Genomic DNA, 144,179 nt, shown 5'->3' with positions numbered 1-144,179 from the left:
ATAGTGTGCCTTCTACGATCAAGGTCTCTGTTAGTGGCCAAAACAAACAGTGAGGGCAGTATGTTGGAGGAGGAATATCAATTTTTCAGAGGTTTTAGGAAAACGATGAGATCTCAGTGAATAGCAGGCTGAGACACATTAGATGTCGTTCTCAACTCTGCAATGGATGTCGTTAGGCGTTGCTGTAGAAACGCCTTAATCGCGACAAGAGGGTTTCAACGAGGAGGAGTGTGTCTGCTACAGAAACAAGAGGTGACGTGGTGGATGATGGCAGGTGAGAAGAGGTTGTCGCATGCCTCAACTGCTGAAGAAGCACCCTGTCACGGCAAGAGGATTCCGACGAGGAGGAGTTCGTCAGACACTCCTAGGGTTTTTGGAAGAGACAGAGGAGAGAGAGGGTTTTACTTAAGAAGAGGGGAAAACACATGGGCGTAAAAATGAAACGGTGTGATTTTTAAATAAAAAAATGAAGGGGTATCAGGTCCCTTTTAAAAAAAAACTTAAAATACACGGGCGTAAAAAGAATGATTGCCCCTTTTTAAAATAAATCCAAGGGGTATCGGGTCCCTTCAGTTAAAATTTAAAAAAAAAAACATCAGTCGACTAGAATTTTATCGATCGACTAAAAATATGCAATTTTGAGATTTTTAAGAAATAGTATTTTAAAACAAATTTATAAATCTAAAAATGTGAAAATGCCTAGTTCTCTCCTAATTCTCATAAAATCTTCATTTTTAAGTGGTTTAATGAATATATTGGCATGTTGTTCATTAGTGGGTATAAAATTTAACGAAATATTTTCTTTTAACACATGATCTCGTAAAAAATGATGTCTAACTTCAATATCCTTAGTTCTTGAGTGTTAAACAAGATTTTTTGAAAGATTTATAGCACTAGTGTTATCACAATAAATAGTTGTTGTGGAGTAATTCAAACAAAATTCTTTTAAGGTTTGTTTCATCCATAGTACTTGTAAACACGCTAAACTAATCGCTATATATTCTGCTTCAGTTGTTGAGAGTGACACTAAATTTTACTTTTTACTAAACCAAAAGACTAAGGAATGTCCTAAGAAATGACAAGTTCCACTAGTACTCTTGCGATCAAATTTGCTTCCTGCAAAATCTTTATCACTATATGAAACTAAATTGAAGGAAGGTGATTTTGGGTAAAACAAACCAAAATCTGAAGTATCTTTCAAGTACCAAAGAATTTACTTTACTGCAGTTAATTGAGATTCCTTCGGATTAGCTTGAAATCTAGCACACATACAAACACTAAACATTATATCAGGTCGACTAGCAGTTAAGTATAATAGAGATCTGATCATACCTTTGTAGAGCTTAGTATCTATATTTTTACCATTTTCATCTTTGTCAAGAGAAGTAGTTGTGCTCATAGGATTTCTTCTTGATTTAGATAAGTCCATCACAAATCTCTTAAGAAGTTTAATGGAGATTCCTTCTTCAGTTTGCTTTATTTGAAGTCCAAAAAAGTAGTTCAATTCGCCCATCAAGCTCATTTCAAACTCTTCCTGCATAGCTTTAGCAAATTCTTTACAAAAAGAATCATTAGTAGAACCAAATATTATGTCATCAACATAAATTTGCATAATAAGAATATCTGAATTAAGATTTTTAATAAATAAAGTGGAGTCTTCCCGACCAATGGAGAAACCAGATTGTTCTAGAAAATTTCGTAGTCTTTCATACCACGCTCTTGGTGCTTGTTTGAGTGTGTACAAAGCTCTTTTTAATTTGAAGACTTTTTCTGGATATTTCTCATTTTCAAAGCCTGGAGGTTGCTCTACATAAATTTCTTCATTGATGTGTCCATTTAAGAATGCACTCTTAACATCAATTTGATATAACTTAAAATTCGTGTAACTAGCAAAAGAAAACATCATTCGAATTGTCTCCAATCGAGCCACTAGTGCATAGGTTTCATCAAAATCTATTCCTTCTTCTTGATTATAGCCTTGTGCTACTAGCCTTGCTTTGTTTCGAATGACTTCACCATTTTCATTCAGCTTATTTTGGAAGACCCATTTTGTTCAAATTACAGGATGATCCTTTGGTCTATCAACTAGATCTCATACATCATTCTTAGTAAATTGGTTAAGTTCTTCAAACATGGCCAAAAGCCAAATTTCATCATCACAAGCCTAATTGATATTCTTTGGTTCTATTTTAGATATGAAAGCAATATTTACAATATATTGCAATTGCCTTCAAGTTTGGACACCACTCTTTATTTTTCCAATAATTTGCTCATGTGGATGATTAGGAACTTCTTTCCAAACCAGTGGAAGAGAAATATTTTCTTAAAAAGTACTCATTATCAAAGGTTCTCCTTGAAGTATGACTTCTTCTCCTTCGCTTAGAGTTATAACATGCTCACAATTCTCATCAAATGCAACATGTAAAGATTCTTCAATGCAAGATGTTCTTTTATTAAAAACACAATAAGCTTTACTTCTAGAAGAATATCCAAGAAATATTCCTTCATCTGATTTTGAATCAAACTTATCAAGATTATCTTTGGTATTTAACAAGAAGCATTTACTACCAAAAAAATTGAAATATGAGATCTTTGGTATACGATCATAATACAATTCAAAATATGTTTTATGTAAGATTAGTCGAATAAGAACATGGTTTAAAACATAACATGGTGTATTTATTGCTTCAGCCCAAAAGTATTTTGGTAATTTTTTATCTTGAAGCATGGTTCTAGCACATTCTTGTAAAGTTCTATTCTTTCTTTCAACAACTCCATTTTGTGACGCCACTCTAGGAAAAGCAAAGTTGTGAAATATACCATGTAAATCACAAAACTTTAGAAAAGATTCATTTTCAAATTCACCACCATGATCACTATGAATTTTAATAATAGATGCAGACTTTTCATATGTAATTCTTCTACGAAGTTTAGAAAATTCAAAAATTAAGCATAAATCATGTTCAAAAGAAACATGAAAAGCTTTATCACATAATTGACTAATGGAAAACAAATTAAGCATTAAACTATCTACTAAAAGAATATTTTCTATCAAGGGAAATCTTGAATTACCAATATTACCAATACCAATTACTTTTCCCTTGTTATTGTTACCAAAGGTAACGGTTCCTCCATCCTTACTTTGGAAGGTGGAAAATAACTCTGGCCTTCCAGTCATATGTTTGGAACAAATGTTGTCCAAGATCCATTTCCTCCTTATTTTGTGTACCTACAACAAAATTGGAAGACAAAGCATTTGGCCCTTTTCTATCTTCGGGTCCATGAGAGTTAGTCTTAGAAACCCATATCCATTTGGATTTTGGTTTCCTTTGAGAATACATATTCTTTCTATAAAAAGATTTAGCATTTTTAGAGTAATCATGTTTAGGCTTATAAGTTTTATAAATACCATGATTAGATGCATTTCTATTATAACTAGAAAATCGAGTTCTTTGAACAAATGGTTGAGAATTTTGTCTTTAATTTTTCACCACATAGTTTGGTCTATTTTGAGTATCAAAGAAGCTATATCCCAAACCGATTTTGTTAACCGAGCATCTTTAAGAACCAAGAAGTCTTTCTAGATTCTCTTGGCCATTAGTGAACTTGGTCTATATAGAAAGAAGATCATTTGCTTTTTCTTTTAGACTTGTTATTTCTTCATGTAAGAGATCGGTTCTAATTCCAATTTCTTTTATCTCAGATGCTTGACAAGAGTTTTTCTTCTTAACTTCTATCTCTTGAAGTAACACTTTGTTTTGAGAGTCAAGAGCTGAATTTTCAGTTTTTAATTCTTTGTTTTTAGAATTTAGACACTTAAATTTAGCATATAAATCATTAAATGTTTCTAATAAATCATCATACTCAAATTAACTTACCGAGTCTTCTTGTGCTACAAAACACATGTTGGCGACTTCTTCATTAGATTCTTCATCGGAAGAAGAGTCACTATCATCCCAATATGCTTGAAATATCTTTTTCTTCTTGAATTGGTCCTTAGACTTGATTTTGAGAAGAGGACAATCTTTATTGATGTGTCCAGCTTTTTTACAGTTAAAGCACTTGACTTCATTAGGATTAAAAGAATCAATTTTCTTTACCTTCATTTGAAATCTTCTCTTTTTGATGAATCTTTTGAATTGCCTTGTGATGAGGGCAATATCTTCATCTTCATCGTCAGAGGTGGCCTTCAAAGCAAGATATTTCTTTTTGGGTTCTTCTTCTTGTCTATCTTGAAGTTGAACTTCATGAGTTACGAGAAGAGTATGTCAAATTTCATTTGTTGTAGAGCATTGAGAGATGCAATTGAACTCTACATTGTCAACGGCACAATATAACACATTCATAGCTTTGGCATTGAGTGAAACAGTTTTCTTTTCCTCATCGGTCCATAGGTTGAAATCAGTTGATGGCGCTTGGTATTTTTCTGAAACAACTCTCCAAATTTCAAGATTCATGGATTATAGAAATATTTTCATTCTTACTTTCCAATATCCATAGTTTATTCTGTCGAAGAGAGGAGGACGAACAGAGGAGCATCCTTCTTTGTGTTGAGATGATGTTGTTGTCATGCTAGATGATGATAAGATCAAAATATAGCTAACCTGACTCTAATACCAAATGAAAGTGTTGTAGGATCGAGGCAACGAACACTAGAGAGGGGGTGAATAGTGCTTTTAAATAACATCTTTGGAATTTTAAAGGATTTTAAAATTCACAAAGCAATCACACAAAAAACATAAGAATTTATCCTGGTTCGGTCTTTCAGACCTACATCCAGTCCCCAAGCAAAACCCGTTTGAGATTTTCACTATCAACCTTGTGTAACCACAAGAACATACAGATCAAATCCAGTCCCACTTTTAGTAACAAACCTATTGAAAGCAAACAACTCCTTTAAATCAATGAGTTCTTTCCTTTTACAGAAAAATGAAATAATCAACTTACAATCAACCTACGAGCCCTTCTTATGAATGCAAATGGAATGCAATTGACTTTTGAGGTTGTTAAAATACTCAACTCACGAATTCACTATCTCTTAAAAGAATTTGAGTGAAAAACTGGAGTGAAAATATCAAGTGAGTGAGAAAACGAATACTTGAATGAATAAGAATGAAAAGCAAAGAATTTGATCTTTGTAATTCGATTGGATTGATTCAATTCGATGTTTTTGAGTGTGAAATGCACTCATATTTATAGTTGAAAGATTTCATACGTTGAAGGTATGAAAGGGTGTCAAAACAGTCCATTTTGAATGATCAAAATGTTTGAAAAATGAAAAGACACGCCTTTTAAAAGTTATAGAAAAATAGCAAAATTAGTCGACTGGAATAGTAGTTAGTCGACTGTAAGCAGACTGACAGTTATCATCGGTCGACTAATATGTTTAAAATAGTCGTTTGAAAATCTGAAGTTTTGAAACTTAGTCGACTAAAGAAAAAAGTTAGTCGACTGATAATATCATCAGTAGACTGAAAAATCTTTCAGTTGACTCCTGTTAAATTTTTCTGAAAACACATGTTCTGTCTGATCGACTAATAAAACCTCCAGTCGACTGTTGCTAAATTTTCCAGAAAACAGACATTCTGTCCGGTCGACTGATAAAACCTTTGGTTGACTAAATTTACAAAAAAAAACATTTTTGCTTAGAAAATTTGGCGCGAAAAGGTTGGTCGACTGGTGAGACTATTGGTCGACTAATAAATATAAAAAATTAAACAAAGAGTTTTCTAAAATGATTTTCATGAAGGGTTCTTTTAAAAAAGTTTTTCTAAAGACTTTTTAGGTTAAATGCAATGGAAATATGCACTCTAAGTAAGACTCTTACAAGAATCTAAGACATAAAATGATTTTTACATCTGCACACTAGTCTTCATAGATTCTTCATCGAATTCTTTAATTCTTGTCATCTTTCTTTATTGCCTTAGCTGAAATGCAGTTGATTCACGTGTTCATCATCAAAACCTTGTACTTGAAGTATTGTGTACGGCTTTATTATCGTAACAATATATTCAACAAATAAGGTAGGATGAGGATTGATAAATAAAAAGGGTTACCATTCATCTTTATTTACTTGTCAGAAGTTTCTCAATTCGACCAAAATTCTTTAGGGAGAAGGATTTAAGAATGTCTGCTCTTTATAAAGAAAACCAAAATCAGAAAAGAAACTAGAAGTGGCAGACATTGGCTGTCTCCCTACTTTTATAAACCCACCAGTTCTTCCTTCCCAAACAGGTTAGATGGTAGTCTGCATCAACTATTTTTCTTCAGTCAATATCATTTCACTTCAATTATTGCTTTCTAAACACAACCAGAAAAGTTTGTTTTTAATTATTTGTATTAATGAGTCATTTTGGGTAAAGGAGAAATAATGGAGCAAGTAAGAAATTTGAAAAAAAAATACCATTTCAACCTTTTATGCTTCATTCACTAAGACATTTTTTAAATGCTCAGTTCTCACTTCATGCTTAGTGCCTGGCTTCTCGCACTTTTTATTCTGTTAATTATGTTATTGACAAATATGATTTTTTGGCTTATATCAACCAAAACAACAAGTGAAAGATTTGAAGACAGCATGACCTCAATTTTGATTTTGGTTGGGCTTCATAAATGTAGGGCCCAACACAAAAAATATGTACCAACTTAAAAGAGAAATATATTATCTAAAGCATGAAAGCTTAACTTAGATTTTAGATGGAAGGCTTTCTTATCCCTACATGAATATGGTAACTTATTATTGAAAAAGATATACATCATAATGATTCATATTTTAAGGGCAAAAAAATGATTTTATCCAAGCATACAGGAAAATCCTGCATGCTTTTGTTAGAAGGGTAAAATATTAATTTAAATAGTTAGTGCACTCTCCATTAAGCAGACTTTTTTTTTCCAAGGGAAAGCCCCCCATTGGTCATCACCACACCCAGGACTTCCGTTGGTAAAACCCTTGAGGTCCTCCTGCTCTCCGGTCAGAAAAACAGACTTTTGAATATAGTAAATTGGATTTTCACATTAAGCGCAAATCTATCATTTTTACTAGGCATGAGGAAAAGCCTATGTGGACTACTTTGTTATAAGGGTAAAGTGATTAATTTAAGTATGAGTTAGTGTTAACTCATAGTCATATTAAGGCTATGTTTGGGAACTGGCAGCTACAGATGCAATGAGGAATCCACGATTTTTATGGCTTTGTCAAACTCTCATAGGGTTGTTTGGTGGGTCTATTATTCCCCACTTCTATTTTCAAGTTGTGGGGAATGGCCCCAAGGGGGGTTGGCTTTGTGGGGTGGGGGAAGGTTCGATTCTCATGGGTGTCGCCCTTCTGGGCAAGCCAATGCATAGCATAGGCTCTGGGAGCAGGGGTCCTAGCTTCGGAGTTTTACGCTGCCGGCACAAAGACCGCAGGTATGGCAAGCTGAGCCACCGAGACCACATCTTTGTGCTGTTTCTTCGGGTTATAAATAAAAAAAAAAAAAGTTGTGGGGAATGCAACTTGCATGTAAGAAATAACACTTGAAATGCTGTTGGAAAGGTAGCCGAAGAGCAACTGGGACAGCAGAACCTATTGGTGCACTTTTTTTTGCTGTGAGACCAATTTGGGTATACTCCATGGAGGTCATTTTTTATGCAGCGTGCATTTCCGTTGCTGATGACCATCCATCTCAACATTTCTCGAGATGGACACCACACTCACCTCTAGAAATGCTAAAATGTTCAGCTGAGAAACATTTTGAAAATGAAACACTTTTTAGTAGGAAAGACTCCTCGAGGGGTGGAGGAGTCTTTCCTATCAGGAGAGACGCCCCCTCCTCTTTCGTTTGTGAACTGAAGCAGATAGAGAGAGAGAGGAGTTGCAGCTACTCTCTTCCATGGCACCCCCATTTGCCAGCCATGCCATCATCGCGGACGACACCCTAATCACTGGAATCGTGGATCTTCGTCGTTCTGCGGGCAGAGACGAGCAGGAAGGTGAGCAAAAACTGGAAGGCGACGACGCTGGTGATACTGCTCTTCTTCTCTTTCTGTTCTTCTCCTATTCATGTTTTGTTTGTATTTTTAGAGGCCTTTCTGTCTTTTTTTTATATACAACTGTTTTATATTTTTCTTAATTCATGGGTGGCCGTAGTAGGTGATCTCGTACGTGTTGGGAACCTCGTCCGTCCGTTGCACGTATTTCTTTGCATCACAGCCGTAGAATGCCTTGTGGGTGCACCTGTAGTAGCTCCTATGAAGGAAGCAACCGGCCATGCAGAAGGCAACAGTGGGGTTCAAAGTTTGAAATTATAACGATCAAATTATGAAAAATCCTCAACGGTTCAAAGAACCAAAACAAATATGATTTTTTGTTGGTGATATCATTATGCTTTTTTTTTGGTGATATCATGTGGAATCGCCATGGCCGAAAGGACGGTGATTGTTTGTTTTATCTTTTATCCTATAGTGGTGTATGGGTGACCGGTGTTATGTTTTTTCTCATTGAAAGCGTCAATGCATATTTTTTTTCATGTTACATTTTTTGCTTTTTTTTTGTTTTCTTTTATGAACGTATGTGACATGAGTTTCTAAGTTGTTTAATTCAATATTTTGTCTAATTTTTCTCTAATATGTCACTTTTTAACCTCGAGCAGAGGAATTTAGATACGTTCTTCCATGTTAGATTAATCTAACCAATTAAGAATGTTTTTTTTTATAAGCAACCAATGTAGAATGTTAATGCATACCTGTAAATAGGACGCCACGCTGAAAACTGAATGCCATATGATTTAGTTATCATCTTCATATAAGAATCTTGGGAGATCACTCATGTGGTTGATGATTTGTTGGAGAGAGTTTTTCCAGCACACAAACAACCAAAAAAATCTCATAATTTTTCAACTCATTTTTCTCATGCTACACAAACAAGAATTTTACTATTATTTTTGAAAAACTCATCATATCAAAACTTCTTATAGGCTTTTTCTATGAGAGTTTTTCTCGCTTCCAAACGTTCATTTAGAGGTTCATTTTTTTTTTTTTTTGAAAGGCAAGCTGGGGTTATGCAGACTGGTGAAGTGCGCTAGCTGCTCCTACCAGACAAGCAGAGCCCGTTTGTGCTTAGGGGTTCATTTGATTCATGGAACAAACCCCGTCTAAGGACACCACGGTTTTGCAGCAAGGATGTGATGAGTCCCCTCTTTATTCGGACCACCACAGACTCCATCGAGCGTCGTCACACCCTCCTTCAGATCAAATCAGCCCCTCCTTGTTGCATAGGATTTGGATTCACCACACCGAGGTCATTGTCAATCCTAGTGCGTGCCATCATCGCCAGTGGTGTAGCTAGGATCCATGTGAGGGGGGCGGGGGCAAACAGGGGTGTAGCAAAAAAAAAAAAATTGGTGTGATAGTTGGGGGTTCGGGGGCAGTGCCCCCGAAAAATTTTTTTTTTTTGAGATAAAATAAAAAATGGCTACAATTATTAATAAAAATCTATTTCATATGGACAAATCAAACTATTTGCTGCAGTCAGGGCTGGGCTAGGACTGGACTGGGCTAAAATAATGGATAAAAATCTATTTCATATGGAATCAGGGCTGGGCTAGGACTGTGCTTTAAAAAAAAAAATTAACTGTTTTCGGGAGGCAGGACTGCCCCCCCCCAGCTCCGCCTCTGATCATCACAGTACTTAAAACCACGGTTGACAGCCACAGCTCACCCTCCGAAACCTAACCATAGACCATTGGATCCTTGAAATAGGGTCGCACCAAATGTCTGTTTGTGACGCCCCCACTCTAAGTTTGTCCCAGAAAACCGAGGATGCAAGAGCAGGACCCCCTAGGGTCTCCCTCTTGCATTTTGGTCAAAAGCCGCCCGAATGTTGAGTGTGGTGGATTTTGTCCCATGAATCAAACGCCTCTTATGTTTTGGAATTTTTAATAAGCAGGATCATTGGGTTGACGGACAGTACAATTGTTAAAAGAAAGGGACATCTTGATCCAAGCTTGTGTTTAGAACAGGGATGCAAATCCGTCGGAGTTTCTGCCTAGATCTGACTTGAATTTGACATTTGGCATCTTGCTTCTAAAGCTAGGTTGGATCCATAAGTACACTTGGTTTAGTTAAATCTAGAACTAAAACCAACCGGCTCCACTTGTCTGGCAGGAGCAGTTAGTGTACATCACCTTCTATTGGGATGTTGTAAGTTTGAATCCCAAATCTGTGATTTTTTTTTTTAAACTCAAACCGAAAAACATAACAATTATCATAAATATTTGAGTTACTTCTATAAAAAAATTAGAAATAAACATAAAAAAAACTACAAATTTTCTTTTAAACTCAAACCAACAAATCTCACATATAGTTGAGTTACCTCGCATAAAAAATTTACTAAATTCGTCTAAAATATATGCAGCTAAGGTATTTCCAGTAGAAATGAAGGAAATTTGCACCAAAAAAGATACGTGTGAAGGTTAAAATGATCCTAAAAATAACAGTATTTACAATTTTAGACAACAGACCTATTAGAAAAGTTTTAAGGCATTTCAGAAAATGTGTCGTACATTATGATCATTTTTTGATATTTTTATTTGTTTTAGTTTTTTTTTCACATAGATGTGATCTTTTTCTTACTTATATGTCATATTTTAATAAGGTTGAAACCCACAATGTTTTAAATTTTCAAACCTCAAAAAAGCATATTTTTACATGAAAAAACTATGATCCAAGGGTGGATTAATTCTGCTATTTTGACCACACAACCATGATGTCATATTTTGGTTAAAACCAATGTTGTCAGTATCGATGTGTATCGGATGATACGGCAGAAAATTGATAAGCTTCACCCCTGAATTGATTTTTTTTAATAAATAAATTATTTTAATACAATTTTAATGGCATTAACATGTGTCACCGTTTCACATGAATCGTTGGCCAATTTGACGAATTGATGGTAAAGAATCATCAGAGGTATTATTTTCAAATTTCAACTTTGATTCAAAAAAGCGTTTTACCCTTATGTCAAGAAGACTTGGTTTCCTATTTAGCTACTTGGCTTAAAAATGTCACTTTTGAAATCCAAAAAATTATTGAATATTTTACAAAACATGCCTAACTTTTGGTCTATTTACAAACACCGGTTTATCTTTTAAAATATTACAAAGCAATTCTCAAAAGTTAGGCGTGTATGTGTAATATTTCAAAATATAGACATGTGTTCGTAAATAGTCCAAAAGTAAGGTGTTTTTTTGTAAAATTTAATTTATTTTATGAGATATAAAGTAAAAAAACAAGTCTATTTAAAAAAAAAAAAAACTAATGAACATGTTATCAGTAAAACGTTTAATAACAGCTAAAGACTTATCCGTCATTTAATTGAAAGATAGGTACATAACGGAAGTCTTAGGTGGGGCCAAACCTTAAGGTGCCAGTCCACCCCAAAAAACAGACCGTTACTGCAACGGTCCGAAAGAACCCCAGAAATTCAAATTCCCCCATTCACCACATCCACGGTTACCGTTGCAAAGAAGAACCCTGAGAAAGAGAAAGAAAACCCTCGCTCGTCATTTCTCACTCCACTCCTCTTCTTCCTTCTTACTTCTTCTTAGGCGATGGCGACGTTAGCACCAGGAATCGTCCTGAAGCTCCTCAACGCCATGAACACCGGCACCAAGGCCACAGGGGAGCACAGATCGGCTCTCTTGCAGGTCACCGACATCCTCCCCGTCGATCTCGACGGGAAGAACCTGTGGCCCAAGCACGGGTTCTACATAAAAGTCTCCGACTCCTCGCATTCCATATACGTCACTCTGCCTCTCGATCAGGACGAACTCGTTCTCAGCAACAAAATTCAGCTGGGACAGTTCATCCACATCGATCGGTTGGAGCCCGGATCGCCTGTCCCTCTTCTCAAAGGCGCGAAACCGATCCCCGGAAGGCACCCTCTGCTCGGAACGCCGGAACCCATAATGGGTCTGAGAGAAAAGGGGGAGAGGTCGGTGGATGCCAAGAGCAAGAAGATCGGTGGGTCGATCCACCACCGACGAGGTTCGTGGAGTCAGGATGGGGAACCGGCGGGTTGCGTCGGCATCAGGAAGATTGCCTTGGATCTTGAACAGGTGACACCGATTAAGGAAAAGGGTAGCCATCCAGCTTCACCTTTTAGAAGAACGAAGATGGAGAATTCGGGGACGGTGACTAACAGGGCATCTGTTTGCGGTAATCTGTTTGACAAGATTGGGGAGAGCCCTGTTCCGGTTCGCAAAAGCTGTGTGGTGTTGGATTCTGCTTCCAAGATCCAGAGGAGTAGGAGCATCGGAGAGCGGCAACCGAGGATACCGAAATCTCCCCTCAATTCTGTAGGTACATTACTCTTGGCAGCTCAATGGAGCCTGCAAGCTCTTTTTGGTGTCCCCTTTTCCTTTTTCACTTTCTTTTTTAACATGTGACGTTTTTGTCCTAGATGGATTGCATATGGAGCTTGATTTCTTCGACAATGAATGAGCTTGTGCCAAATAGAAAATTCTTGTTGCTAGAGGGAGGGGAACGTATTTACATGCATATTGACAATATAGCTTTCGAGTGAAAAAAATTTATTTCTGCAATCTGATAATGGAAACCGATAGTGGTTTTTCTACTATTTCACATATTTACATGGTCACAGTTATAAACATGAAGTTTCATGTAATTAAAAGTTTTCCCTTTGTTTTTTCTTTTTACCCTTATTTTATTGTCATGTCCTAGTTGGAGAGATTTGGTTAGTTCGGAATATGTTGCTGGGATATTTGACTAATGACCAGTGCTTTCCCAGTTGGAGTAATTTAACTCATGCTAGAATGTTATTGCACCATGTGGGGGCATGAATATTTAATTTCAGTTGTCCAAGTGCACGTGAATCCCACAATGCCGTGAGAATAAATGGTACTATATGTAAGTTGACAGTATGATTCTGAAATGGTCTTGAATGACGATTAAGTGAGCTTCATTAAGAGTCACATGAGCGTGGTGCTTATGTTTACCCTCTATCTTAAGTGAGCTTCATTAAGATTTACTATGCTTAATCTATTGATACAGCTCCAGAATCGATAAGTGTTTTTCCATTCTGCTCACTGCTTACATTTCAGTTTAATGTTCGGTTGCAATTGAACATTTGACAGGAGACCATCAAGACTTCAACGGCGCTACCAAGAGCATCATCCTCTTTGAGTTCTCCTTGTGATTCACAGAAGTCCAGTTCCGGCACAATTCTTCCACCACAATCCAAAATTGGCAGCTCGGCTTCGAAGAACACAAACAACCAGCTGATGTCATTACCAGGAAAACTTTCTTTACTTGGAAAGGCAAATTTCGTCCCTGCCCTCACTATTTATCGTCAAACGATTGGTTTCAAAAGAATTCAATCAACAAGACTCTTACACGAAATCTGCAAAATTGACAGGAGGCAATACAGCAGAGAGAGGCAGCCCAAAGAGTTGCACTTCAAGCACTAAGAGATGCATCTGCAACTGAAACCATTGTTCGAGTTCTCAAGTACGCTACTCCCAAACACTTTTTTTTTATCTTTCCTTCTTTTTTCTTGTGTTGAGTGATTGATTTACTTGTTCTTTCCTATCACAGGATGCTTTCTGATTTATGCTCATCAGCTAAACCAGATAACCCCACCGATGCTTTTGATCATTTTCTGAATTTACATCAACAAATTACACAAGCAATGGTTGATATGGAATCAATCCTGGCAGCTACTTCGACAACCAATCAACCGAAGGATCAGGAATCAACTGTTCTGAATGAAATAGAGCACAATTCTGCTGATCATTGCGGACTGCTGAAAAGAAGCTCGCGTTCGGCAAAGAAATCGATTGTATCCCAATCAGTTTCACCGGCTTCAGAAAAACCCGGCAATGAAACGAGTCAAGGAAAATTTCTGAAGTCCATTTTGAATCAGATTACAGAAAGTAAAAATCAAGCTCCATCTGAAAATGATTGTAAAACCAGGCCTTCTTTCTTGTATAACCTTATTAAACTGGGAAAGCAGATAGATACAGAGGCTGGAAATTGGTTCATGGAGTTCTTGGAGAAGGCTCTCGAAATGGGTTTGAAAAGATCAAGGGGGCGAGATTGGGGTCAGACTGCAAATGGTGAAGGAAGAAAATGTAGCTTCTGCCCACAATCTCTCATACTCAAAGTTATAAACTGGGTGGAAGTGGAGCAGTCTGACTCCAGCAAGCGGCCTGTTCATCCTAGAGCTTCAGTGATAGCAAGAAAGTTAAGGATCAAAGCCAAAAATCCATGATCGTTATTTTATTTGTTTTCCCAATTTATATTCCATTTGTTTAGCCATTGCAACACACAGTCGAGCGTTTGTACCATGTGACTGTTACCTTGTGAATCGCCGTGAAATAGAGAATTATGATTCTTTATCTTAAGGAAAATACATATACAGAATCATTATTCTTTATCTTAAGGAAAATACATTTCTTTTTACACTCTTTTATGTTTGAAATGCACATTTAAATGGACCTAAACGTCTTTGGTTCATCTTGATACAACTCTGAAAGCCTTATAAAGCCAAAACAAAGAGCTTCTCCGAAAATGTCAGATAGAGAGAGAGCAGAAAACAGCTCAAGGACCCGAATTTGAAAAAGCTTCACCTGCACTGGATCAGGTCATTTCGAAAACGAGCATTTTGCTCATCTTAATATCTCGGCCATCCGTCATGTTTTGAAAAAACAAAAAAATAATAATAATAATATATAGTGTACGGACTTCTCATCTGGTCTCTATCTCTCTTGGCCGCCATTATTAACTCAGCGCGGATGTTGCTGGTGAGCGACTGACACCCCTCCACACGGGCGCCTTGAAATCGTTTATCACCCTGCCCTCCCACCACACCACCACTGTCCCGTCCTGCGGCGCGCTCGCGATCGTCGACCTGGGCAGCTCCAAATTGGGCGCCCATGCAACGTCCCTCACCCAATCTGAGCGCATCCTAGAGATTGGTGGTGACCGACGGGGTGGGCCTCGTCGATGCGAGCGGAGTCCCAGCCGCCGTCGGGGCGGGCGGTGTGGACCGAGATGGAGCCGTCTGAGGAACTGCCGGCGAGGCAGCGTCTCAGTTCGTTATGAGACGGAGTTGACGGAGGAGGAGGAGATCCTCCTCCAAACGTCTGGAGCAGAAAGTGAGGGAGCCGAACTTGGAGTGTGTGCCCATGAGACCTGGTGGCGAGAGGCTGACGCCGCTGATCTTGATGGTGGTGTCGGAGGATGCCGTGGCCAGCCGCTTGCCGTAGTAATCAATCGCAGGTCGTGGACGACGTCCTGGTGGTCAGATTCCGGTGGATTGGTGTCGAGAGAGAACCAAACCGGAGAAGGTTATATGTGCGCCCCCCCCCCCCCAAACAGGGGAGTTAGCTACATCTCATGTTTTTTTTTTTTTAAAGCCCAACCCTGATTCCATATGAAATAGATTTTTATCCATTTTTGTAGCAGAGCCCTAGCCCAGCCCTCCTCACTGCAGCAAATAGTTTGATTTGTCCATATAAAATATATTTTTATTAATAATTGTAGCCATTTTTTTTATCTCAAAAAAAAAATCGGGGCCTGTCCCCGAACCCCCGACTATCACACAAATAATTTTTTTTTCTACACCCCTATTTACCCCCCCCCCCCTCACATGAATCCTAGCTACGCCCCTGTAAAGCATGTGCATCTTGTATCCCCATGTTTGTCAGCATTAATTAGCGTTGGAGTTTAATGCTTGTAAAGACTTAAGTACCATCTTCTTCATTTGTGCCAAAAAAATGACGATTCTTGAAAATGAGTGGTTGTAAAGACTTAAGTGCCCTGAAGATGATTATTTAATACTCAGTCTCTGCACTACAGGATTATCCGAGAAAGAAATCTCTCCTGGAGGAGGCCATGAACATCAACCCTCTCACTCTCTATCTCCCTTCTCTTTTTGCTTTTGTGCACATCCAGCAAAAGATCCTACATTACTTCATCAAGCACCGACTGACCTGCACATTGACTGTTGTGGAGCCTGATTCAGAGTTTTTACCCTTATAAGATGAGGGTTTGGAGGCTCCTCCCAGCGTGGGTAGCATCATTCAACTAAATGAGTTGTAGGTCCTAATTCAGAGTTTTTACCCTTACAGGAGAGGGGTCTGGGGACTCCTCCCAGCATGGGTAGCATCATTCAACTTGAAGAGTTGTGGAGTCTGATTCTAAGTTTTTACCCTTACAGAAGGAGGGTCTGAGAGCTCCTCCAAGCGTGGGTAGCATCATTCAACTTGATAAATTGTGGAGATTGATTTAGAGTTTTTGCCCTTATAGGAGGAGAGTTTGGGGGCTCCTCCCAGCGTGGATAGCATTGTTCAACTTGATTCATTGTGGAGCTTGATTCAGAGTTTTTGCCCTTACAGGAGGGGGGTTTGAGGGCTCCTCCCAGCGTGGGTAGCATCGTTCAACTTGATTCGTTGTGGAGTCTGATTCAGAGTTTTTACCCTTACAAAAGAGGGGTCCAGGGGCTCCCCCCGGCACGGGTCCCAGGTGTCGTGGTCAAAAAATGCACAAGGTGTCGTGGTGAGAAAGACATATGTTTGTTCCAAGCAAGGTTGGAAGAAATCAATGGAAAATCCAACAAGGAGCATGCCAGAATCAAGATGTGGATGTCAAGCGAGATTGGTGTTGTGCAACTCAAATAACACAGAATAATAGGGGTCTGGTTTTTAGTTAAAATGAAGAATGAAATGACAATATAAATCGTTGATAATTTACAGGAATAAACTAGACTCAATAACGAAGACACTACTTTTTACGGATTTGGAATATGACCTCCGGTTAGGGAGATATGGCCCTCACAAGTTGGTCCTAATTCAGGTAGCGATTTGCTTACTGAATAACACTACAAATCGCTATAGCGATTTGCGGAAGATACTACAAATCGCTATGGCGATTTGCGGAAGACACTATAAATCGCTATAGTGAGATCCAACAACACTATAAATCATTGTGGGGCTCATTGGAGACCCAAAAACACTATAAATCGCTATAGTGATTTGCGGAATACACTACAAATCGTTGTTGAAAAGCCGAATAACACTATAAATCATTGTGGAGCTCGTTGGAGATCCAAAAATACTATAAATCGTTGTAGAAAATCCCGGGATCCGCGTCGAGGGGAGCCCCCGGACCCCCTCCTGTAAGGGCAAAAACTCTAAATCAGGTTTCACAACTCATCAAGTTGAATGATGTTACCCACGCTGGGAGGAGCCCCCCAACCCCCTCCTGTAACGGCAAAAACTATGAATCAGACTCCACAACTCATCAAGTTGAACGATGCTACAGTCATTGTGCAAGTCAGTCGGTGTTTGATGGAGCAATGTAGGATCGTTTGTTGGATGTGCACAGAAGTAGAGAGAGAAGAGAGAGAGTGTGAGAGGGTTGATGTTCATGGCCTTCTCCAGGGGGAACTCTTTGCCTCCCTTGATTTCTTCTCGAGAGAGAGAGAGGGTTTTACAGTGTTTTACAGAGAAGAAAGAAGATGACGATGAAAAGTTCAAACGTACATTTTTGATGGCTCAGGTTTGTTTCGTCGGATGACCATCGGATCGTCGGCTCACCATCGTTTCGCCGGATCACCATCGGCGAAACGATTAAGGTTCGTTTCGTTGGGTAAACTTTGAAGATTCAACATCATCCTTGACTTTCTGGATGGAGGACATGTTTGTCCTTTTTTTAAACTGTTTGTTTTTTCTTTTTTGAATGAAGGGCATTTTTATCATTTTCTCAAACCATCGCTTTATGAGAAGAATAGCAAGAAAGGGTACTTAAGTCTTTGCAACCACACCAAACTCCAATGCTAAGTGATGTCAACATACACGGGAATACGAGCCTCATGCGCTTGTATATGTGGTGCTCATTCAGACACCCGAACACAGACGTAAGATTCAGTGAATCATCGGGGGCGAACATACACCACCCTCTCGAACCAAATCGAAAGGCAGGCACGCTTTTCGGGTCTGTATAAATATTTTATTGTTTTTTTTACATGTGAATACTTGACGCCTTTAACAGAAAAGCTGGTCCAATGGCCAATGGACGAGCAAAACAATAATTTTCAAAATGACCTGCTGCTGTTCAATGGTCTCTCAAATCAAATTATTAACTCAATTTTTTTAGAGGTCATTTTATATGCAGCGAAACTGCATGATGCAGCCCCGCTGCTGCCACTGACAGCCATCCATCTCAACATTTCTTGAGATAGAGACCACACTCATCTCAAGAAATGTCAAGATGAGTGGTTGTCAGTGGCGCTGCATAATGTGAACACTTTTTTACAGGCAAACTGGGGTTGGTCTGTGACTGATCCTTACCATCAGTAACAACACAGAATGCTATTCACAAATCTGTATATCTGATAACCCACTCCCCAGGAAACAAAACGTTTTTTACAAATCATGTATTCACATTATCTGCAACGACCTGCTTGACATCCACCCATCTTGGCATTTCTGGAGATGGGTGTGGTATCCATCTCAAGAAATGTTGAGATGGATGGCCATCAGCAGCGGTGCTGTGCTCATAAAAAATGACCACAATCATGTATATCTAGTACCTAATCAGGGGGTTTATCTTTCCAAGTATGCATCTGACTGAGTACTGCTGGCCATCTTATCTGAAGAGATAAGGCGTTGTAAATTTTTGGAACACGATTTACTCTGCATCTGCTGAAGCAATAGACAGTGCACCACCGATTTATGGATCAAGCGAGGACGGCCACTTCCTTCTATGAGTATGTTTATGACAGAAACCAAGTCCGTATGAGAGGCAATAACAATATCAACTCTAAAAATATGGATAACACAACTTTGTTTCGAAGTACAAATACAACCCAATGCGGCCCTTGCTTCAGAGAGGAGATGGATTACTCACGTTTTTCATTTGATGGTTGGAGGCAAATGGAAAGCTTTCTTGGCATCTGGGAAAGCATGAACAAGTTTAATAACTGCGACATTTACTCATAGATGGCACCTAGACTAATTAAGTAAAAAATACTTTTACCTGTGGATGTATCGAATTTATGAACTTTGTCATTTAGAGCAGTGGCAAACCACATTCATGATCACATCAAGGGTCCAACTTAGAACAGTAGCCCCATTCAAGACTGCCACGTATCAATAAAATTGGCTAATAAAAAGAATACATGAAATCTTAGAATTTCACATAAAATATAGTGCATTAAAAGATCAGGTTTTGTCCTGTAAATGATGGGGATTGAGGGTGAGAATCAGATTTAATTAGCATAGCATCTTTTGCGAGGAGCCCGATTTTAAAATATGTATTGTGGGTGTGTGGGGGTGTGGGTGTGCAAGCAAATGTGTGCGCTTGTGCTTATAGACAATAAAATTCTCTAATCAATAATTATATTTCTACATGGAATATCAACACCAATGATTTCTAACAGAAATTTGAGAAGGATCCATGTTTACTTATAACAATTTGAAACATATTCAATTGACGCTTTCACTACTACGCTTTAGTAACTCGAATTCCTTCAGCTGTAGTTTCCCAGCTTCCTTGGCAGAATTTGGTTGCTTTAGAGTTCCTGGATTTTTACTACCTTCAACTGTTTGTTTTGCCTTTGCACTGACAATTTCATTTACTTTTGATTGTCCAACAGATGGAAACACTGCATTAAGCATGACACAAAGTAGTCTTTCATCTTCTTCTTCTATAGGATCCTTGTCAAAACAACAGACATAAATAGCTTCCAAAGCCTTTTCTGCTCGGATCTCCATAGGTATTTCAGGGTTTTCAGCCTTGAGCTTTGCTCTTCTCTGCATCAGGAAAATAAAAATAAGCATATGTAAAAGATCTTAAGACATAATCATAACTTAAGAAGCAGGGACAGCAATAACCCCCATAACCACAAAAATGAAAGGAAAAGCAGAGCAAGGTGTGTATGACATACAATGGTCAGCCCAAATTTGGCAGCATTTCGGAAACAATCATGAACTTTTTTTGGTCTTAGCAAATTGTTCTAAACAAAAGGTACTATGCAAAATAACTGGGATAGGTAATGGCATCTTCCTGTTGGGAATGACGAAACAACAGCTCTAGTTCATCAAAACAAAGCTTCAGAAAGTGGCATGTCTTGACGGCTAGAACAAATAAAATTCTAGTTCATTAATGCTGTGAGAATATGTAATGTGTAAATAAAAAATAGGAGGGTCAGTATAGGGTATTTCAGACATTCTGCCACATGCATATCTTTTTCCGTTGTTTTGATAGTTAAGGAAACTGAGTCCTCTTAATATTTGTAAGATTGTTGGGAATGAATAGTAAATCAACATTCACTCTGCACGATAAGATCACATTCACGATAAGATGAAAAACTCCCACTCTGCACCACACCCTCCATCCATACCACCCACCATACACTCTGCATCCCAAACCCCCAACAGGATCCAAATCAACATCGCACAAGGTACCACACCCCACAACCCCCATCAAACAAAAAAAAACAATATAAAAAGGAAAATAATGAAAAAGATTATTAAAAACAATTCTGATGACATGGAATGCGTCCAGATTATTTTTCTAATGGAAAAGATGAAAAAAACAGGTACTACAAAAGCATAGGTACTAAAAAAATATGTACATGGTCTTATAATTGACTGTTGACTAGTAAATGTAACTTATTGTAATTATTTGGTAAGCATATCTCTGGGCTACAAGTTACTGACCTATTCTTAAGTAGAACGAAAGCAGGATTTTTATTCAATTTAGGAAACAGGACAAAAGAGGTTAACGGAAGCTTTTTGTGCAATTATTTACAATCAAACATCTCATCTGTAAATACATGAAACTAGCAATAGAAGTGATCTATTAAATAGATACTTTCACCTAGAAATGACTAGACCAGACACTAGTCTGTGTTATAGGTAGAGCAAGCCTTCCAAATTTCAAAGACTGATAAAAAGAAAAAGAAGAAACTTGAGAGCTATCATAAAATACACAAGCACACTGCTGCAAAGGACCAAGCATAAGGGAAGCGATAAAAGAAGCGGTAGGAAGCAAGAGACATTTTAAGAATCCATAGAAGCAAGAAGCAAGAAGCAAGAAGCAAGGACCAGACTAAGAAGCAAACTGATAAGTGCATGGGCACACAACAAACTATTTATGAGACCTGGGAAGCAGAAAGCAAGCATGGGAAGTGCATCTCTTGGTTTTAGCAAAGCATGCTTCCTAAATGTTGGCAAAGGAGAGAGAGAGAGAGAGAGAGAGAGAGAGAGAGAGAGAGAGAGAGAGAGAGAGAGAGTACATGTGTGTGTGAGGGAAACTTCAAACGGTCAATCCAGACAAACAAGGGCAGATGCGCAAGCGTCATGCATCAATGCACCGAAAGGGGCTTTAGTGGCAGTTGAGACTGCTGCTAAAGCCCCTTTCCACGGCTTTTCCATTTTTTTGCCTTTCCATGTATTTATAATGTTGGCAAATGAGAGGAGAGTATAACCAACTCCACTAGTTCCACTCTACCTGTCTCTAACACACTGCCACGTGGCACCTTTTGCTCATCTGTTGTCTTTTGAATAAAATAGCAAGAAATGCCGGCCTCTTTCACACTTGATGTTCATGTGTCATCCCTTTATTGACCATTGTGTCGGTATTCAACTATTGTTTTGGATGTATGTCATTTACAATAACATGGTGTGTCTTACTTTGATTGGTTAGAGATGGAAATTCCTCGAACATGATTGACCATTTAAAAAGTCCACTCAGTAGATGTCCCCCAATAGTATGCTCTGTTTACATGTCAGCTGGCAACTAACTGTTGCTATTGTTACACGTCATGGCTATTGAAGTTCAAATTTTTGAAATGTTTCAGCTTTTCCTATCCTCTCACATTGAATTGACATCTCTCTTTACTTTAAAGTCACCACAGAACCTGTTGGCATTCTTGCTCTGATGCTGAAACCAGCAGTCATTGAATTTCTTCCCCTCCAAAATGGCAAAATTTTACCTCTCAGGGATGACAACAGATTGTTCATGCAATAGCAGTCTTAATGGGATAAGGCAAAGGAGCTAGGCAGAAGCATCAGGGTCCCATTGTTTGGGGTGAAGATGAAAAGAGATGGATCTCATGGCCTGCTCAGCATGTTAAAGAGGGACTAAATAGAGTAGAGAACATCTCAGTTTGTAACTACAGGGTTATTTTTGTCATCAAATAGTTTAGGAAATGTAAGTATCTTATATTTATTAGTAAGGACATCTTTCTCTCAGCCCTGATATTTGTAAGCTGTATATACTTCTTGAAATGAAATGAGTAGACCTCTCTTTCTCTCTCTCTCCTAACTTCTCTTTCTTTCTCTATTGCTCTATTTTCTTCTTCTTTCCTGTTTCTGTCCACAGGTAGAAGGGAAATGGTGACATTATACCATGAAAAAACACAGAATAGCTTCAGAATATGGAAAAAGCCAGCGAGTGGCTCAAAGAGGTATCCGTATTGGACACAACACACATTAGGAAACTTAAAAGAGTGAGTTTGTATTTTTACACAAAGCAATGGTCTCAGCAACTCATTTTTAAGAGAAGGAATCTGGCAACATTTACCATTGAAAATAAAGGCAATTTTCTAGGCATGATTTCATGTTCTTGATAATTGATGATTGTATCTATGTTTGAGAAACAAATTATGCTTCGTCATTGATATGCAAAGGCAATCTGTGAATTCCAAACTGGAGGAAATGAAGAAGAGATGAAAAAGGTTATATTTGCTGATAAGTGCAGATATTTCTAGCTAATATCAAAAGGCAAATTTTTGGAAAAATAACTTAAAAAAAACAGAGATATATGGTAATCAAAAGTATATTTTATAAAAAAAAGCTATTTTTCACATGTTTCCTGAAAGACTTCATAATAGAAAATCAGCAGGCCAGTAACTCAAGATCTGCTCGCTCCTTCACCAGAAACTACTTATGCTACCCCCACCTCAGGGTTGGGGCACCTATCAGCATAATGGCAGGGAAGCCTCGCAGGACAGCTATCCCATTTGGCTAGGTCCATGCCATTGAGGCTTGGCAAGTTACCAGAAAGGTCAAAAGTCATCCAAGAATTTCTATCAGAAAAGAGCTGCCAGGAAATGGTGAGGACTCAAGTCAATGGTGCCTGACAGAACAACAAGGTACACCAATGAACAGATTCATGAGATGGATACCACCAAGTAAAGCATGAATAGAGCTTTGCCCCAGGATGTTGGAGAGCATGAATGAGGTTCATTCATATAAAAATGCTAAAATCTTGCAAATTATGGTTGGCAAGTAGCAAAAATGCTAATGATATGATAGATAGGACTGGTAAATGAGCCGAATGAGTGTTCAAGAAGCCCGAGTTAAATGAGCTGAGCCTGAGCTGGCTCACTTAAAAAAACTAAGTAAATTTGAAAATAATAGAATTCAGAGTTCAGACTCTGAACCTGCCGAGCAAGCTCATACCAGTTCATTTACAAAATAAATACATTATTTTAGGAATTGACCTTTGAACTTAGTGTTGGTGTGCCAAACAAAAACACTTTAACCATCTACTCTCTATGATATAAAATTATATTTATTACTAGTTAATGAGCAACTCCGCCTGTGTATAACTGTTTAGTTATACACTGCCGGTCCCAAGCCCGGATAAAGGAGGAGGGTTGCGGTAGGCCAGTGACAGCCAGTATAAAAACTTATCATACCCTATGAATATGAACCAATATGAGAATTTCGTTGAGGTTGGGTGGATGAAATGGAAAAGTGCAACTGGAGTGTTGTGCGATCGTAGAATGTCATTGCGGTTGAAGGGAAAGTTTTATAGGACGACTATTAGACCTGCTTTACTATATGGTACGGAATGTTGGGCTGCCAAGAGACATCATATTCAAAAAATGAGTGTAGCTGAGATGTGTATGCTGAGATGGATGTGTGGAAATACAATAAAAGATAAGATTCGGAACGAGGAGATACGTAAGAAGGTAGGCGTTGCACCCATTGAAAATAAGATGAGAGAGAATCGTTTACGGTGGTTTGGACATATTCGGCGAAGGCCTAATGATGCTCCAGTTAGAAGGATGGAGAAATGGGAAAATATATTAGTTAAAAGAGGTCGGGGTATGCCTAGGAAGACATGGATGGAGGTGATAGGAAAGGATATGAATGCTTTGAACCTCACCAAGGACATGGCATTGGATAGAAATGATTGGAGGAGAAGGATTCATGTGGAAGACCCATAATGATTTTCTTTTTGGGTTCATATAGCCGACCCCAATTATTTTGGGATGAAGGCGTAGTTGTTGTTGTTGTTCCCTACTGAGCAGCGCGTTGTACTCTATAGGCCCGGAGGCAGTAATAAATGGGCAAGGGTTGCTAGGTCGTCTCCCGAAAGCGACGCGTCACACCGGCGCTCGGGTGTGGTGTCAAATAGGCAAGGGTTCCCTCACTTTGTTGGACGGGTGGGGGTAAAGAAGTTAGTCCAAGACCATAAAATTAGGTTAGCCACTTGGAACATAGAGTCTTTAACTGGTGAGTTGGTAGAGTTAGTAGATGTTATGTGTAGGAGAAAGATTGATATTTTATGTCTACAAAAGACCAAATGGGTAGGTGAGAAGGCAAAAGTGATAGAACCTCAAGGATATAAGATTTGGTATACAGGAATAAATAGAAATAGGAATGGAGTAGGGATTGTTATGAGTCGTGAGTTTATAGATAATGTAGTTGAGGTCCGTAGGAAGGGTGATAGGATTTTACTTATTAAATTAGTATTAGGTACGGATATTATTAATATTATTAGTGTTTATGCACCTCAAGTAGGTTTAGATGATTCCATTTAGCGTCAATTTTGGGAAGTTTTAGATGGAGTAGTACAAGGGATATCTTATGGTGAAAAGTTTTTCATCGGCGGTAACCTTAATGGACATGTAGGCATTAGTAGGGATGGATTTGAGAGTATCCATGGAGGCTATGGTATAGGAAAAAGAAACGAAAGTGGAAAAAGGATTTTAGATTTTGGTTTGTCCTATGATATGATCTTAGCAAACACTTGGTTTAGGAAGAGGGAGTCTCACCTAGTAACATTTAAAAGTGGGGTTAATACGAGTCAGAAAGATTTTTTCCTAATTAGAAAGAGAGATAGGGGTTGTTGCATCGATTGTAAGGTTATACCGAGAAAAAGTGTAGCTACACAGCATAGAGTCTTAATTTTAGATCTTAGAATTAGACAATGTCGCAAAAGGGATAGACATAAGATAGATCCTAGAATTAAGTGGTGGACACTGAAAGGAGCTAAACAAAGAATGTTTGTAGAGCAGGTAGTTAAGGAAGTTGATTGGTGTCTCGAGGAAGATTCAGACTCAATGTGGAATAAGATAGTGGGTGCCATGAGAAAGGTGGCTAAGGAGATATTGGGTGAGTCTAAAGGCGGTGCACCGCTAGGTAAGGATACATCATGGTGGAACGAGGATGTCAAATTAGCTATTAAGGTTAAAAGAAAGTGTTATAGAAATCTAAGTAAGAGTCGTGATAATGAGAATTTGGAGAAGTATATAATAGCAAAGAAGGAAGCTAAAAAAGTAGTTCGAAACCCGAGGGATAAGGTATATAAGGAAGTTTATGACAAATTGGATACCAAAGAGTGCGAGAAGGATATTTATAGGCTTACAAAGATGAGAGATAGAAAATCAAGAGATCTGGGTATGGTTTGATGTATCAAAGATGAAACGCAAAGGGTTTTAGTCAAAGATGAGGAGATTAAAGACAGATGAAAATATTATTTTGATAAGCTATTTAATGAAAGTCATGCTCAGGATCTTAGAGACTTCTCCATTCATTTCCATGAGATGAATCGTGACTTCATGTGCAAGATTCAAAAGAAAGAAATTATAGAGGCTTTGAAGAAAATGAAATCAAGAAGGGCAGTTGGCCTAGATGGTATACCTATCGAGGCTTGAAAATGCTTGGGAGAGAAAGATTTAAAATGATTGACAAATCTTTTTAACAAGATTTGGGCGGACAAATAAGATGCCCAATGAGTGGAGGAAGAGTACTTTGATGCCTCTATATAAGAATAAGGGTGATATACAAGATTGCACAAACTATCGTGGTATAAAAATCATGAGTCATACTATGAAACTTTGGGAGAGGGTGATTGAGTCTAGGTTGAGGAAGGTTGTCATGATATCGGAAAATCAATTTGGTTTTATGCTTGAAAGATCAGCTATGGAAGCTATACATCTTCTTAGACAACTTATTAAGAGAAATAGAGAGAGGAACAAAGATTTGCATATGGTTTTTATTGATTTGGAGAAGGCATATGATAGAGTACCTAGGGACGTTCTCTGGTGGACAATGATGAAGAAAGGTGTTTCTCTCAAGTACATTAGTATAATTAAGGATATGTATGAAGGAGTAGTAACCAATGTCCGCACTTGTGGAGGGGTGACAACCAATTTTCCTATAACGGTTGGGTTACATCAAGGATTTGCTTTAAGCCCTTTCCTATTTGCTATAGTGATTGATGAGCTTACGAGATCAATTCAAGAAAATGTGTCGTGGTGTATGTTGTTTGCTGATGATATTGTTTTGATTGATGAGTCTAGAGCTGGGGTTAATGCTAAGTTAGAATTATGGAGACAGACATTGGAAGCAAGAGGTTTCAAGTTGAGTAAGAGTAAGACAAAATATATAGAATGTCGGTTTAGTAAGCAACGAAATAGCGATGGGAGTGTAGTGAAGCTTGGTGAGCAAGAAATACCAGTGGATGATTGTTTCAAATATTTGGGATCTATCATTCAAAAGTATGGAGAAATTGATGGAGATGTAAATCATAGGATAAAGGTGGGGTGGATGAAATGGAAAAGTACAACTGGAGTATTGTGCGATCGTAAAATGCCATTGCGGTTGAAGGAAAAGTTTTATAGGACGACTATTAGGCCCGCTTTACTATATGGTACGGAATGTTGGGCTGCCAAGAGACATCATATTCAGAAAATGAGTGTAGCTGAGATGCGTATGCTTAGATGGATGTGTGAAAATACAATAAAAGATAAGATTCAGAACGAGGAGATACGTAAGAAGGTAAACGTTGCACCCATTGAAAATAAGATGAGAGAGAATCGTTTACGGTGGTTTTGACATATTCGGCGAAGGCCTAATGATGCTCCAGTTAGAAGGATGGAGAAATGGGAAAATATATTAGTTAAAAGAGGTCAGGGTAGGCCTAGGAAGACTTCGATGGAGATGATAGGAAAGGATATGAATGCTTTGAACCTCAATGAGGACATGGCATTGGATAGAAATGATTGGAGGAGAAGGATTCATGTGGAAGACTGATCATGCATATAAATCAGGGTTAATTAACATTTAGATATGCATGATTTTATAAAATAATGTTTCAAAAACCGAATTTTATGTTAGTTTTTGAGTAAATGTGCTAAAATGATTTAAAATTAGAAAATGCATGAAAAATAGTTTTATTTTACATTTTTATGCCTATTGTAGTTTTTGTAGTTTGGTTTTAGTTTTTATTAAAAAGAAATAAAAAAAATGGAGAAAATTAGTTTTATATTCATTTTAAGTGTTTGTTTTTTTAGAAAAGAAAAAATATAGTTAGATTAGTTTTTGAAGTTCCTTTATAAATAAATAGTTTTGTTTTTGAAAATTTTCATAATAAACCGATTCATACGGTTTTCTTTACTTTTGAAAAAAATAAAAAAATAATAATAATAACAAACCATTATATGGTTTGTAATTTTTGAAAATTAATGGAAAACTGAAAAAAAAATAATAATAATAATACAAACCAGCATAAACCGGTTTGTATTTCTAATATGAAAATTGAAAAAAAAAAATAATAAAAACCAAACCGGCTGGAACCGGTTTGGAAGTTTTGAAACTAAATAATTTTTGTTACAAACCGGTTCCAACCGGTTTGAACCCTTTAAAAACCCAAAAACAGAACAGATCGGGGCCTTTAATTTGTGCGCCAAACTTCCCCTTCCCTCTCTGGTGTTTTGCACTTTTCCTTTTCCTTTTCCAGTCACCGGATTTTTCTTCATCTACTACCTTTCTTCTTCTTCCATTGACAGTTACTTCTATCTTCTTCTTCATCCGGTGGTGGAGCTTCTTCAATCGGCGGCAGCGCACGAGGTGGAGGCCACCTCTTCTCTGATTTCTCCAGTTCACGGTAAGTGACTGATTCTTCTTCTTCAGATCATCTTCTTCTTCTTCTTCTTCTTCTTCTTCTTCTTTTTTTATCTTTCTGAATGTTAATCTTCATAATGTTTGAATTTCAATTTGGAAAATAAAAAAAAAAAGATTAAAACATAAAAAGAAAAAAAATGGCTGAAGAGGAATCCGGCGATTGACAAGGACCTACCGGAATAGTGTTTTGATGAAGGATTCCGATCACTTCTTGCATTAATCTTTGATAAAAAAATTCTTGATCGGAATCTGTTGAAGGAGTTTCTGTATAATGAATCTAAATCAATATTAGGAGCAGATGACTTGTGACTAAAATTATGTCGATCATATGAATTAAAAGCTGAGTTACGGCAGATGAAGTCCAGCTGAATTAGTTTTCCGGTGATGGATTATTTGAGTGTGAATGATTAGATGTTTGGATCAAATAGCTCCAAGTGATTCTTGATTTACTTTGTTTGATCTTCAAATCGAAAATATCGGATTAATGATCAGCCGGAATCCCCTAATTTTTGAATCAGTTTTTTTTCTGTTTTTACATTGTTTTTGATTTACATTGCTTTGCTGTTTTTACATTGTTTTTTTTATTTACATTGTTTTTCTGTTTTTGAACCAGTAATTGAAAATGTCGGATTAGAATTTTAGTCCTGATGTAAAAAGGAATTTAGTCATGCTATAAAGAGGAATCGGGATTCATTTAGGCTAATCGTGAGTACATCGGCATGTGAACAAGTGAATTTTTACTGCTATCAGTAAAATTCAAATCTGATTACCAGAAATTTTTCTTACTGATATTCACTATATCAGATTTGAGTTTTGTTGATTATTAAGTGGATTTTGATTAAAGTTGAAAATCTGAAGTTTATTACAGTTTGATACTAGTATCATCTATGGAATGTTAAAGTTCATTGATTGAACTTCATTGATTGAATTACTGAATTTCACTGAATTTTACATGTATTTTTCTAAGTGTCTCACTGATTCTTATGAAGTGTTTTGATAATAGTGGTTAAGTTAGCTGTTAGTGTAATTAGATTCCTTAGTTAATTAGCAGTTAGTATTACTTAGTTAAGAAAATATTGTTAGTTTTTGATATTACAATTAGTCTTAAAAAAAAAATCCTTAATGAATTGTCATTTCAGTATTAACATTTAGTTAGTTAGTTTTTGTTTTTCTTTCGTGTACTGCTCGTGTTTCATTGGACTTGTGCAGGATCGCAAAGGAGTGAAGTTGAAGTGCACATATGACACGAAGCACATAAAGATTTCTTTTCTTTTCTTCTATTTTAGAATTTAGGCATTTAATTGGGTTTGTAAATATTGCACTTTACGCCCTCTGCGAAGGGTATTCATTTGTTGTAATAGCTAGTTGTTTTTACTTTTCTTAAACATTTTACATTTCAATAATTCAGCAATAAAGAATATTTTAGAATTGTGTGCTTGAATACAAAAGATTCTCGTTCCCTGAGTTCGACCCGGTCTCATCCACTAGTGAGAACCGGTTTTTATTATTTGATGTCTGGTTTTCACATGTTTTTCATATAAAAACCTTTTCAAAATTACAACGATTTAAAAGAAGACATCAAAGACCCAGAATGATTTTCTTTGTTGGTTCATATCGCCGACCCCAATTGTTTTGGGATGAAGGCGTAGTTGTTGTTGTTGTTTGTTGTTGTACTAGTTAATGAGCCTATACAAACCAACCTAAGTTGAACCACCCATTGTTCATGTTCAGCTTGATGAGCTTATTTTACAAGTTCGAACAAGCTCTTTACAAGCCAAGCCATGAGCAGCTGGTCTCATTTCCCAGCCCTAATGATAGGCTATGCTTGCAACATGTGAATGACAACAGTAAAATGAAACTCAAAGCATGTCATACCTTTTCAGGTAGGACACTATGTAGGTTTGAAGAGGCCATGACTCATCATGTTCCAGTTTTATTGCTCAAGATAGGCTTTACCACCAGGACCCTGCTTAGAGTTGCAATTAGCCTTTTTATCATGATCATGGTAGACTGTTTTGCAAGCAAATGAACTGTATCACCATATCAGGCTCCTTCTAGTCCTTTCATCCATACTCCAATCTGCGCCCACTAGTCTATAACAGCCATGGAGTAAATTTTCCACCACTAGAAGAGAGAAATCCATGTGATTCAATTCTCAGGTGAAAATCCATATCAAACATTTTTCTCATGGAAAACCAAAGGATTTCCTGAATCACCTGAACAAAGTATGACAAAAATAGAAATTCGTGATGGTCTGGGCAATCAAGAGCTTTAAGATTGAGCTCTTTACTGCTAGAGCCACCTCTAGCCTTCCTTGATCTTCTACAAGCAGAAACTTCAGATAACTTCAAATGTCATCGGTATTTGTTATTTGGAATGATATTCCTTTTGATCAGAGTGCTTATTTTAGCATTTACAGGAGTAATGGATACCTCATTGAATATTTATTTTGACAAGAATCCTGAATGAACCAGGCCCAGATCAGAGATATTACACCATAATATTACACCAGGAAGATAAATTAGAAGACATGTAAAACATAGGGCATCAAAGTGTGATTGAGATAGGAGGCTTTTTGGTTTTCGTCAAGTGAGGCACGTCATTATTTGCAATTTTGCACATCTATTCTGGCTTTAACTCATCACCACCGATTCAATTGCGTGTTTTGCTTACTGGTAAAATTAGATTTCTTTTTTCACTCCTTCTTGAGGTATGCCATTTTACAGATATTGTTATAAAGAATGATTCGGAATTTATAGGATACAAAGCATCAAAGCAAAACATTTATATCCAAAAACAGGAAATTCAAAAGCTACATTTTGAAATTAAAGGTTTTAAAATAATTAATTTCCCCATCTTTCCTAGTGAAAGCTGTTAAAATATATATATATATATATATATATATATATATATATAATACTCGATAGGGGTATTTTGGTTATTTCACATAGTTGTTTCTAGAAACAACTACTATAATAGATAGTTTAGGTTTTAGCTTTTTTTTTATTTCTTCTTTTTTTATTTTGCATAAAACATGCATTGGGGTCCTATTCAAAAAATGAGTGTAGCTGAGATGCGGATGCTTAGATGGATGTGTGGAAATACAATAAAAGATAAGATTCGGAACGAGGAGATACGTAAGAAGGTAGGTGTTGCACCCATTGAAAATAAGATGAGAGAGAATCGTTTACGGTGGTTTGGACATATTCGGCGAAGGCCTAATGATGCTCCAGTTAGAAGGTTGGAGAAATGGGAAAATATATTAGTTAAAAGAGGTCGGGGTAGGCCTAGGAAGACTTGGATGGAGATGATAGGAAAGGATATGAATGCTTTGAACCTCACCGAGGACATGGCATTGGATAGAAATGATTGGAGGAAAAGGATTCATGTGGAAGACCCAAAATGAATTTCTTTTTTGGTTCATATCGCTGACCCCAATTGTTTTGGGATGAAGGCGTAGTTGTTGTTGTTGTTGTTGTTGTATGCATTGGGGTCCTACACTATAGTCATTGGGACCCCCCAACGGTCATAAATATGACCGTTGGGGGCTCCCAATGACTACATGTGGGAGCCCCCAATGGCTCCCTTTCTTACTCCCTTTTTCACTCATTTCTGTATAAATAGGGGTGTTCTCTCCTTGTATTCTTTAAGCTTTTGAGCTCTCATTCAATAAAGCTCTTTTATTTTATTTTTTTTAGCCTTTTAAAGGCCTTTTGTATTGTCCCTCAGCGGACTTCTTTTTTATTTCTCTCTTGTGACTGTGCTTGGTCATTGTTGGACCTTGTGAATGCATTAAGCATTCTTGTATTACATTTCCGCATACTTCATTACATAGTATCAAAGTCATACGGTTCTTGGAGTTAAAATCGTGACAACACTCTCCCTCTTCTTCTCCATACAATAGAATCTAAGATTGATCTCTCCTTTAAACTCAATGGCAAGAATTACAGGATGTGGGCATGCGCAATGGAGAATAATCTTAAAGAAAATAAACTTTGGGGTTATATAATGGATTTTATTCTGGAACCTCAACTAAAGCTCACCAAGATAGAAGGAGATCAAAAAGAGGTTCTTGAGGGAGATGTTTGCCTCAAGGTCATTGAAGAACATCAGAGAAATGTGAAAGATTGAGAGAACAATCATGCAAAAATTCTTGCATAGTTCATGAATAATATTGAACTCAAGGCATGTGCTAATATAGCTAAATTTTGTAGAGTCAATGAGGCTTGGTTCTTTATGAAAAGTATGTATACCCAAAAAGATCTTGCAAGAACTTATTTTTTGCGAGAAAAAGTAAAAGCCACCAAACAAGGTGATTTGAGTATTTAAGATTATTATAGTGTTTTAAATCCTCTATGAGATGAATTAGTACTTTGATAACCTAAGTGAGTGGCCATAGAGGATGTGGGACTTAGGCAAAAGCAAATGAAACAAGAAAGATTGTTTCAATTTCTATTTAGGCTTCGTCCCAAATTTAAACAAGTAAGATCCTCCCTTCCATATAGATTCACTATTCCTCCTATGAAAGATGTTATTGCCAAAATTACTTAAGAAGAAACTCAGTTTGGCATGAGTATGAGTGTTGATGAGGTCTTAGTCGTGTCTAAACCCGACAACAATGTTAAAACATACAAACCCCCACACTTTGAGAGGCAAGGTAACTATACCAACAATAATAACTATAATAGAGGTAGAAAGATGATGGCTTGTCATCATTGTTATGAGTCAGGTCATATTAAACCCGCTTGCCCCAAATTAAATAGAACTTTCAAGCTTAAGGTTGCTTCCGTTGAAGAATCAACCACCAAAAAGAAAGATGAAGACAAGAGTAGAGATAAAGAAACACTTGGACAAATTTTCGTGGCTCTTGAACAAATTATCAAAACTACCTCCTTTACATTGGGTGTCGCCATCGCCTCCACATCACCGCCCGGTACGTATTCTTGAATTTTAGATTCCGGAGAATCTTTTCATATGACCCCCCATGAAAATGCATTAACCGATGTATGCACCAATTCAAAAATATCTTGTCTCTACGGTCGATGGAATTTTTTTAAAAATAAAGAGTATAGGAACTCTGGATCCCAAAAATTCTTAAAAAAAAATTGTTCCAAAAGAGTTGTTCCAAAATTAAACCTAAATCTTTTTTCGGTTTCCCAAATTGCCAACCATGGATATGAAATATCATTCTCATCTAATAGTTGCTTTGTGCAGGATCTTCAGGCCAACAAGCGGATTGGGCAAAGACATAGGAAGGGAGACCTCTACTTTATAGATCATTTGACTCTTCCTTCAAACTCATTTTGTACTTATGTCCAAGACAAAATTATTTGAAACTTGGCATAAAAGACTTGGACATCCAAGCTACTCAAAAATGTATCTTTTTTATTTTGGGAACAAGTTTTGTAAAGAAAAAGATATGAATTGTAAAGATTATATTTTTGAAAAAATGAAGTCTATTCCATTTCCAACTAGAACATTTATTTTAACAAAACCTTTTGAATTGGTGCACTCGGATGTATGGGTCCATCTCCGGTTATGTCTAAAGGTGGTTTTTCATATTACGTAACATTCATCGATAACTTTACTAGGTATGTATGGATTTATTTTCTTAATCTTAAATCAGAAGTTTTCTCATTTTTTAAAGAATTTTGCATAAAATTAAAAATCAATTTCAAAGTAATATCTCTATTCTTAGATTTAATTCGAGTGGAGAATATCTATCCAATAATTTTTAAAATTATCTTAAGCAAAATAAAATTTGTCAGCAAAGATCGTATCCTAGAACACCTCAATAAAACGGACTAGCGAAAAGAAAACATAGGCATATTATAGAAACCGCTAGAACATTACTTATTTCTAAAAATATCCCTAAAAAATTTTGGGCCGAAGCCGTTTTAACCTCTACTTATTTAATAAATCGTATGTCATCATCCAATTTGAAAAACATCTCTCCTTATGAAAAACTTTTCAACATGACACCCGACTTTAATTGCTTACATATTTTTTGTTGCAAATGCTTTGTCTTTTTACATAAAAGAGATAAGTTGTCTCCAAAAGTGATTGAATGTATTTTTCTTAGATACGGTGAAAATAAAAAATGATATAGATGCTTTGATTTTAAAAATAACAAACTTTATGTTTCCAAAGATGTAACATTCTTAGAAGATGAAAATGGTTTTGAAAATCTTGATAAGAAAGATGAAATCAACTATATGTTTTTGTATGATCTTTCTCCAACGGAAGATAATGGATGTTAATGATGATTTATTGAATCATTTTGAAGTAATAGATGATAAACATCATGAAAATTCTAATATTGAAACATCACCAAGTAGTGATGATGTCGTTGAATTGCTTGTTTTGCTTACTGGTAAAATTAGATTTCTTTTTTCACTCCTTGAGATATGTCATTTTAAAGATATTGTTATAAAGAATGATTCGGAATTTATAGGATACAAAGAATCAAAGCAAAACATTTATATCCAAAAATATGAAATTCAAAAGCTGCGTTTTGAAATTAAAGGTTTTAAAATAATTAATTTCCCCATCTTTCCTAGTGAAAGCATGCTCCAATCATATTTGCTGAATCAAGCATTCACATTTTTCACAAGACAAGAAAATGCATAATCAGCAAAAGTTGTAAACATGGCATCAGAAACAAAGACCAACCCTCCCTCCCCCCCCCCTCGGGAGCTGCCAGTAATATGGTAATCCATTTTATGCATCCTACACGAGATTCAACTGCCACACTTTTTTTCTTGGAACAACATTACAGTAGGTGATACCCAAGGAAGTTGTGTCCTTCACATTGGAGTCTTTAAGAGACATTCAGAATTGAAATGGAGGAACAGAAGAGAAAAACTGCAAAGTAACGACACTACTGAGATTTACAAGAAACAACTTGAGGTTTCACATTTTAAGCAGCAAACAATTTTGTGAATCAGAATTTAAAGAAGTTTGCCAACATTGATTGCCAAGAAGGCAAAAAAGGAAGAGAATAAAAGAACAAAACAAGCAAAACTAACCGCTTTTGCATCATTCATCATGGCGAAAAAAGTCTGTTCTTCAAATTCTAAATCGTTGGATATGCAAAGCCTGGCAACCCCAGTTAAAATATCCTCCGACTTCAAAAAACCAGCACCAGTGGCAGCCAACCAACAGCAAAGCAGGACGTGTAAAGGTTCTCCTGACTAACCAATAATAATCACATTTTCTTAATTGTGAATATTTTGCAATAAATAAACGGAAAAGCAGAAGTTTCAAGACAAAAAAAAAAAAAAAACTAATAAGCAATATGACCCAAATTTCCCACTATCAAGAATCACCAGCTCACATAAAAAAGATACAAATTTGTAACAAAAAAAAACTGAACAAAAATAAATTACCCTTAAAATCCATTTAAGGAATAATAATGTTCATTAATATTCCACAAACGACCACAAACATGAATGATTAATAAAAAAACTTGCATCAAAACGGCAACCTTAAATTTCGACTTTGTGCTTCAAATTAATACAAAGTACCCACTATGCTCGAAAAGTTCTAATCTCCATTACATGAATAAATATTTAATAAACTCCATAGAAACCAAAAACTGGGTTTTCAATAAATTAAACGAAACAAAAATCTCAGAGGAGCCTCGATCCTCATCCCACGACAAGAAAAGGGTCTCCTCAAAAGGCAGTAAATTATCAAGAATGACACAATTCAATCAAAAACAATAAATTGGCTGCAATAATTCGGAATAAAAAAGAAACCACCATAAATACTACCTTGCCTCGGCGATCCTTGAACTCGTAGAAGGCTCTCGAGTCCTCTACACCGCATTTCTTCCCTACCCTCCTCCGGAACTCGGCAAAATCGATGAGGTCGTCTCCAACTCCTCCCTCATCACTGATAATCCTAGCTAAGAGCCCAACAACAGGGAGGGCACCCACCACCTTGCCAAAAAAGGTCCCAAACGAATTGGGTGCCTCCATATAAGCCACAACCTTTCCATTTCTGCCAAAAACTGAGGTTGGTTTTCCTCTAGGAATGATGGGGAGGAGGGAAATGAGGAAGTTGGGAGGTGAGAATGAAGAAACCTTAAGAATTTTCTGCACAGTGGAGGTTGGGAGGATGGCAGAAGATCTTGGTGTGTAAGATTGTGTAGACATGAACATGTGGGCCGCCATTAACATGCTTTCCACTGCTGCTGCTTCTTCTTCTTCTTCTTTTTCTTCTTCTTGCTATCGGGACTCAGTTTCTTAAGGATTTCCTCTTTACGTTAGATGAGGTGGTGTTTGTGGTCGGCTCCCTTAGCACAGAGAGAGGTTCTTCCAACTCCATGGTAACTTTCATAGATAAGGATGAGATGTGGATTTGTAAAAATTCTAGTTTGGGAATTAGAATTCCGGGCCTTGCTAAGAATTCTTCTGTTTGGATTAATTCTCTTGTTTTCCACCGTATGTCTCGGAATTTGACATCATAGAGTAGAGTTTTTATTAGGGAAAATTCATTTAAGGGCCAACCGTTTGCACCAATATCAGCCACACATATCTGAAATTTCAAGTATGCGCTTTTGTTTTCCACTACCAAACAACGGTCTACATTTATTATTGTCCTTTAAATCATATGTCAAATTTCAATAAATCATTATTAAGAGCTTGTTTGGTGTTAGATGGAATGAACAAACAAGACAGATTCTATCTTGTATTCTAGCAATTTGGATACATATGGATAATGGGTTGGATAACTTTGTTTTGGATGGTCTCACAATTATTCATGTTTTAACATGTTTATTATAGATTTTAGTCCTGAATATGGATTTTGAATTGAATTTAAATAAAAAAAGTATAAAACTTATATAAAATAAATATGAAAACTATATTTTTGATATACAAATGTTATAATTGATATCATATTGGATTCAATTATAAAAGTATATAAAAAATCATGAATTTTTGCCCTAAATATGGATCTTGAATTGAATTCAAATATTGAACATTCAAACTGAGAAACAAATACATATAGGCATCCATCGTAACCGATGCTTATTTGCTAGGACATGATTTCTGGTTGCGCTATCCCAAATCTGGCGGCAGATAAGCCACCAAACAAGCCCTAAGGGTACAAACTGTTTATTTTAATGAAGATGAATGATTACTTTTCAATTTTAAAGGGATAACATAATAAACCAAAATATAACTGAGGTTTGTTCAACAAGGAAATTTTCAAATACATACCAAACTTTTGGATCTAATTCATATTGATATCAAACTTTTAGGGGTTTTCAATTATGCACCAAAGGTTGCCTCATTCATAACCTCCTCTAATCCTATTAGTTAGTTCTTGAGTTAACTTTAACCATTTTTTGGAAGTTACCATTTTACTCTTTTAGCAATTTGACCGCAGGTTAGAAAAGCAGATGAGGTAATCTGCCAAATCACTTTAAGAAAAGTGATTAGGCATCCTAAGGGTCCACAAATTGCATAAAGACCATGTGGTTTTGGTGCGGTTAAAAAAATGAAATCCCAAACCAAATCCTTATAATTTAAGGGTACTTTCACTAAAATACGAAGTCAAGTTAGACATTGGACAAAAATCATAACCCAAACCCAACTCCCATATTACTTGGATTGGATTTGGTCAACTCAAATAATATTCCAGTAGGCATTTTTTATGCTCATGTCCGAGAATTTGGGTCTAGTCGAGTGAGGTCACCAATACAAACACAACTTGTTGATAGCCCTACCCTTGACATAAGAAATAAGAAGGGTTTGATATGGGTTCGGTCAGACCTTGAACCAAAACTATATTCTTATTCTTGAAAATACGTTTAGATTTGGATCCAAATCTAACTCAAACATATAAAAAGAGAGATGGTTTTGTATAGGATCTAAACTTCACCTTTTCAGGGTCTACCCAGAATTGGTGAAACCTGATCTTTTCATGCCCAAGTACAGTATGCTTCAAGAAAGAAAAATATGAGTTACATATACAATAGACACAAATAGATCTCCACCCTTATGCATTCCTAATTTATTTTAAGATAACGTTATAGTTATATTCTATATAATTTGCTAAATTTGTTTGTTCAATTCATTAATTTTTCCATTAGTTGAAAATTATTTTTTCTTAAAAACGTTAAGATATCAATTTCAGTTTTATAAAAAATGTTAATATGCCAAGAGATGCTATGAATGTAGCCAGACTAATAGATGATGCCAAGATGTCAACAGAATGGATATTATCCAACATCCAACCAAAATCCAAATTGGATTAGTTAGATCCAGTAACTAAAGTAGGATCTGCTTAGTAATAAGATCTGTCTTGATATTGGATTTTGCATCTGAATCCAAGTCTGACTTGGACTAAAATCTGAATCCGACGACAATCTAAATCCCAATACATATAAATATCAGATTTTTAGTTAGCTCGATCCAAATTCAGTTCTAGTCATTTAAATGATTGCGTTCAACTTTGATTTCGAGTCCAATTTGGTCAGACTCGGTATTGCCTGAGAGAGAGAGATCCCAATGAATAAGGAAGAACGAAGAGGAGGTGGTTAAATGAGGGTAAGTTTCTTAATAAGACGCTTTTTTTGTTTGGCATTTGCTTAACTATGGTTAGGGGTAGGCATCGGGCTGGGCTGTTTACTAATGGGCTGGGTTTTGGCCCAGTTTTTAACGGGCTCGGGTTTGAAGAGAAGCTCATGGCCCATTGGCCCAACCAGCCAATGTGAAGCTACCTGGGCTCAACCCAGTCTTAAAATGCATAAATGCTTGACTGAAATTATGGGTTAATAATGAGAGTAGCAAGTTTTCATGCAACTAATTAGGTAAATAGTAATAATTAACAAATAACAAGTTCTCATGAATAATAATAGTTATCAAGTTACTATGTAATAGTTAATTTTTAAATTTTTTATATCAATTAAGAATTAATAAACAGCTCAACCTCATCGGGCCAGCCCGGCTGCCCGAGCTCGGCCCATATATATAATGCTCTGGGTTTCAGCCCGGTACCCAATGGGCCCAGGCATAGAAACATGACCCAAACCCGGCCCATGGTGGGCCGGGTTGGCTTGGCCCATCCGGCAGAAGAGCCGATGCCCACCCCTAACTAAGGCAAAACTTTTGCTGGGTAATTGAAAGCTTTCAAATGTTTGGTGTACACGTGAATTAGAAGGGAATATTTGGTGGTTATTTGAAAATTTCCCTTTCCGATATGATGAATGTCGAGGTGAAGTTCCTGATTAACTGTTTTCAGGAAAAGTTTGGGTCATATTCGAAATTTTACAAACACGAGGCTGATATTTGAAATTAGAGGCCCTTAAATAAAATTTTCCATTTTTATTGAGGCTGGCAGTTAGGAATTCAAGTGGAATGGATATGGGTCAGGTCATGATTGACCCAATAGTGTATCCACTTTTCGTTAACTGAGTCTGGTTCTGGATCTAAATCCTATCCCGATCTCATGATGAAACCCTAGATCCCTATCTGATCTGACCCTCTTGCTACTGACTCCAGCCAAAACATAGGTAAATTTTGTTGGAATTTTATTTGAAAAAACCTCTTTACAAGTCGCCTCTTTCATGTTTTTTGACAGGATAGGCAAGTTGAGGGATAAACCACCGTATCTCTTTAAAAAATCCAATATAACTGCAGACCGTAGCCTGTCATATTTGGATTGAAAATGCCCAGCCCGCCATGCATGTTTCAGATCTGACCCAAATAAGTTCTACCAATGACTCAATCGGGTTCGGGTTAGAACTCTGACCCAATTTACATCTCTATTTATTGTGATGCTTTTTCTCGGACATCTTAAAATACTTTCTCGCATAAGTCATGTTTCCTATGCCCTATGATTATTGGATTTTCTCAAGATCTTGTGACTGTAAATCACAACCATAACACTTTCTCAAGATTAGTGAAACATGAGAAGAGCACAAGTTGTGATTGTGATCAACAATCACAGCTTCTACTTTCCCATCAGTCATCAGTGATTGTTCATCCCCACTATTGACCAAAGCAAACATGCCCTTCTCATTGTGCCATGAAGTTGGGATAAGGATAAAATACTTTCTCATTAGAATAGAAAGATTACAATCCCATCATTGTGCTGTTGAGCGAACCTACCGGGTTTTTCATTTTAAATTCTACATGTACAACAAATATTGTTTCTAAAAGGGCTTAATATTCCCTTTAAATAGAAAAAAGGTTTTAACAATATTCTTATGTTCGTTCCTACTTGCTTCCACGGAACACTCTTCATGCTTCACGTGTCCAGGCACTTGTAACGCTTCTCGTTTCATGCTTTGCACATCTCTTATTGCACCCACTTCTTACTCTGGTAACTGTGGTAGAGTATGCATAAGCCCAGAACATAGGACCTATCAGAGGCCATTCCTCTCATTGCCCATTAGCAGTTGAGCTACCACAAGCAATGTTTTCCATGATCACTCAGCATATCATCCAGCAACTTGAAACCGTGCAGGAGCTTTGAGTCGGGGAGGCTGTACATCTCCAGGTTTGCCAAGCTGACCACATGCAGCCATTTGATCATCTCCTCTGCTGTGCCGCAAGAAGACTACGCACCCTGCTTCAGCAAGAATGTTGCGGAACTCTATCATCCTCTCCTTGCTGGTTGGTAAGAACCGCGATCCGCTATGAGGGTTGAAAGAGATGAGATTGATCTTGCAAGGGATCCCTTGAACAAGAGCTATCAACCGCTTTGCATCTTCAATGCTGCCAATGAACAAATATGAGACATTGCAGAATCGGTACACAAGCTTGCAGAATCCCAAAAGTTGAAGAAAACAAGTTTTGGAAAATTGTGGGCCTAGCTTGAAACAGGGCTAATAAACTAGTCCCATTGTGGGTCTGAATCATGACCCCAAAGATGTCAAGGACATGCTAGTTGACTCAGGTGCACGCTGGTATCATTCAATGGCTTGTTCCAACTTGGATGGCTTGGATGAGCCATCCAATTTCTGATATGACGGGATGTGTAACAATAAATAGTAAGTAGCAGAAATTAATTTAATCTAGGCTGGCCACCTCCAAAACTTGCAAAGCAGCTAATAGAAGAATACAGGAAAAACTCTAACCTGTCATTCACTCCTGCAAGCATCACATATTCAAAGAGTACTTTGAATCCATGTTTGTGCTGAAGTTCGTCCCTCAGAGTCTGAAGCAACAGTCCCAGATTGTATTTACGATTGATTGGCATGATCCATTTTCTAACCTGAGATTGTTGCCACAAATGCGAATGTTGAATGACTTACCAAGGCCAGCATTCTTATGGGAAAATTAGTGTTGCAAATAGAACAAATACCTCATCCGTAGTGGCATTAAGACTAACAGCTAATTCACAGTTGGATTCACGAAGGAAGCGCTTTATCTGAGGGACAAGGCCACTAGTTGATACAGTAACCTTTCGAGGACTAAAATGAAGGCCTTGTTCATCGACCATTATTGCAACAGCTTTTATGACATTGTCGATGTTGTGTAGTGGCTCACCCATACCCTACCAAATTTGTTTAATTTTATATGTTAATATAAAAGAAAAGAACCACGGGGATCTGTCAAATTCAAGAAAGAAATATGATGCTTGTCATGCAAAGGAGCAGTGTGAACTAATTGATCATCAATCCATATAAAATCAAACATTTCAAATAACTCTAAAAATTCGAAATTTTTAATGCAACTAACAGTGCTAGCTTAGCACCCAAGAGCGGCCAAAGTGATCAGTCGGCATCCTTAGAAAAAAGAAAGCAAGTCTGGACCTAGCTCTGGATTGAAACAAATAGAACTTCTTTCTTTTTATAAGGGAACACGATACATAGCTCTGGACTGAAACTTTTCCATTTCCAACCTACAAAGAGATGCTTTTGGAAACTAGAAAGAGGAAGAGAAATATGCCTATTGCACCATATCCCTAAAAACACAAGTTTCCAGCAAAGTGCAATCCTTGACAAACATGATCATCCTACACCTTCCACATCTGGTCATGTGTGAAAGCAACCCATTCCTAATATTCAACTACCCGGTAAGTTTCCCACTGATTGATTCCATCATGATCTGACATTGACAATCTAGATTGTCTCAAGAAGCTCGTAATCATGTCCATGTTCTCAAACCATCATTCAATTTACTGGAGTACCATGGAAATCAAGGAGCAAATGCAATCTATTCACTATGACAGTTGTGAAATGGTCCTGCAAGAATTTTCAGGCCAAATGATCAACAAATAAAACTTATCCAATAGAATTATGTTCCTTGTCCCCAGATTGATTTACATGTGATCCTCTGTTATCATGTTTGCTCTCCTGCTGCCCTTAAATAAGACATTATCAGATAATGCAAAGGACATAGTAGGTTTTCTGCACATAACTGAGAAAATTGTGGCCAACAGCATCAGTCAAGTGCAGGAGAAACTGCAGGGTCAAGGTGCAATACCAAATATCATTTTTTGACTGTCACATGGATATTTCATCTTGACTCCGTTTTCATATCTCTCGTATATCAGCCATATGATAAACTTCATTACTGCAACCGCAGCCATATCCATATGACAGTTTTTTGTGAAACATAGGATGTAAAAGAAGCAAAGGAAACCAACCAAAAGATGAGTGTTGATTCCTTGTTTCTTACCTTAGAATTCTGAAAGTTTGATTTTACATTATCATATAATTAAATAAGCATCTGGATAATTCCATTACTATCTGGTAAGTTTTGTAATGCCAGATACAACAAAAGTTTGAGCACATAAGAATGCTAAAGCATACCAAAAGTGCAACTTTAAAACAAAAAAGATTCTACAGGTAATTCTCATAACATGTGAATAAATGATATGACTACCAAGAAATTATTGATAAATCAAATCCATGAAACACCAAACAGATTGAGGAAATTATGTAACATTTTTTCATGCTTAATTAAATTCTTTATGATCCTGAGGTTCAGAATGCAAAAGGGAAACAATGTTTATAACAAATACTTTGTATTTTTTCCCAAGATAAATCCTGTAACAAGATGAAATTAGTGTTTGCTGAAAAATTAGCAAATGGCATAGAAGTAGATAACAATTTAATGAATGCAACATACCATGAACACAACATTTGTCATAGGACCAATGTCTCTTGTAAATAAACGGCGCACAAAAACAGCCTGCTCTACTATTTCAGCAGCACTCAAATGCTTCCTTAAGCCCATCCTGGGAAAATATAATACGGGAAAGTAAATACTGCATATTCGAGGAAAGGACAGAATAGTCTGTCATGTAAAGAAAAATCCACATGCCTGCCTGTGTAGCAAAACTGACAGTTCATAGCACAGCCCACTTGACTTGAGACACAAACAGTAGTGCGACCCCTACTGCATGGAATCACAACAGTTTCGATTATCATCCCATCTTCCAGTGAGAATAGCACCTGAAATCTCCTGTGTGATTCAAAATCAATGAGACTATTCTTGACAAAGAAAGCATATAAGGATATGAATGCCATCAACCTAATACAGTGAAGGTAGGTGAGCAAATCAGACAGCAAAAGTAAAAGCTACCTTGCGGGTTCCATCAGATGATATGTGAATATCCTTCAGTGACAACACTTTGAACTCAGCATTTGTGCTTAACATAGCTCTGAAATCCTTGTTTAAACCTGAGGAAGGTAAACTAATTCCACTTCAAGACATCATAATGTTGCAAACAATTTATATTGCAGAACAAAGTATGCAGGGACCTTGGAAGAGCTAGAACAGTTCCAGACATCTATGTAAATTTATGTGAATATTAATAAGAATCAGGAAATGATGCTTAAGATCACTTCTTTTTCATCTTCCTGGGTCCTGGTCATCATTACTGGGTTCATTATTTTGGTTCATCACCAGTTCAGCAAAAACCTGAGACCTGAGATTACACGATAATGTGTGAAGACGTGCACCTGTACACAGACATATTTGGGCAATAAGGGATACCTCTAATTAAGCTTCAAATCAGTGATAACAATGAAATAGGACTACTCATAAAGCTTAATGAGAAAATGGAAAACAGGCACACAGATCTCGCGGCAGAATCAAATTCATGTGATAACTCATAAATAGATGTTTTCTATACTAAATTAAATTATTATTATTTGTAACACAGAAAACAACAGATTAAATATACACAAATAGTGTCCATGAAGTTATCTTGAACTTATTTGAACATCATCTTAGCTATTGGTGAAAGTATCAACACATAAGAAACAATCAAGTTGTTCACTTCCAGCCTTCAATAAACTATTTGGATTAAACTACAAAACCTAATTTTCCAAACCGCCCTACCATTCCATACAGGTTTCAACAGAACTTCAAGGTAACCGATTCGTTGGTTGGAAATCTAGAGCTAAGCCTGACGGAAATCCAAAAATTGTTTTCAATGCTCATGCACAATATGCACAACTCAAATGCTAATAAGGACAAACACACCTTGCAATTCATCACTTCCATGTGCCCAGTGATTGTCTCTGTACAGTGCCTTCCACAGCATCAAAGCCTGACCAGACCTGTAGCCAAGTGACTGAACCCATCTCTGACCAACCGATAGCCCACATCAGAACAAGTCATACAAGGGAAAACTAATCAATCACAAATACCTATGTCTGATCTCAATTTTCACAGTTCCAATATCATTTTATCACTGATATTATGACCGACAATGTCTACTAAAGCAACAGCACAATGCAACAAATCTAAATAAAACACAATCCACCATATGAATTCAACATAAAATATCACAATATCTGTCTAAAAGCATATAAGTTTGTCCATGGAAATCTCCAGTAAAGAAAAAATAAACAAAAAAAATGGAGTAAAGTATAATGCTAAAATGAGAGAGATCATACTTCGAGTTCATGAAATTCCATTCCCTTAAGTATCACCTTTGAACCTTTATGAGTATTGCTATTTTCCACCGCTGGCAAGCAAAAGCCAAAATTTAACAGTTAGCACTATAGACTTACGCAAAATTCTACTGGAATTATCAATTTAAGTAATGAAAAACATCATTAATGAATAACATCATGATTCATGAGCAGTTAAAAACTAATAAGAAGTAGAAAAAAAACTTCTTGTTAATTTACTGAAAAGGCTGAGGAGCAGATATGGAACTTGAGTGATTCGACGCAGCTGTCAGGTAATTCAGAATTTTGTTAGTCGGACTGGTTCAATTTACTTTACAGGCTTTCAGCAATTGAATTGAAGCCCTTGAACAATCGGGCAAAATAGATTATCAGCTCAGCCAACTAGAAACCGTTAACTGCAGAGCTAAATTCCGGACTCTCCATTGGAGGGGGTAGTTTTGAGCCCGAAGAGGCGAAGACACTCATTTATGCAGTTTGATCAAATGCATTAGCTTCAAGGATTAAATTCCCATCTCCAATCTCCCCATATCTAACAAAAGTGATTCTTAACAGAACCAAAAGGAAGAAATGAAACACTTCTTCAAGTTTTCAACACATGATAAGACAACCCAAACGAAATCAATGAAGTGAGGAAAAATATACAAGCAAGCACGCAGAAAACCAAACTCATCAAAGTGGAACAAAATCAATATATACAATAAAAAGTGAAACCTTCCTAATTTCCATAACCCCACCAAAAGTTTGAGAAAGAAAAAACTATAAAAGGTCAGAAACTAAAGAAGAGTACACCACATTCCACAATCTCTACAGAAATTCGATGAAAACAAACGCCGAATAAGAGAAACTTAAAAGCTTACGAGTCTGAATTCCAGGTGGAACAGAAACTGGGGTATAGTCGATTGCACCAACGACGCCATCGAGCTTCATTGGCGACAGAGAGAAGCAACGTACGGATAAGGGAGGTCGATAAGGGGGCAATGAGGTGAGTTTCAGAGGGGAAATCAACTTGGTGGTCATCAGAAAGAAGCAGCTGCCAGTCGCCCCCATGGGAAAACTGATCCGCACCATCGTTTGGTAACGTAATCACTTCAGGGAAAATCCATCCTACCATTCATCGTTCTTCCCTTCTTCTTCTAAACCAAATGGTTATGTTGCCGAGCTCTCATATCTCCATGCGAATGGGACGGCGAGGAGTCGCGCGAGATTTCCAGTAACAGAGAATCACGAGCAAGAAGGGAGCCCCATTCTCTTCTTCCTCACATCGGAGCTCCCAATTAACTCAGAGCGGATCAGGTCCGAGGATCTTAGACGGAAACTATCCAAGGCACTGTGGGTGCCATTCATCTTCAAGATGAACGACTCCCAAAACCTAGCAAAAAACTTTTGGCCTTGCAAGAATCTTACCCATCCATTTTTCAGCCAGCCTTTTTGTTGAATTTTGAGAGCCGTTCATCTTGAAGATGAATGGCATTCAAGGGGGGTTTGGCAGTTTTTTGTCAAAGATTCCTTAAATCTGATCACTATGCCATCTTCAAATGATTCAGCCTCTTTATCGAAAGACGTGGGTGCAAGTGTCTGGACTTGGGTATTGGGATAGATGGTAGGGTTGCAAACGGGTTGGATTGAGTCAGGATATCCTTGACCCAATACTAGACCCAAATTTGGTTTGGATCCGACTCAGGCCTGACCATACAGTTTTAAATCCTGACCCTCTATCCTATGACACTAGTCGCTCAAAATAGGCCAAATCTATAGTTTTTTAAGTAAAAATGATAATGGTTCCGGTTAACTTCTTCTGACCCAAACTGACCATATATCTATATCCCATTCTAACCCGGTTACCCAAATAAATCTGAATGCATTTGTTTATATATATATATATATATATATATATATAAAGAGAGAGAGAGAGAGAGCCGAACTATAACCATCAACATTACGATACGAAAAACAGGTTCAACCAACATTGAACCTACCGGGAAACCAAACACGGGCCCAAGACATGCCAAGGAGCCCCAAAAAAGGAATAAAAAGAAAAGTAGAGATGCAAGGAGAAAAGGAAGAAAAAAACAAGACGCAAATACAGTTAGGCGACGAGCATCACCCAGGATCATGAATGGTCCCTGGAGGCAGATGGTGTTGCAGATCAGGGATGTTGATGCGGAGAATGGTGTATACGTCCGCCAAAATAAGGTTCACCATTTTGTTGAACACTGCCGGAATATGCCGAAAAATAGCATTGTTGCGAGTCATCCATACGGCCCACCATGACGAGAGAAGCCAAGTTCGCCAAATAATACGCCATTTGTTGCAATGACGAACTGGTTGAGGACCCCACAATAAATCATTGGCGAACGATTCCTGACGCACGCTGATCTCCGACTTATTCCAAGTCACCTTAAAGATGTTTTGAAAAACAGAGCACTTCCAAAAAAGGTGAAAGGCAGATTCTTCAGCCGCCTCACACAACACACATTTACTCGGCAGATGAAATCCGATGGATTTGAGGAAGTTGTCAGTCTGCACCCGATTGTGTAAGATTTGCCAAGCCAGAAAACATGATCTCGGAGTGGGACCCTTGCCCCAGATCAGGTTCGTCGGAAACCGGTCCACCCCCGACGGAAGGAGAGCGAGGTAGCCTTCTTTAGAGCGGAAAGATCCGTTCGGAGCAAGGTTACGACCAAAGAACTGAGACTGCGATTCAACATTGCCATTATGAGACAGAACTGCAGACCATGCTTGGATCCATGATCGTCGAAGCTTTGACATAGATCGCTGACGCACGCTTGTGGCCCCCACCAATGATTCCACACCACCGTATTTAGCTAGAAGCACGCTTGCACACGGAGACCCAGGTTGGTGTGCAAGCCAGCTCTGTTTCACGACAAGAATCATACTCCTCAGCCGGGGGTCCTTGATTCCCAAACCCCCCCTATTTTGGGGTAGTCGAAGAGTGTCCCACTCTATTAGGTGGCGCTTGTTTTTGGGACCACGCCCAGACCACAGAAAGTGTGTCACTACCTGAGCTATCTTCTTACTAACCCCCATGGGCATCAGGAACATAGACATAAAAAATTCTGGCATAGCAGAAAGAACGTGCTTGATGAGAGTTAGTCTACCCGCGATAGAAAGGTAGGACGCTTGCCAGCCCAAAATTTTTTCCTGAACCCTTTGGATAGTGGTGCTCCAGGCTGCCATTGATACACGACTGATTTGAAGCGGCAGACCCAGATAAGAGAAAGAGTTATCCGAAACCGAGCATCCGAATATCCGTTGACCCAAGTCCAACATTGAAGCAGGAGCGTTGACCATGGAAAGACAACACTTCTCGTAGTTCAAGGATAGACCTGACATCGACTGGAAAAAAAGAAGGACAAGCTTGAATCTTAACATTTGTTGGATGGAGGTCCTTCCGAAGATAATTATGTCATCAGCGTATGTCAGGATCTGACTACGACACTCTTGAATACCGAGAGAGAGAGAGAGGGAAAAGGGTAGGTGGCTGACCCCTTTTTTTATAACGCCAGGTTGTTTTTTGTTATATTTGACCCTATATATTTGTTATCGATTTAGTAGGAAATCTTGGATCATGTTTTTTGAGAAAAAATGATTTTTTAAGCATTGAATATTTTTTAAAATCATGGACTGCTGATTTTTTAATCTTATAAAAAACTAACTTGATGTTGAAATTAGACAATCCAAAAGTAGATTCCCACAAAATCAGCTTGTAGATCACATATATATGGTCAGATTTTAGAAAAAATAAAAACAATCTTTTCAAAACTCGGTAGCACACACTTGGCATATAAAAGTGTCAAGCACCTACCTCTTAAATGACTTTTTCAGGGTTTTTCATTTTATTTTTAAATTTTGGTCGTACAGATGTGATCTATGTACTTTATTTTGTAGGGATCGTGAAGTGTTCAATTCTGACACATGGGTGAGTTTTTATAATATTCAAAAAATCAATGATCCAAAATCTTTTTAAACTTTTTAGGCTCCAAATATCATTTTTTTCATTGAAAACACATAATCCAGGTGTGGATTCCTCATAAATCAATCATGTTGAACACATTTACGATATGGGGTCTGCAAAAACACACAAAAGGGCAGAAAAAAACCCATTTAGCATGTGTCAATTTTGCACCTAACCATTTCTCTTTATATATATATATATATATAGTTAATATTTGATGTTATTAAAGTTACAAAACCATTGAACTAGAAATCATAGGTTTAAACTTTATTAACTCAATCTAACCACGTACATGTGTGACTTGTGTGCTAAAGTTTAAATGTTGGATTATGTTATTTTTTATCTAAAAGTGTGAATTATTGAGTCATAAAATTTCAGTGCATCATAGATTATTCATTTTTGAAGCCCTTAAAAAAACTAGTTATGTCGAGAGTCACATGTTTAAATCTAGTAGTTTAGGCTCATTTCAAAATTATTTGAACTTCAATTTCATTTTTGGCCTCCAAAAACACATCCTTGATAATTTTATCTAAAAGATGAATTAAACTAAATGATTTTAGCTTTGAGGCAAAATAAAAATCAAGTAAATACAACATCATAGTAGAAAGTTATGACCAAAACAAGGTGGCTTATTCAATACAAATTATGTTTTTAAGGTAAGACTTATTTTTAATAAATTTTTTATCACAAAAAATATCATATTTGACTTTTTATTTAAAATATGAATTAATGTTGAGGATATTAGTTTTCCAATATATTAAACTACACCTCGATCTGACATTTTGATAGAAAGTTATGACCAAAACAAGTTAGCCTATCATAATGAATATCAAATACAACCTGGTTTGAAATATGAAAATTCAAAATTTCTATATTCAATTCATTGAAAACATATGGAAGTCTCATCCATGCCCTTGAATTCGTATCTTCTTAGAAAAGCCTAGAAGCTTTACTCATTTTCTTAGAGATAAATCTTTATAATTTCTTACATATTGCTCTTATTTTAGATTTATTGATCTTGGTCAGTTTCAGGTTGCTTAATTCTTATGTTAAGCAACTCCAACCAATAGGATTCATTCTAGCAGCAACAACCAATTAGAAAGAGACCTTCAAACTTTCAACTAATAGGGTCATTCTATGTCATTAAAAGTCATGATATACCTTTGAAATCTCGTATTCATAGGATTATGATCAATACTTGTCTTAAAATCTACAAATAAGGACCCCTCTCCCAAGTTAATCTAGCACCTAAGTACTTGGACTTTGTTGCACCTACCACCCAACTTAGCTTCTTAAAGCTCAACATCCAAACTTTGTCCTTGTGAGTCTAGCTCTAATAAGTCTACCTAACCTACTATAGGTTTCTTATCTCACTTAAACTTTTAGAGTCTGTGGCTAGCCAAAGTGTTGTAAGAGTTTCACTATGCTTGTCATTGTCATAAGAAGGGGCTACCGAGCTCTATGTGAGATTCTACTCCTTTTTATCATATTTATTTTATTATTAGAAGAATAAATTTTCTTAGCAAATATCATGTGTCGAGTTTTCACATTTTTTTTAGCCTTGATGGTGATTCACACCATCAAGCTCACCTTTTTTCAAGATCCCTGTACAAAGCACGAACACTCACAAGTTAAAAGCCTGACATTCAAGATTTTAAGCTTTTGGTGTAGTTGATCCTTACTCAAGGGAGAAAAAAAGGTGATCATAGTGAGACCTCTCTCTCAGACATCGAAATCAACATCTTTGGGATATTAAGGTTGCGAGATTAGTTTTACTATTTTTTTAATAATTTCAAATATTAGATCCTCTCGTCATATCCAAAATCCAATTTTTTTTCATTTTCTCGTCTCACCTTGCCTTTTGGCAAGACCATATCTCTATGCCCCTAAGTCATATTAATGTGTTTTACATTGAAAAATAGACAACCATAAATACATTTCTCATTTTCGGTGTGAACTTGGATTCCACATATGAGGCTTCCCAAGATACACAAAGAACTTCTAACTATTTTATGTTGGTATGCTTATGTTATTAGGACTGTATATCAGCTCTTCGATTTTGAAAATATATGTTTTCACAGCCATTGGAAATATGAGTTATGGATATGAAACTCCTCTATTTTAAGACAGAATTCAAAACCCTTCTAAGGTCATTGTTTATGGGTTGCAAAAATAAGGCAGAATTTGGGTATACAGTCAGTGGTCGTTGAACAATTTATGTTTCAAAAGTCCTCTCTCCAAGTATACATTATGGATGATTTTAGTATCGTTGGAAAGCTGGCTTTCTAATATTTTTTAATTTTTTTAAATATTTTTTCTTGATTTTCAGATGGCTGCAAAGTAGGTTAGATCAATCGGGGACAAACACCGAGATGTCTGTCTTTTGCTTTAGGCGGATTATCAGGGTTGTATCTCAACACCAGCTTGTCATTTTTTAATAAGGTGTCATTGAAAAGGTTTTTAACTCATATTTTTCTTATTATTTTGCAAGATTTTTTTGGAATTCATTGTTTTGTAGGTCTAAAACTAGTGCCAAATCTTCTACCGATCTTGGACTGCAAATTTTTTTTGGTAACTCCTCAGCTTCTCATTCGATCTTGCTTTTCGGGTATCGAAATCTCGTGATTTCACCACCCTTTATCTTTTATCAGATATTGTTATTTAGATGCTCTTGTGTTGTGTTTGGACCCGAAAAAATCATTACACAATGAAAAATGCTTCTATCACTGACGCTTTAGCAGTTTGATGTCATAAATGGTAAGGATTCACGGGCGCACTATAGGAAAATCTGTAGGAAAATGTTTGGGTTTTGAGATTTACTGGCGCAATTTTCTAGTGCGCCAAAGATTGTAGGGTTTCAATGGCACTGTCAGAAAAGACACCGTGGAAAGTAAACCGGTTATGCCGCTCAATGTTCTCGCGTCAGTTTTTCTGGGGGTTTCTCCCAATTTTTTTTTTATTTTCATTCTCCCATTCTCGTCGGAGGCCCTCCCCCAACCCTGTCCTCTTTCCAAGCGGACGTCACGAACCCTGTCTCCCGGAGGTAGAGATCGGACGCCGGAGGTGCTCTCTCTCTCCTCCATTCACTGGTGTCATTTTTCAAAGTGAGCTTGTTGCCTTCGGACTATAAGGATTCTGCGGGACTCAAAGGTTTGGTCGGCCGCCGATTGGGTGTCTACGGTTTGGGCGTCCGCTTGGAAAGAGGACAGGGCGGTGTCGCCTTCAGCCCAAAGCCTCTCTCTCTCTCTCTCTCTCTCTCTCTCTCTCTCTCTCGAGTGAAACCTTTCTTTTCTCTTCTTCTCTCTCTTAGAAGGAGAAGATCTCGGTTTGGAACAAAGAGCCTTCGTTTCCCGTCAGATTTGTCACGTCCGGAGTGCAACGAGAGTGATTGCCGTAAAGAATTCTGCAATTTCTTTTCTTAATTTCTTCCTTTGCATTTGATGTTAATTTGATATTTGATCCTGATCATCTACTTATTATAGGATGGACGCAATAAAAACTTTTACGAATGATAAATATGGAATGTTATTCATTTCAGTTGTCTTTGTAGCATGTCATTGTGTGATTTACTTTTAATTTCTCAAATGTCATCTGCTTCCAACAAGGTTTTAGGTTTTTATGTGTACAAGCTTCTATTTCCCACCCCACTAAAATTGGCTGCCTGAATCTACTTTTAGTTTATACTTTTAAATATGCCTCATATTGTGGACGTTGCCATGGATCCATTTTGGGAAAGAGCAGAACCGGGTTCCTGTCTGTGGGAGGGCAATCAAAATTTACTTTATATATTTTGGTTTCACTCAGTTGGTCCATGAAATGATTTTTCTGTGGCCAGATTATTCACCTACTGGTTATGTTGTTAACATGCAATTTATTTGTTTTTGAGGTTTCTTGTGTTAACTGCAAAGATTTCTGCAGCTAAAACTTTGCTTATTTATTTTCATCTTACCTTATCTTGACATTGCTCTCAGCCATTTCATTCTTATATTCGTGGGATCATTTGGCCATTGGTCGCTCTTGAATCTACTAATAGAGAGTAAAAAAAGGGGTAGAAATGAAGGTATTTTGATGGGGATTTCCAGTTAGGAATAATTGGGGAAGTTTGGTGGTTGATATCAATAAGAGAAACTGATGCTTTTTTTTTTTTTTTGAGTTATTTCAAACTTCCTGCTTCTATCTACAAGTGCAAAGGTTTGTTTATTTTTTATCTATTAATTTATTTACATGTTTCTTTTTTCAGTTTATTAACAAGAATGCCCTTTTTTGAAGCCATATTTTAAGCGCTTATCCCTTTTTTTTGTTGTAGTGTTCTTTTTTTTTTTAACATTTTCTGTTTGTGGGTGTTTGGCCATCGATGGTGGTTCAAACAGGGCACATCAAAGTGAATGGTTGGTAAAATCTTGATGCGTTTTGGTAATCAGGCGCATTTTTTGCTTTTTATTTTTATTTTTATTTTTTAGAATATACGTATCTTTTCTTTCTCTTGTGTTTGTCATGGAGTTGGTCATGCGTCAAGTGATAAGTTTTACAGTTTTTGGCATGTTATCATCCCTAGCATGTGGGTCTATGTTGAATATGTCATGCACATCATTTATGTGGTTACCGTAGAATGGTGTGTGCATATCATGTATGTTGCAAACATGAAATCCTGAATCTTGATATGCTAAAACTATGGTCATTATTAATTTGGGGATTGAAACAGAGTTTTGTTGTGATTTCTTGATCTTTGATGTTGGAATGTGTGGATGCTTGCTTTGTTGGTGCGGTTTCCGTGTATGTAAGTGAAACACTTGTTTGGGAATTTCGTCTGGTCTAATGCTCTCTGCTGCTTGGGAACACTGGTGTTGCCAAAGAACTACATTGGGGAAGGATATGGCAGCCCCAACACCTTAGGTCAACACCATTCATAAGACCATGTTTTTGGCAACTCCATCTTCAAAACACAATTTGAAAAAAATCATATTTTTTGGTAACTAAGGAAATAGTGTTTCCAAGTCAATGCAACGCTCTCAAACAAAGCCTTAATCATTTTAGTCATATCATCCCTTTGACACCGCCTTCTAGTAAAGCATCACTTATTTCTAGTTGATACTGCAAGTATTGAACTGCAGAAGCCACATTCAAGAGTTGCAAATTGAGCCATGTAGGATCAGGGTCAGCAAAGCACTCAACAACAAGGTAGGGCCCACATGTTTTTCTTTACTTTTTAACTTCCTGTTTATTTTCTTTGTTTTTCCTCTTTTTTTTTCTTTCCTCTGGTTTTGGGCTTCTATTGCATCTAGCTTGGTTTCATGGGATTCCCTATTATGATGGGTGTAATTTTGTTGTGCTAGCTGGTTTGTGATTCTTATGATTTATTGTTTTCTGCAGCAGGATTAGGTGATTTTTGTATCGTTAATTCCAAAGAGAACATGTGATCATTGTTTTATTGGTTTGGTGAGGTAAAACTTGGTCTACCACTCAACTTTTTTTTCTTTTCTTTTAACTGATTTTGCTTTGGATACGTTAATTTGTAGATTTATGTTTTTTTTTAACATGTGATTTTGATGTTTTTTTTATGTACATGATTCTATATCATAGTTGTTGATGAAGTCAATGTTTTTTTAATATATGTTCATTTTTCATATTCTATTTTGAGTTTTCAATTTAATGACAAGCATGAATCATAACTATTTTTTTTAAGAAAATAATTTTGTTCATATGTTTTGATTTTTTTTTTGTTTCCACCTATTGTTCACCTGTTTATGTATGCATATTTTTAATGATTAGCATCATCCATATTTCATCATTGCAAGCTACTTATAAGAGTGTGTGTTAGCTTACAGAATTTTTTGTTTTTTTAATTTTACAACTTCAAATATATATATATATATATGGGAAAATATTTATCACTAATGAAGGTAAGTAATCAATGAGGTACAAATCATAGGTGCAAGTTTGTTCAGCATAATTGCTTAGAATGTCCCTCTTCTATGGATTTCATGTAGGGGTTTTAAAACCCATGTAATCATTATATTATATATTATATATATAATATGTTTTTTTTATCTTTTATATTAAATTTTGTTTGTATAATTTTAAAGTTAGTGATGGAAAGAAGGAAGCAACTAGTCACCATGAATGATAGAAGTTGGATTCAAAATAATAGGTATTTATGTCAATAAATAAGATTTTATTATTTTAAAATAAAAAATATAATACATGGAGATAATTTGAATTATATTTTGCATTTGATAAGTGGAATGCAGACTATTTAAATGAAGTTTGTAGTTTTATCAACTTTGTGAATGAAAACAATGTAATTATTGAGGGAAAGATAAGGTGCCCGTGCATAAGTTATAACAAATGCTTATTTCAATCAGTCAAAGATGATGTTGATCACATGGTATGTTTCGGTTTTGTCTAAAATTGCACACGGTGGCATTGTCATAATAAAGCAATGATCTCACTTGTAAGAGAGCATGTTGATACATGCGAAGATAACATAAATGATATGAATGAATTGATATATGATGCATTTGAAATGCAATACACATGATGAGCACATGAACAACCGTATGCAAAGTATTTCATCTAGCCAGTGAGCAAATCTTATGAGACATTTTGATTCTTGTCGGTCCAAGGTATGGTTGTTAGATCTTGGTAAAAGCAAGAATAGTTGATAATTTTAATATTTATAGTTATTTATATTAACTTGTTTTACTGATGTAGGCACAAAGTACAAATAATGTTGTCAATCGTGCAAAACAAAAGTTTATGCATGCTATTGGTACAAAAAGCTTTGAACGATATTGTGCAAAAACGGTAATTATCATATTATTAATTTGATATATTAGTTACCTTTATGATCACTTTTATCTTATTATGTTATCATTATTAACTCTTTTTGACATTCGTGTAGGTTGGAGTGGATGAAGTTGAGTCATCACACGTTGAATTCTTCATTATGACTCGCTCTAGCTCCGACGAAAATTATTATAATGCTCAAACAAGTGAAGCAATTGTAAGGGTTAATTGCTTATCTAATTAGTTTTATTTGCGTTGAATAGTGGTATCTATATTTGTATAAATTGGATATATATTGTCTTGTAGGCTAAAATGAATGTCATGATATCTCAACTACTTGAGAGAACTCAAGATAGTTTGGTTCGCAACAATATTCTTTCTCAGGCTATTGAAGATTACATGTATGGGCGAGTTTGTACTTATGATGTGGGTGTTAAGGCATCTGAGTTCTTGATCTAGGCCCTACTCAAACCTAATTGATGCAATAAAATGCAAAATATAGATAAGAGATGACTAAGTTGCAGGAAAAAATGAATACAATGAAAGCTCAAATTAGAAGGATGCATGAATTGGAGGATCGAGTTGAGAAAGTGAATGAGCTAAAAGCTCAAGTTCAACAATTGATTGAATTTATAAGGATCAACCAAGTAAATGCTTCATATTAATCTTATGTCATTTAATTAGAATTTAAGATTTTAATTATATCAAAAGTTAACTTATTAATTAACTTTAAATGATTGATTGTCTTCTTTTATTCTTTTGGTCATAGAGTCTGGCGTGAGATAGTGATGTTCATTCGAGTACATGGTTGTGGTGCAATTGATGATGGAGATGTGCCTCATACGTTAGGCCATATTTTGAAACTTTTTGCTGATATAGTCGGTTGTTATGTTAAACCTTTTTTGAGACATTTTGGATGAATGCTTTTTGGACACGGTTAATACATTTTTTGTATAGCCTAAGATAGTGGCATTCACTCAACCTTTTTTTCTCTCTTCTCTACATGTGTGTTGTTAATTTGGCAAGCTATCTTTCCTATTAAATCTGTTTGCATATGAGCACTGACTTTCATTCGAAAGAGGAGATGCTGCAAATATAATTCTCTTTTTGTTCTATTTGCATGTAGATGTTCTACTTGCACTCAAATCACATACTTCATCACAATATGAAGGTACTGAAAATTCTTGACCATCTTATTGGTAGTCTTTTAATTTTGTGGATGTTATTGTGATTTCAGAGATCGTGATTGGTATACTATTGATGTGCAACCTAATGTTTTGCTACTAGAGATGGAGGGCTTCTGATGTTTTGCTAATATGTATATATCAGTTACAGAATATACCTGCACACACATATTTACCATCTCATTAATGCACTTATCTGAATGGAGTTTAAGGACAATCATGAACTTTGATAATCTTATGCAATGAGTCTGAGGCACTTTGCAAACTGCAGCAATGATTTTTGAGCGATCAGCCAGCTGGTCTCTGCTTGACTCAGCTGCATATCACATTCTAGTCTGAATTGTGTCGGTGCTTTTCATCTCGCTCATATGCGCCAGACACTCGCACGTGTATGCCAAACGCTTGCGCATTGCATGCATGTGCATCACGCTCGTGTGCGCCAGCACTCGCATGTTGTGCATGTGTGCCATCATGCATGTGTGCGATGACGTCTTGCTCATGTGCACTATCTACGTGTGCGCCATGCGTGTGCACTCTTGCAGCTGAGGCGGTGATGCATGCACATGCTCGGCTACATCACTGTACTGGGTCACTCCTTGCACCCATAGGGGCATGTCTCATGTGTGTCGGGTGCGTGCCATTGCACGCGTGTGCACCAGTCGCGCATGTGTGCGCTGACGTCCTAAGCGTGTGTACTATGTATGTGCGTGCCAAGCATGATGAGGTCTCAAGTTCGAGTGCATGTCCGGCAGCCAGCACATACACACTTCATCGCACAGTCGCCGGAGTACACGACAGCATGCACGTGCACCAATCACCACTGTAGCACGGTAGAGGGCACAACACAGACATGCGTGCAAGAGCTATCTCTCGACCACAAGATCGCGTTGTATGTTCTTCCCCGAAGATGCACTGCTTGCTACAGTGCGTGTTCGGGGGTCCGAATGAGCGCCACGTATATAAGTAGGTAGGGCTCGTATTCCTATGTGTGTCAGCATCACTTAGCATCAGAGTCTGGTGCGATTGCAAAGACTTAAGTACCCTTTCCTGCTATTCTCACCATGAAACGATGGTTCAAGAAAAGGACAAAAATATCTTTCATTCAAAAAAAAGGAAATGACGGTTCGAGAAAAGGACAAAAATGTCCTCCATCCAAAAAGTCGAGGATGATGTTAACTCTTCAAAGTTCAAACATTTCATTTTTGCCCTAAGCAGTAAACTTTTGCACCATCTGTTGTAACAAGAGCTCCCTTTGACGACACACCCTTTACTGTTGTATGTTGCCGCCGAAGCAGCCTTTGCGGTTGTCTCGAGTCCAGGTTTCTGACTCAGTTTTTAGCTTATGTTACAATACATTGCAGCCTTCTCGTTCCTACCTTGTGTTACAAAGCATTCCCGGGTTCGCGATCGACTGGTTCGATCATTGATGGGCGTCATAGGGGCATTTGCCGGCCATCTATTTTTACAGTCTTCTCTTCTTTTTCGTTGTCGTTAGGTAGTATGGAAGAAAACAATGATGCACAAACATTCCAACAAGTGCCATTAAGGCATCGTGAGTACCTTTCCATGTAATCATGCTATTGTTGAAGAACGTATGTCATCGTGAGTGCCATTAAAGTGTTGTTTTATTATTGCAGGTGGATCTTGTCCTTTCGACGGTTGGAAAATGAAAAATATTTGTAAGACGCTAGGACTTGTTAACAAGAATACTTGTTTACATATGCGAGGAAGGGCCTCTACCCCATCCGATATCATTCATTCACTCAGTATATGCAATGTATCGCAAATCGCGGTTGTAGTAACATACTGTCAATTTGTGAGATATTGTTTTGTTTGTTAATATCGATTTGTAAGCTATTATACAAAATTTCTGTATTGATTTGAAATATATTTTGTGATATGTATATCGATTTGTAAGATATTGTGTGTTTTGTAGTGTCGATTTGTAAGCTATTATGCTAAATTTTTGTATCAATTTATAATATATTTTACGATATGTATATCGATTTGTAAGATATTATGTATTTCATAGTGTCGATTTGTAAGCTATTATGCTGAATTATCGTATCAATTTATAATATATTATGTGATATGTATATCGATGTATAAGATATTATGTGTTTTCTAGTATCAATTCGTAAGATATTTGTAGAAATAATTTTAAAATGTGTGCATGCGAAAATACATTATTGTGCACTTGCGATGGCAATTTTCGTATTCAAATCGCTGCTCATTTAGCGATTTCTATTGAAATCGCTTCACAGCTTCGTAGATATAATTAAATTGTTGTCACATGAATCACTGTCATCAACACATATACGACAAATTGTTTTTTTTATTGGCATGGTAAGTAACAATTCGATGCATAGTATAAGCAAATAAGAAATCGTTGTTGCTTTTATATTATGAATCATTCAATCATTTCTTTGACTTGCTTAACCTTAGCGGTATTCGTTTAACACAAAATGGTATCTTGCTTATGAAAGTGGTGAGCTTATGACCTAGTTGCAATGAAGATGATTTATCTCAATCATTGGAAAGTTATGGAGAAGTGAACATGTGCACTAATGATGCACATGATAAGGAGGGTGCAGGCATTGGATTCACTCTTGACTTGAATGTTTCAGCAAAAGAAATGCAATTCGATAATGAGGTAGACGATCATGACAATACACTTGATAAAGGTGCAGGCAATGAGAATGAACATGATAGTACACTTGACTTTGTTCCCGTAGAAGGAACGTAGTTTAATAATGAGGAAGCTGCATATAAATTTTCCAATGATTATGTCTTAAAACTTGGCTTCAGTGTTAGAAGGTATTCTTGGTCAAAAAATGCACAGAGTGTCATGATGAGAAAGACATATGTTTGTTCTAAAGAAGGTTGAAAGAAGTCAAGTAGAAATCCAACATGGAGCAAGCCAGATTCAAGATGTGGATGTCCAGCAAGAATGGTGTTAAGAAGACTTTTGAATGTGAAATATGTAGTTCATACTTTCATCAGTGATCATAACCATGATTTATCTGTTTCATTTATGACTCCTATGTTAAGGTCACATCATAAAGTAATTGAAGCGCATGTTGCAATTGTTGAAATAATTGATAGCGTCGACATTGCACTAAGGAAAATATACAATTTATGCACACACATAGATGGTGGTCGTGAGAATGTGTTATTCACACCTATGAATATAAGAAACCACTTGAGAAGGAAAATGACTGATAATATGAAGAATGAAGAAATATGTTCTTTGGTTGATTACTTACAGAAGAAATCAAGCATTGATTGTGGTTTCTTTAGTACAATGCAACTTGATGAAGATGGATATGCTGTGAATATGTTTTGGGCAGATTCAATGTCAAGAATTAATTATGAATGCTTCAATGATGTGCTTATTTTTTATATGACAGTGAAGATTAATACTGAACAATGGCCATTTGCATAGTTTATCAGAGTGAACCATCACTCACAGAGTTGTATATTAGGCGATGCTTTTTTGTATGACCAGACCAAGGAAAGCTTTGAGTGGTTGTTCAAAGTATTTACACAAGCAATGAATAGGAAGCAACCTAAAGCTATACTTACAGATGGTGATCACACAATTGCAGTTGCAGTGTCTCATGTGTGGCCATATGCACATCATCGCCTATGTTTGTGATATATCTTTCAAAATGTAGCAAAGAACATAAGACACATATTTAATCAGAAGATGGGGTTTGACAAAAAGTTTATAAGGTGTGTACTTGAGAGTATAGACGAGGTCAGATTTATGTGTGATTGGAAGGCAATGATTCAGATATACGGCCTTGAAGATTGTTTGTGGTTACAAAATTTATATGCAGAAAAAGAGAAGTGGGCATTGGCATATGGAAGACAATACTTTTGTGCAGGTATGATAAGCACACAAAGAGTTGAATCTATGCATGTCACACTGAAGAAAACCTTGTATTCATGTTTAACAATGCTTCGCTTCATGGAATAATATGAATTATTTATAGATGGTCTTAGATAGAATGAGCTTGAACAAGATGTGAAATGCTTTAATACACGCCCTGTAACTTTGGGTAATATTGATGCGACCTGCAGATCTGCATGCACTAACTGTATTTGAATGGATTAAGAAGGATGTTATACAGGTCATGAATTGCAACATAGAAGGACATGTGCAAACCGAGAATACGTAGAAATACCATATTGTATGGGAGGGCGAAGAGCATCTAAAAAGGCAAGAAGCACATGTTACGTACAATGTTGACAATAAAACAGTTGAATGTATGTGCAAAATATATGAATTCAAAGGTATTTTATGTCGTCATGCATTAAAAACACTTAATCAAGAGAAGATACAAGAAATACCTGAGTCATATTTAATGCAAAGATGAACAAGACAAGCAAAGATTGAACTGCTGGATACAGATAATGTCAGTCAATCTGGTGTTGATGAGAAGTGCCACATAGCCTCCCGCTACTAACAACTATGTAGGTTACTTATGCATGTTGCAGATTTGACATCGAAAAGTGAAGAAGCTTATGTATGCATGAGAAAATTGTTAAGGGAGTTATTTAAAAATGTGCAGTTAATTCACCATCAGTCCATTGCCGCTCATGAAGGCCAGTCCAAGAAAATGGGAGCGAACAACGGAGGTAAAAATCATGCTTCCTTTGAAACTCATGAGAAGTTGCGTCGAAGCGTAAATATCATCTTCAACAAGTCAGTAGTGAATGTTGTAGATTATGATAGAAAAAATCACCTAGCAAAGGGTATCAAAAGAAAACCTGCCTCTGATTGCAGTCGTCGGAGGACAAAGGGTGCACTAGAATTGGTTGGCAAGAAAATGTCTAAGAAACAACCAACCTTTAAGCAAAAGCAAGCAAGCGCTTCGCCTGAACAGATATGTAATACATTATATTGCTTCTCATGTAAATTGCATTATGTACAGCTTATCAATATCTAACTTATATAATTTCCAACATGCAGTAATACCCTACAGGCGTGCACTACAACATTATAACCTTCAATCCTCCCGACCAGTTTTTCTGAAATGATAGCTTCAGTTTTACAAGTCTTTTGGTATGTAATCAATGTTTGGAGGATGTTTGCATTTCTTGTGAAACTTAATGTAGTGTCATATATTGTTTTGTTTTATGACAAACTCAGATCAATTCGAAAGCGAGCTATGGAACACAGGAATCGCGTGTGAATTTTGTTTAAGTCTTACCATAAAGTTAGTTGTTATGCCTCTTTGCTTGGCCCAATTTCCACATTGTCAGATTTGTTAAGAGTTTAACAAAATAGGAGGTGAATATGCTTATACACTGGATGGTCTTATTAAGAAAGAGTTCTTGGATAAATCCATTTTCATGAATCATGAGCCACAAAAATAGAATTGTTAATATTTTTGTGGATCACCGTTCATGAAAATGGCTTCATCCAAAAAACTATGGAACACAGGAATCAAGTGTGAATTCTGTTTAATAATGTATCTTTCACGTGTATAAATCATTGTAATATGTATCATTCACATGTATAAATCGTTGTCTCATCTAGCCTACAGAGCTACAATTTTGATATCGTAGGTAAATCATCGTTACTCAATGCTTATATAATTAATGAAAATCATTGTCTCATCTAGCCTTCACATATACAAATCATTATACATATACTGTATCGTCCATATTGTATGGGAGGGCCTCTACCCCATCCTGTATCATCCATTCACTCAGTATATGCAATGTATCGCAAATCGCAGTTGTAGTAACATAATACCAATTTGTGAGGTATTGTTTTGTTTGTTAATATCGATTTTAAGTTATTATGTTGCATTTCCGTATCGATTTATAATATGTTTTGTCATGTGTATATCGATTTGTACAACTAGATGAAAATCACAATGTGCATGAGTACAAATCACAATTAAAGTGCACAGACAAATCATTGTCTCATCTACAAATCAACGTGAAATTCAATGAAAAAAATCAAGGTAAATTCAAAGTGATTTATAGCATGATATCGATTTACGTTTTATATAAAAACAATATTTTAGTAACAGTTACAAATTTTATACGATAACTATGGTTCTCACCTGCTGTTTCATATTTTTTAGATAGTTAGACTCATACATAGTGTAGTAGCGTAATGGTAGGACTGGTACCAGAGATGATGAATATATGGATTATGGGGTGTTCTTTTTCTAAGCAGATGAGTTAAATGAAAAAAAAACTGAACTTAATTTAATGTTTATTAAATTTTTATTAAGAGTTTGAACTATTTCGTTTCCTAAAATGGTTTAGAATAGATGGTTAGTATGATGGTGGAACGTAAGTTTTGAATCTATGATATGTCCCAGATTTTCATTTTTATAAAGACTTCTTAAAAAAAATCAAGATATTTAAGATGATTTTTTGAGTTGTTATAAGGGTAACCCAAAAATTGTCAAAGAAAGATACATCATCATGCTTGTGTTATTGGTGGTTATCGATCTTGTGATCTCAAGTTAGACCATGGGTAACATTCAGGGAAGTACCGATAATTTTGCAAGTTTTATATGAGCTTGTGAATGAGTCATTTGCAACTTGCACTATATAAAGCAAATTTATGTTGGGTCAAAAAAAATTAAAAAGTTAATAGATATTTTTAATAATGTGAAAGATCAATATTACTTGTCATTTTACATAGCCACATATGAACCAACACTGAAGCAAAATCGGAATTCTTAATATTTTAAAAGACCACAGTTGGAAAGGAGGACATGATTAGAATATAAGATACTTTGTTAAGAAAATGTCATAGACCTATCTTCACAACATCTATAGCCCACTACCATGGCAGATCCAAAGTACACCCCATTCTCCACATTTGGTGCGTGTCATAATAGGTAAAATTGCACCATTTGAATCAGGTTTACTCTAAACTTCTCGTAGTCCAAATTCATGTGTTCGTTATTCTCATATCGTTTGATAATGTGAAAGGTTTGTTTTGATTATTCTTTATAAATAGTTATTTAAAAAAATATAAAAAATAAAATTTTTAAAATTTTATTTTTTTTACTTTAATTTTTTTTAAATAAAAAAAATAATTTTTTAAAAAATTACCTTTTTAAAATCATTGCCTTTATGAAAAATTTGCATGCACTTCATCCCACTCATTTTATCATAGTAGTAATCGATTTTTTTCATTGTTTTGAAGAGAAAACTAGAAAGTAGAACTTTTTATGAAAAATAAACATAAAATAAATGAGCTTGCAGTAAAATAAAAGGATAAATCATTTGTGAATGTTCACCTTATTTTAGGATCTGTGTACTAGCACTAGCAAGATAAAAACCCGGTGTTAAAGGTTTTGAGATTTTAGTGCGATTGATAAGACTCATCCATACTCAACTGAGGACGAAAAACACAAACTTGATCTCTTGTTTTTAATATTTGGATGCTGTTTTTTAAATTCAATTTTTTTGCATAAAATATTTTTTTGTTTTTCAAATTTTAGGAATCCACTGTTTAATAAACCTTGTAATTTTTATTTGATGATTTTTTTTTTCAAAATTTATGCAACCTTTCACTTCCTCATGAGACGTTTCAATCACTTCTCACCAGATGGGATGGTCAGAGTGTTCCCTAATCAAAAACCTGTACGAATGGGATGCCCATCACTTGGATGGGCCCCACTCTTTTTTTCTGATGTCGTTCCAGTTTCACATGGACACGATCAGAATGATTTAAAAGGGAGTTTTAATGGGTGCCGTTCATTTCATTTCTAAGATAAAATGAACGACATCAGAGGCGTCTCTGACGTGATCCGCTCTTTTTTGTCACCATGCTTTGCTTCTGTTTTATCGATTGAAAAGACAGCCCGAGAAGACCCCCACGTTAGCATCACGGCACTAACGCCCAAATACTCACCCGAGGTGAGTCAGAAACACAGAACATGGGACGTGGTGTGCAAGCTGCAAAACCATCGGTTATGGGATTTATTATTATATCGATAACCATGGAACGAGGGGTCTCGGGATCTCCCCAAATCAAGAAAACCAAACACGACCATGATTTGCCCTCCTTCAGAATGGCACACTTCTGCGAAACAATAACGAAAAGCCACTGCTTTCCCCGCGCAAGCACGTAATTAGAAACTTGAGATCCGGTGATCTTTTAAATGATCCGTTTGTGTACCCCAGCCAATGGCATGACAGCATTTTGAGTGTGGCGTAATTAGAAACTTGTGATCCGTTTGTGTACCCTGACCTAAATAGTGTGCCCTCCCTGCTCCCCCCAACCCATTCACCTACCTCTCTCTCTATATATATATTTATATTATATATATGTGTGTGCGCTCACCTTAACTTGGATTTCTGGCTCCGCCCTTGGGTCCAACAAAGCTTAAAATGTTCTGTGTTACGATAACATGTCATTTACATTGCATCTCATGGGTCTAACATGTTGATGCAACATAGTAAAAAAATGTATTACATTCATGTCATATTCAAATCAGTCTACCTACAAACTCAAGAACTATGAAAACAAGCAAACCTAACGCTTACGTCACTTGTCAACTGAGTTTATACGCTAAATAAATACTCTTTCACGAACGTAGATGCTTCTTTCTCATTGCCATGTTCTCATTACCAATTAAAAATGCATATAAACATATATCTTGACAGTTATACAAATTTACACATGACTCAAGACATTGATTATACCGAAGGTAACACAATTGGTTTCCTACTCCAAGACAAAGATTTCGTTCATCGCTTTCTCGACGGAGAGTTGGTTTTCTGTCTTCCATGTTTTATACGTTGATACATTCTTGCTCTAACCTGTTTTGGGTGCACGTCAGCGAAAATATAATCGTATACAGCTTTATCTTCTTCTCAAATTTTTTGAAAAAATAAGTGCATTGTTGTGTCATGGCTGCTCGAGCTACACTCTACAAAAATGCACTAAGTAATGAACTAAATTTTGTATAAAAGTTTTTTGTCAAATGCTTCATGCAAAATCTAACATGACATGTAGGACATGTGTGGAGGATACCATATTTTAGACTTTTATGCCTATCAAAGATAATTGTAATCTCTAGTCTCTCTTTATATTCATCGTAGTGTATGAGATCTTCCTTTACATGCATCAAAAACCATGCTCACGAATCCTTTGACTCCTTATCAACAACTGCAGATGCTACCAGAAACATCTTACCACAAGGATTAATACCAATGGGTAGACAATAATATACCATCATATCTTCCTTTTAAGAAAGTATCATATACCATAAGAACTGAAGGGCATCATCTAAAAAATCATTCGACGAAAAATTAAGAACATGTGTTAAAATCAATCTTTCTGATAAGTCTTAATGTATCTTAGCGATCCTAGGTTAGCCTTCATCAAATGATTTAAATAAATGAGAAACATCTTAAAGGACTCTTTGAATAAACCATGAAGAACCCTTTAATCCATCCTTGTCCACGTCGTGCTTGTTTGTAAGTGATCTCCACTCCTTCCTTATGACTGATGTCATTCATGATTTCTCTCAAAATTATCTTCGGGTTATCGTGCATGTATTTATGAATAACATCTGAAAACCACTTAAAAGACACTTTTTCTATCATAAGGTTGCCCAGTGATCCACTGCATATTAGGGATGACAGTGGATCGGGGCGAAGGCGGGGGACAAGGTTTCCAACACTGTCCTTTCTCAAAATTTTGCCCTTTATCCTCACCTTCATCCTTGCACGGGTTTTGATTTTAACCTTCATTCCCGCCTCCATCACTGTTTCATGTCCTCCATCCCCGATCCAAACGAGGCAAGGCGGGGCGCAACCCCATTTCTCCCTGGTCCACTGTCAACTCTAAAGGTATTTTAGTTATTTTACTAATGGGGATTAGGGACAAGACAGAGCAAGGCGGGGCGGGGTGGGAGAAAGCGTAAGTTCATCCCCGCCTCCATCCTCGCACGGGATTTGATTTTAACCTTCATCCCCATTTCATGTCCTCCATCCTTGGTCCAAATGGGGCGAGGTGGTGCAGGACCTCATTTCCCCCCGGTCCATTGTCATCCCTACTACATGTATGCTCACTTTTGTACTTCATCACTTGAGACAACCCACCTCTACACACCTTTATGCAATAGATCTTTCACGGACAAACAACTGTAGTCTGTGGGTTTGGTCTCGTGCATGTGACAGCGACTATGTTATGGAAGTTTTTTCAGAATTTTTGTTTTATGTTTATTTATGATCATATGATCTTACAAAAGGTGGTGATGATGTTGAAAATTATTAAACCTTTTGCCAATAACAAATTTTTAGTTATTCGAGCTTGTTGTTAGCCACTAAAATTGTTCACAATTATTAAGCGGTTCATTACACAACTACTCATATAAATGAGATGTATGTGCTTCAAAGATTTTCAATTACTCTTCATTGTACGAGAATCCATTGAATGAAAATTTATTCAACAACGTCTCATTAATATAAAGACATAAAACAATTCTTATGCCAATAAATGTTCATATAACTTCTATAACATATAAAGGCTTCAACTTCTCAAATGTCATTCCTGCATCGCTTTCACCCCCCTTTATTTGTCCCATGTCATCACTGTCTTCATTATCTCCCATCGACATGGTATAATAATCATCATTAATATCATCTGATTCTCTACTACTACCACTAATTGATTGTTCAGTTGTACAAACTAAGTTAAGATTCATCATATCTATCACTTTCACTCATCCATATTCAACATTCTCACATTTACAACATTTAAGATTAAACATATATGCAAAAATTCAATAATTGTACATGTATCTCAAGCATAAATTAAAAGTTGTACATAGCCTTATCATTAGCATTGGCTTGCCGACATGGTTCTCTATCATCTACAATGATCCTTTGATCAGGTACAATATCAATTGTTCATTCTACATTGCCTGCACAACGAAGATTCATGTTTTTCAAAAGATTGAACTCGATCAATGGTGCTTGAGATAGATATACATTCTCCAAAGGATCCCCATAATTTCATTTATTAACTGCTTCTTGTTCAACTCCCAATGCAACAACTTTTTCTTCAATTTTGCAAGCAACTACAAAAACATCATCACTAAATAACATGGATTCTACGTCGTGATCATCCAAGACATTTATCTATAAATGTTGGCCATCTAATTTTACATATCTTCTATACTAAAGGTTAATTAACTTTTCCATATATCTGATCTTAAGAGACATTAAAGCTATAAATTCGTTATAACAACTGCTTTTCGAGACCAGTATAGATCTTCAAGTAGGGTGATCATTGGTATAATAGTATATTTTAATCTTTTCAGAGGCCATCGTTGCGTGCCTATAACAACCACACAACATATATTATTTATCTTCAGAAATTAGCATGTGAGAAAAAGACATCCACACACACACACATATATTACCGTAGGGAAGCAGGATGGGGAATGTTTGTTGGAGACCATAAATAACCCTAAAAATTTTGGGTTGCGGTGTTTCGGTTTTTATACACACGACGTTCACACATAAATTATCTGTGAACTTCATTTCATAAAATATATGTGATGTTCCGAAGTTTGAGCAAAGTTTGTACGTAAAATTATTTGCGAACTCCGTGACATATGTGTGAAGTTTTGAAGTTCGAGATTAATAGGAACTTCACACATAAATTTTACGCAACATTCATGATGTCCACAAGAAAAAATGTGCAGAACTCCTTTTAAGTGGTTGTTTGTACTATCAAAGAAGCGGAGCAATATATCACATGAAGTTTGCCAGTTTTGACACCAAAAAATTGATGGAAAACACATTTCTCATATTTGGGAAACTTGTTTCTCATGCATTTTCATACATTTTTCCATGCATTTCCTTTTTGTGTGATATATGTTTCTCATATTTGATAAGTTTTTTCTTCTTAAACATTTCTTAGTAGTTTTCCAATTCATTTTCCGTTTCCCCGTTTCACATGCATGTGAAAACCTTGTTTCCCATTTTCATTTTCTACAACCTTCATCCAAAGTGTACATCTCAAAAGTTTGAGCGCAAAGTGTTCACCTGTTATGAGAAAAAACTTTCATACCTTAAATGTGTTTATAGACGAAATCTATAAATCTAGAATGCTGGGATTTGAAAGTTACCCAAACATACAACTAGTCCAAAAGATGGTGGCACTATCGTAAATTCAAGAACATCCGAGCCCTAAATACTTCTCGTCTCGCTGGGGCGTTTCATTTTTCGTATTCTTTATTTTCCCTCTCGCGGGTAGCGCCCTCGCTCGCCCTCTCCCGGCTCTTTCGTTTTCTTTCTTGTAGTTCCAGTAGGAGAGCAAGAAACCAAAGAAGCTTCGCGAGGAGCTCAGGGCGCGTGGGGAGTTAGGGTTTCTGTTACGTCGAAGACTTCCTTCTTTTTCGTTCATCCGGAACAGAGAACGAATGGGATCGGATGCTTACGAAGAATTCCCGATGAGCTCGCACTCTAATCACCTCCCGTTTCACGATCGACGCCGCACGAGATACGTCTACGATAACGTCCACGGAAACATTCACCTGGATCCGGTAATCCTTCTCTCTTTCGTTTTTTTCTGCTTTGTATTTGATAGTCGTATCGCCTTCATTGAGTTTAATGGAATTCGCGTCGAGTTAATGGAGGAAAACGAGGATTACTATTCGATTTAATCATTAATATGCGGTTGATTGTCGCTTAATCGTATCAGAAGTGGAAAATTTAGCGTTGTTGTTGTATTACTGAGGCGGTTATACTTTACGTGGAGAAACATGGAAGAGTTGGTCAGATTTTGAATTATATCGTTAGTCTGTAGTTAATGCTATCTTTCTAGCGTAAACTGTGGAAGTTTCGGTCTAATTGTTGTTGTTTAGTTGAGTGTGCTACAGTTGCGGTGAATTCGATGAGGTTTAGTGTTAAATACTGAAATATAACTGAATCCGTGCAAAAGTATGAACGATTTGTTTCTTTTTATGTCAATCTTTAAATTTTTGTTTGGAATCTGTCAAGAATCAGTGTAACACATTGATAATTACATTCTTTTTTTTTTTTAATAAAAACGCAGGGGAGGCCCCGGATATCTATTAATTTAAATAATCAAATACAATGATCACCCATACATGGGTAGCCAATCCGGTGGCTTGTCATTCCAGTACAAAGCATAACAAGATCTCAACGAAAGACTAACAAAACCCATGGCCAACAGAGGCCCTTCATACAAAACACTATGGACACTAAAAGACCGAGTAAATAAGGATCCTTGAGAACCACGACTTCGACCTTCCATAGCAGAAGAAACCTTCCTGCACCAATTTTGATTATTTTAGATAAGCTGAACGTTAGTGCCCTGCTGCACTTCCGAAAAAATGGGATCACAAGCCTCTTCGAATGGCAAGGAGCGTCTACCTCTTCTCATACTCCCAATACAATTAAATCTCTGCTGATCATAAACAGCGAAAGAGAGCAACTGAAACTCTTTAAAATAACATGACACAAATCTGATAGTAAGGACATCATTGCTCTCCGTCCAGACCTGGTTCGTGATAAGACCAATTTTCACAAATAATTGGAAACCTGATTCTCCACCGCAGCAGGCCAAGACAAAACAGCAAATTGCTCAAGACAAGTGGACCATACATGATCAGCAATCATAGATCGACCCTGCAAAATACCTTCGTGATATGAAGAATTGCGCAGGCACCAAATCCTCCAGCAAATCCCAACAGGATTTAAGCCACTAATTTTCAAGCTGGACCTACATCTGAAAGGAAATGAGGGCCTCCAAAATTAATCGTAAGGCATAAACATTACATCACAAGCCATTCATAAGCAATCATACGGCAACAGTTATATCACAATATGTAAGCAGCTTATAAGACAAGCGGCCACATCAATCCTAGTTGCCACCAGTTCGTAGATTACGAGCTGTATGCAATCACATCAATCATAAGAGATGCAAGCCAACAAGTGCTACGCTACAATAAGCACCAAACAGTTCGACCAAGGGATAAAACAAGTCACATGCTAATATGTAGCAACTGGTATAATGCTATTATTATAAGCATTTAACTAGTATGAGAAGCTCCTTATTACTCCGCAAAGAACTGCGTAAGCAGTTTAACCAACTAGAGTAACGCCTTGACAGACGTGCACAGCTCAACGAGTAGCATACTGAACTATCGAGCAAGCAAACGAATTAGTACTGCAAGCGAAGCAGTAGTGCAAGCGAATCAGTAGTGCAAGAGAAGCAGTAGTGCAAGCGAATCTCACGACTCAACGACCAGTGTGAACAGACCTTATGTTTCGATAATTACGAACCTGCGGGTACGCGCAGGCAAAACGTAGAACCAACTGAAACTAGTTCGGGCGTCTGTTATTCTATGTATTTTCAATAACCCGAATAACTAGTTGAGTTCGCTTCAAAGGGACGGCTTTAGCCGAGAGAGGATTCCCCAAAGGAGGCTGTGCCACGAACGCATCCAACTTCTGCAGAAGTGTTGAGCTAACTAATGTAGCCCCTTTCCCCTAACTCCAATGACTGGGGAGGCCGGATCGTTGCCCGTAGGGTGGTTGTTAACAACCTGCCCATTGGAGTTTGTACCGCTCTGTCCTCTCCCTTGACAGACACAAAGAAACGAATAGGTACGTTAGGGGTTGCTTAACTAACGACCCATTCTATGCTGTGGTATTTAAACCACTCGAGCATCTTGCCTGTGAAGGCGAATGTGAGGCCATTTATGTGATTACAACATTGTGCATTTAACACTATCCGAGGTCGCACGGCCGTCTCATCCGATCATCGCAGTACTAGACGTGTCGTGCACGACTACAAGTACTCTAGGATGAAGGGGGTATAGCTCCTCAATAGAAGCCTCAACAGGAGTGTTTCACAAAGATGTAAAGTTTATCAACTTTACTCTATCTTTTGAAACAACAGTACCTTGTGCCAACATGATGCATGTGATTATCTCGAATCACATCCGCTATCGGGGTATCTATATGTCTCGCATGACTCGATACCGGCCTCGATAGACGGGATACGAGTTTCTCAACAGAACACCCGCTAAGAAGTTCGCTTGAACCCCCAATTCGGGATCACCCGAGATATGCCAAAAAGGCGAGCAAAACCAGTCAGTCACATCCTGCCAAATGCTTCGATTTGGAGCAGTCTTTGATGCTTTTGCGCAGCTCTCTAAAATCTCAAGTCGACTCTGCAGGACTGTGCACACGAAGAGCTAGGATCCTTGCGAGGTATCCCTCTCCTTAGACGAGGATGTGCCGCTCGCTTCCGACTGAACTCTTGTCGCAAGAGGGAGAGGGGTAAATGCCCCTTGCATCCTCCACGAGGATGCCTTTAAGGCATACGCAAAGAGCAAGAACCTGCACGTCATCTGCAATAGCAAGGCAATACCAACACATATGCAAAGGCAAAAGCCTAGGCGCAAAGCGCGACGATAAAGTAAAGGCGGTAAGCAGAAGTGCAACGCAAAACCTTCGCGCGATGCGCGACGACAAAGTAAAGGACAAGGATCGCGAAACCGCGTCCTTGAGTTAAATGTGTACTCGTATAAATATATATATATATATTTATTTAATGGTCCATTTTTAGTTAATTGAACTTAATTCAATTGTCCAAGTCTTCTGTGCAATCTTCCCCTACCTTTGAGAGTTGCAAGCTTGCTGTCGTCCGCGGATGTACGCGATTGGCGGCTCGGGTCGCGGAGCGCGAGCGTGACCCGTCGTACGAGCTGCAAAAGTAACAATCTTAGCAAGCTAATACCAAAAATAGAAGGTCAGGGGCAATGTCGCCGTCCTGACGTGAAGGAAGCAGAGGCAAGGGCATCGTGCAAATGCGCACATGCTATAAGCGCAAGAAGCAGGGGCAAGGCCACGAGCCTCTGCCGACATGCTGTCAGCCAACAACGGGGAGGCAGGGTTGCGCCCCTGCCTTAAGAAGGCACGAGGAAGGCCGAGGCGTCGCCCTGCTTGCCATAAGAGCAAAGAGACAGGGGACCAAGCCCCCACCCGTTAGTACAAAGGAGGAGGCAGGAGGCTTCGCCCCTGCCGGTCGAGCACGTAAACAAGCAGGGGGCAAGCCCTTGCCTGACGCTCGAGAAGAGGGAGCAGGGAGAGGCTCGACCCCCTCCCCTGCCGTAACAGGTAGCAGGGAGGGGGTCGGCCCCCTCTCCTATCATACCAGTAAGCAGGGAGGGGCTCGGCCCCTCCTGCATACTGCGAAGGCAGGGAGGGTCGAGCCCTCCCCTGCGAAGATCGAAGGCAGGGAGGGCTCGAGCCCCTCCCTACGATATACAGAGGCAGGGAGGGTCGGACCCTCCCCTGCGCACCTAAATGGGGGAACCGAGAAAAGGGGGCAGGGGCCGATGGCCCCTGCTAGAACAGAAAAAGGGGCAGGGACCTTCGCCCCTGCTAGAATAGAAAAAGGGGCAGGGGCCTTCGGCCCTTGCTAACAAACTAAAAGGCAGGGGTCGATGGCCCCTGTTGGCACACTAAAAGGTAGGGCCCCTGTTGGCACAACTAAAAGGGGCAGGGGCATCGGCCCCTGCCAGAACAGCCAAAAGAGGCTGGTAAAAAGGGGCAGGGAGGAGGGGCTCGGCCCTCCCCTGCCGGAGTGAGACGCAGGGAGCAGGTAGGGGAACTCGACCCCCTCCCCCGTAACAGCACATAGGGAGGGGCTCGACCCCTCCCCTGCTAACAGAGGCATCGGGAGGGGACTGGGCCCCTCCCTTGCAAAACCCATCGCAGGGAGGGGGCTCTGCCCCGCCCCTGGGGTTTTAAGGCAGCAAGGAGGGGGCTTTGCCCCTCCCTTGCGATTGAGGGAGGCGGCTCAGCCCCTCCCTGCGCAACAAAGAAGTGAGGGAGAAAGAGACGGGAGAAATAGGGGGAAAGAGGGGCGTACCTGGTGGTCGCCGGCGGCGGCAACATCGACGTCGGAGGGAGGTCGCAGGTGGCGGCGGGTCGGCAACGCAGAGGAGTGAGAGAGACCGAGAGGCGGTGAGGGAGAGAGACAGCGAGGGAGGGGTTTCGTGAACCTCCCTTGCCTCGACCTTAAAAGGCACGGGAGAGACGGTCGGGGTGCCCGACCGCCTGTCCCCCCTTTGGATCCGGGTCAGGTCCAAAAATGGTTCCGACCCGATCCAACAAATTTTTTTTTTTGGTTTTTACACTTATGTTCTAGACTTGGATCATAATCTGAATGATATCATCTTTCCCATGGATATTCTACCTGCTTTTGAGATGGATTATGGTCATATATTGGATTACCATATGTAGGAAATTCGGTCTGTGGTTTAGATCTAGATCAGACCCAACCTGCTCAATAGTCTTGGATTAGGAAGTTCTGCTGTTGGAAGTTAAACTGTTGAAGTCTCTTTAGAAATTGCAAAGATTGTGATACTCTGCCAGTTTCCAGTGTCCTAAAATTGTTAGCTGTTCAAACTTAGGCTGTCTTCAAAATAAGATCAAATACTAGCAATTCCAAACAGATCACCCATTATGATTCTTTCACATACCTAATCTAATGTTCAGTAGCTGATACATAATAAACTTAAATACAATCCTAAGCATGTCATGTCAAGTGGATGCTGTCTTGCAACGTGTAGGCTATACATATGAAAGCAAATTGCTTTTGTGGCAATTTGATCAGCCTTTACCTCAACGTCTATCACATATGAGAATGTCTTCTATCTTAGTTGGCTACAAAGTGTTTTGCAGTCTTTAGGTTTGTTAACCACACATAATATGCTAATACTGGGTTTTGGAGATCTAAATCGTGCTCAGGTGGCATATATATAAATATTGTATCCGGATTACTTTTTTGTTGCTTTACATTATACATGTTTGTTTTAACGTGGAGCTTGTTTATACTTCTGCTGCCTTTACACAATAATTATAAAATGCTCCATATGATTTACAATATTTTTACACTAGGCATGTCTTCATCCTGTAAGAAATTTCTGCCTTCTTTATTTTCATTCTCCATCTGCATTTATTGATTGATGAGTGACATTGTGGATGGAGTTGTTTATTTGTTTATACTTTGGTCACAGCTATGTTTGAAGTTTATAGACACAGAGCAGTTTCAGAGGTATGCTAGCTGCTTCCACATTCAATTGAAGCCAGCAATTGCGGTCATTTGTGGTTATTCATCTATATCTCTTATTAGATATCTTGTTTGTGCTTATGTTGGTTATGATGTAGAAATCTGAGATGAACTTTCTCTGAACTGCAGGCTCCGTGATCTAAAGCAACTTGGTAAGATTGTTTCTTTCCATGTTAGTTCTTCTATAGTAAAGGCACGACTTTCTATTTTGATATTTTTGATGATAATATTTGAAACAGTGATTATTAGAGCATTAGTTATCATAAAATCCATGCATTTAAAAGCATAATCCTACACTGACATAGACATGGATAAATCTGTCACTTGGGTACGGGTGTGGGTGCGGGTATGGGTATTGGAGGGTACGACAAGGCAATTCCAAAAAACGTGGGTACAAGGACACGGCTATACACATATATATATATATATATATATATATATTAAATATCACATAAATACAGAATAAATTCAAAATAAACTGAATATAATCTAAATATATATGCTATATCTAAAATACATATTATATACTGAAAATATAAAATTATAAACTAAAAATATAATTATAAATTAAATACAAACTTGTATGTGTGAAAATGTCTTCAAAGAGACAACGTACACAAGAACACTAAGTTCTTAGTGAGAAACACATGCACAAAGGCACAATAAGAATACTTAGAACAAATGTGCACAAAGGCACAACACATTCAAGAGATCACAAATACACAAAGGCATAAAGAATATTAATCTATATTGAAAAAATGAGAGAGCTTTTGCTAAAAAGCTTAAAGGATACAAAGGGGTTCACCCCTATTTATAAAGCAAAAAGGAGCAGCCTTGGAGGGGCTCCAAAGTAGACGTTGGAGCCCTCCAACTGTCATAAATCTAACCGTTGGAGGGACCCAACGTCTACAATGTGGGCCCCTCTAAGGCTTAAAGAAATAAAAAAAATAAAAATATAAAATAAAGAAAAAGAAAATAAATTACATACATATTAAAAAGATGAATATGCGTAAAATGGAGGAAAAAACAGATTTGCCCTTATCAGGTATTACAACAAATAGACATCTCTCTCTCTCTCTATATATATATATATATAGATTATATTTTAACACCCCCTTCAAACTTACGGTGTGATGAACGAAAGTTTGCTAAAGAGAAAATGAAAATGAGAGGAGCAAAGCGCTTTAGTGAAAAAATCAGTCAGTTGATATTCTGATGTTACGTAAGGTAGATCAATGACATTCTTTAGATATTCTTCTCTAACATAGTGGCAGTCCATCTCGATATACTTCGTGCGTTCATGAAATGTGTGATTCTTTGTAATATATATAGCACTTTTGTTGTCACAGTATAGCTTTGTAGATCCTTGAACACAAACCCCCATATCTTTCAGTAACTGACGAATCCAAACAATTTTCATGGTGGTGGTTGCCATGGCTCGGTACTCAGCCTCCGTAGAAGATAGATATACTTTCCGTTGTTTCTTACATCTCCATGAAACCAAAGATTCACTTAAAAAAATACAAAAACCAATGATGGAGTGACGGTTATTTGGGTCACCTCCCCAATCAGAGTCAGTATAAGTAATTAAATTTAACTCGAAAGATGAAGATAGAAATACTCCCTTATTTATGGACCCTTTCACATATATGAATATATGATAATCCAAAGAACAACATTCATATAAACTGATGTAGGTTCATACACATTTTTTTCTCTACTCAGCTGAAGCCCATATTCATATACATTTTTTTTCTCTACTCAGCCGAACTGGGTTCGGCTGAGAGAAAGGCCCCACCAATTAATATTTTCAACATACCACTGGGTGGGGTTTGGAGTTTGGACCTCCAAGGCTCCAACGTCCCAGCATAGGGAGACATGCACTGACAGCTCCTACAGCCATGTGGAGCCCCTTGGTGCTGCTTACTTAATGAAGTGCCAAGTGAAAAGAGCAACGTCTCCAAGTGAAAGCACGGAAGCACGCACATACACAAGATGCCACTAAAGGGCAAAATAAACCACAAAAGTGGTCAAGCACAAAAAGAAGATAAAAATATATCTCACTTCATAGAATGCTTCAAAAGAAGCTTAAGGAATACATGGGGCTGAGCCCCTTATTTATACACAGCAAGGGACCCAAGGAGGGGCTCCCATAGAGTCGTTGGAGCCCCTCCAACGGTCATATTTATGACCGTTGGAGGGGTCCAACGACTCTATGTGGACCCCTCTCTAATGTAAAAAAGAAAAAGTAAAAAATACAAAAAGGAAAAAGAAAAAAGGAAAAAAGAAAGAAAGGAAAAAGCATATCAAGGATATGCGTGTACAGGTGAAATGACAGAAATACCCCTGTGGGGTTTTACAATATATATATATATTTATATATATAGATAGACACGTAGACATATATATATATATATATATCATATATATGTATATGTGTCGTAATCGATATATATAGAGATATATATATATATATATATATATATATATATATATATATATATATACATCATATTTTAACACCCCCCCTCAAACACACGGTGAAATCACCGAGAGTTTGCTAAGGAGGAAATAGAAGCGAGGCGAAGGCAAGGCTTTGGTGAAGAAGTCCGCCAACTGATATTCGGTAGGAACATATGAGAGTTGAATGGTGCCACGTAGGAACTCATCTCGAACATAATGACAGTCCATCTCAATGTGCTTCGTTCGTTCGTGAAAAGTGTGATTGCTAGCGATATAAATGGAGCTCTTGTTGTCACAGCATAGCTTTGAGGGAGTTGAGAATGAGACACCCATATCTTTAAGTAAGCTTCTTAACCATATAATCTCAGTTGTGGTGGTGGCCATCGCACGATATTCAGCTTCAGTAGATGAGAGAGAAACTTTACGCTGCTTTTTACACCTCCAGGAGATAAGTGACTCCCCAAGAAACACACAATAACCTGTGGTAGAAATACGATCATCGGGGTTACCCCCCCAATCAGAGTCAGTATACGCAAGTAAAGTAAGAGGTGAAGAAGAGGATAAGAATACTCCCTTAGTTATGGAATCTTTTAGATATCTGATAATCCTCATCACTGCTGCCATGTGAGTGGTGGTAGGAGCAGTCTGAAATTGGCTTGCACTATGAACTGCATGGGAAATGTCAGGCCTGGTAATAGATAAATATGTTAATGATCCAATCAATTGACGATAAGGCGTGGGATCTGCTAAAGGAGTGCCATCATTGGCTCTCATCTTGGCATTGATCACTTCTGGAGTCTCCACCCTTTTGTCGTCTGTTAGCCCAGACCTAGCAATAATATCAGAGGCAAGCTTCATCTGAGATAGGACATACCCCTTGGGTGAGTATGCAACTTCAATTCCTAAGAAATACCTCAAAAAACCCAGATTAGACATATCAAAATTTTTCTTAAGAATATTTTTAATAAGATCAATACCTTTCTTATCATTACCTGTGATAATCATATCATCAACATATAATAACAAAATGGTTATGTATTCATTAGAGGATTTAACAAACAAAGCAGTATCAGTGTAACATGAGGAAAAACCATTATCAAGAACTACTTTGCTAAAGAGATCATACCACGCTTTTGGCGCTTGTTTTAACCCATAAAGAGCTTTGTTTAATTTTAGAATATTGCCTTTCCCAATTTCAAGACCCGGCGGAGGATCCATAAGAACTTCTTCACATAAAGTTCCATTTAAGAAAGCATTTTTAACATCAAGTTGGTATATAGGCCATTGTTTGATGGATGCTAAAGCAATTAAGGTTCGTACACTAGTCATTCTGGCCACGGGAGCAAAAGTTTCTTCATAATCAATCCCATATTCTTGGGCATAGCCTTTTGCTACCAAACGAGCTTTGTATCTTTCAAGAGACCCATCACTTTTAGTTTTGACTTTATATACCCATCTACACCCAATAGCCTTCTTCCCTAAAGGTTGAGGAATAATGCTCCAGGTTTGGGCCTTGTTAAGAGCCTCTAATTCGATTTTCATGGCTTCAATCCAATGTGGGTGATCTTTATCTTCCTTGAAAGATGTAGGTTCGTGATACAAATGTATTAACATAAGACAGGCCCTATAATTTGGAGAAAAAGATTCATAGGACACAAACTTTTGTGGTGGCCTACTGGTACGAGAAGATCTCCTAGGTAGATTGTTGTTAGTAGATTCTTCTAAAGAGAAGTCTTGAGAGTATCTGTCAATAGCAGGTTGATGTTCATTTCCTATCCGTCGGGTATAAACGTTTATATCATTAAGGTTTTCATTTTGGGAGGTATTGTCATGTTGTTGTATATTATAATGTGAAATTCCATCACAACTAGTATCACAAGAAATAGCCTCAGGAGACTCAAATCTAGGAGCTAAGTCAAATAGAAAAGAATAATCGATGTCTTCCTTAGATGTGTGGATATCGAAACCATTTTGTTCTTCAATAAAGTTTACATTTCTTGACACATATAATTTATTGTTTCGAATATCAAAACATCTATAGCCTTTTTGATTCTCACCATAGCCAATGAATACACATTCAATAGCTTTAGGTGACAACTTATCTTGTCCTAAACTAAGTACAAAACATTTACATCCAAAGATTCTTAATCTATTAAAATCGGGAGTAATTTTAAACAATTTTTCAAAGGGCGAAACATTTTTCAAAGAGGGAGAGGGCATACGATTCACAAGATATGTTGCGGTAAGAAGAGCTTCGGCCCAAAAGTTTTTAGGAACACATTTAGACACAAGAAGAGTTCTTGTGGTTTCAATTAGATGCCTATGTTTCCTTTCCGCAAGACCATTTTGTTGCGGAGTTTTAGGACAAGATCTTTGGTGCAAAATTCCATTTGTTTTAAAATAATTTTGGAAGTCTTTAGACATGTATTCTCCTCCTGAGTCGGATCTAAAAATGGCTATATTGTGTTGGAATTGATTTTGAACAAGAGCGTGAAACTCTTTAAAATTAGTGAAGACATCAGATTTATTCTTGATAATATAAACCCATGTGTATCTAGTAAAATCATCAATAAAAGAAACATAATAAGAGAAGCCTCCTTTGGACATAATGGGTGCCGGTCCCCATACATCGGAATGCACAAGTTCAAAAGGCCTTTTTGACACAAAATTGCTATGAGAATATGGAAGAGAGTGAATTTTCCCAAGAATACAATCATTGCATGTAAATGTATTTGTATTACAAAATTTTTCCAAAAATGGAAAAAGGTACAATTTGGAAATACTAGGGTGCCCAAGTCTCTTATGCCAAGTCTCAATATCTTTGGATTGAACATGATTACAAAATGATTTGGATGGCAAAGACAAAAAATCCATATAGTAAAGGTCCCCTCTTCTATGGCCTTGCCCAATCCGCTTCCCGGACCGGAGATCCTGCACATAGCAATGGGTTGGTGAAAAAGAGACATTACACTCAAAATCGGTGATTTGAGAGACGGAGAAAAGATTTAGATTAAGTTTTGGGATGATTCGGATTTTGGGAACAAAAAATTCTTTGTTTTGGTCATAAATTTTCTCAAGGTTTCCAATACCCTCAACATTTAAAGAAGTTCCATCGGCGGTGGATACATATGATTTAAACTTATTGAGACTTGGTTTTGACAAAAGTGATGCATTTGGAGTCATATGGAAAGAGGCACCCGAATCAAGAATCCAAGAAGACATACCTGGGAATGAAGAGATGGCGGCACCGGAAGTGGAAGGTGAGGATGATGATGTAGAGGCGTTCATCTTCATAAATTGTTGGAGAGTTTCGGTTAGATGAGCGATGGAATCCTTTATGTCACCATCCTTCTTTGAATCTTCATTGATGTTTGAAGGAGTTTCTCCCACAGAAGCTACCTTCTTCTTGAATTTAGGGCAATCAGGACGAATATGGCCTGGTTCATTACAATTATGACAAATGATTTTCCTTCCTCCACCATTGTTCTTCCAAAAATGTGGTGGTTTATATGATCTTACATTGTTGCCGGGTCTAGACACGGCATGTACTTCATCAACATCCCTTTTTAAGGCCAAACGGGTTTCTTCTTGACATAAATCGGCCAAAATATCACTTAGAGGAGTAGAGGCTCTATGAAGTAGAGATCCTCTAAGTTGTTCAAATTCGGGACGAAGCCCATGAATAAATTGAAAGAACCTCTCTTTTTCCATTTGCTCTTGTCTCATAGCAATAGCATTTCCTTCCCATTGAGGTTCGAGAAGGACAAGTTCATCCCATAAAGAGGATAGAGCACTATAGTAGTCTCTAATGCTCATATCACCTTGCTTGGTAGCTCTTACCTTTTCTTGAAGAAAAAAATGCCTAGCAAGGTCTCTTTGAGTGTACATACCTTTCATGAAAAACCATGCTTCATTAGCCTTCTTGAATTTAGCAAGATTTGCACAAATCTTCAATTCGACGTTATTCATGAACCACGCTAAGATTTTAGCATGTTCACTTTCCCAATCTTCCATTTTAGAAGAGTAATCAAGAATAGCCTTTTCTTTTTCTTCTTCATTTAAGGCCTTTTCTTCACCTCCTTCAAATTTAGTTAACTTAAGTTGTGGTTCCGGAATGGTTCCACATACATAACCCCAAAACCTTTTACCTTTGAGATTATTCTCCATAGCGGCCGCCCACATACGATAATTGGTCCCATCCAATTTGAATGAGAGATCGATTTTTGCATCTTTGTTGGCCATTAGAAGAAAAATTTATAAGACAAGAGAGAGGAGAGGTATTACTTGTCAATGGAGGATCCAATGAAGCCTTCTTAGCCAAGGCTCTGATACCATGTAATGAAGTGCCAAGTGAAAAGAGCAACGTCTCCAAGTGAAAGCACGGAAGCACGCACATACACAAGATGCCACTAAAGGGCAAAATAAACCACAAAAGTGGTCAAGCACAAAAAGAAGATAAAAATATATCTCACTTCATAGAATGCTTCAAAAGAAGCTTAAGGAATACATGGGGCTGAGCCCCTTATTTATACACAGCAAGGGACCCAAGGAGGGGCTCCCATAGAGTCGTTGGAGCCCCTCCAACGGTCATATTTATGACCGTTGGAGGGGTCCAACGACTCTATGTGGACCCCTCTCTAATGTAAAAAAGAAAAAGTAAAAAATACAAAAAGGAAAAAGAAAAAAGGAAAAAAGAAAGAAAGGAAAAAGCATATCAAGGATATGCGTGTACAGGTGAAATGACAGAAATACCCCTGTGGGGTTTTGCAATATATATATATATATATATATTTATATATATAGATAGACACGTAGACATATATATATATCATATATATGTATATGTGTCGTAATCGATATATATAGATATATATATATATAAATATACATCATATTTTAACACTTACCTGATATATATGTTAAAGGCAAGATGGGCTGTGGCAGACCCCTATCAGTTATACAACACACCACTTATCAGGGCCTGAAACGTACCAGCAGGGTGGCACGCCCTGCTGGTCACCTGAAAGGAAGGAAAAATGTCAGGCTGACTCCAGCCTGCCGCGTCTTATAAGGTGGCATGATACTGTCGTTGCGAGAAACCAGCAGTAATGGTAATGCAAGGCACTTTGCATGCATTCAGATTTATTATAGTACAAGACTTCTCCCTATTTTAGGGATACAAACACTAAGTTTGACAAAAAACATGAGTTTTAGCCAGTACAGTTTCCTTAAGAAGCCACCTTGGAAACACATCCTCCAAATATTATGTAAATAGACAATACAATTTACACTTGCGGGGAGAGGATAAAACTCATGGTTACTGAAATGGCCCAAGTAGAAAAAGGAGACGATAAAACTCATGGTTACTGAAATGGCCCAAGTAGAGAAATGTTTCATAATGTATTATACAAATAGCTACAGATCAAGAATAAGAACCACAAATAATTCACTACGCATGTATAGTTTAACCCAGTCATGAAGCAAAAGAATGGGGCCTCGTGAAAGCCGGGACACTCTCAACCATAACCCCATGCACATTCACACCCAGGGTCAGCGTTAGCAGATCAGGCCAGTGGCTTATTATGGCGCAGGGTCTTTTTTTTTTTTTGCAGGCACTTGGCCCAGCCCCAGCCGAACCTGGTTCGGCTGGGCCTGACAGGTCCCGTACCAGCCCAGCCGAACCTGGTTGGGCTGGGCTGCCAGCTAGCCCAACTGAAAACCATTTTTTTTTAATTAATGGGTTCAGATCTGAGCCCAGCTGACCCAGTCGGCTGGGGCTCAGACCCCACCATGACAGAGCCCAGCCGACCCGGTCGGCTGGGCCTGGTCTGGCCCACTGTCAACAACAGAGTGTATATATATATATATATATATATATATATATATATATATATATATATAAGAAAAAAAATTCTGAACAGGGGCCCAGTCTCCTTTTTCTTCTTTTGTTTTCTATTTCTGTTTATGAAACTGTTTTTTTTTGTTCAGGTTCAGTTCTGGGCAAAACTGAACCTTATTATGATTTTTTTTTCAGTTATACAGAAAGCCTGCCCAGCCGACCTAGTCAGCTGGGCCTGGCAAGGCCTGCAGCTGCCCAGCCGAACCCAATTCGGCTGGGTTGCCAGGCAATAGAGCTGAAAAAAGCTATTTTTTTGATTGATACATGCCAACAAAAGAATTCTTTTCTTTCTTTTTTTTTTTGACAAAAATGCCAGCCTCAGCCGACTGAATCGTCTCTCTCTCTCTCTCTCTCTATATATATATATATAAAGTTATTTTGAACAGCAGTCCAGTCCAACACTGAACAGTTGTCTGGGACTAGAGAGCAGACTATCTTGTCCCAACCGACTGTCCAGGCTGGGACTGGACAGTTGTCCATCCTGTCTCGGGCAAGAAAGCACAAGAAAATACAGATTTTTCCCTTTAACTGAATATGCATATATTTCTTATTCCATGGATTAGGTTCGTTTTCAATAACCATAGTCCTGTGTCCATCTGTCCGGATGTACACACCTGTCCAGAACAGATAGAATGGATAGGGACTCAGATCTGGCCAGATCTGTCCACTAAACACATGGGACAGATCCGTCCATATCTGTCCAAAGTGTCCATGGAGACATATATATGTATATATATACACGTTTTCTTCATATATATATATATATATATATATATATATTGGGAAAACACAAAAACATGCAGAAATAGCTTAGGAAATCAAATCTCACATGTTCTAACCCTACCTACATCGATTTCCATGGATTAAATAGTGGAAAATCAAGATAGAATCCATGGCTCCCTACAAAAATATTGCCTAAAGCCTATTTAGGCTTTTTTTCTCATCTGAGACAAGAGAGAACACCCGTACCTTGTTGACGTTCGAAAAGGGAGATGGATGAAACATCAGATGGTTGGAGAGAAAGAGGATCTCTTCTTCTTTCTCCTTCTTCCCTTCTCTCTTTTCCTCTCTCTTTCTCTTTCTTTCTTTCTTATTTTTTTGACCCTTTTATAGAAAAATAGGCCCTTATCCTTCCAGCTCCTTCCAATGTGGGTTGGAGAGAGGACTTTCCATTTGGGAGTCCTTCTCCACCCTCTTTCCAATTTTCTTGAAATTCTTTTTATGTTGACTTTTCCAAACCTTTCCCAATTCATGTAGTTTTTCCTCCTTTCTAGATTTCTCTACCTCTCTTAACTAGTAAGGACTCTTCTAGGGAGTCCCAAATTAGTTAACAAATGTTGAAATTCGAAATTAATTATAATTAATTAATTAATTAATTAATTATTAATAATTAAATATTCAGAAACTTTCAGAGGGTACCTTATCCCTCTGGGAGTCTTTTTAACTCTAGTTAACTTCAATTTAAACATAAATATTAAATTTAAAATTGTATTTTCATTGGGTATGGATTTTAGATATGAATCCGGATCCGAGATCCAAATCCATATCCAAAATCCATTTGGATCCTGGGCTAGATCAATTCCTTATTAATATGGGTCTTGGTCTGAGTCCAGATCTATATTAATTTGGATCATATGGATCGGATCCAGTCCGATTCAAATCCGAACCCGACCCGTCAAGGCGGTCCTTTTTTGAAAAATTACAATTTTCGGGCCAACCGTAGCTCGAATCTGAAAAAGTAAAATATCGTTAGACTCAGAATTTCAAGGCGTATTTAACAGTATATAATTCGAATTTTGCCTCTGAAATTCGCTTGAATTTAACCTAAATTTGGCTCGAATTTTGCTTGAATTTAAAGGTCAAAAATAAAACTTTTTATCATGTCTTGTTTGGCTTGTTTAGGACTTGTCAATGAGACCTGGGCCAAGCCCAGACTCAATTATCATCTCCTAACATCGAGGGTTCTTCCTATATTTCTACAACACTTAGGCAAATTTTTAGAAATATCTAATTTAACCATGTACGAAAATACACGACACTACAGGACATGGCTTTTTATGATGTCATTCTGGGTATGGACTGGTTGTCCAGACACAATGTTATCCTTCAGTGTCGGGGAAAGAAGGTTTTGTTGGAGCGCCTCGATTTGTCTATATTGGTGTTCCAGGCGACTAGACCGGCGAGCGAGGTGAAGATTGTCTCAGCGGTGAAGATCTTCAAGTACCACAAGCAGGGATGTATGGTGTTCTTGGCCAGTGTATTCGCAATGAACAGTCAGGCGACACCTTTGGAGCATTTGGATGTCGTTCGTGAGTTTTCGGATGTCTTTCCCGAGGACTTGTCGAGTTTGCCACCTCATAGGGAGATCGAGTTCTCGATCGAGCTAGTGCTTATCACGACACCAGTTTCTCGAGCACCTTATTGCATGGCACCTGCAGAGCTGGTTGAGCTGAAGAAGCAATTACAAGAGCTTCTTGACAAGGGTTTTACCAGGCCGAGTGTGTCTCCTTGGGGTGCACCTGTTCTCTTTGTCAAGAAGAAGGATGTGTCCATGCGACTCTGCATAGACTTACCACATGCTGAACCCGGTGACAGTGAAGAATAAGTATCCTTTGCCTAGGATTGATGATTTGTTCGACCAGTTGAGGAAGGCAAAGATGTTCTTCAAAATAGACCTTCGTTCCAGGTACCATCAATTGCGGATCAGGGCAGAGGATGTTCCGAAGACTGCATTCAGGTCCAGATATGAACACTATGAGTTTTTGGTGATGTTTGCATAAATATGATCATGTGTATGTCTGGGGTTTATGCGTGAAATTGATCATGATAATGTATGTTGCAAGCATTTGTTCGCATGCATATGCGTTGGGCTTTGTGTATTCATGTTGTGTATTTGAATATGCATTGTGAATATGTTCTGAAACAAGGTGTGTGTTGCATGTTCATTAAAATTTTGCTAAAGATGCATAAATCACTTTTGAGATGCTTTAGTGGTCAAATGTGAACCACTGCGGGCCGTGTAGGCCAGGAGCACGTGTTGCTCTACTTATTGTTGATTTTATTTATGCATTGCAAAATTTATTTATGAAAATTAGTAGTTTTCCAAAATTAATTGCGTTGTTAAAATGTGGCGGGCCAAGGCCCGAAGTTTGTTTTGCATGAGGATTTGCAAAACATTTCTTGTGTAAAGAACTTGAAATTATTTAAAAAGGTATAAGAGACCAAATAGTGTAATTCATCTCTTCCTTGATGTCTTTTTCATAGTGTGAGAATCTTGGATAACAGTCTTGGGGGATTGTGAGGATACTAAAACTCTGTGTGCGATTGTGCCCCTAAACCCGATGTTGTGATTTACCTTCCGGCCACGGTTTTAGGGAGATTTCAACCACTTTGCTTGGGGTTGTTGTTGTTGACTCAACTGTAGTTTTGGTATACTAAGAAAGTTGTGTCAATAGTTGAGGATTTTTATTGATGTCCCATCATTAGGTGATGATTCCTAATGTTCTGATAGAAGATGAGGATTCTTGATATCGGTCGAGGAACAAGTGTGGAACCCAGTAATAAAATACAATTTGTGTGTTAAGCTACAACTGAAAATCTAATTTGGACTTCGAAAATTGTACTCGTTTTGAGTATTCGCGGGTTTAAGAAAAAATAAAAACTAAATTTGTGTGCATTTAATGAGGACATGCATGCAAAAACAACTCTGATAAACAATTAATAAGTTATTCATGCATGTGCATTGAATAATGCATATTTACTGTTTTTCATTAGTTCATGCATTCATACTTATATTGTTTCACATGATATTTGTTATTGCATGATATTTTGTTAAATGCTTGAATGGTAAGTTGATTATGGTAAATTGTTATTGTGATATTTTTCTGAAATTTTTGCATTAATTTGGTTTATGCTATTCCTTTATTGTTTGGATTTTTAGAGGAATTCGTATAAAGAACTTTGGTTCTTACCCGTTTTTATAAAACTGTTTTACATGATCGGATGCTCAGTGATGTCCTGACTTGCCGTCTAGAGACTGTGAGCCCTGTGACTGATTTTTGGGTTCTAATAGGATGGTTCCTTGTGATATAGACGATTTTACTGTCTCAGTTTATTTGACATTATTTATTGATTAATAAAGTTGATTATTCTTCTTTGATTCAATGCACAATCTGTTTGTGGTTTGGTATATTGAATCTGTGAAACACCCGGATCCTTGGGTTTGTTTCCGCAATTGTTATTTTTTTTCCATTATTTTTACGAGGATTAGTTGGGGTCGTTACATTGCTTCCCCTTCTTTTTTCATTTTTTCGTGTTTTCATTTTTATTATTATTTTTTCTCTTTTTTTCCTTTGCCTTTGCTTCTTAGGTCACTTTCGGTTTGCTTTTAAGTCGTCCCGCGCTTCCTGCTTGCTAAAATTTTGGAAGTGCCTCGCTTCTGCTTCCCGAATCGCTTCCCTAATTGGCAATTCTGTATTAAACCATTAATTTATGAAAAATAAAAATTTCTGTTGAAACAGTTCAACCTAACGCATGTTTTCTAGTACACTTGGTAAATGCATCTATTGGTTTAGATTTAGCAGGTAGCATCTGCAACTATGACTTTTTGAACCAGGTCATTCTGGTTCATTTCAAAGTTGATGAGGAATGAACTACTGATATGTATGTATGTGTTACATATTGATGGAAAAGAGGGAGTCCATTACATATATATATATATATATATATATATATATATATATATATATATATAGAGAGAGAGAGAGAGAGAGAGAGAGAGAGAGAGAGAGAGAGAGAGAGATGTATGTATGTATAATATGTGTCTATGTATGTATATGCATGTTCCTGTGCATAGATATGCTTGTACAAAATCTGTTACATTGGTTCATGATATGAGAAACTGATGGAGATTTCGAAGATCATTGGTCACATTTGGCATACTTAGGGTGTTTCTTAATGCAGTTTGCTGTTTTACAAGAGTTATTAAGAAATAATATATGCTTCACAGGCCTCACGTACATGGTCTATCCAGGAGCTGTGCATTCTCGTTTTGAGCATTCCTTGGGGGTTTATTGGCTTTCTGGTGAAGTATTGAATAAACTGCAGTATTTCCAAGTGAGAACATGTTCTTTATGTCAATGAAATTTTATTTTCTATTTTCAAGCTCAGTTTATTCAATCTGGCTGATATCTTTATTTTGATGTTTTAGGGGCCAGAGCTTGATATTCATCAATCTGATATTATGGCTGTGAAACTTGCTGGTAACATATTTGGTTCAAAAGAGTTCTAGTTGGTCCATGTAATGAGCTTTTTGTAACTCTTCTGCATTTGTAGGTCTACTGCACGATGTTGGGCATGGGCCGTTTAGCCATTTATTTGATCGAGCGTTTCTTCCTCATGTTCTTAAAGGATCTGAATGGTAAATGTCAATTCCCCTTTTTTTCTTTTCGAAAAGTGATATGCTATTGGAACATGAATATGAATTGGTGAAGCAGATTATTTTGCACAAGATTGAAGTGTTTGATGCTCTCCTTGGGGAAAGGATGCTTCAGCCATTTAGTGTTAAAACATTTAAAATTTAAAGACCTTTTAGGAGTTCACTATAATTTATGTTGAAGCTATAATTGAAGAACAATTCCATCAAGGCTTTCAAAGGCATGGGGCATGATGTGGCATTTTTGGAAAATATAAACAAGACATAAACCTTTGATGTAACAAGGTGTAAGCCTCAACGCTATGACAAAACTTTGTTGATAATTTTGAATCATTTTAGTTGTTGACTATGTACCAAAGGAGATCAATAATCTGATAACATACTTAGGTAAGATAGGCAGAAGATGGAAAGACAAACCTCTAGATTGGTCACCGGGTGCATAATTTGTGATACAGTTCTGTCGAATAAACCAGTAGGTTTCTTTCTAATGCCCAATTGATTATCGAAAAAGGAAGGCATTGGGCATGTAGTTGAGAAGTGTAGTTATCATGAACTGGTCATTGCACCCGAGCACATAATAATTTGTTATAAAAGCTTGGCTCATATTATAGGGGAGCTTGAGATGGTTATATAGGGATAAGTCTCTGGTGTGGATGTCTCTGCACCATAGATTTGGTATCAATGAGTAATATCATATTACTCCTGCATTGTTAAGTATATTTGACTTTATTGGTTGATTTAAATTGGTTCATTTACTTAGAACATGCTTTGAATGAACAAATATAAAAACTAGAATATATTTTTCAATAAGAATAAAGGCGAACATCTAGACTGCTCCAAAATGTAACTATGAAAACAACCTTCACATTCAAATTGTTAAATTAAAAACATGATTGATACTAAATAAACCATGTTGAACTCATCCATGTAGTCCAATTTTTGAAAATGCATGAGGTGAGATTGAACTCGTTAATATGGTGTGCTCATCCATACTAGCGAGTTAGCTGTCATGTAGCTGGCCACTAACCTCATTCAAACCTCCATCTTTTTGAACCATGGGTTGGGTGATGCTGGTAGAGTTGCATTTATATCACATAAATACACACAACTAGGGGCAACATGTGCGCGCAGACACACACATGTCATGGACAAAAGTGTAGCATTTTTATTTATTTATTTAAATATCAGGATTTTTTGCAGTGTCTTAGTTAAATTGATAGTCTCAGCAATATTTTGAAAAGATCACAATTTGAATATTTCATGCAAAATAGTTTTATTTCTTTATCTGTTAAAACATGGTTCCTGTCATGTTTTTGTTTATGGCCTTCACTATCTTCAGAATATTGAACAAGTTGTCCCTTGATGTTTATTTGTACTAATTGTGTTATGGAATTGCTATTAGGTCTCATGAGCAGATGTCAGCAGACATGATTGATTACATGGTTGATGAGCACAATATCGATATAGATCCTGACTTGCAGAAAAGAGTGAAAGTAAGTGATTTAATCTCCGAATATTTTATTTAGTAGTCTCAGCATTCATCAAATTGTATAGTATAATCCTTTCACAGCAGAATAACAAATTGCATGCTGACAATAAGTGAAAGTAGTAATACAAATATTTTTGTGCCTATGTACAAATATTGTGGGTGCGGTGGTTGTGCTTATTAAGCATATATCAGTTACAGAAAACATTTCTAAGCTTGTATCTTTTATGGGATTCTAGTAGTAACCTAAAGAAATCCTGCCACTCTGTGCTTTCTTTTCACTATATCTTAGATCAAGCTCTGAAATAACCAACAGCCTGAAAAAGATCTAAAATTCTCTTCAAATTCTAGCCTTACCATGGCTTCACATCTTTGCAGAATTAAAGAAGGCAAATACAATATCACCTAGAAAGATGGAGAAATTTTGCCTTATTTCTCTACTAAATCATGCTACTTGAGTTTTTTTTGATGACAAAAAACCATTGAGATTCCTAGTGAACATAGGGGACTTGCCTTTGGAAATATATAGGTCTTCTTTGGCTCTGCATCAGTTTATTTTCGTTCAGTATTTCTTTAAAATTTTTGAAGTTGAGAGATATAAAGCAGCTCTAGGGGAAAAACTTGAATTGTGTTCATGTACATGACTATTGATTAACAAGCTTGTGTTTGTATAATCTACTGCAAACATGAACAAAATGAGTTAAACTAATGATACACTATTTGCAAACTTGTCAATGAGTTTTTTATCTTACTGACTGGTATGATAATACAAATATTCTATAGTAGTACCACTCTTATTTCAGTATTTTGTGCATAGGTTTTTCTCACAATCTTTTATCCTTCTTGTATTATCTTTAGAATGTACTGGTCATTTACAGGTCACAATGGCTTATCTAACTTCATAAAGCCTGCTAGACTATGTCATGTCTTTCATATCTGACTATGTTCAGGTGGCTGGTTGGTGTCTTTTTTCTTCAGAAAGATATTCCTATGTTTATCTCCAAATTAGAACTGTCTTACTAGCTTTCAGCTTTCCTCATGTTTTTGTAAGTTTTTTTTTGCTCTTTTGCAATTTGACACTTCAACTGCTTCCTTTTGCAGGAAATGATACTTGCTAGTTGTAATGATATGATCACAAAAGTATGTTACATAGACTCATCAATGTCATTTATTATGTTCAGATTTCTGTTTTAGAGGGTTCTCTTTCTTTTTCTTACTGCTATTTTATTTCTTTGATTTAGGGCATAAAAGGGAAGCAGTACTTGTATGATATAGTTGCAAATGGTCGAAATGGGGTAGATGTAGACAAGTCAGTTGAAATTTGAGCAAAAATTCCATATATATTATTTTGCAGTTCTGCGCATCTCACCTCAAAATTCGGTTTATTTCTCTAATGCCATAGCAATTTCATCTGCAGGTTTGATTATATTGTCCGTGATTGTAGAGCATGTGGCATTGGCTGCAATTTTCAATACGAGAGGTAACACCTTGCCTCTTCAGTTCTTAGTTTAGTTCTGCTCTGCCTACTCACCTTATTTCAAGATTTCTTGGTTGTTATTCATGTCTCTACTACCCTCTGCCTTGTTCATTGGTGTTGTTCATCTCATACTTGGCATGTCTAAGATTTAATTTCAGATTGTAAACAACAAATCGGTCTTGTGAAATGTGGACATCTAATTGGGTTGACTGAGTAGAGAAACAAGAGCATAAGATGGAGTTCAGTCCTTATGAGGGTAAGGAGAATGGTACTAAAAAAGAATGTGAAAAATAGGCAACTGACCTTTGGTAATAGGATACAGTTGAAGTGCTTGTATCCATACTGGAAATCATAAAACAGAGGCCTTGAAAAAGAGTAAAAGAAGTTTGATTAATAGAATAGAAAGCATGAGAAGACTTTAAAGGTAAATCTCTTCCAGTTTATTCAATATTTGGATATCAATAAAATTAGCTCTTTATAATGTGTTTTTGGTGTAAGCAATGTTACCAATAATAAACTGTATGTAATGAAGTAAGCGGAAGTACTAAAACAAGAGTCACTAAAAGCACACAATAGCACAAACACAAGTCCACTATGGGACAATACAAAGAGACAACAAGGGCGAATAAGAGAGCATAAAATATAAAGAATAATCTTTTATTGATAAGATTGCTTAAGCAAAGCATACTAAAGAATGGGTACAAGTAGTCTCTATTTATACACAAGCATCAAGGCCATTGGGAGCTCCCATAGAGTCGTTGTGAGCTCCTAACGGCTATAATTATAGCAGTTGGGAATGCTCCCAATGACTCTATGGTCCAATGACCATAGAGCCCATAATGAAATACAAAAAGACTATAAAATCTAAAAATATGATAAAACTATCCCTAATGAACAGTCCTAATTACATAGGTAAAAAAACAAAAATACCCTTGATGGACATTACCTATTAAATGATTGTATCTACTTCATATATGATTACAAATATACATTACAAATATACCTATTTTAACATCACCCCTCAAATTTACGGTGTAATCACCGAAAGTTTGTTGAGATGAAACAAAAAATGAGGTGCAAGAAGAGCTTTATATAATCTGCAAGTTGATATTCTGAGGTGACATACGACAATTGAATAATTCCTCTCAAGAATTCATCACGAACATAGTGGCAATCCATCTCATTGTGTTTGATGCACTCATGGAAGGTGTAGTTCCTTACAATATAAATTGCTCTTTTGTTATCGCAACATATCTTCGAAGGGTTGAAGACGATTACCCCCATATCTTTGAGAAGATTCCTTAGCCATATAAGTTTTATGATTGTCGTAGCCATAACTCTATGCTCAACTTCATTTGATGACAATGAGACCTTTTGTTGTTTCTTGCATATTTAAGAAATCAATGAATCTCCTAAAAAACACAAGCACTAGTGGTTGACACTCTATCATTGGGATTTCCTCTCCAATCTGCATCAGTATACCCTTTATTTATAGTGTTCTTTATATCTCTGACTATCCTTAATGCAACACTCATGTGCACAGTAGTTGGAGTATGCTGGAACCTTAGTTGTCAAAGGCGGTGCCTAGGTGCAACCCCACCGCCTGGGAGACCAGGTTTGGGCGGTGGGGCCCTATATTGCCACCTAGGTCGCTTAGGCTGTCACCGTCTAGGCATTTTATTCAAGCTTTTTTTTTAAAGATTTTTTTTGAAGACATATCATTTGTTTTCTTCTTCGAGGAGGAGAAGAAGAAGAAGAAAGAGAAGACATGCTATTTGTCTATTGCTTGTATTATGTTTATTGTTGAGAAGAATAAGAAGAATAAGACATTATTTGTCTATTGCTTGTATTATGTCTATTGTTGCGAAGAAGACATTATTTGTCTATTGTTTGTATTATGTCTATTGTTATTGTTAATTTTTTTGTATACATGATTTTATTTTTTGTGTATTGTTCATTCACATTGTTAGTTGTATGATTTGTTTATTCAATTGTTAATTTATTCTTAATTTGTTTGAGCAAGTTAAGGTTATGTAATATAATTGTTTTACAGTGTTCAACGACATATTATTTGTCTATTGCTTATTATTGATTGATTTTATGTTGTAACATGTTCCTTATTATGTTTTTTATTTTTTTTTAATTTTGGGCCCCGCCTAGGCCTTTTTAGGGGCTGACCACCTAGGCTTCGCCTAGTGCTTATAACTAAGGCTGGAACTGATCAGCTGAATGAACCACATGAGCTATATTTGGTTTGATGATAGACAAGTGAGAGACCCAATTAGTTGTCTATAAGGTGTGAGATCTTTCAGAAGTGTCCTATCTTCAAGCCTTAACTTTGCATTGACCACTTCCGGAGTTTCCACTTTCTTGTCATCTGAAATCCCAGACTTAGCACAAATATCTGCAATAAGCTTCATTTGAGAAGGAATATACCCTTTGGAAGAGTAAGCAACTTCAATACTTAAAAAACACCTTAAGAAGCCCAGATCAGATATATCAAAGTTTTCTTTTAAAACATTTTTAATATCACTAACTCCCTGTTTGTCATTTCCAGTTATTATCATGTCATTTACATACAATAGAAGTACAATATTAGTACTTATACTTTTGACAAAGGAAACAATGTCAGTATAGCAAGAATGAAATTCCAAATGAGTTATAACATTACTAAATTTATCATACCAGGCCTTAGAGGTCTGTTTAAGACCATACAAAGCCTTCTTAAGTTTAAGAGTTTTACCCTATTCGATATCAAATCCCGGTGGAGGATCCATATAAACTTCCTCATTTAATTCTCCATTGAGAAATGCATTTTTAATATTAAGTTGATAGATATACCATTTTTGGATAGATGCAACGTCTATGAGAATCCTAACACTATTCATCTTAGCTACAAGTGCAAAAGTATCTTCATTAATTAATTTTATATTCTTGAGAATATTCGCTAACCTGACTTTATATCTCTCTAAGGTTCCATCACTCTTCGTTTTGACCTTAAATACCTATCTACAACCTATGGTTTTCTTCCTTGAAGGTAAGGTAACAACTTCCCTAGTTTTGGCCTTTTTAAGGGCATCTAATTCTACATTCATAGCTTCAATCTAATGTGATTTTTTTGTCATCATTATAATGGGATGACTCATGATAGGAATGTAGTGCTATTAGACAAGCTCTATAGTTTGGTGGCAAAGAGTCATACTAATGCTTCATCATTATTATTCAAAGAATTATCACAAGTAGAATCAACTTCTCTTGGTGAGATCAAATAAAAAAGTATAATCTACTTCCTCTTTTCTATTATCTTTATCAAGACCATTTTCATTTTCTAAGGTCACATCCTTAGAAATGTAAAGTTTGTTGTTTTTGAAATCAAAACACCTATAACCTTTTTTATTTTTCCCATAACTAATAAAAACACATTCAATGCTTTTGAAGATAACTTGTCTTTTTTGTGCAAAAGCACAAAACATTTACAACTAAAAATCCACAATCACTTAAAGTTGGGTGTCATTTTAAATAATCTCATATAGAGAATATTTTGTAAAGATGATGATGACATTCTATTTATCAAATAAATTGATGTTGGAACCATGATTGTATGTATCGTACAATACTGTATGATACATATTGTTACTTTTGGGTTTTGCGATACGATACACACTTGTATCACGATACAAGTGTGTATTATACCTGTATTGGGTGTATCGTACAATACACCTATGTATCATGTTGTATTATATGATACAATGTATGATGTATCATATGATACAATATTGCTGCACTTAAAAAAGGCCGAAAGTTGTCTTTTTTCATTTTGGGTTTAAAAGGCATCTTGAGGGCCAAGTTCTCCATATGTCTAGAGTCTGTTAAAAGGGAACCCACACACCCTAGGTTCCGTGAGATCGATTTGGGGCCGATTTGTGTGCAAGGGAAAGAGTTTTTGTGTTTTTATCAAGAGTACATTTCCACCATTTTTTCACTCAAGGAAGTGGATTAAGGTACAAAATCCCTATTCTTTGCTTCTTATTGAGTGTTTTTGGGGAAATGTGTGTATGGTGCTTCTTGTTATTTGCTTCTTATTGAGTTTTTTAATTGGTTATGTTTTACTTTGGATCATTCGATGTTGTCTTCACGTTCATGTCATAGAGATGATCCTACATGGCAATACTGCAGAAACATTGATGATGTACCACGACTAGGGTTACCATTGAATTTGAGATGTCTGTTTTGTGATGCTATTATTAGAGGTGAACTGTATAGATTTAAACAACATATTGCAGGTCAAGATCAATTCTAAAGATGATGATGATGATGACTTAATTGCCAAAAAATGGCCGAAGATAAAGAGATCATCACACAACAGTTGAATGCAACACTGAGAAAATACTGTCCTAATGTTTGGCAAATAGACTCTAGAAGATAGTTTAGTTTTAGGATCTTTATAGTTTAGAATTTTAGAGATGAAGATTGGCATGTAAGACGTTGGTTAAATGTAATATTTTTTAGTTATCATGAACTTTTAGTAGTTTAGTTATGACTTTTGACATTTTAGTATAACTTGGTGTGAATTTAATATTGTTAGTTAAGACTTTAATTGTGTTTAAAATTTAAATTATGTAATTGCTTTTTATTTACATTGTCAGTTATCAGTTGCATGGTTTGTTATTAATTTAAATTATGTAGTTGCCTTTATATATGATTTTATGGTTGTATTTTTTGCAATTCATCATTGTTTTATGTGATATTATTTTTTCAGAAATTTTGCTCATTTTTTTTCTGATTTTTCTAGATTTTTTTTGGAATTTTTGAAAAGTTTTATTAAAATTTTATGATACATTTATGATATGATACAATACGGTGTTACTTTGGGCCCGACCGATAGGGTAACGATACGATACTTATAACCTTGGTTAGAACGGCCTCGACCCAAAAACTGTAGAATATCTTTAGAAATAAGTAAGGTTTTAGCGGTTTTCATAATATGTCTATGTTTTCTCTCTACTAACCCATTTTGTTGAGGAGTTCTAGGGCAAGATATTTTATGACATTTTTCATTTTGTTTTAAATAATTTTGAAATTCATTGGATAAATATTCTCCACCCGAATCAGATCTAAGTATGAAAATGTTGCGTTGAAATTGATTTTCAACTATCATGTGAAATTCTTTAAAGAAAGAAAAAATATTCGATTTAAAATTAAGGAAGTAGACCCATACATATCTAGTAAAGTCATCAATAAATGTAACTTAATATGAATAACCCCTTTCAATATAACCGGAGAAGGGCCCATACATCCAAATGCACTAATTTAAATGGTTTCTTGGAAACAAAATATCTATTTGGAAATGGAGTAAATTTTATTTTTCTAAAGATACAATCTTTACAAATGATATCTTTTTCATTACAAATTTTTTCCCTAAAAGGGAAAAGATACGATTTTGAATAACTTGGATGTCCAAGGCTTCTATGCCAAGTTTCAATATCTTTATCTTGGACATAATTACAAAAAATATTTGAAGGAAAAGATAGTCTATGAAATAGAGATCTCCCTGCCTATGGCCTTGCTCAATCTGCTTCCTAGATTATAGATCTTGGACAAACAATCGTTAAATGAGAAGAAGATTTCACACCCATAGTCGAAAATTTGTGAAATCGAAAAAAGATTTAAATTTAATTTAGGAACAACTCTTATTTTTGAGACAAAAAAGTTTGAGAATTTTTAGAGTCTTAAGGTTCCAATACTTTTAATATTCAAAGATGTTCCATCGGCGGTAGAAACACAAGATAATTTTGAGTTTAGTGCATATGTCGGATAAGGCATTCTCATGAGGAGTCATGTGAAAGGAAGCTCTTGAATCAAGAATCCAAGAGCACATACCTGGAGGAGAGGATGGAGCTATGACGGCACCCGAAGTTGATGAAGTCCTAAGAAATTGTTGGAGTGTCATCATTAACTTACTTATGGAGTCATTGAGATTACCTCCATCTTTGCTAGCCTCTTCTCCTTTCTTAGATGAAGATTCTTCAACAGAAGCTACCTTCTTTTTTAGTTTGGGGCAAGCCAATTTAATGTCCCGTCTCATTATAAAAATAATCAATTTTTATTGAACCTCCATAGTTGTTTTGCCTCTCAAAGTGTAGTGGCTTGTATGTTCTCACATTGTTGTCGGACCTAGACGCCACCAATACCTATTCTCCTACTTTGGTTATGCTAAGACAAGTTTCTTCTTAACAAATTTTGGCAAGAGCTTCTTCTAGAGGTAATAAAGAAGCTCTATGAAGGAGAAACGATCTCACTTCATATTTCGGGCGTAATCCATGCAAAAATTGAAAAAGTGTTCTTTTCCATTTGCTTAGGCCTAAGTTCCACATATTCTATGGCTACCTACTTGGGCTAAAAAAGTGCTAGCTCAACCCATAGAGGGGATAAGGCACTAAAAAAAATCTTGAACACTCATGTCCCCTTGTTTCGTCGTTTTCTTCTTTTCTTGCAAAAAATATTGTCTTACAATATCTTTTTGCGTATACATGCCTTTCATTAACATCCATGCCTCATTAGCCTTTCTAAATTTGGCTATATTGGCACAAATTTTAATTTCTACATTGTTCATAAACCACACAAGTATCTTTGCATGATTACTCTCCCAATCTTTAACATTAGTTTGGTACTCACTCACGACTTTTGTTCGATCTTCTCCTTTAAGAGCTTTCTCTTGATCTCCTTCAAGCTTGGTGAGCTTTAGTTGAGGTTCGAGAATGATGCCCATCATATATCCCAAAAGTTTCTTTCCTTTGAGGTGGTTCTCCATTGTCACGACCCACATCATGTAATTGCTTCCATTGAGTTTGAAGGAGAGGTTTATCTTTGTTTCATGCTCCATCATGAAGTTGGAGAACAAAGAAGATGGTGAAAGAGGGAGAAAAAAAGTGACTAGAATCACTTTAACTAAGATCTTCACGAGCACACGGTCTCTTGATCACCACAAGCAATTTGTTCCAAGGTCCCCAAGCTCTGATACCATGTAATGAAGTAAGCAGAAGTACTAGAACAAAAGCCACTAAGGGCATACAATAACACAAATACAATGTGCACAAGCATAAGTCCACTATGGTACAATACAAAGAGCCAACAAGGGCTAATAAGAGAGCACAAAATATAAAAAATAATCTTTTATTGATAGAAATGCTTAAGCAAAGCATACCAAAGAATGGAGACAAGTAGTCCCTATTTATACACAAGCATCAAGGCCATTGGGAGCTCCCATAAAGCCGTTGGGATTGATCCCAACGACTCTATGGTCAAATGACCACAGAGTCCCTAATGAAATACAAAAAAGTATAAAATCTAAAAATATGAAAAAACTATCCCTAATAGACAATCCTAATTACACAGGTAAAAAGACAAAAATGCCCCTGATAGGCATTACCTATTACATGACTGTATCTACTTTATATATATGATTATAATATACCTATTTGAACAATGTCATATGTCAAAAAACATAGGGCACATTTGGAAGCGAGAATAATGGTAGGACAAAAATGCAAGTAAGAAAGAAAAAATGGCAACTTTTCCAACCATTGCAAACAAGAGAAAATTTTTGAAAGGATTTTTTTTCTAATTTGATTTTGATAGAAAAAATTTCTCTACCTAGGGGGTGGAGGAGGAATTTTTCTTATTTGCATTAGGTCAACCGTTCACCCACAACACACCTCATTCCATAGTGTAACTACCCCAACTGACCCTCGTAAAAATAGTGGATTTTTTTTTAAAAAAACAATCGCAGAAACTCACCCAAGGATATGGGGCATCACAAATTTAATATACCAAACCACATATCAAACCGTGCATTGAATCAACTTAAGAAATAAATCAAACTTTATTAATTTAATCAAACTGTCAAAATAGTCTAAGACATAAAAATCGTCTATATCAATATTGAGCCATCCTGTCAGAAACCAGAACACCAGTCACAAATCTCGAAGCCTTCCACTAGTCGGTCTAAGACATCATAGAGCATCTGTGCCTGTAAAACAATTTTAAGAAAACGGGTAAGAACTGAAGTCCTTATACGAATTCCTCTAAAAAATTCAAACAGTAAAGAAAATAGCATAAACAAATTCATGCATAAATTTCAGAGAAATATCACAAACAATAACTCAACACAAATACTTTACCATTTAAGCATTTAACCAAATATCATGCAAAACCAAACATTATGCAAAACCATATATGCATATATGCATAAATGCATAAATGTATGAACTAATGCTGAACAATAAATATGTATGATTCAATGCACATGCAGGAATAACTTATTAAGTTATTTATCAGAGTTGCTTTTGCATGCATGTTCCTATTAAATGCACACAAATTTAATTTTCACTTTTCTTTAAACTCGCAGATACTTAAATCGGGTACAAATTCCCAAAAATCAAGTTAGGTTCTCAGTTGTAGCTTAACACAATTTGTATTTTATTACTGAGTTCCATACTTGTTCCTTGATCGCTATCATGAATCAACACCATCTATCAGAATATTAGAAATCAACATTTAATGTTGGGACATCAGGGAAATCGACATCCACTGACACTACTTTCTTGGTATACCAATAACTACAACTGAGTCAACAACACCATCCCCAGGCAAAGTGGCTGAATCTCCTTAAAACCGTGGCTTGGAGGAGAACCATCATATTGGGTTCAAGGACACAATCACATACGGAGTTTTAGTATCCTTACGGTCTCCCATAACCGCCATCCAAGATTCCCACACCGTGGAAGGGACATCAAGGAAGAGATTAATTACACTATTTGGTCTCTTTTACCTTTTAAAAAAAAATTTAAGTTTACATGAGAACCGTTTTGCAAATTAACATGCAAAACTAACAAATTTCGGGCTTTGGCGCTCACAATTTAACTGTAATTAAATTTTGGAAAACCAATAATTTCGAAAAATAATTTTTGCAATGCATAAATAAAATCAACAACATTTGGAGCAACACATGCTCCTGACCTATACGGCCCGCAGTTATTCACATCTGACCACCAACACATCTTAAAAGTAATTTATGCATCTTTGCAAAATTTCAGTGAACATGCAACACACATTGTTTTTAATACTCATGGGTTAAAAAAAAAATTGATTTGGATCCAACCCAGATCCAGGTCGACAACCCCCCCCCCCCCCGTAGTCTATTTAAACCCCCACATTGTTCTTTTTAGAAACCCCCCGACACTTTCCCTGTTTCTCCCATACCGAAGCATAACCCGACCCACCCTTACTAGAGTTCACCGACCCTTGCCGGGATCCCTGCTCGACCCCGAATCCCCTCCCGCCGCTCTCCACGCCCCCTCTCTCGCCTCTCCCCCCTCGTTTTCTTCTTCCTCTCATCGGCGCACAAAGCCGTTGCTCACCCCTCGTCGGAGCCCTCCCGAAGTCCTCAGGTATGTTCCCGCCTCCCCCGTTTCTTCTTCTTCCTCCTCAGTTTGCCTGAAAGCAGCAGCAACCGAATGGCTGCTGCTCTCTCTCCCTCTCTCTACCCACCTTTGCCGCCTCCCCTTCCCTTAGCCGGAGGCAACCTCGATAGGGCCAGACCCTGTTGTACCCCCTTGTGCCCTCCTCCCAGCCAGAGCACCCAACTTTGCTGCCTCCCCTTCCCTTAGCCGGAGGCAGTCCCAATAGGGTCACCCCCTTTGTGCCCCACTAATCTCTTTGGTTCGCTGTAGAAGTGTCCAGCACCACTGTCACCCCCCATTTCCTTCTTCCCCCTCCCAGCAGCAGTGTGAGGCTATTGCTGCCATCGTCTGGCCGATCGGGAGGGGTGGCTGATGCCCCCGCCCCCCTCCCCCCGCCGTCACCCCTTTCTTCCCCTAGATATAGCGGAGGAGCCAAGGTGGCGCCTTAGCTGCCATGGCACCCTCCCCGACCCACTGCTGCACTAGAGCAGTAGCAACAACTATTGCGGTTGCTGTCTCGAGTTCGACCAGAACCAAGCTGAGGCCGAGCTCGGCTCAACCACTTGTTTTAGAAAGGGGGGACCGAGCCCTGCTCGACCACCTAGTCCTCCCTTGGATCGAGTCAAGCTCGTATTATTCGTTGTCTAAAAAACCAAAACAAGTATTTGGCATTTACGTATTCGCAACCAAGTCTTTCTCTCAAACCTGTGTAACGGAAAGGCTTCGACTACGTAGCCCTAAGTGGTACGTACGTTCGGTCCTTCATTTTGGTATTCAAAATGATTCAGATATTCTTGGCCTAAAGCACAGGGCTTTAAAATTTCTAAATGATGGGGTTTCTTTCTGAGAAATCGATATCCCTCTTATCGTAGTGGTACTATCAGATGTGCACGGCATGTTAGTACTACGATGATTGGATGAGAGATTTATGGTAACCTCGTAGAGTGAAAATGCACGATGATTAAAAGAAAATCACAAAAATGGTGATGATTGCCTTCAAAAGCAAGATGCTCGATTTGGTTTGAAAGACCAAAGCATGTAGAATGGGTCGTTAGTTAAAATAGAACCTGACATACCCATTCATCTCTTTGGTTCTGTCAAGAGAGAAGATGGGATGATGCGAAAACTCTGATGGACAGGTTGTTAACAACTACGTTCCTCGAGTAGCAATGTTTTAGTGTCTCCAGTCATTGGAATTAGGGGACTGGGCTACCAAAAATTATCCTATGTGGTAGGTCCCAATGACTTCTGTAGAAGTATGGATGCATCCCCTTGAACAAGTGGCCTTTGGGGAATTCTCTCTCAGTCATTGACCGTCCTTTTAGAAGCAGACTCAGCTAGTTGTCTAGGGTATTAAAATACATGAAATAACAAACCCCTGGGTAGTCTCAGTTGTTTCTACGATTTTCTGTGCGTACCCTCAGAACAATTAATATCGAAACAAGATTATCATGTTCATTTTGCTTATTCTAAACGGCACATCACGAAAGGAACAACATATATGTTAGTCTTGTTTTGAATTTTGATATCTATGCACCTATCAAATTTTTATAAGTCTGACCCATTTTATAGGGTACAAATGATGATTAGGTCGGTACGGCAGACAATGACGCGATGACATGATGATATCAATATCCCACTCTTTCTCTGATGTTTCGTTCCTGAGCACGTTTTGTAATTTTGAATAAGGGTTTATTTTGAAAATTCCTCTTTTATATAAACTTTAAATTATCAAAAACCTTGTTTTAAATCTATGTGGTTTCAATGCTTATATGGAGATACAAATCTATTATGTAAAAGAAGGTTCACCTGTAATGCGCCCAAGGTCTCTTGTTATTTCAAACACCATTTTCCGCAGAACTACCATTTTAAGCTCTGAAAAAGGATTGATTACAAAGTTTTTAAATTTTTCTTAAAAAGTAACAAGTTCGAGATTTTGGGGCATTACATTGTTTCCAAACATGCTTACAATGCATATTCAAAACACACAAAATGAATGCACATTAAGCCAAGCACATACGCATATGAATACAATGCTTGCAAAACATGCCATTCATGATCAATCCCTTGCATATGATCACAGTCATGCAAACATCAAATAAATTTCAGGTTCATGCGTATGACATGCACAATTGCAAACTGATCAAATGAAGATTAGATTTATGTATCATCTAAAAAAAAATACATATATCAATCTTAAACATGTACATGACCAATTTCATGTACTCAAATGAACTATGCAGAAATTTTACCTTTGTTGTGCGATTAACAAGCCAACAGCTTGGACTGATCTATGTACATGATCAGAATCATGCACATGGGTCAACTAAGCTGAAAATATACAAGCAAACAACTTGCTGGCTGATTCATGTACATGGGTCGGCCAGACCTGAAACACTCAGGTAATGAGCATGCTGGCTGATCCATGTACATGTTCATAAACATGTACATGGGTCGGCTAGGCCATATGCACACAAAAACGAGCTTGTTGACTGATCCATGTACATGTTTACAAACATGTACATGCGTCGGCTAGACCTGTACCACATGGGCAGCATGCTGGCTGATCCATGTACATGATCATAATCATGTACATGGGTCGGCCAAACTTGTGTACTCACATGGACAACATACTGGCTAATCCATGTACATAATTAAAATCATGTACATGGGTCGGCTAGACCAAAAAGAGTTATGTGTACAACATGCAAAACATGTTGGCTGCACATATACATGAGTACAAAGCTCAATAAAACTAAAATATGCAAATATACAGGCGCATGAGCATGTGACTTGATAAATCTGAATTAAGATAAAATATTCATATGCATAAACATGCAACTTGACAGATCTGAACCAAAACAATATGTATATTCAGATACATAAGCATGCTACTAAACAGATTTGAATCAAAATGATATAACCACGTACTCGTCAGATCTTATCCAAATAAGTGTGTGTGTGTATATATATATATATATATATATTCGGCAGATCTGAACCAAATCAGCATAAGCATATACTCGGCAGATCTGATCCAAATCTGTTTGAGCATATCCTATGTAGATTTGAACCAAATCAGTATATACAGATGCTGGTGTACGAAATTCGACAAGTCTGAATCAAACATATATTTTTAGATGCACGGTTATGTAAATCAACAAATCTGAATCAAGAATATATTTTCAGATGCACGGTTATGTGCATAACTGAACAAATCTGAATAAATAAGATTCAGATGCATGATTATATACATAACACAACAAATATGAATCAAAAGATTTAGATGTATGAGCCAAACTCATTAAGTTTGATATAGTAAAATATATTCAGCTGTATGCATATAAAACCCGACAACCTGAATCAAACCAAATACATTTAGTATGCAATGAACAAAAAGGTCGACAGACCTGTATATATATATATATATATATATATATATATATATATATATATATATATATTTGGATCTGCAAGAACATGAAAAAAATCAATAATTTCAGATTTATGAGTATTTAGAAATCGACAAATCTGAAAACAACCACTACATAATCGGATGCATGAATATTAAATCGACATGCCTCAAACTATATGCATATCTTTAGGTGTAGGGCCAAAAAAATCAACATATATGTATCGACATGCATATTTTCAGGTTTGGATGCACAAGGGAAAATCGTCAATCATAAAAAAAAACATTATATATATATATATTTATATAAAATCGGCAATATATTTCTTTATATATATCACCTTTAAATTCAGATTTTTCCCTCTAAACCTATGCCTAAATGTGATTATACCAATTCCTTCCTGTGCGAAATTAGAGAGAAACCCATACCTTGAATTGTTGCGTGAAAAACTCAAACAAATCGATGGATACTTTGAAAAAAATAATTTTCTTCTTCTTCTCCTTTTCTTTCTTTCTTTTCTCTTTTTTTTTCTTTTCTAACCCTCACATGAGTTTTCTTGTTTTCTCACTTTTTTTCTCTCTCACTCTATACAATTTTTGCTCTTCTTGGTTTTTCTCTCTCTACCGCACTCTCTCTCTAGAATACAAATTCTAGAGAGAGAGGCTTCTATCCCTCTTTTATATTTTGTTATTGGTTCTAGAATAGGGGTGACATCCTCTCTAGAATTCCTCTTATGGGTATAGTTCTACTTCATGTAGAACTCTACTCTTATCTTCTAGACTTTTATCTTTTTATTTTATTAATTATTAATATTATTATTTATTTTAATTAATATTCTAAAGAATATTCCAGAGGGTGACGCCCCCTCTGGAAGACTCTTTATGGGGTAGAGTTCTACCCCACGTAGAACTCTACCTCATAATTTAAAAGTTGATTTTAAAGTTTAAAAATGGCAATGGATGGATTTTCGATCTAGATTTGGATCCAAGATCCAAATCCAAATATATATAGATCCTACCTGGACCAGATCCTAATCAATATGGATCCTGGATTGAGTCAAAATCCATATTAACTTGGATCAAACGGATCGGATCTTGTCCGATCCAATCTAGAAAATTGTTAAAAATAGAGGTTGTTCTTTTTTGAAAAATGCATTCTTCGGGCCAACCATAATCCGATTCGGGGAAAATAGGTCACCAACACGATCTACATTCTGAGGTGGATCTAACTATGGTCAAACTTGAATTTTACTTCTGAATTTCGCCCGAATTTAACTTGATTTTAGCTCGAATTTAAAGGTTAAAAACATTTTTTTTAATTATAACTAACTCGAATAACTTATGTCAGAGGGCTCTGGACCACGCCCAGACTGAAGTCACCTATATTTTAATATATTTTTTCCATGATTTTATCAATTTAAATAAATATATAATTTTAAAATTATATTTTTTGATTTTAAAAATCATGAAAAATACGTGATATTACACATAGTGTTGCCACAAGAAGAGCTTCCTCTATCTTTATCTTCGTTCTACCTACCACCATTTTAAGATCTCTCTCTCCCTCTCTCTCTTGAGTGTGGTCAACAACCTCTCTGTAACGCCCTAAAATTTCAAACTTTCGAACCTTTCAGAAAATAGGCAATAGATTAGAAAAAAATCTCTTTCCCTCAGAGTTTGTTTATGAAATCAGTGGAAGACTATTTTTTTGTTAAATTTAGAAAGGCAAGCTGACAACTTTGGGCACGTTAGCTAAAAGAACCAAAACTCACAATCCATGCTACTTGCAAAACACTTGGAAAAGCCACTTTCATTAAAAGAAGTTTCTAAATAGTACAAAATTCGGATATCCTAAGGAAAATCCGTTACAAAACCCAAAAACGCCCATGACGCGAGCTAAGAGCAGGAAAAGGAAATCTTGAAGCCATCTTGCAATCGCGCCATCGCTCATGGTGTACCTAATCATCACCTGTAGCCATAGAATGATTTAGTTTCGCGAAAAACTAGTAGGTGCACAAGAGAGACTACAGGGAACTGAATTAAGTACATTTAATTCAGTATGCTAAGCAGTTTAAAGCAGATATGCAGTTAAACAGGTAAGTTGTTCAAAACAGGTAGACAATTCAAAGCAAGTAAGCAGTGCAACTGTCAAACGCATCATGACGATTCATTTAATCGTAAGTTGTGAACTACTATGTAATAAACAAGTCTCATGACCCATCAACCAGTGTGAACAGACTTTATGTTTTGATATTACTGGCCTGCGGGTACGTACAGGCAAAATGTAGAAACAACTGAGACTAGTTCGGGCGTTTGTTATTCTATGTATTTTCAATAACCCGAATAGCTAGTTGAGTCCGCTCCTAAGGGGACGGCTTTAGCTGAGAGAGGATTCCCCAAAGGCAGGTTCTTGGCAACAGATGCATCTAACTTCTGTAGAAGTCCATGGGATCTACCACCTAGGATAATGTTTGATAGTCCCTTCCCCTAACTCTAATGACTGGGGAGGCCGGATCTTTGCCCGTGGGGTGGTTGTTAACAACCTATCCATTGGAGTTTTGTACCAATCCATCCATTCCCTTGACAGAAACACAAGGGCGAATTAGTGCGTCAGGGGTAAATTAACTGACGACTCATTCTATATGCTCTGGTCTTTTGACCTAATGAGCATCTTACCTGTGAAGGCGATCCATTTTTATATGTTTACATCATTGCGCATTTAGCACGATTCGAGGTTGCACGAACATCTCATCCGATCATCGCAGCACTAGCGTGTAGTGCACGACTACAAGTACTCTAGGATGAAAGGGGTATAGCTCCTCAATAGGAGCCTCAACAAAAGTGTTTCACAAAGATGTAATGTTTCTCAAACTTTACTTTTGACATTCTTTATCTTTTGAAACAGCCAACAGCTTGTGCCACATTTGGCATGAGATTTTCTAGAATCTCATCCGCTATCGTGGTATCTACATGCTTCACATGACTCGATACCAGCCTCGATAGACGGGATACGGGTTTCTCAACAGAACCCCCGCTAAGAAGTTTGCTCAAGCCCCAATTCGGGGTTACCCGAGATATGTCGAATAGACGAACAGAACCAGCCAATGACATTCTTCTAAATATTTCGATTTGGGTCGTCATTGATGCTTTTGTGCAGCTCCCTAAATTCTCAAGTCTACTTTGCAGGACGGCTCACTCGAAAAGCCAGGATCTTTGTTAGGGATCCTTCTCCTTAGACGAGGATGTATTGCTAGCTCTCGACTCAACTCTTGTCGCAAGTGGAGTAGTGGTAAATGCCCCTTTCATCCTCTACGAGGATGCCTTTATGGCACATGCAATGAGCGAAAACCTGAGCGTCATCTGCAATGGCATGGCAGTAATGAAACATTTGCAAAAGCAAGAGCCTGGGCGCAAAGCGCGACAGTAAAGGAAAGACATGATAGAAAGTAAAGGACAAGGATTGCGAAACCGCGTCCTTGAGTTAAATGCGTACTCGTATAATTATATATGATATATATATATATATATATATGCATATATATATGCATATATATATATAATTATCCTTTTTAGTTAATTGAACTCAATTCAATTGTCCAAGTCCTCTGTACAATCTTTCCCTACCTTGGGGAGTTACAAGCTTGCTGGCGCCTGCAGATGTAAACGATTGACGGCTCGGGTCGCGGAGCGCGAGCGGGATCCGTCGTACGAGCTGCAAAAGTGACAGTCTTAGCAAGTTAACACCAAAAATAGAAGATCAGGGGCACTGCCGCTGACCTGACGTGAAGGAAGCAGAGGCAGGGGCATCGTGCCCTTGCGCACCTGCTATCAGCGCAAGAAGCAGGGGCTGCGAGTCACTATTGACCTGCTGTCAGCAAATTACGAGGAGGCAGGGGGTTGCACCCCTGCCCTCAGAAAGCGAGGGCAGGCAGGGCTATGCCCCTGCCTGACGAAGAAGAGGAGAGGCAGGGGCAAAGCCCCTGTCTGTCAACAATGAAGGGGAGGCAGGGGGCTTCGCCCCTGCTTGACAAACATACAAAGCGGCAGGGGCTTTGCCCCTACCTGATGAATACGCAAACAGGTGGGGGGCGAAGCCCCTGCCTGACGCTAGAGAAGAGGGAAGCAGGGGGCCTTGCCCCTGCCTGTCGAAAAACAGCGAAGGCAGGGGCGATGCCCCTACCTAAAGAGAGAAAAGGGCGCAGGGAGGGGGCTCGACCCCTCCCTTGACCAATAGAGGAAGCAGGGAGGGGGGTCGACCCCTTCCCTGCACAACAGACAAGCAGGGAGGGGTTCGACCCCTCCCCCTATGTAAAGGACAAGCAGGGAGGGGTTCGACCCCTCCCCCTATGTAAAGGACAAGCAGGGAGGGGCTCGACCCCTCCCCTAACATTAAAGGGACCGGGGAGGGGACTCGACCCCTCCTCCTGCGTACTACGAAGGCAGGGGGGTCGAACCCTCCCCTACGTAGTTCGAAGGCAGGGAGGGCTCGAGCCCTTCCCTGCGACAAACAGAGACAGGGAGGGTCGAAAGTGATAGGTTTGCTTCACGCCTCACCTGCACAGGAAACAGAGAGAAAGAGAGAAGCGCAAAGCTGGGGCGGCAGGACTCACGCGACCTCCAAGCCCTAATTCTTATATAAACATAAGCAAGAATACAATGGGATGATATTACAACATTGCCATTAATGAAACATCATTCTGCGTGTTCTATATAACGTGCGTATAGATCTGGATCCAGATCTATACGCATACTATATTTTAACACCCTCCCTCAAGTTGTACGTGGTTTTGAAGCATGTATAACTTGCTCTTTAATAGCCAAAATTGGCATCCTATTAACCCTTTGGTAAACAAGTCTGCCACTTGATCTGCTATTCGAACATGATGTAGTTCTATCTCCTTCATCTCGACTTTCTGCCGTATAAAATGTTGATCAATCTCAATATGCTTCGTTCTGCTATGTTGAACAGGATTACACACAATGTTTATTGCGCTTTGATTATCACATAGAAGAAATGATCAAATAATTGTCTCCCCAAGGTCACTCAATAAGTGTCTAATCCATGTAGCTTCTGCCATGCCTGCAGCCATCGACCTGTATTCAGCCTCTGTACTTGATCGTGCCACTGCCTTTTGTTTTCTGCTGCTCCAGGACACTAAATTGTGTCCAATATATACACAATATCCAGAGACAGACCGTCTCTCATCTGTATCTCCTGCCCAATCTGCGTCTGTATAAGTGATGAGTTCATGCCCTTTATGTAGGTTATTGTTCTTGCGATAAACAAGTCCGTCTCCTATAGTTCCTTTTAAATAGCGTAGAATGCGCTTCACAACTTCCATATGACCTTCCATTGGAGCATGCATAAACTGGGATACCTGATTGACAACATAAACTATATCAGGTTTGGTAAAGGTCAAATACTGCAGCATCCCCACGAGGCTTCTATACGTTGTAGGGTTGACACAAAGATGGCCATTTTCAGAGCTCAACCTTTGATGTAATACACTGGGAGTGCTTACTGGTTTGCAATTTGTCATCCCGGCTCTTTCCAGAAGATCAAGAGTGTATTTTTGTTGCATGAGTGTCAATGTGTCCTGTTGTCTGTCAACTTCCACACCAAGGAAGTACCTCAACTCCCCTAAATCTTTCATCTTGAAAGTTTTCATTTAAAATCGCTTCACGTCTTGCACATGGTTATCTGAACTCCCAGTGATCACAATGTCATCAACATATATAAGAAGAAGTATAACAATGTCTGTCTTTTGATAAATAAAGAGCGAGTGATCCACAGAGCATCTTCTAAAACCATAGCCTTGGATTTGCATAGAGAAACTTTCAAACCAAGAACGAGACGCCTGTTTCAACCCATACAGAGATTTCCTTAGTTTGCACACCCAGGCAGTAGGATCCTTCTCGGCATATCCAGGTGGTTGCTCTATATATACTTCCTCCTTTAAAGTTTCATGCAAAAATGCCTTTTTAACATCCATCTGGCTAAGCCTCCATCCTCGATCGACTGCTAGGGATATGATGACACAAATTGTACCCATTTTGACTACCGGACTAAAGGTCTCATCGTAATCTTCACCGTATTGTTGTGCGAACCCTCGAGCAACAAGTCACGCCTTATATCTGTCAATACTACCTTCGAGTTTATACTTTGTTTTATAAACCCATTTTGAGCCAACAACATTCTTTCCTTCCGGTCGAGGTACTATTTCCCAAGTCTGGCACTCATGAAGTGCTTTTATTTCTTCATTCATAGCTTCAGTCCAATGACCGGATTGAAGGGCTTGATTAAAACAAGTGGGTTCCTCCTGTTTTGTGAGTTGAGACATAAACAACTGGAAGTCAAGGGAAAATGTCTCATAACTCACCCATCGTTGAATAGGATGCCTAATGCGTGACAACCTTTGAGCCGGATCATTGGAGATGCTTTCCACATTCCTCGACCCTGTATTTTTGTCCCTCCTAGTGTATATCTGTCCAGAAAAACGTTCTACTGGGGGTGGCTCAACTGGAGATGGTTCTGTTAAAATGTATCATCCAACATTTGTAATATTATATATATTTTATATATATAAAGTATAATACATATTCATATATGGTATATATGCATATGTATTATCCTAATTATATGTATAAAATATATATTTCTCTATTTTAGGCAATAGGGGTAATTTAGTCATTTTACGCATATTCTATTTCGGAATATGATTGTAATTCTTTCTTTTATCTTTTTGTTTTTATTTTTTAAAATATGATTTTTGTGGTTTGCGCCACATTGGAGGACTCCCCAAAAGAGTCGTTGGGGAGCCCCCAACGGTCACAAATGTGACCGTTGGGGGCTCCCAACGACTCCTTTGGGAGCCCCCAACGGTCACAAATGTGACCGTTGGGGGCTCCCAACGACTCCTTTGGGAGCCCCCAATGTGGCTCCTCAAAGGGTTATAAATAGGGGCTCTTCCCCTTTGAATTCTCTACTTCTTGAGGAAGCTTATGCTCCATTGTAATGGGGTTTTTACCCCTTTTCCATTTATTCTTCAATGATATGTAACTTATGACTTTATGTCATATTTTTCCCTTTTTTTGGTTTTATGTATTAGCACATTATGTGCTTATGTTGTTCCCTTTAATGGGTATGTTTGCACTTCACGTGCATAGGTATGGGTTCATTATTGAATCCAATGCATTCCAAGTCACTTTCTAACATGCATTATTGCATGTTTATTATTTATATGCTTTTTGCATATTTTGTTCAAGTGTTGTGAGAGTGCCATCGTGCACTTCTTTTATAAAGTATTTGTGCTTGTATGTGTATTGTCTCTTCGTAGACAATTTAACATGGTATCAGAGCCCGGTTGAGATCGAGTTGCTATGTGGTGCATCGGGAAGCGTGGTGTTCAAGAATTTTAAAGAAAAATGGTGAAGTATTCGTTTCTCTCTATTGTTTTCTTTTATATAGTTATTCGGTATGCTTTCTACTTCTTAGAAGTATTGTATGAAGAATTTAATATGTTCTTTATGTGAGGTCTTTGTCATTAAGTCCTTTTATAAAAATTTGAGTTACTTGCTACTCCATTGAATCTTTTTCGTATGTTTTTCTTTGAAAATTTTTAAATGATAACTTGTTTTGCGAAAAATTAGATATATGATTGCTCAAAATTAGATTTAAATGGATCGGTAAAAATTTATGACCATTGGAACTTTGAATTTACATTTTAAATCTAACCTTGTTTATGAGAATACCTTTATATGAATGTTTAGTATTTAAAGAAAGGTATGATAAGATTAAAATATTTGAAATATAGTTTTTTGAAAAATGTTTGTCATATATGAAAAATTCCATATTATGTTCTCTTACCAAATGTGTCCGTTTTATATGAGCAACATTTAATTAAGAAAGTTTTAAATGGTCTTATGGAATGTGGTGATTTTCTTTTCATCTTTACACTCTTAAGGATGTTTTCAACATTTAGAGAGCTCTCTCTCTTTTCAATAAGAGATATTTATATTTTTATGTTGTGTTGTCTCTTGTGGGTTTGGGTGTTTGCCCTTTTGTTTGTTCATTAGTGAATATTGTAAGTGCTTAATAATCTATTAAGTCATGTTTTAAGTCATGTTTTTTGAAGTACTTTAATGGAGTAGGTAATAATCTATTAAGTCATGTTTTTTGATAAAACTTAAGAGTTTTTAAATTTTCCCTCAATAAATGTTTAATTTTTATTTATGCCATAGTACAATCTTATTTTATCATAAGGTTTTTAAATCTATTTTGTTGGGATTTCTTCCACTTTAAATGGAGTTTTCCCCTTCGTTGGGAAATTTATTTATGTTTAAGCTCTCCTTAAGGAGCCTTTCGGTCCTTATAATCGTCTTGTGAGTATATACTCTTTTGTGAAGACCTCATGGTTGTTTATGAGTATCATTTTTAAGTTGCAATAGTAGATAAGCTTTTCGAACTTCACCATCTTTATGAATGCCTATATTGGCCTAAGTTTGTTATTTTCGAACTTCACCAACTTCACCGCTTAATTGCACCTTATATCTTTCATAGTTAAGGCTTGTTTGTTCCAAATCGGTTCGTACACATGATATTGCTTAATATTTCATGTTATGTTTGTTGCATAATAAAGCCTTTTTGATGTATAAGACTTCTTTTGAAGATTAAGCATAATTTGTGTTTATGCAAAATTGTTTTGGTGGATTATATTGGACCTTTGATTCAATTTGTTAATCGGTCCTCTTTGTAAAAACCTTTTGGAAAATGATTCCTTATGTGTTTATTGTCCTTTTGTGGCATTTATAGTTGTCCATCGCATGTTATTTTATGCATCATTTATTTGGCCTTTTTATTGTTGTATTAGAGATAATTGTTAAGGAGAGTTAAGGGCATCTTGTGTTATGTCATTTTAGATTGTCCACTTGCCATATTATAGATGGTGATTGAGGTGAGTTATGGGCACCTTAGGACTCTAAAATGATTTGATATATGATCTCTAATTATGAGGGTGTCACTCATTGTTATGTTATTTTTAGTTTGTCCACTTACCATATTATAGATGGTGGTTAAGGTGAGTTATGGGCACCTTGGGACTCTAGAATGATTTGCTATATGAGTGTGTCACTCGTTTGGTGTGGCCATTGATATTATGGATGCTTCTATGTAAATGTGATGGACATATGGTGTTTGAAACCTTAAATGTTTTAAGGTATATTTAAAATCAAGGTGTTTTGGGATTATAGCCCAACCTTTTATTTTAAGAATCTTATGAGTGCATTTGCACATTTGTGATTCCGTGTGTTGTGCTCTTTGTGCACAAGTATTCTAAAAGCATTCTTATTGTGCATTCATGGTGGGTTTATTATCAAGAATATTAAGGTCTTGATCGTTGTATCTTGTTGGAGATACTTTTACATGGCAATAAATTTATGATTTTGTGGTCTTGTGTTTTTTCACAAGTATTCTAAGTGTTCTTGGTGTGTGTATATTCACACATTTGTTCTCAAGAATTTTATTTTATCGATTATAGTATCTTGTTGAAGATATTTTTTACATACATATTATTGCTATGAGAGTTCATTTTAAAAAAGGAGTATTGTTTTATTCAAGGTTTATTTTCATTACAGGTTTATTGCCTCAAAAGTCTTTTCCTTTTAAAGCCCATTATCTAAGTGTTATCATATGTAGACAAGAATTTTATTACACCTTCGTGTGTTTTTTTGGCCTTTGTTGGCTTTTGCTCTCTTGGTCTAGTAGCTGAACACACTTGTCTTGAGTGTTATCATATGTAGACAAGACACGTTGATGCACACCATCGTGTGTGGTCTTAGTCCATGTTGGCGTTTGTGTTCTTGTTCTAGTCACTTAGATGTATGCCCATGGTTGGCTTATTTCACTCATTTCAAGTGCCATCTTATGTAGACAAGAGATGTATTATGTTTTAGCCCATGGTTGGCTTATTACTCTTGTTCTAGTAGCTGAACATACTTGGTTTTAAGTGTATTTTTACGTAGACAAGAGATACTTTTTAGTCCATGTTGGCATGTATGCTCTTGTTCTTGTCGTAGATGCACTTATTTCAAGTATTATTATATGTAGACAAGAGGTTCTTTTACACACCTTTGTGTGTCTTTGGCCTTTAATGGCTTCATATTCTTGATCTAGTAGCTTATACACTTGATTTATGGTTTTTGGAGGACTAATGAGGAAGTTGTTTGTAATGGATAAACTATTGTTGAAATTTGCAAAATTTCATTCATGACTTGTATTTTTCAAGTAAATCATATTTTTGATATGCATATCAAGTTGATTTCTTAGCATTTAATATATATATTAAGTGCTTATGGTTTTTTGTCACCCTTATATGCAAAATGTGTAGTTTGTCAATTAAAGTGTGACTTTCATAAATGTTTAAAAAAAAAAAAAATCTTGTGAACTCTTGTGTTTATTTTGCCTAAAGTATGCTTGGAGACTTCGTTTCTCTTATTTGGCACTTCATTACATGTTTGAAGCATGATCATTAATGAGTTCTTTGAGGATTAATTCATTTAATGATAAGTATATGCATATGCTCTTTATGGTCTTTTTTGGGCTCTCATTCAATAAAGCATATGTATGTTATACCTCTTCGTAGGATTCTTGTGGTATCCCTTAGTGGATCTTTTTGTTATTCCCCATTATGGGGTTATACTTGTCCAATGGTGGACCTTATGAATGCACTATGCATTCTTGCAATTTAGTTTTGCATATTTTTTTGCTTCCGCTCATTTTGTTTTAACATGATGTATAATTTAGAAACTTTGGTTTTCTAAAATTTTTTTTCGGTTCATTCTATAGTAACCATCATATTATGCATACTTTTTACACTTTGTTAGGAATGTTCCTTTTTGAGTAAAGTGCAAAGATATTGTTTACTTGTTCTTTGTTGTTTTCCTTTCTCAGGATCTTGAAGATAGGAGGAAAAAAAGTTCCTTGGATAGAAGGTGCTCATCGATAAAGACATTGGAGGAAGACATTTACAATGGCATTCGTTCTGAAGGCTCTTGAAGCTTTGAGATTCTTCTTCTTGCCGTCTTCAACCTTTTCGTTCCCCCACGCAAAGCTTGAGGGGGGGTGTTAAAATGTATCATCCAACATTTGTAATATTATATATATTATATATATAAAGTATAATACATATTCATATATGGTATATATGCATATGTATTATCCTAATTATATATATAAAATATATATTTCTCTATTTTAGGCAATAGGGGTAATTTAGTCATTTTACGCATATTCTATTTCGGAATATGATTGTAATTCTTTCTTTTATCTTTTTGTTTTTATTTTTTAAAATATGATTTTTGTGGTTTGCGCCACATTGGAGGACTCCCCAAAAGAGTCGTTGGGGAGCCCCCAACGGTCACAAATGTGACCGTTGGGGGCTCCCAACGACTCCTTTGGGAGCCCCCAATGTGGCTCCTCAAAGGGTTATAAATAGGGGCTCTTCCCCTTTGAATTCTCTACTTCTTGAGAAAGCTTATGCTCCATTGTAATGGGGTTTTTACCCCTTTTCCATTTATTCTTCAATGATATGTAACTTATGACTTTATGTCATATTTTTCCCTTTTTTTGGTTTTATGTATTAGCACATTATGTGCTTATGTTGTTCCCTTTAATGGGTATGTTTGCACTTCACGTGCATAGGTATGGGTTCATTATTGAATCCAATGCATTCCAAGTCACTTTCTAACATGCATTATTGCATGTTTATTATTTATATGCTTTTTGCATATTTTGTTCAAGTGTTGTGAGAGTGCCATCGTGCACTTCTTTTATGAAGTATTTGTGCTCGTATGTGTATTGTCTCTTCGTAGACAATTTAACAGGTTCAACATGCATCTGTGAGTCATCCAACTCTCTACTCAAGCCGAAGGAAGGACAATTTGCCTGACATGATTCTCCTGTATTAGCAATAAGATCTGCACTCATCCATGGATTATATACCTCTAATTCTCGAGATGGCAACTCATCAGAGTCATTGATCTGAAAATTTTATTCATCGAAAACAACATTCCTGGAGGTCCTAATACGTTTTGTAGTAGGGTCATAACATCGATAGCCTTTGTATTCATCCGCATACCCAACAAATATGCACTTAGCGGCCTTATCCCGAAACTTATTTCGCAGTGATGAATCAATATGTACGTAACATACACAACCAAAAACACGCAGCTCATCATAAGAGGGATGTTGCCCAAATAAAGTATAATAGGGAGATTTCTGATCCAGAAGTGCCATAGGAAGACGATTTATGACATGAACATATGTGTGAAAAACTTCTGTCCAGAGACTAACAGGCACATTGCTATCATGTAACATGCTCATCACACTCTTGACAATATGCCTGTGTTTCCTCTCCGCAACCCCATTTTGTTGAGGGGTATGAGGGCAAGAAACCTGTCGACTTATTTCTTTATCCCGAAGAAAGGCAATAAACTCGTTCGATGAATATTCTCCTCCACCATTATATTGTAGATGCACAATATCACAGGAAAACTTGGTTTTGACCATCGAATGAAATTCCTGAAATATTTGGAAAACTTCATGCTTATGTTTCAAGAAATATATCCAAGTATAACGGGAATAAGAATCAACAAAGATAACATAGTAACGACTGCCAGAAAGAGAAGGAATAGGTGCAGGTCCCCAAACATCGGAACAAATAATCTCAAATGGCTTTGAAGCTCTTTTATTAATGATATGAAACGGAAGAACATGACTTTTGCAGAGTTCATATGAGGAACATTTATTACTTTCTAAAAATGAACATAAACTAGACTCTGGAAGAAGACCATCAGATACAAGATTTTCAACAAAGCCTTGACTACAATGTCCCAAGCGACTGTGCCAAATGTCTGGCTTATTACAATGATATGATGAATTAAAAACTTTCAATGAAGGGAAAAACAAAGGCTCTGAAGGCGAAGACACTGAAGAATGCTTGGATGACTTCAACTGGAGAACTGGGACTGAAGACGAAGACACTGAGGGAATCTCCTTGAAGACGTACATGTTTCCTTGACGCTCCCCCTTAGCGAACATCTCCTTCGTTCGTAGATCTTTAACATAAACAGAAGAGGGAGTAAATTCGATGGAAGAATTCATATCATCAACAAGTTTAGCCACAGAAACAATGTTCTTTTTAATATTAGGGGCACGGAGGACATTAGACAAATGAAGTGCGGACTTTGACATAGGGATATGTGCACTGCCAGTATGACTAATGGAGTAATAAGTTCCATCTCCCGTAACTATACTACATTTTTCAAAATAAGGCAATAAGTGAGATAACTTACCTGCATTACCCGTGACATGAGTGGCAGCACCAGAATCAACGTACCACTCGCCTTGCTCATTTTGCTTGATCGTCATCTGTGACAATGCTGATAACAAAAGTTGTTGCACATCTGTAGATGGCGCTTTCATGTCCACAGTAGAAGTTTTATTTTCAATTTTGTTTATTTTTCCTCTATTCTGCAGGTTAAACCAACAATCGGCTTTCACATGTCCTCTTTTGTTACATAAGAAACAAGTGGGCACTCTCCTCTGATTCTCTGCATTAGAGACACCCGAAATATTAGGTGTAGGTAAGATACCACGTCCTCCTTGTCCAAAGCGGCCTCGGCCTCTACCCCCTTGATGCCTTGCATTCCCTCATCCAAAACCTACAGAAGTTTCCATAGCCAAAACTGAATGAGAACGAGCTGAATCATTTCCTTCTGCTATTTGTTTCATAATCATCTCATGCTGGAGAAGTTTCGCTTGAAGATCGTCAAAATTGGGCAAGTGAGGAAGACATGTCAAAGCTGTGGTAAACATGTCAAAATCAGAGCCCAACCCATTAAGGAGTTGTTGTACTTTGTCTTTATCTTAAATAGCACTCCCAATAACAGCCAATTGGTCAGTAATACGCTTCAAGCGGCCTATGTATTCCATAACTGTCATGGAGCCTTTCTTTAAACTTTGAAACTCATTCTTTAGATACATAACTCGGGCTTCTGATATCTGAGAGTATGTCTGAGAGAGCTTGCTCCATAAATCTGCCGCAGTGCAATCATCTGAAAGAGTAGCCAACACTTCTTGAGAGAGTGTTGACATAATATACGCAACCAAAGATTGATCCCGTTTTCTCCAAGTGGTATACTTCGGATTCTTAATAGATTTGGTAAATGCATCACCCCTTTCATCCTTGGTTTCCTGCAAAATAAGCCGTGGTGGTACAGGAATGGAACCATCCAGATGTTCATCGAGATCCTGACTCCGTATAAACGGAAGTATTTGTCTCTTCCATGTTAAGAAATTAGAATGAGTAAGTTTTTCTGTAACAAGCTGATTTAAGAAACTTGCAGAGGGACTGGATGACGAGTATGAATCCATATCAATGGCAACAATGAATAGGCGAACAAAAAAGGATTGAAGAAAGCAAACTGAGTTGAGATCACTTAATCAATCAGCAGGGCTGCAATAAGAATATGTACTTGTGCAACCAATACCATGAAAGAGAATTCCTTTTTTTTTTTTTGAGAATGAGAATGTAATCTGTTACAGTCTGCCTATAGACGTTGCACATAAAACTCTGATTTCACTGCTGATTGAAAAAGATGGAAAACATCAAAACAAATTCGAGAAAATATGATACGATGGTGAATGCTAGACTATGGCAATGAAAAATAAACAAAATAGTATGAATCAAGGAGTATTCACAGCACAGACTTAGGAAAATATTAACGCACGTTAAATAAAACACAGTAAGTGTAGTTGGGGATAAAGGAAGTGATATCGAAGAAGGAGATACAATCAGATGATGATGTTGAAGATTTCAGAAGAAGTCGATGCCGATGTTGAAGAAGAAGAAGGACAGAGGAAGTCGATGCCGATGTTGAAGAAGAAAAAGGAGATGCAGTCGATGTTAAAGAAGATATTGACAGACGATGTTGACATACAATGGTGAAGAAGAAGAGATGCCGATGTTGAAGAAGATATTGACAGACGATGTTGAAGAAAGAAGGAAGAGACGCAGCCGAAGAACAGGATGAAGGAGTCTTCACGGTGCCTTTTCAGATCGCATTGAATGTGTGGCTGGTAGGGTTCCACAGCCGTGACTCTGATACCATATAAGAAAACAAGTGAGAGATAGGTTTGCTTAGGTTTACTTCACGCCTCACCTGCACAGGAAACATAGAGAAAGAGAGAAGCACAAAGCTGGGGCGGCAGGACTCACGCGACCTCCAAGCCCTAATTCTTATATAAACATAAGCAAGAATACAATGGGATGATATTACAACATTGCCATTAATGAAACATCATTCTGCGTGTTCTATTTAATGTGCGTATGGATCTGGATCCAGATCCATACACATACTATATTTTAACAGAACCCTCCCCTACGCATCGAGACAGGGATGGAGTTCGACCCTCCCTGGTGAAAGAAAAGGCAGGCAGGGGCCCCAAAACCCCTGTCGGAACCTTTCTTACAGGTGGCAGGGGTTTTACCTCTGCCGACTTGTCAGCAAAGTGGCAGGGGCTTAAGCCCCTGCCGGACGGCTATCCCCTGCCGTAACGGACCAACAGGCAGGGGCTTTTGCCCCTGTCGGTCGATGGAAGGAAGAAGAAAAGGGGGAGAGAGAGACAGAAGGAAAAGGAGAAGAAGTCAGTGCGTACCTGGAGGTCACCGGCGATGGCGATGTCAATCGGAACAAAAGGGAGGGGATGTCACTGGGGTCGCAACTGTTAAAATGTATCATTCAACATTTGTAATATTATATATATTTTATATATATAAAGTATAATACATATTCATATATGGTATATATGCATATGTATTATCCTAATTATATATATAAAATATATATTTCTCTATTTATAGGCATAGGGGTAGTTTAGACATTTCCAGTTTTACGCATATTCCATTTGGAATATGTTTGTAATTTTATCTTTTATTTTATTTTTTATTTTTTCCTTTTTCGTGGTTTGCGCAACCTAGGGTGGCTCCCCAAAGGAGTCGTTGGGAGCCCCCAACGGTCACATTTGTGACCGTTGGGGGCTCCCCAACGACTCTTTTTGGAGCCCCCTAAGTGGCTCCTTTCTTGTGTTATAAATAGGGGTCTCCCCCTTTGTTTTTCCATATACTTGAGGGAGCTTATGCTCCATTGTAATGGGGTTTTTACCCCTTCTCCATTATTCTTCAATGATATGCAACTTATGACTTTATGTCATATTTTTTCCTTTTTATGGGTTTTATGTGTTAGCACATTATGTGCTTATGTTGTTTCCCTTTAATGGGTATATTTGCACTCCACGTGCATAAGTATGGGTTCATTATTGAACCCAACGTATTCCAAGTCACTTTCTAACAGCAACCGTCCGCAGGGAGCCGTCGGTGTTCGGGGAAGGCCGGACGGGAGGGCGGCTCGGGCTTGCTCCGGCGAATCGAGGGAGAGCGAGAGGGGAAGGCTGTGAGGTTGCCCGCGCGGGGTGAATGGGGAGAGGAAGTTGGGGTACCGAGAGAGAGACAAGAGAGCGAGAGGGGGAGAGTGCAGAGAGACCGAAAGAGCAGGAGAGGGGTTTCGTATTTGAACCCTCCTTGCCTTGCTGTCTTTAGAAGGCGTGAGGGAGGCGGTTCCTCCATTGGGTCTGGGTTGGGTTCGGATCCGACCCGAATCCATGTATATATATATATATATATATATATATATATATATATATATATATATATATATATATATTGGGTTTTACACACACACACACTCTCTCTCTCTATCTATTCGAACCACCTTTCTCTAAGAACCACCCACCATCATTTTCAGATTTCTCTCTCTCTCTCTCTCTCAGGCATGGTCGACCACCTCTCTCTCTCTATTTGGTCGAACCACCTTTCTCTAATATTCGGTCACCACCATTTTCTGATCTCTCTCTCTCTCTCTATATATATATATATAGTTGAACCACCTCTCTCTAAGAGCTGCCCAATACAATTTTCAGATCTCTCTCCTTCTCTCTCTCTCTCTATCTGGTCGAACCACCTCTTTCTAAGCATTGCCTACCACCATTGTCAGATCTCTCTCTCCCTCTCTCTCTCTGAGAGGGGGCTGATTGACCCTCTCTCCTGCTCATTTTTTCACATTTTCCCACTGTTTTTCTCATGATACACAAATAAGCGAAAACTTTTTATTTAGAAAAGTTATCATATCAAAACTTCTCATGGGCAAAATTTTCTTTTCCTATGAGAGTTTTTTCTTGCTTCCAAATGTGCTCATAGGGTAGCTCAACTGGTTAGATGTGTGTGCATGTAACAATGAGGTCATAAGTTCGATCCTCACTGTGAACTCATGTACAAAAAAGTGTTTTTTTTAACAATCTGGTTTGGGTTCGTGTTGTTTGGCTCAAGTTTGTACGAGCTTGAACTCAGCTTGGCTTGATGAGCTGAGCTCAAGCAAGGCCTGGCTGTAAATGAGCTGAGCACGAACAATGCCTGTTTGTTTCATCTGGCTCGTTTACCAGCCCTAATCATAGTTGGCAAACCTGGCGAGTTGACTCGGGAATCGCCCGTGTCGACTCGGATCGGACCCCAACTGGGTCACCGATTCAGTACTGCCGATCCACATGCCTCTTATATGTTTTTTTCATGCTTTTTGTGATTTTAATGCATAATTCCCATAAAAGAATACTTGTTATAAAGAATTATATGTTTTTAAATCATAAATATTAACAATTATGTATAATTGTGTACTTATATAGCTTAGTTATTGATGTCATGTGCTAAATTTAGTGATTATACAATATGAATTTTGATTTTTTTCATATCTTAACACTAGAAAATGCATAGTCCTAACTCGTCTGAGTTACTGAGTCAACCTGCTGACTTGCGAATCAAGGGTTGGGCGATCTGACTCCGAGTCACGAGTTTGCCAACTATGGCCCTAATGCAGCACCAGCTTTCACTTTGTTAAAACTAAAATACAAGAGAGAGAGAGAGAGAGAGCACGATGGATTCTCTAGTTGGGAAAGATACAGTGGAAATATAATCAAAGGTTTACTTACGATTGTGCAGACAGATTTGGTCATTTAATAGATAAATAATGGTAATTTTAATGGTGACTAATCCGGGATTTGCTTGCTTAACTCAAAAAAAAAAAACTTTCTGGGAAATTGTAAAGCCTCAAAAGTTTGGTTATCATATAAATTAGACTGAAAGGTTTGGTGGTTATTTGAAAATTTCCCTTGTTTTTACATGTGTTTTCTTTACATTTTCTGCAAGATTTCTAATTAATTGTGTGGAAATTTGAGGCTGCAAATTCTGGATTTTGATAAAAGGTTATAATTTTTCTGCACTATTCAATCTTTAATCTTGCTTGTTCTCTGCAGTCATGCTGCTCAATTAATTTCAAGATCTTTTCTGATTCAGTCATTAGCAGAATCATTATGTTAACCTTTGGGGATTAGCTATATATATGTATGTATTGTAACTATTACTGTCTTAGTGTCTTATGTAATCTTATTAAGCATACAGTAGGTGCTTTAGTAATCATGAAAATTGTCAAGGGTAGAGTTTAATGCTGTCTTTCTTCTAATGACCATCTTTATGTATATCTGAGTGAGCCCATTTTCATTTTTCAGACACAAATCTCTTTTAAAGATGTGTACTTTTTTCTTCTAGGTTGATGGATAGCATGCGCGTCATTGGAGATGAAATATCCTATCGGGCAAAGGAATGTCAGTAGTATGGTGATAGTTGTGCAATTTCTTTTCTTTTTTAGTTTATCGTTGTCCTTGTTGCCATTTGGCACCCACATATCCTCTTCTTGGGACTGTATTGAGATAATTTTGGCAGATCTTACTATTCAGCGACTGTTTTCTACTCGTGCTGATCTCTTCCGGACAGTCTATACACATGCAAAAGTAAAGGTATATTATTATTATTATTATTTTTTCATTAATCCATTTGTTATTTGAATGCTTACGTAACAAGGTACTTTTGTAATTTAAGTTTAGATTCATGAATAATTGTCCATCTGTTCGCAGGCATTGGAGCTAATGTTCGTAGATGCACTTCTACTTGCTAATGAGCACCTTGCTATTTCTTCTAAGATCCACAACCCTGCAGAGTACTGGAAGGTTCTCAGAATTTTAATTGGTTATCGTGAGCTTCAAACTCCTGAGATCTGAATCTTGATGGTAATAGTTTTATTATTAAATGCTGCAGTTGGATGACACAATAATGAAAAAGATTGAAACTGATCCTGATCAAGAGCTGAGGCAGTCAAGGGAATTAATCCTTCGAATGCGCAGGAGGGATTTGTATCAGGTATATTTGATTCATTCTTTACTAAGTATGATTTGTGTTGTGAAATAGTGGAGAAAGGAAATTTTTAAAGAAGATGAACCCTAAAATATTTTCTCATTAGAGAAAGCGAGATGGCTTCCTTGGTCTTCTTATTATAATAGACACCCCCCCATTAGGGCTACAAATAAGCCAACACTAAAAGAGAGCTTAATTGCATCAAGTGCTACAACGTGTTCTACTAATAGAACTTCAATGATTGTTCTAACTTAAATTTTAGTTTCACCCTTACTAATTGACACTCTAGACCAATGTTGTAAGTATTGTACGATACGGTACGATACATATTGTAACTATGGCCTAACTTGATATGATACACACTTGTATCACAATACGAGTGTGTATCGTATCCGTATCGGCTGTATTGTATGATACGTATCTGACGCATTTTAAAAAGACCAAGACGCGACCTTTTTAATTTTGGGTTTTAAAGACCTCCCTAGGGATGATTCTCTCATTTGTGTAGAGGCCTTTAGAGGAGAACCCACACACCTTAAGAGGCATGAGAGCTATTTAGGTGCCGATTTGTGCACAATGGAGAGGGCTTTTGCGTGAGAGAGAGATTGCAAGATATTTAATATTTTGCATTGTTCTTGTGAGATACACATGCAATATTATCTATATTAGTTGATGTTTGATGATGCCTATTGCAACTCATAGAGACATAAATGCTTCATATATGATTTTATGGTTGTATTTTGTGAAATTCATCATTGTTTCACGTGTTATGATTTCTTTAGAATTTTTGCTATTTTTTTATTTTTCTTGAGTTTTTTGAAATTTTTGAATTTTTTTTATTAAAAAAATTATGATTTTTTACGATACACTACAATACGTATCTAACTTTGGGCCCGACCGATATGGGTAATGATACACTACTTACAACCTTGCTCTACACTTTCTTGAAGTTGTACATAATTTTGAAACATGATCAACTTGTTCTTTAGATACATGTGACATTGGCTTGACAACCATTTTGTACATATATATGCTTGGCTATGTCACATGGGTGTGGGTGCGACAATGCGGCACTAAAAAAAAACTTGTGTGCAAGGGTGCGGGAGGAAAAAATATAAAAAAATTATATATATATATATATATATATAATTTTTAAGTTTTAACAGTTAACAACAGTAACACTAATGAAATGAAAAACCTATATATCACATCTATGGTGTTGAATGTGAGAAAAAACACAAAAAAACTGTGATTTTGAGCTGAGAACAAGAAAGTGGGCAAAACCAACGTACTATGGGGCGAGAGAGATTGAGAGACGAGGGGAGAGAGAGATTGAAGTAGAGAATGAGAGAGAGAATGCATACCGGACTTCGATGGTAGCTCGAGGTCGTCGCCGCGCTGGGGTCAGGAGGATTAAGGCAATTTTTTTTTGCCCTAATCCTCCTCTCAGTTCATTTCATCGGGCTTTTTTTTATATTTTTTTAAAGTCCAATTTTGGACATTTATGACCCTGGGTGCATTGACCGCACCCAGGGTTGGGTTGACCACACCGGATGCTGCACCCACACGCGCACCCGCGTCGCATCGACGCGGGTGCAACACCTGGTTGGCCGAATCCCTGTGACATAGATGCTTGGTCTTTTGTTTTTATGAATTTTGCTTTAATCTTGTGCTTCATGGATAATCAATTTGTATATCCTTGGATCTATCATTGAATATTAGGTTTGTGACTAAGGCCAAATAGGGATGTCAATGGGTCGGATATATCCAATATCCAACCTGTTTCCAAATCAGATTAGTCGGATATGGTTAAGAAAACTGAATCCAATTAGTAATTATATTCGGATTTGGTATAAGGATTTCATGACCGAATCCAATGGATATCTTAATCCGATTACATATTATTTTATTTTATTTCATTTTTGATTCGGTATTAGTTTTTTCCCATAAAATTGAATACGATTTCTATTAGCCAATATCTGGTTAGTTGGATTTGGTATTGTATACATCTGACCCAAATCTGAACCGTTTACATCCCTAAGGCCAAATCACTCTTATTATCACAGAATACCTATTTTTGTACTGTTAATCTCGTGAAAGTCACGAGGCTTCAAATTATGTAATTTCAGATATCGCAATAGTCAAAGTTCTATAGTCAGCCTCAATGCCGGATTGAGCCACTCTTTTTATTTTCGCTGCAGCAAAGAGATTAAATTTCTCCCCAAATTTATGTAGTATCATGATACTGAATTCTTAAAATCTGGATATCCTGCTCAGTTTGCATATGAAAAACCAACAATGGATTCAATCTGTACACTGAGGGTTATCCTTGTATTAGACTATGCCATTTCCCAAACTTCCTTTCAATATCTTATTATTCTTTTTCAATCTTCCATGTGAGTGATAGTTGAGGCAAGAATATTGGTGAACCTAGTTCACTTCATATGCGATGTCTGGTTTAGTAAAAGCGATATATTGCAGTGCTGCAGCCATGCTTCTAAAACATTTTCCATCTGCTATTGGGTTTCATCATCCTTTGATAGTCTTTTTTCGTTGCCAAAGCTGTCTTTATTGACTTGCAGTTCAACATATTCTATCCTTGCATCATATCAATTGCATGTTGCTGTAACATTTTTATGAAACCTGGTGTTTTATCAATCTCAGTCCTAAAAAAATATCATAGTTGACCCAAATCTTTAATTTGAAATTTGGAGCTCAAATGTGATTTGTGATTTCATTTATCACTACTAAGGAACTGCCAGTTGCTATTATATCATCAACATATAATAGAACAATCATTACTTTTCTCCTTTATAAAAAAAATGAGTGATCAACTGCAGCCCTTAGGATTCACCAATCTTTTAATGCATTGTGAAAACTTTGGAACGAAGTTCTTGAGACTTGATTTAGTCCATATACGGACTTCTTTAGATTGTGTTTATAATTTTGTGGATTTGCTTGCTCAAAATCTTGTGGTTGCTCCATGTAAACTTTTTCTGTTATCTATGCAAGAAAGCATTTTTTACATGCAGCTGATACAACTCCCATCCCAGGGAAAGTACTATTGATAATATGATGCAGAATGTAACAAATTGAGCCACTTGTTTGAAGGTTTCTTCATAATAAAAATCCATGTCTTTAATTGTATCCTTCTGCAATGAACCTAGCTTTAAATCTTTCTATGCTACCATTAGACTTGTATCTTACTTTATATACTCATTTACATCCGAAAATATTTTTGCCTTGTAATTTTTCTACTATTGTCCCATGTGTTATTTGTATATATTGACTTGATTTCATCTTCCATAGCTTCTATTCATTTCTCATGTTTGATGGCTTCAAAATATATGCTTGCTTTCTTCGTTTTCAATGCTTCTGTTGGGAAGATCTTATATTCATGTGTGAAGGCTTCACATGAAGTTCATATACTTATAGGATGCCTAACTTGTGTGGATATTCTCAAGTCAGTTTTTGTACTTTCCCTTAATTGTGTTTGTGGTCCTGCATTATCATGGAGCTCCCCCTCAATATTCATTATTGGTTGGCTACCACCAATTGATTTCATTGTGTATCGTTGTTTCCTTCAAATTAGAATTGTGGCTGTGATTCCTTTTTTTTCCCTCTTCTTTTATGGCCATGCATGGATTAGGTCTGTAATTTATTCGTTCTGCCTCGATGTAGCTCTAACTTCTAAGGTGATCATCACCAATTTTCTGATGAATCTAATAAAAATCCACTTTCCCTCAAATAGGACTTCTCTTTTACTATACATTATCAGCAACCTTTCATGTTGTTTAAGACTTCCTAGATGATGTGTATTTTGATTCTGTATGTTTGGGTGTATCTACACCTTGTGAATCACCTCTCAATGCTATAACACACTCATTTCAGCTGCATTTTGATGAATTTCTTGGCCTCTCCTTGCCTCAACTGGTGTCAGACACCGTGAAGTACTTAGCTGCTCAAAGAATGGAGTAAATACTCCACCTAGATCAAAAGGCAGTCTCTATTTCTTTTCATGTTGCACGTTGTCCGGATTTGTTTATGAAATCTGGGTCACATATTTTATCACCTTAATTGTTATCTTATTGAAAATTTCTGCACCAATGCCCTTGGAGGATGATAAAGATTTAATTTATCAAAAGTAACATTCCGAGAAATTGAATTCTCTTGGGATTATAGCAATGAAAACCTCTGTATCTATCTGAGTATCCAATTGCAACTTGCATAGATGATCAAGCTTAGGAAGTTGAATGATTTAAGGGCTGTTTGCTTTCTGTCAATTTTTGCGTGGTCCTTACTGAATTCTTTGTTTCTTCTTCTTTAGATTTTCATCTGATGTCTAATAACTTATTATGTGCAGTTCTGTAATGAGTATGCTGTTCCAAAAGATAAACTGGAACATTTCAAAGATGTCACTCCGCAGGATATTGTCTGCTCCCAGGTACTTGTCATTTCCTTGTTCTCATGTTAATGCTATTATGTTCATCTTTAGGGATAAAAAATCACTCTGTTCACTCTTCTCTTTACTTTTCAGAGGAATGCAGGAGTTACTTTAAGAGAAGACGATATTGCTGTTAGCAATGTAAAGATTGATTTGACTCGAAGGAAAGATAACCCGCTTGAATGGTAATAGCACATCAAACATTTGATCAATTTTACAAATGTTTCTACAGAAATTTTTATGTTTTATGCATTTGCATAATAATGACAATGTTTTCCTCTATGCATTTGGGGAGACGTGCAGGATCCATTTTTTCAAGGTAATCTCTTTGCCTTGGTTAATATTTGTTAAATTTTTTCAATATAATTGTCTTCATTATTATGCTAATTTCACCTATATATTGCTTAAATATATTAGCATGTACAGAATTCCAGGCTTGGTTACTATGCTGGACCTCTACTTATCTATATTCATGCCATCAAAATGTTTTAATGCATTGAACATCTACAGGCGTAGATTAAGATCTCAATATGGCTAGTGTTTGATTTGTTTAGGAAGGTTGTGAATAACATACCTTTTACACAAAATTGTCCATGGTTAAAGAGCCTTAAGGAAAAAACTGTGGATGCTACAAGTGCATGATAACTTCTATAATTAATGAGAAGTTTCAATAAAGGTTCAAATTGTGCTCCCACAGATTTCTGTTCAACAATTGTATTGATCTGTATTACTATGTGGCTTCCATTTTCTAAGCGAGAGAAAATGGAGCCATTACTAGACTGGAATTTGTTTGTTCAAAACTCATGGTTTTGCTACTTCTAGCCTTTTCAACTTTTAATTTTGGCTGTCAATGACGGTAGCATCAGTACTACTGTCCGGGATTCCTGCTAACGTTTATTCACATTGGCATATGTAGGCTTGCTCTGTATTCTTCTAACTTTAAGATCCTTCCACCATATTGTCAAACTGTATTGAAGAACAAGATGATAGTGTGTGTGTGTGTGTGTGTGTGAGAGAGAGAGAGAGAGAGAGAGAGAGAGAGAGAGAGAGAGAGAGAGAGATGACCATAGTCATCACCGACTCTAAGATCTCCAGAAGTGGAAACTATCACAACCCTCTTAACGAATTGAGCATGACAACTCATTTCAATTTTTACCGGCAGATAACTTCCATAGCCTTATATGGTGACATCATGATAATATCTGACATTTGTTGATTTTCTGCCCTAAGCAACATATGCCTTGAAATGCCATCATAAAAACAGTAAGATTTTTCAGCGGTAAGCAGTGTCCTAAATGACAGCAGTTAACTCTTGGACATATCGGGAATCCCTTGTATGGTGCCACTGTTTTGCTGCTTGTCTTTTAGGGAACTAATAAATCAGATACACTAGATTCAGTGCTGATTTGCTGATGATTTTTCAAGTAAATGATGGTTACTTCAATCAATTGAGCCGTTAGCCTCATGAACATATATGTCTGTTATTTGATGATTTTTCATGATGAAATGATTGATCAACTTATGATAGGATGATTGTGATGCCTTAAAGGATGCCATAAATGTTTGACAAACGGCCCTAGCTGTTGTTTGATCAATTATGTTTATAGGATTATGAATGCTCGGACAAGTTTCTTATTGCCGGTGATCAGATAAGCCACTTGCTGCCAGCATCATATCAAGATACAATTGTGAGGGTGTACTCCAAAAAACCTGAGCTGGTTGGTGCAAGTTTGTCAAATGATTTTTTAAGCATTTTGTGAACATTCTTTCTTCTTTTTCTCTCTTTCCAATTGCACTTGCTAATGTTATCCCTTGATATTATAATTATTGTAGGTGGAAGCAGTTTCAGAGGCCTTTGAAAATTTCCAGCTGAAAACTTGCGGTATCAAAACTTAGGTCCATGAAACACCAAAGAAGAAGAAAAACCGAACTTGGAGAATGTAAAACTTGTTTGGAGCAATTTCTTTGCAAAACTACACTTACCTTTTGTTTGTAATAGATGTTCCCAATCATAGACAGAAATCAAAAACTCAGTTCTCACAGAAAATGTACATTAGAATTCTTTAATTCATTTTCACGTGCAAGAATGTTGTCAGAGATCTAACTTTCCGTATGTCCGAAAGGAATTACTATATGGTTTAATTGCTCGGCATGATGTTTGAAGGCTGTAACTTTGTGTAATTTCTTTTAGTTCAGGGCTTGCGATTTGATGGCTGCCAAAATATCTGACCGTTATTTAAGTGTGCTTTCCACAAATGCAAATTTTAGACTGTAATGTACACACAGTGGGCAATTAGTCATCAGCGTAGTGATTAATAATCCAGTGGCTAACAAAACTGCTAAGGTTTGGTAGCTTACTGTTTATCTTTGAAATTTTTGTTGGATCTACCATGGAATATTTTCTGCAGGGACTATCATTCAAATGATGGATCTTAGACAAACATTTGCAATATTATTGGGGAAATCCTAGTTAGGGTGCATCAATTTCATGTTCTTCACTCATGGAATATGTATAAAAGCATAAAGTTTTAACCTTGCAGCGTGTAAATATCTATTCTGGGTGTTACTTTTGCGCTAATAATGTCTGCAAGACAATTCTCTGTTAAGCTGTCTTCATCTAAAGCGTTGCATTGGCCATCATGGCTCTTGAATATATGTATTATCAAGTTATCTTTTCACATTTTGGACAGACACACACACCCCCCAAGCCCAGACAGGTTTAGGTTCAGCTATGGTTTAAGATTGAAACACTGGTGGGGGCATATTATTGTCCTAGTGACAAACGTTTTTATTGGCAAAATTCTCGTTTTTCAAAAACTCATGAGAAATTGAAATTTTTTCATAAATCTATCTTTTTTTCAGCAAAATCTCGTCAATAAAAAACTAAATTAAAAAATATTTTTATAAGAAAATATTAATAAAAATTATTTAAAAATAAAAATACATGGTTTTTTCATGATAAATAGCAGTTTAAAACGTAAATATCGCTATTAAATCGTGGTATTTATGTGTTTTCATAAATCTCGCAATATTTTGAAAATCTTGCGAGAAATTGCCGTTTTAAACTTTCAGGCAATTTCTTGCGATATTATCGCGAGATTTTCATAAATCTCCCAACATTTGTCACTATGATTATTGGTAGACATGACCGGAGCATTTTTATGTTCTCCCCTTGAGGTATTGAGCTTGAAAGCAGGCCTGACATAAAGTCTTAAAATTAGAAAGGTTAACAATGTTATGGTCAGACTAAAAGGCTTGCTAGAGCCAGGGTGGCTTTTGTGATTCTTCCTCTCTCTCTCTCTCTCTCTCTCTCTCTCTCTCTCTCTCTCTCTCTGATGTATTGTAACTAGGGGTTACCCAGACCAAACCCTATAGGGTCCGGATTTGGTGACAAAGAAGAAGACCTGGATCCAGACCCAAATGTCAGATTAAGACATGGACCCGGGTATAGTTTGTGAAATTTATATCGGATGCGGGCCTGACTTGAGTTCTGATTAAGACCTGCAATATTTTAATGTAAAAATGATAATTTTTTTTATTTTATCAAGTATGATCCGGGTTTGGTTCATGTAGTTCTTATCGGGTTTGGGTATAGTTTCTCTTATAGTAGACCTGATTAGACTTGGGGTTGGACCCGATACTATACCCAAAAATCTGGTCTGGTTCCACCTAGGTCCGAACCAAACCCGACTCGTTGATGCCCCTAATTGTAAGGGTTCAGTGGGGTACACAAAAACAAGGTTCCTGAGCTTATATTTTAAGGGTTTTGCAGCCACAACCTCTATGTAAGGGTCTGCCCTCCCTCTTGTTTCCTCTATTTTCACCCTTTGCTAGCGATTAAGGGTGATAATCAAATATTGAGTTTGACTTGTTAAAGCTAATGATGCCAGCTCAAACACTAATCTTAAAGCTAAAAAAGAAACCAAACCAAGCTCCAACAACAGTTTCGAAGGTGTTGCTTCCAATTTTTATAATGGAAAATGCCCATACTGTATGGGTAATTTGACACATTTTCTTAAAAACCTTATAATTTTTTATATTCTCTTCATGTCTAAAATCACAAATATCTAAATTTAAAAAGACCTTTTTACCTTTTAAACATGCAAACTTTTTCATATATATGCAAACTTCTTCTCAAATATGTGATTGTTTTTTTCAGAACAATCTTTGTTCTCATATCTATATCTTTCCGATCAGATGTCAAGAACTTGTGTTTTTATAGTCGTTGAAAAGCTGAAACACAAGCCTATAACTTTCATGTTTTGAGTAAGAATTGAAAACTCTCGTAGGATACCTGTTTTTGAGTTTTAAAATCGGAATAGAAACATGCTCTGCAGACTGGAACAATCGAATAATTTATCTTTTATAGGACGTTTCGACCAAAAATACGAAGGATTCCAAAAAAATATAGAAAGAAAATAAAACTAGACAAAAAATACCTTTTCAACAATACTTAATTCATTGAAAACAACAAAAGAATGTTGAGATATACAGGATTCCTAAAATAAGAGATGAACGAGAGTGGTTGCACATTTTTTATCGGTTCTATGCTATTTTGTAGTCACCTGCACTGAAAATTTAGAAAAACAAAAAAAAATAAAAGAAATAGATTGGGACGCTAGCTTTCCACTGCCACTAAGATCACCTTGATCTGATGAATGGTTAAAGAAAAGTGTCATCTAGAAGATAAAATATTCCTCCTAAACATGCAAATAATGAACATAGGTGAGGATAAGAAAGTCTACATAAAATATAGGTGAACTTCGTCAAGTCCTTATATATTTTATGCAGACTTGAGGAAGTTTGTATAAAATATATACGAACTTCCTCATTTTGTTTGAGTTTGACAAGATGTTCGCAAATATTATTACGCAAACTTTGTGAAGTTTATAAAAAAATGTGCAAACCTCATTTTAAGTGAGTATGCAGCACCTGAGTAACAAAACAACATTTTACACAACTTCATAAGTTTCATGCATGTGAAGGGTAAAAAAGACATTTCAAAGCTGGTTATTTGTGATTTTGGACATAGGGAGAATATAAAAAATTGTAGGGCATTTAAAAAAATGCATCGAATTACCCGTATAATATGATCATTTTCTGTTTTTATAAAGTCTGAAACACTTCAAAATAATGTATCTAGGATTTGGATCAACAAATTCCAATTGAGACCATAATGTACATCGAATGGACTTATGGTTTATATCAGATAGGGTCATAGGGGGTTATCCCCAGCTTGCTTTAGAAAAAAAATAGTGGCGCAATTCCTTATGGACCCTCGACGTAATCCATGTTTCTTTATCAAAGACCCCCACAAACTTGACTTGACTATGCTTTTCCATGACCACCTTGCCATAGACAAATCTGACTTCAAATCCCTTATTAGTCAGGGTAGGAACATACATCAAATTTCATTGCATGAACGATACATAAAGGACATCAATCAATAAAACATACAGTAAGTTTCAATACAAAAAATATTAGAGTAGGTGTTGTTGCCCATGTAAACCCGATATTCCCTAGACTTGTATTATGTTATCTCCACTACACCTTTCTTGCACTTGGCAATGTGTCAAGTTGCTCTCGAGTCGACCTACCATCTAGAAAGATCCTAGTCAGCATATGAGCATTTCAATATCACATAGATTATATTATGCTTCTCCTTTTGACCATCATTTTTGTTATTCCTATTGTTGTTGTTCTAGCGTCTTCGGCAATCTCTCTTAAAGTACCCACGTTTTTCATAATTGAAGCACTTGGGAGACGGCTCCCTGTGGATTGTGAAATGTTGAACCCTTTTCGTATCAAATTTGTCAAACTTTTTAAATAACTTTATTTTAAATTTTGGGTATCTAAAAGGACCATGGCTATTGTATTGCTAGAAGTATCTCTAGCAAAATGTAACTCGCTCTTTTTATCTTGTTGCATGTGTTGTTCATTTTTTTTTATTGATTGGACAACTCATCAAGTGTCAACATTTTAGAGTTCAGCCTAAGAGCAATGATAATTGTTCTCCGTGAAGAAAATAGGTTGTACAAGATGGTTGATATCTGCATAGGATCTGAAATTACATTCTCAACAATGGCTAAGTCTTTTGCCTTCAGAAGCATCTTCTTAACATGGTCAATTAGATCTTAACTCACATGAATTATATTGCTCTAAGAGCAACTAAAATGTCTTACTTAACAGCCATGGCTTCAAATAAGGTAATTTTTGAAAAATTTAACAAGATCATCATCCATATAAATGAGCATAATAGTTCTAGCCAGTTTATCTTTCTTAATCAAAGGTCTACCCCTTAAGTTCATTAAGTTAATCATTGGTTGTAGAAAAAGGCATTAGAATTAGACAGAACCCAGGTAAGGCCATATACTGCTCAGATGAGTGCAGCTATGGCTAGGGATGCACATGAGCCAAGCCTGGGCTGTTCAAACTCGGTTCGTTTCAAAATGCCCATGTTGAAGCTCGACTCAAGCTTGAAAACGAGCTTCAACGACATTGTTCAGGCTCAGCTCGATTCCAAGCTTGAACAACATTCTAAAAAGACAAATACCCAGGTGGGATTCAATCCATGACCTCCCCAATCAACGACCCACCGCTGAGACAGACCATACTTTTTGTTTATTGTGAGCCAAAAGCTAACGCTCTACCTAGTGAGCTAACAGTAACAATTATGAAATAAGTTGAAAACATATATATTATTTATTCAAGCTCAATCGAGTTCAATGACTTGATCAAACTCGGCTCGTTTATGCACACCGAGCCTGAACTTGTGTTAAAGCTCGGCTCATTTATGTTAACGACCGAGCTTAAACGAGCCGAGCCGGAGTCAAGCTCAAGCTAGCTCAGCTCATTGTGCATCATTAGCTATGGCTTGACGAGGTTCACCCTATGCACCCTATCAAGATGTAACATGGACTTGATCCGGTCACACTCAGATCCAACTAAACCATGTCCCTCAAATAAACGAATGTAGTGTCACAAACCTTGTTCTCAGGTTTTCAAAGCAAAGCAAAAAAGAATTTGTGATATTTGGAAAGTATTTTTTAAGACAAATGTGAAGAAAAACTTGGTACATGTAAAACAAAAAAAATGCATAAAAATAATAAAAAATTAAAACCTGTTAAAATAGAGTTAAAAGTACGGTGAGAATTGAGATACACTTATATTAAAAAGTGCTGATATTTTGAATTTATCACGATCTTGGTGAGCATTTATCATTGTATGAATTTCTTGCAATAAAACCATGAGAAATTCAAAATACTGGTGATATTTCTGATATAGCTTATTAGGACATTAGATCACAAAAAAATAAAAAAAATAAAACCACAAGTGAATTGCAAATATTTGTTAAATATACAAAGTACTTGGTATGCCCTACGTAAGATTCTCTCGTGAAAGATCTGTGATTCAGTACTCATTCCTGTTTGTTCCTCTTCTTTTAAATTTTCTGTGAGGGCCGCCATATTTATACAAATTTCACACATTTTTAATGACATCAGGGGGAGAGAGCGACTAACACTGACTTCATTTCATTTTCTATCTCTCCTGTCTTCCTGGCTCAATATAACCAAACAATAAAGACACAGCAACCATCACCAACCCCAAGGGAATTCTACTCACTTCTTCAACCCTTTCTCATCTTCTCCTTTTCCTTAGGACCCTAACCTTTCTTATTCTAAATTCATTTTCACCCAGTTCTTTGAAACTAATCATGTACAGGGAAGCTGCTCATCTCTACCCTCAACGATGAATCTCACCACAAACTCCTCACAGTTCTCTGCTTCTTGGTGGGCATCTTGTGGAGATTCCCGACAACTGCATGCTATTCGGAGCTCAAAGGCCTTTGCCATCATCCGCTATCGATTTCCTTACATTGTGTTGCTCCATCGGTGATAAGATACCCGATCTCTCTCTCTCTCTCTCTCTCTTTAGTGGTCTTCCTTCGTCAAGGGTGGCTGCAAAAAACTCATTAGGAATGAAGAAATTGGTTATTTTATTCATTTGTCCAATGCATATTATTTGTATCCTATGAGGCAGTAGAGGCCAAGAGAGCGTAAATGACTTGACATGAGAATAGATGACTTGAAACAAAAAGATTTTTAAGCTACACTTCTCTTCAACCATATTTCACAGTAAAAGAATTTAAATGGCTTAAACAATAGAAGACAAAACAAAAGGATTTTTAAGGTACACTTTTCTTCAACTATATTTCACGGTAAACAAATCATGTGCATATGAAATTTCTCACATTGATCAATTCAGGATTACCGTATTTGCAGAGCCATGCTACACATGTAGGCTGCAGAGATAGCTTATTGTATCTCTACATCAATCCTGTTGGACACAATCCTTAGTAGGAAAATGATAGAAACACTCATTTTCTCTGTGGTTGATCAATGCAGAATAAAAAGAATGTGGGGAAAATAAACTGCGTACCTGCTGACTGATTTGACTATTAAGGTCTTCAAGATCTTCTATTGCTGATTTTTTACATGTTCCTTGCTTTTCTGTCCTATGTTTTCATTTGAGGTATCAGGACTTCAATCAGTGGTTCTTTAATAATTTATAAGTCTTCTTTTTTTATTTTTGCTGGATATGACAAATATGAATCAGGATCAAGAACCATATCAGAAACCCCAAATTGAATATCAACCAACCATAATATTAGTCAATTCCTTTGCTAATACTGATAGGCTACTCCACTCTGCACTCTGATAAGCTATTTCAATTTCTTGTCCTTGTTATCAGTAAAATTACCCATCCTTTTGGTTTCATATTCGCCACTACACAAATTTTGACTTACGAATAGCAGCTCTGAGTTTTCTTCTTTCTTTCCATAAACCTGTCATATGAAGTCCAAGAAGGACTGCACGATGGGTAGCATTGAGCACCTTTATACCATCCCTTAAACAAACTAGCAGGAGCTTATATGCACTACGGTATTTTCCTGCACTGCAAAGGCCATGCAATAAGGTTGTGAAAGTGAAGGAATCTTTAATCTTCGTTTCATTGAAGAGCTGTGTAGCAATATCTACACGACCAGCATTGCAAAAACCAAATATCAAACAGTTTTCTGCCACCAAGTTTGGCTGGAATCCCTTCATTTCCATGTATTGAAAGTGTTTAGTGGCAGCTTCCATATTCCCCGTCTTACACAGGCCATCAATCAATATGGTGTGGGTGTATTCGTCACTCTTCAGACCTCCTTCTTCCAATTCATTCAACAACTGGAATGCAGTGTCCAAATTTCCTTCCTTGCAGTAATTATTAATGACAGCATTATAGGAAACTATATCCATGGTGATTCCCTTGTTCATCATCTGCTCAATGAATGCATTAGCCTCTCCTGTCTTCCCCAGTCTAGACAATGCACTTATTACAGTAGTATAGACAAAGGGATCAGCTGAATAGCCTTTGCTTTTCATTTCAGAAAAAAGCTGGAGACCTTGCTCAATTTTCCCTGACCTAAAGCAACAGTTCATGACTGTTGTATATGTTATTGCATTGGGAACATAACCCAATTGCCCGAGCTCCTTCAGGACCTTTCTTGCTTCTGCCAATCTACCTGCTTTGCAGAGTCCATCAATTAGTATGTTATATGTGACAATCTCCGAAAAGGAACCAATGCCCTCCAGTTTCCTGAATAATCTAAGGGCAGTACCAGTATTGCCAGCCTTGCAAAGGCCATTGATAATAATATTATATGTAGTTGAGGAAGGGGGGAGTTTCCTGGAGGCCATATCAAGGAACATACTGTGTGCTGCATCTGGCCTTCCAGTTCTGAAGAAACAGTGCATTAAATTATTATAAGTCCAAACATCAGGCGAGATCCCAGTTTGCAACATTTCTTCAAATAGATCCAGAGAACGAGATAGTAAGCCATTTCGAGTGGCACCTGCAATTAAGGTATTGTAGGTAACAGTATCTGGCATGATTCCTGCTTCTTTCATTTTATCAAGTATAAGATACGATGCATCCACCCCAATGAGACGACAGTATGCAGATATCAAGGTGTTGTAGGTAACAACATCCGGCAAATAACCAAGTTGTATACTGTCAATTAAAAGGGCCTCTGCTTTTTGCAGGTTTTTAGCTTTGCAGAAAGAGGCTATAGAGATATTCAGCAAACGTGTAGAAAAAATGCAAGCCATTATTTGTAGCTAAAAGAGTCCATATACTGCAACCAAAACCAGCATAAGCAGACAAAGCAACCTGTAAAAATTCAATACATAAACAAAGAATACCATCGACAAAGATCTCATTGTAAGTTCTTCAAATGGGATAAAAGGTATGCAATTTTTAAAGAATGAATAAACTCCACCTGCAACAGACAGAAGAATTATTTACAACAGAGGACAAAGTAAAATAATGAAAAATAGAAAACAACAGCAGAGAAACATAGTGATTTTTCTATATTGATAACCTACGAAGCCATGTATTTGAAAAACAGAAAAACATCAAATATAACTTAAATTTGCTTAGAATTTGGAAAAAGGTAAATTTCAATTTATAAAGCCATTCAGTTTACTACAATCATACAATTATTCAATTATACTGTTATTTGAATATTTTCAAAAGAAAATACTCTTTCTGTTTTTATTGAATTTTCTCTTTGTTTCCTTTTTTTCCATCTTCAAATTTCCCAAGATTTTCCAAGGCCCACATAAGAGAACACACCTTAAGAACAAAAGGCCCTATAAAATACTAGATTACTCTAATGTTGGTATTTCCTATAGTTGAAATAAATTCTAAAGCACCTGAACTTACATCACAGGCTTCAACTACTGCTACACACCACATAAAGAGTAAACTAGCAAATATATTCCACTTCTTTCCTATAATTGCAGTTAATAAAGAAACCAAAATCACAGCACTGTGATTAAACGTTCCAAATAATACATCTAAAAAAAATATTGCAATGTATAGCTAAACTCAAAGAGAAATAGATAATAAACTCAAAGAGAAATAGATAATAATGCTGTTCAAGAAAACATAGGACAACAAATTTTCGATTGTAAAATATAGACCATTTAGCTTGGGAGATTGAACGTAGTTTTTAACAAAATAAGCATTCAATGAAGGAGCAGATTTTCCACTTCATGATGTCGTACTCTTTTTTGTGAACCCTCAATGCCTCCCATTATTCTCTTAAGTGCAGAGAGATAGTGTTTTAATTTAATCATCAGGATATGCATTTGAGTGTATCATGCACATGGTGCAGTTGATTTTTAGCCAATCTGATCTGGCCAAACTGTCAAAAAGTATTGTGTGATCAATAGGGTTTAAGATGTCATAGAAAATATTAAAGGGAAACTAAAATTGTGCGAAGAACAGGGTTTAAGATGACACAGAACTCTACATTGTCATATTTAAGGAAAACTGCCCAAAGACTTATGATCCTGGAAACTGCTTTGCTGGTTGTGCAACATGATTCACAATAGAGTATGAAACCATTCATTCTTGGTAATTGGTATCTGGCAGTTCGATGTACCTATTTCCCTTTAATGCTTATTTTGTTAAATATGGTGGTTAACCTTCAACGTTACCTTGCAATTGCCGGCATCACATCTATAATTTTATCATTCTCCATTTTCAGGAACAAGATTATAATATATTTCTCTTTGAACAACCATTTCCACCAGTCTAACTGTATTCCCCATAAATTTGCTTTTGAAGCCTGCATTCATATGGTCCCCTCATGTAATCCCCTGCATCATGTTGCCTACATATATCACATTTATGACTTTCCACCATATTTGTCTATAATCAAATATTACTCTAATCCTGGTCCACAAACCCCAAATAATACATATGAGGTTGAATAAACGAAGTGTAAGTCATGTATCTGTTCAGAATATGAGAAAGCACAAGCTATGAAAAATGAATTGTTGAAATAATCGGGGTACGAATTTGTGAAATAACCATATGGGGAACAATTTCTCTAAAAAAAACATATGGGGAACAACTATATAGCTATTTATTCCTAAATTCCCTATCTTGGATAAATTTTCTTTTTTGCAGTGCGAAAATGTAATAATGGTGGTGTTACATCCACAGAAGCATGTTGCAGGACATGGTGGTGCTGCTGTTAGCATTGGTGGTGGTTAGAATGGCGATGCCAGACCTGTGGTGATGGTCGAATGATGGTTGCTGGCAAGAGTGAAGAATAGCAAACATGGTAGTGCTAAGGGCAAACAAAGCTAAAACAACTTAACAACAGAAACTTAATGAAGGCTTATGAAATATTCAGAATAAAATTCTGATAGCTCTGATACTTCTAAGTTTCCTATTAAAATCATATAGTCATCACCATTCACAAGAATACCCGATTACTGATAGTAGAATCATAGAAAATCCTCATAATGGGCAACCAAACAGTCACATTCCTCTAAATTTGATAGAAAAATAGAGACTGTTGATATATACGCAAAAATGATGACAAACACAAAGCATTATCCACTTACAATTCAAGTTTATGGAAAAAAAAACAAGCCGATAAAATTTATATTCATAACAGAAAATCAATAATGAAAACAGATCAATCATCTTCAATGGCAATCATAAAGGACCAAATTTGGGTTTCAAATATGACTACTGTTAGCATCAGGACAGCCCAAATGGTACTCCAATTTGAGAACCCATTAAACCATCAGAGAGAGAGTACCAGAGATGGAATAACAACAATATGACAAAAAATCCAAGTCCTCCAGCAAGAAAGAGGGACTGCAATATGACAGCAAACCAAGATCAAGGCATTGAAGACGGTGAGGTGCTGTGAAAAACTCTCCTCCGTCGCACGCGTGAGAGAGAAGGAGGCTTGGGGAGGCGGTCGAGGGAGACTGGATCGGACCGCTCACGGCATCCTACGCAGAAAACCCAGACTGAATTGGATCAAAGGGTCCAGCCCCCACCTGAGGTGGGCAACGGGCCGGGCTAGGGTAGGGATGGCAGTGGACTGGAGGGAAACGAGGATCCGGCAGAACCCCACGCGTTTGAGGTGGGGATGGAGGGCATGAAATGGGGAGTGGACCGGGGATCATAGTGACAAAAGTTTAAAACAGAAATTTCTCGAGAGATTTTCAACTTTCTGAATATTTCTAGTGTTCTTTTCGGCAAAATCTCAGGAAAATTATTAAAAAATCAAATCAATTCTCAAAAAAAGTAAAAAAATAAATAAATTTCAAATAAAAATAAACTAATTACACAATTAATTTTACATGAAAAAATATATAAAATCTATTTTTAATCCCATTAACCATATCTAAGAAGTATCAAACATCAAATATGTAAAAAGTATCAACTAACCCATCAAACATCAAATATGTAACAACTAACAAGTATCAAGTATCAAGTATCAACTAAACTATAAAATTGTCAATACTAATAAATCATAGACAAAAACCATAATTATTAAACAATAAATTAGTTCTTCTTTTAGACAAACCATAATAGAGAAACTGATGCCTATTTTCCTTTCCTTTTGGGGTGAGTGCTAGTCACCTGATTTTTTGTATAACAATAAATTTTGCTTTTATTCAGAAAAAAATGTCGCGCGAGTAAACAAAAAGAACCGAAGAATGAAGAAAACAAACTAATTGGGAGAAATCTGATATTTCCTTCAAAAAAAAAAACTCACAATGGCATGCTTGGGTAACCAATTTTTAGCATATGTTAATGTGATATTTCAGTCCAGAATATAATAAATATATATGCTTTTATTTGCCAAATCACTAAAGTATTCTAGTCTTGAAGCCAGGTAGTGAAATATGATAATTATAGAACATGATGGTCAGATGCATATAAAAACATTGGAAGGAAAATATTTGTTCTTGCTAAGAGATGGAATGATGATACGTTGACAGAAAAGTCACGAAGTTAATGACACACAAAGAGAGAGAGAGAGAGAGAGAGAGAGAGAGAGAGAGAGAGAGGCAGTGGAACCACTTACCGTTGGATTGGCGGTGGTGGTCAGAATCCTTGACGCCGGTCGCCGGAACCCCGAAATCCTTGACGCCGGTGGCCGAAACCCCTTTCACTCTGTAAAACCCCTTTTGCAGGCTGAGAAAGGAAAGAAACGAAACCCCTTGATGCCGGTGGCCGTCAAGGCCGAAACCCCTTGACGCCGGTGGAAGAAACGAAAGTGGTGGTGCGGCCACTGCCCCTCTTGCAGGGCATGCCTCTCTCTCAGTCTCTCTCGGCAAACAGAAGTGATGCGGCCGAAACCCTTTTCTCTTAGAAAACCCCTTTTGCAGGTTATTTTCCGGTGAAAAATCGAGGAAAAAAACCCAGAAAACCTAAGACAAAAGATACGACGAGATATCGCCAGATTTACAAAATCTCGCGATATTTTGGCAAGATTTGGTCACAACATTAATATCGCGATATTTTGTACATCTCGCTAAAAAATATTGTTTTTAACTTTTAAGGTATTATTCACGAAAAAATATCAGATTTTTCATAAGTCTTGCAATATTTTTTACTATGCCGGGGACGAAGGTGAAAATCAAAAGCAGTGCCGAGATGGAGGTGGCGATGGACTTACTCTTCCCCTGCTCCGTTTCAATAAGCACCAAACACATCCTCGAACCTCGTTAATGAAATTATTAATATATTTTTATTATATTATAAAATAACATTTAAATTATATATATATACACGTTCATATATACTAACCCAAAACTAGTCCCCTTTCTATCCTCTCCTTCCTCCAACGGCTCTAAAAAAGAATTATTTAAATCTTGTACCTAAAAAAACAGAGACCCTTCCAAACCTGTCACATTTGGGAGGGGAACGGATGATGAATGAAAGTAAAAATCAAACCCCCTCCATTGGGACGGATTGAGGATGGAGAGCAAAATTTTGAGACGGGGCTGGGATGAAGAGCTTGTCCCAATGCTCCCCGGTCCACTATCATCCCTAGGCTTAAGCTTATATAATATAATATAATATGTATTATTTTTTTTATGACAAAAAACCCTTGCCCAAATGAGGAAAAGCTCGGGTGAGGCCCCACGACTAGGGGTGGCAAAACCTGACACGACCCACCAACCCGCCTCTTAAGCGGGTTCGGGTTGGGCTTAAACTAACCCATTTAATAACCGTTTATTAAATGGGTCGGGTTGGTGTTAGGGGTATGCCAACCCATCAACCCGGCTGACCCGTTTAATAAACGGGTTAGGAGGGTGAGGTCAACCCGCCGACCCGCCAACCTGACCCGCCAACCCGTTTACCCGACCCAGCCCGTTTAATAAATGGGTCGGGTTCGTGTTTGCCACAGCCGACCCGTTTAATAAACGGGTCAGGTTCGGGTTGAGGTATGTTGACCCACCAACCCGACCCGATTGCCAACCCTACCCACGACCACCCTGCCGTACTAGGCCCACCTCAACATAGAATATAGATTATATATATAACATATAATATACATTATATAAAACACAATATAATATATAATATATATTATAATAGGCTCGGCGGCTCGATTAAGCCCATGAGTGGGCCATGGGTTGGGGTTTTCTCAATGGTTGGCCATTGACCAGGCTGGCCTGGTCCATTAAGGGGTTGGGCCAGCCCGTTGTCCAACCCCTACCCACT

General features: G+C 37.2%; 4 protein-coding genes and 2 pseudogenes across 6 annotated transcripts; 2 read left to right on the top strand and 4 right to left on the bottom strand.

Moving 5' to 3' along the window:
• Positions 1-11,585: 11,585 nt before the first annotated feature.
• Positions 11,586-14,367, top strand: LOC149836833 (protein CORTICAL MICROTUBULE DISORDERING 4-like). The gene is made up of 4 exons (XM_090007920.1): positions 11,586-12,332; positions 13,131-13,313; positions 13,412-13,503; positions 13,591-14,367. Exons 1-4 carry the CDS (start codon positions 11,586-11,588, stop codon positions 14,264-14,266), a joined length of 1,698 nt encoding a protein of 565 aa, XP_089864046.1. The 3' UTR covers positions 14,267-14,367.
• Positions 14,368-14,775: 408 nt separating this feature from the next.
• LOC149836832 (protein transport protein SEC13 homolog A-like) lies at positions 14,776-15,324 on the bottom strand (annotated as a pseudogene).
• Positions 15,325-19,370: 4,046 nt separating this feature from the next.
• PDE329 (calcium homeostasis regulator) lies at positions 19,371-36,530 on the bottom strand. Its single transcript, XM_090005604.1, has 3 exons — positions 35,981-36,530; positions 35,234-35,398; positions 19,371-19,811 (listed from the first exon to the last, which is right to left on the bottom strand). Exons 1-3 carry the CDS (start codon positions 36,386-36,388, stop codon positions 19,485-19,487), a joined length of 900 nt encoding a protein of 299 aa, XP_089861730.1. The 5' UTR covers positions 36,389-36,530; the 3' UTR covers positions 19,371-19,484.
• Positions 36,531-40,250: 3,720 nt separating this feature from the next.
• On the bottom strand, positions 40,251-46,318 carry LOC149836830 (Radical SAM superfamily protein). Its single transcript, XM_090007135.1, has 9 exons — positions 45,951-46,318; positions 45,076-45,146; positions 44,660-44,762; positions 43,754-43,851; positions 43,493-43,623; positions 43,298-43,406; positions 41,526-41,717; positions 41,299-41,435; positions 40,251-40,936 (listed from the first exon to the last, which is right to left on the bottom strand). The coding sequence occupies exons 1-9, from the start codon at positions 46,159-46,161 to the stop codon at positions 40,660-40,662; spliced, it is 1,329 nt and encodes a 442-aa protein (XP_089863261.1). The 5' UTR covers positions 46,162-46,318; the 3' UTR covers positions 40,251-40,659.
• An 8,645-nt stretch (positions 46,319-54,963) lies between these two features.
• LOC149836829 (uncharacterized) lies at positions 54,964-130,526 on the top strand (annotated as a pseudogene). Its single transcript, XR_016432228.1, has 22 exons — positions 54,964-54,969; positions 55,781-55,873; positions 55,971-56,072; positions 56,162-56,266; positions 75,102-75,139; positions 75,284-75,306; positions 88,525-88,631; positions 88,726-88,777; positions 88,851-88,935; positions 90,353-90,443; positions 91,538-91,576; positions 91,678-91,745; positions 91,854-91,916; positions 123,497-123,552; positions 123,671-123,744; positions 123,862-123,954; positions 124,043-124,144; positions 128,502-128,582; positions 128,676-128,767; positions 128,886-128,901; positions 130,190-130,300; positions 130,416-130,526. The product of XR_016432228.1 is annotated as an uncharacterized LOC149836829 (transcript).
• A 5,368-nt stretch (positions 130,527-135,894) lies between these two features.
• LOC149836828 (uncharacterized) lies at positions 135,895-142,803 on the bottom strand. 2 transcript variants are annotated; one of them, XM_090005602.1, is made up of 3 exons: positions 142,534-142,803; positions 137,022-138,906; positions 135,895-136,540 (listed from the first exon to the last, which is right to left on the bottom strand). In XM_090005602.1, exon 2 carries the CDS (start codon positions 138,734-138,736, stop codon positions 137,369-137,371), a length of 1,368 nt encoding a protein of 455 aa, XP_089861728.1. In that variant the 5' UTR covers positions 138,737-138,906; positions 142,534-142,803; the 3' UTR covers positions 135,895-136,540; positions 137,022-137,368. The 2 variants fall into 2 exon arrangements, with proteins under 2 accessions (XP_089861728.1, XP_089861729.1); XM_090005603.1 differs by having other exon boundaries at positions 137,022-138,797; positions 142,534-142,757.
• Positions 142,804-144,179: the final 1,376 nt, after the last annotated feature.

Source organism: Nuphar pumila, chromosome 5 (assembly GCF_984573655.1).
Source record: "Nuphar pumila chromosome 5, dmNupPumi1.hap1.1, whole genome shotgun sequence".
NCBI lineage: Eukaryota > Viridiplantae > Streptophyta > Magnoliopsida > Nymphaeales > Nymphaeaceae > Nuphar > Nuphar pumila.
The sequence above is the reverse complement of the archived record's forward strand: the minus strand, read 5'-3'. Positions and strand labels throughout refer to the sequence as shown.

Coding starts and splice junctions, on each gene's coding strand:
- LOC149836833 (XM_090007920.1), top strand. CDS start 11,586: ATGGCGACGTTAGCACCAGGAATCGTCCTGAAGCTCCTCAACGCCATG. Junction 13,314..13,411: donor AACTTTCTTTACTTGGAAAG/GCAAATTTCGTC, acceptor CAAAATTGACAG/GAGGCAATACAGCAGAGAGA. Junction 13,504..13,590: donor ACCATTGTTCGAGTTCTCAA/GTACGCTACTCC, acceptor TTCCTATCACAG/GATGCTTTCTGATTTATGCT.
- PDE329 (XM_090005604.1), bottom strand. CDS start 36,388: ATGTTAATGGCGGCCCACATGTTCATGTCTACACAATCTTACACACCA. Junction 35,399..35,980: donor TCAAGGATCGCCGAGGCAAG/GTAGTATTTATG, acceptor ATTATTGGTTAG/TCAGGAGAACCTTTACACGT. Junction 19,812..35,233: donor TGATGAATGATGCAAAAGCG/GTTAGTTTTGCT, acceptor TTCCTGATGCAG/AGAAGAGCAAAGCTCAAGGC.
- LOC149836830 (XM_090007135.1), bottom strand. CDS start 46,161: ATGGTGCGGATCAGTTTTCCCATGGGGGCGACTGGCAGCTGCTTCTTT. Junction 43,852..44,659: donor TGGAAGTGATGAATTGCAAG/GTGTGTTTGTCC, acceptor TACCTTCCTCAG/GTTTAAACAAGGATTTCAGA. Junction 41,436..41,525: donor TTAATGCCACTACGGATGAG/GTATTTGTTCTA, acceptor CAACAATCTCAG/GTTAGAAAATGGATCATGCC.
- LOC149836828 (XM_090005602.1), bottom strand. CDS start 138,736: ATGGCTTGCATTTTTTCTACACGTTTGCTGAATATCTCTATAGCCTCT.